This window comes from Choloepus didactylus, chromosome 4 (assembly GCF_015220235.1).
Source record: "Choloepus didactylus isolate mChoDid1 chromosome 4, mChoDid1.pri, whole genome shotgun sequence".
Taxonomy (NCBI): Eukaryota; Metazoa; Chordata; class Mammalia; order Pilosa; family Megalonychidae; genus Choloepus; species Choloepus didactylus.
In genome coordinates this window covers 141,369,276-141,513,454 of record NC_051310.1, presented here as the reverse complement: position 1 = coordinate 141,513,454, position 144,179 = coordinate 141,369,276, and the positions used below count along the sequence as shown (strand labels likewise).

Below are 144,179 nucleotides of genomic sequence, written 5' to 3'. Positions count from 1 at the left end.
TTTAGGGATAAGGCAATGGAGGCCCAGAACATCGAAGTAACTTGTCTAATGTCCCATAGCTGGTAAGCGGCAGAACCAGCATCTTAACCCTAAGGGATTTATTGTCCTTCAGTACCCTCAACAACCTTGTGAAGCAGGTATCATTGACCATTTTACAAATATGGAAATGGGTCAAAATAATTATTTGTCCCAGGTCACTGGTGGCAGAATCAGGATTTGAACCCAGGTCTGACTCCAAAGCCTGTCCTCTTCTCATTGGGCCACAGTATACCCCCAGCATCAGCACCAGGTGACTCCTCAGGCTGCCCTGCACGGGGTAAGGGTGTGAAAACAGGAGAAGAAATAGCTTCTCCAGGCAGGGCCAGGGCTTGCAAGGAAGTGTGCAGGGTTGAGGAGGCAGCTGGCCTGGTAAAAGTATTTTGCTGAGATACCTTCAAGCAACAATGCCTTCCCCTCTTGAAACTCATCCAGAGGCGGTCGATGCATAAGGAGAGTAAGACTTGGCCAACGTCTCCATCTTCTTTGAGAATAATACCAGGTAAGTGGCTGTTTATATTCCAGCTTCTTTTGAGAATCTCTGAAGATTTTAATCCATTGCTAGCTAGCAAGGATTAGTCTCACCATTTCTCGGGTTGAGTAATTGAGACATGGAAGAGTAGAGTCCTTAAACTAATGCTTTTCTTTTCTATGTATATATACCACTTTTTTTTTAACAATTGTCCCTCAAGTTTTTTTTCTAATTAGATCAATTGTAGGTTTTACAGAAAGTCATGCAGAAAGTACAGAGTTCCGATAAACCTTTCCCACTGCCATACACATTTTCCTTATTATTAACATTTGCATTAGTGCAGTGCCTTTGTTACAATTGAGGAAAATTATTATTATAATTATGCTTTTAACTGAAGCCCATAGTTTACATTAGGGTTCACTCTTCTTGTTGTACAGTTTTATGTTGTTGTTTTTTATCTAGTAACTTCCATACAACGTAAAATTTCCCATTTTATCCACTTTTAAATAAACAATTCAGTGGTGTTGATTACATTCACAAAGTTATGCCTCCATGGCCATCATCCATGGCCAACACTTTTCCATTACCCCAAACAGAAATTCCATACCAACTAAGCATTAACTCCCCATCCCCAACCCCACCCCACCTCTGGTAACCAACATTCCAGTTTTTTACTTTATGAATTTGCATATTCTGTTTATTTCTTATAAATGGAATCATATAATATTTGTCTTTTTGTGTCTGCTTATTTCACTCAACACAATGTCTTCAAGGTTCAGCCATTGTTCTAGTTTGCTAATGCTGCGGAATGCAAAACACCAGAGATGGATTGGCTTTTATAAAAAGGGGGTTTATTTGGCTACACAGTTACAGTCTTAAGGCCATAAAGTGTCCAAGGTAACACATCAGTAATCGGGTACCTTCACGGGAGGATGGCCAATGGCATCCGGAAAACCTCTGTTAGCTGGGAAGGCACGTGGCTGGTGTCTGCTCCAAAGTTCTAGTTTCAAAATGGCTTTCTCCCAGGACGTTCCTCTCAAGCAAGCTCACTCCTCTTCAAAACGTCACTCACAGCTGCACTCCATTCAGTCTCTTTGAGTCAGCACATTTATATGGCTCCACTGATCAAGGCCCACCCCGAATGGGTGGGGCCACGCCTCCACGGGAGCATCCCACCAGAGTCACCACCCACAGCTGGGTGGGGCACATCTCCATGCAAACAACCTAATCCAAACGTTCCAACTTAATCCCCACTAATATGTCTGCCCCACAAGATTGCATCAAAGAATATGGCTTTTTCTGGGGGACATAATACATTCAAACCGGCACAGCCATGTTGTCACATGCATCAGAATTTCATTCCTTTTCATGGGTGAATAACATTACACTGTATGTATATTCCACATTTTGTTTAGCCATCTATCTGCTGATGAACACTTGGGTTTGGCAACTGGGAATAATGCTGCTATGAACATCATTGTGCAAATATCTGTTTGGATCCCCACTTTCAATTCTTTTGGGCATACACTTGGAAGTGGGATTGCCAGGTCATATGGTAATTTGATACTTCTGAGGAATTGCCAAATTGTTTTCCACAACAGCTGTGCCATTTTACATTCCCACCAACAATGTATGAGAGTTCCTGTTTCTTTGCATCTTCTCCAACACTTGTTCTTTTCTGTTTTTTAATCATAGCCATTCTAGTGGGTATAAGATGCTATCTCATTGTGGTTTTGATTTGCATTTCCCTGATGGTTAAAGTTGTTGAGCATTTTTTCATGCATTTATGGCCATTTGTGTATTTCTTTGGAAAAATTTCTATTCAAATCCTTGTCCCATTTTTAAATTGTCTGCCTTTTCATTGTGGAGTTATAGGGGTTCTTTATATATTCAATTAATACTTTTTTTGGTGTCATTTATGGGTGAGGTGAGGCAGGAAGTGGGACAAATATGTGTAAGGTAGTTACTAATCTCCAGAAGTTGCAGCCTGGGAGCAGAGAGTGTGCCGTGTCCAGGACTTTCCATTGCCTGATGAATGGGCGCGTGTGACGGTGAGGATACCATGACCGGGAAGGACCTAATGTGGTTAGAACTCAGAAGTTAGAACCACTCATACTGAAAGTCTCGGCCACAGTTTCTTCTTTTAGCCTCACCACTACACTCTGCAGCCCATGCCCACCAATAACAAAATGAAACGTGCTTAGTAAGTGCTAATTAGCCTCATAAAGGTGCTATGGAAAGGCTTTGAGGAGGAAAGATGTAGTCTTTTAGCTGAGCCTTGAAGGGAAGTTGGGAGATGCAGACATGGGGAAAGGACATAGGCTGAGAAAACATGGTGAGCAAGACCACATGGTGCTCTGGTACGAGACTGTAGTGGGAGATGATATTAGACCATTAACTCGGAGCCCCAAACCTTTTACTTGCAGGGACCTGGTATTTATGTTTCCTGTTCTCTAGACTGCGACTTCTCTTAGGCCCAGAGCTGCACTCTGCTCACTAAGCTTTGCCCCTGGCACACAACTACACCCACCCAGAGAGAAAACCTGTTTCAGATTGGCACATTGGCACTGCACAGGCTGACAAGGGCCCTACAGATGATCTGGCTCATCCCATCCATAGTGGTGACCACATCCAGTGCTATAGAACTGTCTGCAGTGATGGAAACGGTCTCTCTCTGCATTGTCCAATACGGTAGCACTAGCCACATGTGGCTATTGAGCACTCAAAATGCGGCTAGTGAGACTGGGGATCTGAATTTTTTTATTTTATTGAATTTTAATGAATTTACATTTAAACAGCCATGTGTGGCTAGTGGTTACTGCATTGGGCAGTGCAGGTATTCATCCCATATCTAGCCATGGACTATAAGCTCCATAAGGGGTTTACGGTGCCTGATTTTGCTTTTTGGCTTATCCCCAGCACCTACATTGGGCCTGATAGGCACTCCATAAAAAAAAGTTACTAGATAAATGAGTGAGTGTATTTTCTGCTTCCTCCACTACCTTATAACCTCCTTGAGAGCAGAGACTGTATCTTTTTTGTATTCTCAGAACCCAGCACAGTGCTTTGCCCATAATCTTAGTAAACATTGGCTGAAGACCTAGAGAACACTATGCCTCTGAGAAAGCCAGAACAAAGGTTCTGGGCCAATCTCTTGCCCTCACCACACATTCCCTGGGTCTCTCAGGACAATCTTTAGTGAAAGCTCTAGAATCTAGAGCAATGGGTTGAAAAGAAAGTCCACAAGACCATCTCCTGGGGGGTAGGGAATAAAATAAACTTAAATTTATGTTTTTTAATCTAAAATAAAAACAAATTAAGTTTAATACACAAGGTATGGATTGACAGTTGTACATGTATATAATTTATAAATATACAAATATTTGAGGGTTCTCCTCTTCAATTTTTTGCCCATTGGTTTATACTGATGCTTCTAACTCTGATGGGCAGGGTCTCCCCCAGCCTCCACCCACTTTCTTCTCTAGTTCAGGGGACCCTCAATACACAGAAATAATAAGCAACAGGTTGCAGGTATGAGCTTGAGAAATTCTAGCCTGAATGAAGGAAGACTAGCTCTGCTAAGGACAGTCTGAGGGTTGTGAAGAATTGGAACATTGATACAGACAACCCTCTATTTGAATCATATCCGTTTTTGAGCTAACCCCTAGAACAGGGATTGCACTTTATGTTTTGGCCCCCAAGTAAATTTCCAGTCTCTTAGTCATCAAATTGGGATATCGTACCCCAGGGGTCTGTGAATCAAAATAGCTTGAAGAGAATTCATTTTTTGGATCCTCAATTTCCTGTGCTTTCCTAAAAGGGATCTGTGTTAAAACATGTTATAATGATTTTAGTTGTTGTTACAACAATTAATAGTCAATTGATCAGAACAACATAAATAATAGTAAAATTTGACATAGAACTATTAAACATAAAAGTAAATTCATATTGAAAATGCATCTCTTTAAACGATTGGGGCAGGTTCATGTATATGTGGATGGCTATTACTTATTGCTAGGCTCAAACAGGGTTTAGCATCAATTCCATTCCTGTATCTTATTTTTATAGATTTAAATATGGAGAAATCTTGGTTCAAACAAATAAATAAGTAGATGGAACTGATGAGTTTTGTTATAGGAATGTCATTCAATTCTTTGAACTTCTTCCAAGTTGTAGGACTAACTTCATTATTGTCAAAATGTTTTTAACCATCTGCTGACAATGTGATTAGTTACTCCTTCAATTTTGTTGAAAGTAAAGAATTGGAAACCATCTGACTTGTCAAAAGACCTCATTACAGTCACTCACTTTCTTGTACCTACTCCACTGCCTCCAGCTGACACTTTGTTGGGTGCCCTAGAGGTTTCTACACCTAGAGGAGGGCACCACGGTGGGAGACAGCGTAAGTGAGAGGTTCAGCTTTCTCTTGTCAAGTCCCCACACCCCCATCCCCACTGTGAAAGGGGATGCCTTGTCCTAGGTGCCTTCTTAGGAAGATCAGTCACTGTGGAAAACAGTTTGGCAGTTCCTCAAAAAGCTAAACATAGAACTGTCATGTGGCCTGGCAATCCCACTCCTAGGGATACACCCCAAAGAATTGAAAGCAGGGACTCAGACAGATATTTGTACATCAGTGTTCATTGCAGCATTATTCACAATAGCCAAAAGATGGAAGCAGCCCACGTATCCAGAAAACAGCTGAATGGATAAAGAAAATGTGGTATATACATACAGTGGAATATATTCAGCCATAAAAGGGAATGAAGTTCTGATGCATGTGATATCATGGATGAACTCTGAAGATATCATGTTGAGTTGAAATAAACCAGGCACAAAAGGACAAATATTGTATGATTTCTTTTATATAAAATACTTAAGATGAGTAAATTCAAAGAAGCCAAAAGCAGAATAGTGGTTACCAGGGCTGGGAGGAGGAGGGAATGGGGAATTATTGATAAATGAGTATGAGTTTTGGTTTGGGATGATGAAAATAGTCTGGAAATAGATAGTGGTGAAAGTTACACAGTATTGTCAATATACTTAATGTCAAAGAATTGTCCACCTAAAATGGTAAAAATGATTTTTATGTTATGTATATTTTACCACAATTAAAAATAATCATTTAAAAATATTTATTACATGAGGATAAAATCTATAGCAAGAGTGAGATGGAAATACTAGTTCATGGAGGAAAAGGAACAATGTAAATTTCCAAATTGTTAAAGAAGAGTTTGTTCCCTTATTTTTTAAATTGATAATGGAAGAGATCAAATTGCTATGATCTTTATTCCAATGAACATTTAAAAGAGTGATATAACTTTAAAATGTCACTGTTCATAAAATACCAGAATAGCCTTTGGAACTATTTAAACTTGTGATGAAAAATTTTAAACTCCAGCTTTAAAAATACAAGAGGGTTTGTAATGTAAAACATTCTTTTAGATGATTTGAAGGTCACGCACGGTCTGGGGGTTGAGGACCCCTCATCTACGGAGCCTGCTCCCACCGATAAGGTACAGCATAGGACTCTGGAGGTGCATCTGCTCAGCTTATCTATACAGAGGGGATCTTTGATGTGGTTCCAAAAAAAAATCCAACCAGCACACCCCAGCCCTCGGGCTCTGTACACGGCTGCTGGAGCCCGGGCCCGTCCCAATCAGGGCCCAGCCTCATCGCAGCCCTGTCCCCACCCAGCAGCGAACCTTCCCCCACTGCCCTGCCTGCCCTGTCAGCCCGCAGTCCAGCCCAGCCGCCCCTCCTGGCCCGCCCGCCACCTCCCAGCCCCAGACCGTCCAGCACTGGGAGTAAATAAACCTCTGGGCAGGGACCCAGACAGTGAGCTTTAGCGAGGAGTTAATGGGCTGGGCTCTCGCGCTAGCTAGCCGAGTATGACCGGAGCTGGCAGGGGGCCTGGCCTGGTGCCAGTATCGATTACGACTAGACGGAGCCAGGGCAGACTTGGCACGGGCTAGCTCCACAGCTGGCAGATTCAGTAACCCTGACCACGAGGGCACGAGGCCTGCCCCGGGCGCCCACTGCTACATACCGGCCAGGCTCCTGCCAGCTGCCATCCCTGCAAGTGGGGAAGGGCTGCCCGTTGGGCCTCCTGACCCTTGACCCTGAACTTTGGTCCTCCTCAGGGAACTGTCCCTGATCAGGCCTCTTCTTGAGGGAGGCTGCCTTGGACTCTGACTGTGGCCCCTCAGATTCCGGGTGAGGGCCGGGGAGGATGGTACAAGGTATGAGAGCAGAGAGAGGTTGCTAAACTTGGCTGGTGTAGCTGTCAGTAGCAAGAGCAGGTGAAGCAGGCCTGACTCCTTGTCTCCAGATTGAGGACAGGACCTTTCTTCTCCTGTCCCTCAAAAACCCTGCTGGGCCATTTGGCTCTGCTCCCATCTCAGCCACAGGGCAGGCCCCAGGAGGGAATTAGGGGAGGAGAGCGGGTGGCAAGGGAGGGAAAGTGAGGGCCCTACTCCGCTAAGAAGTTGTTGGTCTTGCAGTTTCTAAGTGGGGCTTGGCAGGGGGGAAAGGGAATTGTCGTTTTAAGTTTACTTCTAGCTCCCAGCCCCTCCTTGGATGCTCTCCCCTTGGACACTATGCCATGAGGTATAGTATAACTCTTCACCACCCTGCAGATCTCCATATGAAGTTGGCTCCTCATCCTATTCCGAGGAGATCCATGGTAGCCGAGTCTTGCTGAGCAAAGATTTTGCTTCTCTGGCCTGACAGCAAGGAGGCAGATCATTCCAATGGACCGAGTCCCTTTAAGTTTCAGGAGATGGTCAGTATATCTTTCCCTTGAAAGGTCCAGAAAACCCCCACTGAGGAGAGAAAACACCCTGCCATGAACCCAGAGTGACAGTCCCTGTTCTCTGGGGCCTGAAATGGAGAGTAGGGAGGTCAGGGTTCTGAGGGCGAGTGGCTGCTAGAGCCAAATTGGCCGGGCCTGATTATCCTGCATCTTTAGAGCTGCTGATGGACACAGGCATCCCGGTGGGCAGTTACAGTCCCCTCTCCCCACCGCACCCCATACCCTTTACCCAGAGAAGGCAGCTGAAATGGAATGGGAGAGCATTTGAAACAAACCACCTGAGGGCAGAGGAAATGCAGCTGGGTCTCCTGCCTGCTCCCAGCCTGAGGGTTGGACTCAGTTTCCCCTGCTTCCCCCCTCAAGATCTAGGATCCTTTGCTTTTTTGTGAGCTCTCATCTCAGAGGGTTTGAAACATGTATTGACTGACTAGCTGAGGATGGGTTGGGGCTTGGGGAGTGGGGGGATGTGTTAGCAGCCAAACGACACCAACTCTTAAAATACTGGGGAATTGTTGGTCTCCACTGTGCAAGAAAACACAGTGATAAGTAAGAAATAAAACTGGGCTGGACTAGGGATGTGAAATAGCCAGACATTTTGGACAAAAGGGAGAGATGGCTGGAGGGCTAGGTTTCCTGTAAAAGAAATACAGAAATTTGGTGAAGAAATACAAACATATACAATTCTTTTTTTCTCCCACAGCATGTACTTTTTTAGTGTCCTCTAAGGACCTACAAAAATCACGCAGGTCGTTGAGGAACATAAAATGTGCTATGCATAACTTGGCTCATAAAATTGTCACCTATGTTAAATGGTTTTAGAGACATGATGGCCTGTTAAAAAGTTAGAAATGTGTTGTTGGTGGAGAGTCTTTATTTTCCCCTAATATTTTTAAAAACCAGAAGAATCCTCAGGGAGGATATTTTGGTTATTTTTCTTTTTTTCTTTTTTGGCCCTTGAGCTCCCCATTTACAGTGTGGACTCATCCTTTTCGCCTCTATTTACACAGGAGCTTCCAGACCCTTCACACTGGATAACCTCAGACCCAGGGCCAACTTCGTGGGCAGTTACACAGGATGCCACACTTGGTTCAATGCTCTGCTGTCACTGTCTTAAACTTCATAATTTTTAAACAAGGAACCCTGCATTTTCGTTTTGCACTGAGCCCCGAAAATGACATGGCCAATTCTGCACATACCCTGTCGGTCAGAGTCACCGTCCGCCTGCCTGAAGCCAACCAGCCTTCCCCTGTCCCTGGGGCCCTCACTGGCACAGTCTCTTCAAGATCCAGGATGGCTTTGCCCTTTCTTGACTCCTCTTAAGCCCCTGCACTCCTCGCCTTGAGCCTCCCCTGTCTAGCCAGCCAATGGCAACTACTTTTTACATCCTCCTTTACTCCAGCTCTGATGACCACTAGAAACAAACAACACGACAGGACTTCAAACCAAGCTTGTTTCCACTGTGGTTGTCAGTCTGAGCAGCCAGGCTTGCTCTTCACTCCAGCTGGTGTTCCGCCTCCAGAAGCCAAACTTCGTGTGTGTGTGTGTGTGTGCATGTGCGAGTGTGCATATGTGTGCGCCCATTGCAAAAGAGCCATACCTTCCTGGTTGCCCCATTGGCATCCTGATCCAGTCTGCTGGTGTTTTTGCAGTTTTCCTGTCAGCTCGGTGGGAGAAGTTCAAAGAGACTCTGGCTTCCTTTCTGGCTTCCTTTCCAGGGGCAGCAGCTTTCGCTCTGCTGCTCCCCTGCCCTACCTCTCTCGAGGAAATTGGTCTCTCCCCCCCCCAAAAAAAAAGTCCATTTCTGAAGGTTATCCTGAGAGCAGGAGAGAAGGGCATGCACATCTGAAGCACAGAGCAGGTCAGGAGTAAGGACAACCGCCTGGATCTGGGGCCTCAGGGAAACAGGGAACCCCTGGACTAGAAGAGCACTAGCACCTCTCATTAGAGCACCTGCCATCCCCAATTCTGAGAGAAGGGGACGGATTGTTCATAACTTGCCTCTCTTGCTCATGTTCCCCAGTGGCCCGGTGGCAAATGGGAATTTGCCCCACTCACTGCTCCCTGGAGATAGCTTAGCTGGTGAGGCTATTCCCTGGGAAGGGCCTTTGATCCCAGGCATCTTGGAAGGGGCCTGGAGCCCAGACTGTGTGGCAGTCACTTCTGGCCAAGGCTGTCCCTCTCCCAAATTGGGAGTTTGCCAGGTTCTCCCAAGGTATCAATGTTGCTTTGCATTGTACTTGATCAATTCTAACTGCCCCCAGGAAACCTAGTCTAGTGCTCAGGGAAGTGTGCAATTCTCAATTAATGTTGCTCCTTCATCCCTGCTCTCCCACCTTCCTCCTCTATTTAAAAAGAGTCTGCAGGGCTGGGAGTAGAAGTGCCTTAACCACTGTCCCCGTGCCCAGACATAAACCACTCACTGGAGGAGAAACTTCCACGTCCTTTCAAGATCAGCACTGAAGCCAACCAGAAACCAACTGGTACCCTTCCACCCATCAAATTATCAAAATAAAAAGATTTTAAATGATAATGCTGTAATCAGTTAGGGCTGATGTCATATTAGGAGGAAGTCTCATACACTGTAACAAGAGTGAAAAGTGGTATGAGCTTTCTGGAAGGAATACATGGTCAGGTATCAAGGGCTTTTGAAAAATCTGTATCCTTTGTGGCCAGAGATGGTTAGCTGTCCACCAGTTTGTGCTTCCTTTCCATAGTGTACAGGTGATGCTGGGAGTGGCTGCCCAGCCAGGGACTACATTCTCCAGTCCCCTTGCAGTCAGTGTGGCACCATGTGACTAGTTTGCATGAATGGAAAATGAATGGAGGTGGTATGTGTCACTTCCAAGCAGATGTGGCTTAGAAGTAGATGTGCCTTCAACACCATCTCCACTACAGAAAGGGAAAACCTTCTGCAGTGGCTTTTGAAGGTACATGTGGAAGATGATGGAGTGACAAGCTAGAAGGAACCTAGGTCCCTGAATCACCAGATGGAAGGTCACCCACCAAACACCCATATTAGACAGCTGGGTGAGTGAGAAATAAACTTTTATTAAGTCCCTGAGATTTGGGGGCTTATCTATTACAGCAGCTAGCATTCCTTATACCTCTGAGCCAGAAATTGCACTTCTAGGAATGTTTCCTAAAGAAACAATCAGAGATGCAAAGATTTGTTCCTCATGGTTCCTAAGAACAATGAGCAAAACCCTAATTGGTTAAAATCACAATAATTGCTGCATGGGGCCCTGAGACATGGAAATGGGAAGTGGCCATCAGGGGACAGAAAATAGACTGAGCAATTGCACAGCAGTATAAATACTAGTAGTTGTGATGGGAATAGGAAGAACAGCAGTCGAGAAGAAAATAATTTAACTGATCATCAAGCCTTGTATATAAACAGTATATAAACTGAACCATGTGTACAAACATTTCTGGAGAGGTCAGTGAATGGATCCTGACAAGGAAATACTTTGTCAATTATGATCAGAGAGGAATCAGCCCTTTTTCCTAAGAAATCCTGTGACATATGATTAAATTGCCAAGGTCTCTTTTATCTTTTATATTTAGATTTTTCCAGCCCAAGTTCCCTAATATGGTGTTTTCATAACTCTGAAGCCTTTTCTTTTCTTGACAACTGATCCTTCTCGCCATCCTCTCTGGCCCCAGGCAATGATAGTAGTATTGGTTGGATAAGTACTACTACTAGAATTTCTGTTAAAATTATATTTGTATATTGCTTATACTTTCAAATTACTTTCACATGCACTGCCACTATTTTGCAAAAATCGTAATTCCTACCTCAAACAGCATCTTCTGAACTGGGGACTGTCACATACATCAAAGGTGACTTGCAAGGTTCTGTGATTTCATTTTTTAAAACAGCAATCTCAAATATGAGCAAAAAGCAAAAAAACAAACAACAACAAAAAAACTGCTCCTACTTGATTACTACATTAGTCAAAATAGGATAGGTTATGCTGTACAAATAAAGTAATGCCCAAATCCCAGTGGATACAAATATATACATCTGCGACATATGCACCACATGTCAGCCAGAGGCTCTGCTCCACACAGACACTCAGGAACCCAGGGTGACAGAAGTGCCACCATTTTGTAGCTGCACTATCTGGAACAAGAGACTGTCTCAGTCACCAGGACAAGAGAAGAGAGAGTAAAGAATGGCACATTCTGCCTCAGTCATTTTCTGCCTCAATCTTTTTCTGCCTAAGTCCAGAAATGACACATAATTTTTGCATGTGGCCCATCTAGTATGCAGGGGTAAATACCATGTTTGGCAAGCACCTATCTCCAGCATAATTACTACTTCTCTTATTCCATCTACTATTGCCTCTCTGGTACTGCCTGTTTTCCACTTATCCTCGCATACGTACAATCATCTAACCTTCTGAGATTGCTCTGGGACCCTGTAAATGTGTGCTGCCACCTCCTCCTCTTATGCCCAGGAGACATTGTTTATTGATCCTGACTCTCTCTTCTGCTAAGCCCAGATGTAGCATCAGAATCCTCCTCAACACAGGTGGCTGACAATTTCTCGGCATCATTGAAGATGAAATTCATTTGCCATTCCTTGCATAAGGAATTTCACAGAACTCTGGGACATGGAGCCAGCTTGCTTGGCTCCATCTCCACTACTTCACTTCAAGAATGGATATGAAGCCAGTAAGCACTTGATAACTTCTGTTATCTGTACTGTGTTTACAAATACCTAATCTCAGGCCTCCAAAGCTACCAACATTTTCAGGCTCTGATATTTTCCCTTCAATTTCTGCCACTTTGGTCAGGGTAAGAACAATCAAAGGAAGCTTGACTTCCTTCACTGTTAACATGGGCTGCCACACATAGTCTGAAAGAAAAGGAATCTTTAGGGTAAAAACAGAAGCACAAGTCCTTCTGACCAGGGACTTTGAAACGGATCAGTTCTAGACGTCCCCTCCTGGACCCTCCTTAGTCTCACAGCTCACTCCCCAAAACTAAAGAAAGGGATCTTTCTTTCCTACCCTCAAAGACATGGAACAAAGAGAGTATGCCTCATTTTTAACAAGATTAAAGAAAAGATCCCTTTTCTTATGGGTTAAACAAAGTAGAATATCAATCGGAAAATCCAGAATGTTCTCCCTCTCAACCATTAAAACTCTGTTCACTGTTCTCTGTTTCTCGTAGGCTTTATCCAAAGCCTCTGGGGTCTCTGGTAAGAGACATTTTTGAAAATAGAGAAGTTGGGGCAGGCTGCTGGCTTCCTTGTGTTTTTTTCCTCTAAGCTGTTTCCCAAAACTTTCAAGTTCTTAACGCTATACAAAGTGAAGATTTGTTCTCCATACACCAATAGTCAAGAAGTCTCTCCCGACAGAAGTTTTCACTACTGTTGCTGTTTGGAATTGGCTCAGCAGACGTAAACAGGGTCATCTGAGGCCAAAGAGGGTGGGTGTTTAGTTTGAAAGCTCTGGGGTTAAGAGTGAAAGCATGTGACTCCAGCCCCGCCAGAAACAGAGAAGCCTTTGTGTGCAGCAAGTGGTAGTCCTGAGGCTAAACACAGGGGGAGCGGGAAAGAGAACGCTGACACAGGTTTCAGGGGTCTGATAGGATACCACTGGAGGGAGATTAACTCTTTGTTTCAGGCTCAGAGGCTTCCATAGGGAGAGTTTCTGTTTGTGGTTCATGATAGAGCAGAGAACTTAAAAAAGCAAGTGTCCAGAGGAGAAGCAGCCTGAAGCAACTGAAAGCAAGAGCAATGTCCAAGCAGTAGTTTTTCAGAGATTATCAGAGAGAACTTCCTTGGAGTCCTGACATCGAAACACTACAGCCTAATGCTCCTCCACCTCAGCCTCCTTCTCCCCTTGATGGCTGGGATGAACTGGAGAAGGGGACCACCCCTCCCCGCCATCTGCCCTCCTTGGGGGGCGGGAGGGATGGTGGTTGGCAGAGCACTGCCAGAGGGCAGCTGGCAGGCTGCTGACTCAGCCCACCCTCAGCCACTAACAGCCCATTTGTGGCATCACTCACCTAGGTGCTCGGTACCCACAGACCAGCACCCCCATCACCCATACTTGGTGAGCTCGAGCCCTGCCCACCATCCTACACTGCTTGGAGCCCACCCGCCCCAATGCCAGGGTGCCCTTCCCCCAGAAATTACTGCATTGAACCGTACTAGGGTGAGCAAATCTGCTGAATCTAACTGCCAGACTTTGGCAGAGGGCAAAAAGGAAACAAGGCTCATTTTGCCACTCACAGCCTAGCCCCAAGGACTCCTCAAGAAGGGGTTCAGAAGTAAACATAGCAGTGGATGGTATGCCTTGCAAGCAGCACAACAACGGTGCTCATCATTTCTCCCATCTTTATTCTCCTTCTTTCCACAAAGATCTTCACATGGCTTTCAAGTGGCAAGTTCTCTGCTGGATAGTGAGGAGACAGTGGTGAATGAGACAGACCGGTTCCTGCCCACCAAGAGCCTTTAGTCTTTCCAGATATGTAAGAAGACATTGATATAATAATGCCCATTGATGGTCAAGAAAATGGTGATAGTCGGACTGGGTAAATGGCGACTGCTGGTGGTAAGAGGCAAAGGGAATATTTGCTGGTCCTGATGATATAAAACACACTCTTACAGGTGGATTTCAATTTCCCCAGTTGATGAAATGTCACCAGCTCTTATCTCCATTTCAGGGAGAGATCACCACAATTATGTATCTGGAATGGCAATAAGCTCAGGCAAGATGCTAACTGACTCCTGCCTTGATCTACTAGACTCAGGAGAGGGAGGGGGAATGGATTTTTCTGTAGCTGCTGTTCATAACAGTACCCAGCCCACTTGGCGGGAGGGTGGGGTGGAGGTGGTTGCGTTCAGAACCTATGAAACTGGTGTCCATGTTCAAGGGCACTTGGCAAATGTAATGGTGTGTTAGAAATGAGGTTGCCACCAAGCACTGAACCCTCTCCACTTCAAAGATAGAGTCGCTGCGCAGAACCCTGGGCCCACTCAGGTGAAAAACAAGAACCTTTTATGAGGGCTGCCCAGAATTCCCAGGGCTTTGCTTGTGTCAGCTCCTGGGTCTCCCATGGCCACAGGCCACGTTCTCCTACACCTTCAACAACTGATTGCTTCACTCCAGCTCATTCGGCATGAACCTCTGAGACACCTTGATCAGGAAACCATTTCTTATATGAGTTTATAAGAAGGCACCCCAGGCTCATTGCCTCTCTTCAAGCTGGATCATATAGAAGAGCTGCAAAGACAATGGTGGCCACAGATTGCCTATCTGGACTGGGGTTGTGGTCTCCAGAAAGACCAGACTGTTATCACAGCTTCAGTCTCCAAGTGCGCTGATGGAGAAGTGTCTAAAATCAACAATAGAGTACAATAAACACAAGTGCTTCTTCAGATTGCGCCATCCTCCTTCACAGTGTATACAAGGGTGAAATGTATAGGAGATCAAGGAACTGTCTTTTGATCTGAGGAAAGTCAACAGCAGAATGAGGAAAGAACTTGCTTTGGTTTCTAAGCTTTTGCAGTACGTGTTCTTTTGTGTTTTTCTTTGCAATAAAACCATGGCCCTTAAACCTGGGGACTTTATGACAGATAGAGAGATTCAGTAAATTGCCTGAAATCTTATTTTAAAAAGTTCTCAAGTCATTGCATATTGCGTTCCTTTTCCTGAGAGAAGGATCTGTAGTTTGCTTCAGCAGAATCTCAAAAGAGGTCAAGATCCAACAAAGAAACTGCTGAATAAAATCTGGACAGGTCACAGGTAGGTAGTCTGGACCTATCCCATGTTACAGATGAGGACATCAAGGACCAGAAAGGTGAAGTCACTTCCTTGCTCAGAGTCATCCAGCCAGTTAGTGACAGTCAGCTTAGAAACCCAATCTCCTTAACCCTGGTCAGGTAGGTTTTCCCCTGCTCCATACCACCGGGGTTTCTTTTAATCGAAATTTTGTAATTTTGAGGACAGAGATCATGTGGCTTGTTTCTTTCAAATCTGTGTAGTTGGCCTAGGTGGATGCCTTGTTCATGGTGAGGGGCTCCGCCAGTGCCCAATGACTCTTTCAGTGGACCTCGTCTTTTCTGGGGACAGGGCTTGGTGCTAATTCCAATGTTAGTGACAGACCCTGCCCCCTGCAGGGTAGCTGGGGGCCAGGAGACTGCAGAATGGCAGCAAAAGCAGCAGCCATTCAGAAAATAACACTTACTCCCACCGTCCCTGCAGGGCAGTTCCAATTCCAATTCTCATTTCACACTGAGCATTCCCATTTAGGAAAGCAAAAACTTCTCCCGGGGAAACAATGCTTTAAGGCAGAGTGGCTGGGTTTAGTGGTGCAATGGGGTCTCACTTGCGATTGGTTCCAAGACCTCCCGTAAGGCAAAAATCACCTGAAGTAAGAACTACCCTTGAAAATCCCTTAAAACGCCCATGAAGAACAACGAGCAGACATATCACTTCTCAGTAAATCACAGACAGCTAGATTTTCATTCATGTTGGAAAGAGAGTTCTGTTGCCTCATTTGAGCAGCAGATGAAACCACTGGCGGGCATTTAGGGCCATACTGGACCAGAGAAACTTGTTGTTGAGTGTGATGAGATGCTGGTATGATGTGAGGCCAAACCAGGGAAATGCAGTCCCATTCCCTTATCACGCTCACTCCAGGCACATGTTCATTGAGTGGAGGAGCAGGAAACAAAACACAGTTCTCATGCTCGCTCTCTTTTTCTTGGCTGAGCTTGTACAGTCGACTTCATGTAAATTAAATGGGTGCTTCAGGCATCACCATAATACTAAACCTCTCATCATGCCGCCACCTTGGGCTGCTGCTCCTGAAGTCCTGACCCACAGAAACTGTGAGATAATAAATGTTTGTTGTCTTAAGCTGCTAAATTTGGGGATAATTTGTTATGTGGAATAGACAACGAACACAGTGGGTAGCTAGAGGGACAGGCTAAGGAATGTAGACTTGATCCAGTAGGGGTAGTTTTCCAGAGGGAGTGATGGAATTGGATCTCTTAGAAAGGTTCCCTGACAGCAGAGAAGAAAGCACTGTGGAAGGGGCAAGGTTGACAAGACCAGTTAGGAGGCTCTGCAGATATCCAGGCAAAAGGAAATACATTAGGATGATGCTGCAGAGATAGAAAGAAGATAGATACAAGAGACATTTCAGAGTCAGAATGGTCGGAACTTACTGGTTAATGCCTACAAATAATAATAATAATATCATTACTATTAATATTTATAGGTGCCATTTATTAAAAACTTAATAAGCACCTTATACATATTCACCCATTTAATCCTCACAGTGACCTTATGAGGTGGGTACCATTATCTCATTTTACAGATGATGAACCTGAGGCATAGAAAAGTTACTTGACCTGCCCAATGGCGAGCAGCAGAGCCTACTGCCTCTGGATGGATCAGAGAGAGAAAGGGAGGGATGACGGTCAAGAGCGAGCTGCTGGGTTTCAAAGCCTGGGCAAGTGGGTGCAGCCTTACCCAAGGTTGGGGTAGATGACTTGAAAGAAAGGTATTACTATTACCAATCACCTCCTAATTCCTCAGTGCCTCCTAGGAACTGTTTAATGGGCTCAACTAAAATCCAGCCTGTGAAATGTAGACTAACAACAGACATGGCACCAGGCCCCACTTTTACCACACTCCAGTAAAAATAAACCACTCTGTCCAAATAGAGAGTGGTTAGAAGTGCCATGTTTTACAGGGGAAAAGGCAGTTATTTGGCATTAAAAATAGACTAGTTTTGGCTGCCCTGCAGATCTGGGCAAGAGCATAGCAATTTCCAAATGGAAACACAGATGGATGGGTGAACCCCTTTCAGACTGACTCAGCTATTTAAATCACCCAAATAGAAAATTACACCCCCTTTATGGGCCTCAGTTTACTCATTTGTAAAATGAAGAGGTTAGACTAGATGATCCAATGTAGCTTCAAGCTGCAACACTGAGTGTAGGAAAGAGTCCCAGCTGTCCTAAATCACAGACAGCCTGGCACAGGCAAGAATACTTGGCCTTTCCACTCATGCCTTTTGCTGATAGGACTAGGAGTGGTTTTTCCCAAGGATTTTCTGAACTTTGTCGAGAGCTTGACACTACCCTCTTGAGTCAGACAAATTGTCAATCCACAAAGAAAGGCAAACCAGGAAGTTCCCCTACAACTAGCAATGCCTCCGGAAATGCTACCTTGATAAAAAGAAACCAAAGCCCAGCCTGACTGCAGGGTGGAGGAGTGTGTGCAAGGGCCACTCCAGCCTCTTCCATCACTGGGGGTCGTTACCGCGCCAGCAGTTGGTGGGCAGGTCCTTTTACATATTTCCTTTAATCCTGAGAGGCAGGCATAGCTGTATTTTACACATGAAAGAACTGAAGGCTCAGAGAGGTTACATAACTTGCCTAAGATCTTTGGCTGGTGAAAGCTGCAACAGGGATTCAAATCCTGATCTGACCAACCCCCAAGCCTGTGACTTTCTACTCCAAGGGTCCTCCCTGCTGTGCCACTTACAGTGTAGTCAGAATCGCACTTGTCAACTCCAAGAGGGGCAAGGAAGTCCTGACAAAGCCTGGAGGTCTCCAGGATAGCTCAGGATGGCAGCCGAGAAACAAGTTAGGCGTGTTTTATTCCCTAACTGATCCCCTTGCATTTTTATCACACCTTGAGAAAGAAAGAGCAGCTTTCTTTAAACAGTTTTATTAAAAATTGTACCAATTGACTGGGGAAAAAGATACACACATACACATACATGCATGTGAAGAATATAAATCCAAATACTCTGTACAGATTACAAAAAAAAAAAAAAAAAAAAAAGGTGAGGGGGAAGTCCTCTCTTTCCCTGTCCCTCTCCCAGAGGCAAAGTCCGGAGACTCCAGGGCAAGTAACCCAGGGGATGAACAAAATGCTACATTCTCACTGGGTCTCCCCCTGGACAGCTCCTGGGGACCCAGGGATCGGGCAGACTGCTGGGCACTAGCTCACAGAGCAGGGACAGCTCTGGCCACCTACAGACAGGGGCAGTGTAGGCCCAGGAGCTTGCAGCACCTGCGGCTCTGGACCACAGCGCATCCACGCAAGAGCTCAACTTTTTTTTTTCGCTGTTCTCTGAAGGCTACAAGTCCCCAGCAGCTCTAAGGCCACCCACTGCCTGCAGTGCTCCCGAGGCTTCCCAGGCTGATAGGTTAACCCCTCCCACAAAGGGACTCCACCTACACATGGAGGGACCCTGCAGCTTCCTCCAGCGCAGCACTGATTTGCAGGTCTCTGCTGCTCTCTACTCTCCCTGCCCCTCCCCCCCAAGTCTCCCGAAAAGAGACAAACGCCCCCTTCCTGGAGGAGCGTGCTCCCGGCTGAGCAGGACAGTCACGGTGGCTCCCCCACTCCTTTCCCAAAGGCCACGGCCCTGGCGGGATCACCCCAAACGCCCCCCACCGCCGGGCCCAGGCCGGAGCCATGCAGAGGGGAGGGCGAGACAGATCAGCCAAGCCCCTCTGAGCTCTCGGAACAGGCCACAGAAGCTCTAGACACTGACCCATTCCCCCAGGGGCTGAGGAAGGTCACCGAGAGGTGATCTTTTTCCACCTCGGATTGAGCAAGACAAGGTTGCCGCCGCGGCCCAGACTCGGGAACAGGCGGGGGCGACAGAGGCGCGGCAGAGCCGCTCCTCCAACCTCGACTGGGGAGCGAGAGGTGGGGCCCGGGGTGGGCCCAATCCCCCACCTCCCATCTGCCTCCCGGCTTCTAGAAACCCCTACTCTGGGGTTCTGAATTAGAAGGGCTGTTACGTGCATGTCAGGTCTCCCTTCCTCCAGGGCCTCTACAAAGAGGAGGGAGATTTTCAGTCCCCCTCCACCCCCGCCTCCCCACCCCCAGCAAGCCGCCCCACACGTCTTCAGCTGGCTACAGGTCAGGGCCCCAGTCAGCCGCTCCCTCCCTCCAAACCTGATCCCCCAACCCCTCTCTGGAGACAGCCAGGCTCCTGGGGGTGGAGAGGTGGGGAGTGGGGACCCCGGGGGAGGGGTGTCTCTCCTGAGGCTGGGCTTGAGGAATACTGAAGACAACTCGCCAGGCGAAGGGAAAAGGGGCCAGTCTAGATCATTAGGCCTATCAAAAACAAGCAGTCAGGAGGAACTTCTCTCCCTCCTGGAGCTACTCTGCTAGTTACCTCCTGGGTATTTTGGTTTTTGTCTTGTTTTGGGGATGGGGTGTGGGGGTGGGGTGAGTGTAGGTTATAAGGGGGTGGGTGTTGGATTTTGCCCTGGCTTGCCTAAGGATAGTGAGTTAGTTCCTGGCCTCTCATTAGATGGGAACAGTGCAGTCAGACAAACAGCTCTCCACCCAGCCCCAGGCTCGGTGCTCAGGTGGGCTTGCCAAACAGGACTCGGGTCTCAGGACAGGCCACGGGGAATACCCCCTGGGTCTAGCCAGGTCTCTGAAGCTAATGGCTTTGTCTCAGCACCAAGGCCTAGACCATTTGTTCTCTCACTCAGCTCAGGTGGAAAGTCTGCAAAAAGGGGTTGAAAGTGGCCAGTATACGTAATCCTGGTTTTCTTCCGTGTATCTGCCAACAGCCTGCTTCGGTCCAGGAAAAGGGAAAAGATACATTCCCTACACACGTCATAAAATGGTATGGAGACCCGCAGGGAAGGCTGGATTTCACAATGGTCAGTGTGTCCCAGAGCCAGTCTTCTTGCCTGTTCCCTGGGCTCCTGCTTCTTGTATGCCAGAACCCACCTTCTTAGTAGACAAACCATGGTACACACCCTGAGAATATAATTCTGGCCAACAAGAGGTAATACCTTCAGAATATCCAAGGGAAGCAAAATAAAGGGTTAGGCAAAGTTTGAGGTCCTTCTCCTCAGGGCCACTGTGAGCCCATGTGGCGGCACCTTTGTGCAAATTAGGAAAAGGCATCCCTTCCTCTGAGCAGGCGCAGCCCACACAAGGACACACAGCTCAGTGGGCAACGTACAGGCTGGATTTTAGCCTCCACCAGCTCCCTCTGCAGGTGTCCTTGTGCAGTGAACAACCTGTACAACTGTACATCCAGAAGATCAATTCCTCCTTCAACAGCACTTAAGACCTCTTCTCTGCAGAATCAGAGGAGCTTAGGCTCATTCAGACTTGAGAATCCATTCTGGTCTCCTCTTCCAGTTTCCTTGGATAGCCATCCCCCTCCACACACACCCTTCTCTGCCCAGGAAAGCCACTTTTTTTTGGATCTTGCTTTATCTTTAGCACCAATGCTGTCTTTTCTTAGATATACAAAAATTATTATTAAATTCCAGATGTCTGGTTAACCAGTTCCCTGTGTCTTTTCAGACAGGTCTGCTATCGGAGATGCCAGACCGGCTGCTTTAAATTCTCTCCATTAGTGCCACAGCAGGGAGAGAAGGGAAGAAGTTCAGAGGCAGTTGTGATCCTGCTGAGTTCCAGAGCATGTCTTTCTAGCCTAGCTGGAAAAAGACAGGAAACGTGTCCCCAGCTTTGATGGCTCCGTACTCTAATCACTGTCTGTTAGTCTAAAAGACACATTTTAGCTGACAAAACCACTGCCCTGGCTTCTTCCTGTATCCCACTAAGTGTGAAAAAGGAATGGGGCTAAGGAGGAGGAGGTACATTGTTTCCAAGGAAACCAAGGGGTCTGGGTTCCTCTAGGGCTGACTTTTATTTATAGGTGGGATGGCCGCCACATTTCCCAGCCCCACTGCAGACCTGTCCCTTTATGTCCTACAGTTCTGATGCTGGGGATGAAGTGCATTTTGGTGGCTGGGTCTTTTGAAAGGAGCTGACAAAGGCACAAAGCTGCTAGCTGCAGCACTTTGGTTATTCAGCTCATCCATGGTTGGCACCCAGCTGGTCCTAGGCAGTCAGAGGTGACAGTGGCTCTGTACCTCAGTACCAATTCTAGGGCCTCCAAATGGGACCAGGTCAGATTCGAGGCCTGCCCAGAAGTTTGGGTCACTTTGCGGCATGTTTGAGGGGTCCTTGGAGAAACCCAACCCTCCCTGAGGTCTGCTGGAGATGACAGGGTCTGGCAAGAATCCCTGAGCCCTTGGGGTGGGCACCGACTGGGCCAAATCAGAACCCAGACATGGAGCTGGCTGGCCAGCCTAGTGACGTTGCTGGAAGGTCCCTGACCGAGGCCCTGGGGGTAAAGCAGTGTTACCTTACCATCGAGATCATGGATGTGGAAGGCTGATAGGTGTGATGGAACGGGGAGTCTAACCCAGTCTCCATTCTCTTAACCAAGTTCCTGGGGGAAAAGCTACAGTCCACTCCCGGGAGAACATCACTAACTGGTCATCTTCGGCAACTGGTCAGACCCCTTGGGAGGTTCCACCATCACAGATACATCAGCTTTCCCCTCAGCAGTGTTTGACAAAGCCACCCCCCATCCCCCATTCCTGGGCAAGGCCCTGAATGGGGAAAGAAGGTCCCGTATGGGTATGTCTTATGTATGTACACAGGGAAAAATTTTAAAAATCAAAACACAAAACAATAACAAAAAACAACTTCACAAGACGCAGTGCCAGTCACCCCCGATGTCCTTGCTGATTCAGATCCTGCTCCTGGTGCCCCACATGGAGAGGGCAGCCCAGCCTCACCTAGGCCCTGCCCCGTTCCTGTTCTCTTCTCCGTTCTGAGCGACGTTGTGTAGGAAGAGGAGAACCTGCCACCACACACGATTTCGGTTCTGCTGGTGCTGAAAGGGAAAAACAGCAACATAACTCCCAAACACAGCTCCTTATCATTTCCAATAAAAGTTCAGATCTACAGCACTTTAATCCTATCAGTACAGCAAACTGGAGGTGGGGGGGGGATGGGGGGAAGGGGGAGAGAAGCAGCCAGGAGGAGGAGAAAGTTGGAGTTCTCCAAAAACAATTGCAGTTTTAACATTAAAAAGAAAAGACCAGGCTCTTTATGCACTGTACACAAGAGGATTAAACTTTTTCCCCTGCTTGCAGGATTTTCCAGAGTTTAGCCAAGTGCTGCTTTTAATCAGATTGGCTCCTGAGCCCCTCAGACCTCAGCTGCATGAACAACAAACTTTCTTCAGAAAGAGAAGAAGTGCTCCCCTCTCTCCCCCCACTCCAAAGTAACACAGAGAACAAGGGGGAAAAGGAGGGGGGCGCCTCCATCTGCAAGTGATTTGACACTGTGAAGGTCAAAGGGTTAATCTTCAATTTAAACCACACTGCTGAGGCAGCAAAAATCTGATTTCATCCAGTGCAAACACGCACACACACAGACGCGCGCACACACACACACACACACACACACTTGTGCGCCTGCCCCTCTCCTTTCCCAGCATCTCCAGCTCCGTGCTGCCCTTTTTATAGCTGCTCTTGACAGTAAGCCATAAATAATCCCTCTTGGAGCGCTTTCCTACCGACTGGAGCCAATTAAACGTTAAGCAAGAACATACTTGAAAACAAAACAAAAACAAAGAATGCACACTACACTCCGGAGGTTATCCCAGGTCCTACTGTCAAGCAGGGAGACTGGGGGCAAAGGTCAGGGGTCAGTGACTGACAGGACAGTGGCTGCTGCCTCGCCCACACAGGTACCATTTCTTAGGGGCTAGCGGAGGCCCAGAGGGGATTGAGGAGGATTGGGGAGGGAGCAGGCACTTCCCCAGCTCCAATCACCCCAGGCTGGAAGAGGCAGCTCTTTGTCTCTGTCTGCCAGGGCAGGAGGACTGGGCTGGGGCCCCCTCCACCAGTGGGCAGGGGAATAAAAGCGTAGTGAGCAGAAGGCAGCCTTCAGTGGCTTGGCCGGCAAGAAAGCTCATGAGAAGTGTCCCAGGGGAGCCAGAGCCTGCCCTCAACAGGCAACTCCTAGCCGGATGGGAAGAGGATCAAGTCAGTGGCTGGAAGGGAAAGGGAGCCCAGGTTTCCTGGACTCCCAGAGCTTGAGGGCTTCGTGGGGCTGCCAGCCTCCCTGGCCCGTCCCCAAGCCATCACGCAGGTTTCGTGGGGTCCCCTGCACCCTGCCTCAGGCCCGAAGAGCAAAGAGGTGTCTATTGAGGCTGACCTTAGGGCCCTGACAACCCAAATGAACACAGAACGCACTGTGTCCGTGGCTGTAGCTTCCCTCTTTCCCCTGAGGAAGGGAGACTGGAAAACAACCCAGAAAGTCGGAGGCACCACGACTGCCAGGTGGGGCAGGCAAAGCGGGGTGTGCCACAGAAAGAGGCCTGGCAGCCTGTGGCTGGGGAGACGGATGGCTTCCTTGTGTTTTGTAAACAAAGATGAGTAAAAAAGAGGAAACACACCCGGCTTAACAAAATCTGGGGAGAGTAAAGCAGCATGAAAATGGACTCAGCTGCAGACCTGAAGACGCAGGCTGCAGTAGCTGGGCAAACCCCCCCTTCTGCTCCCACCCCAGCCCACAGCTGCTGCTCAGGGCAGGTGCAGAGGTCATGTGGTGGAACGGAAGGAGAATCCAGGAAAAGCCTGATCCCTGGAGAGGCCAGTCTGCTAGAATTCAGAGTCCTCAGGTGCCTGTTTGAAAAGGTCAAGTAACAATAACAATCAGGATTATAGTAATAACAGCACCACTGAGTGTGCCAGGCTCTGTTCTGAGTGTTCTACATCCTTCTCAAAGTGTGGTCCACGAACCAGCAGCCTCAGCATCATTTGGAATCTTGCTGAAGTGCAGACCTACTGAATTGGAACTGCATTTTAACAAGATTCCCAGGTGGCCCTGAGGATCTCTCAGCAACCCTATGAGGTAGGTATTTATTTCCATCATCCCCATTTTACAGAAGAGAAAACAGAGAGGTTAGGTAACCTGGTCACAGAGCCACTAAGCGACAGGAACTGGATTTGCACTCAGACCCTTGGCTCTAGAGCAGCAGCTACCCGTACCATTGCACCACCATCCATCTTTATACCAAAGCAGGCCCTCCATCCTTCCCTTTCTCCAAAGCAGGAGCAAAGCACCTGAAAACAGCCCAAAGTCCAAGGAGGAGAGGTCACAAAATCTGTGGTTTGGGGCATGGGCCAATCTCATCTCTGTATGCCTGAGTTTCCCCCAGTTCCTATCATGGAGGCCGCCTGCTGCCTGGGTAACTTCCTGGACCCTGAGGTCTCTGGGATGAGGCAAGGTAGCACCTCACCCCCATCATCTGGGGATGCTGGAGGACCCAGAAGCAGCTGTGGCCAGAGAGTGTTGTCAGACAGGAAGGCCAATGTCTTGCTGGATGACAGGCCAGCAGGTCAAGGCTTAATGTCTGTTTTCTGGATACTGACTTCAAGGTGTATCACAGTCATTCTCAAACACACACCTCCCAGAACAGCTCCCCAGGGTGTCTGCGGGTGAGCTGCTGGGCTCAGGCCACGATGCCCTGGACGGAGCTCTGAGGCCCAGGTTCTAACTTGGTCTGCTCTTAACTCGCACATGACCTTCGAAAAACCATCTCAGAGCTCAGTTTCCTCAACTGAAAATTAGAAGGCTGGAATAGAAAACGCCTCAAGAACCTTCCAGCTCTAAGCTAAAGCTGAGCTACAATCTCTGCTGGCAGAAGGCAGCTGTGCCTGCAACAGTGTGTACTATGTTGTGGAAACAACCAAACGGCTGAGTTTGATTCAGGGAAAGAATCAGGAATCTCTAATCACTAAGAAGGAGGACAAGAAGAGCCAGACTCCTAAAAAGAGGTAGACCACAGCTTCCCTTTCCTAGCTGACCTGAGGCCAGGGGCTCTTCTATGTACAGGCAAGTCTTGGTGCAAGAGGCAGGGCACAGACGCAGGCCCTGGGGAGGACCCGGTTCCGGGCACCTGCCTGTGGCTCCACAGGGCTCACGAATCAGCTAGGAAGGTACTTTGGGTGGTGGACGGATCACTGGACCAGGAGTCAGAGGACCCTGCTGTTGGCTGGGATCTCCCATAACCTGCGGAAGTCCTCACTTTCATCACCAGTAAAATGAGGGTGTTGGACTCGATCAGTGGGTTCCAAACCTGACTTTGTCATTGAATCAAGTGAGGTGCTGTTGTAAATAGAGAGTCCTCAGGCCCCACCCACACCCATTTGACCAGAACCTCCAGGGGAAGCAGCCCAGGGATTTGCATTTTGAACAAGTTCCCTGTGCAACATTTTAAAATCAGAAATAGCATTTATTGTACTATTTTAATCATGAAAGTGATACATTTGAAGAAAATGGAAAATGAATATTACAGAGGAGAAAAATAAAATCACTCATAATCCTAAATATAGGCTAGGAGAAAACACTGGAATATTTAGTGTTTTCTTCCATCTCTTTCCATTTCTTCCCACCAAAGTAATGATTGATCCTAGTGGCCAAGCCAAAGGTAAATCCTGCCCTGGTGCTTCTGTGGCCACAGCCAGGCATTCGGAACCCACTGAGGTGCCCTCCAACCCTAAGGTTTGATGATTCAGAGTTCGTCACCTGCAGTTACCTTCAGGAGTACCGCTCAGGGCTCAGTGACTGAATCCTGTCCGCCTGGTGTAGGGCCTGGGTGGGCCTGGATTTCAGGCTGGCTGGCTGCAGTTACACTGGTTGCTGCGGCTGCGATAAATGCAGCACGAGCAGGGCCTGGGCATCCATCTACAGCCCCTCAGCCCCGGGTCTGGCACACACGGTGCCACCCATATGCCACAGTAGCCTTCTCCTGCCCCTGGGTGGCCCCCAAAGGCCCTTTCCCCAAAGGAAGCCAAGCTGCCTCAGACCAAGGGAATCAAAGAACGCCCTGGTTACGAGGAACAACAATAAATACCTTATTTAAAAAAAAAAAATTAAACAAAAGGGCCTGACAATAAAGAAAAGAAAAAGGACTTGAAGGGAGGCCAGTGAGAGAAACAGTAGGGAGGAAGGAAATCAACATTCACTTAAGGGGATGAAGTACACAAAGACGCCCAAACACCAGAAACCATGGATCCTTCCAGGAGAAGCTGTCGGGGAGAGAGGGAGAAGGAGGGACACCCGGGAAAGAGTGGGCCTGGCCCCAGACACGGCACCCAGCACATCACCAGAGAGCAGCAGGGGAAAGCCCAGGAGCAAGGCCCCGATCCCCCAGCCTCACAAAGCCTGGGTGTTCCCAAAATGCACGGTCAGGGTGCCTTCAGGGGTGGGGGACTGGGGTACAGGGGATGGAAGGCTGGTGGGAATTTACCTGCCCAGAGCCCTCAAATTCAGAGTCTAGAGGGTAGAGCCGAGGCATGGGGGGAAGGAAGGCAGGTGAGTACCCGAAGGGAGGAGGCCCTAACATGTGGGAACAAGTAGTCTCCTCAGTTAAGGGAGCACTGCCGGGCCTTAGAGACCCATGGCTCTTCTTGTCGCAAGTCTCACCTTCTTGCCTTGGTCAAAGGCATTCAGTTGACTGGGGCTGAAATCACTCCTACTGTGTGCAAGGCATCGTGACTGAACACACATCCATTCATCCTGTATAACAGGACACTTAGGGACACCCAGTAGGTGTTCAACAAGCACACCCTGGACTGACTACAGAAAAGCCAGCCTTGCAAGATAACCCACTTGTCTGAGGCCAGGAACAACTGATGTCTGGCCAGGTCTACAGATTTACTTTATGTGATTATATCAGCCTCTTGCTTGGGGAGAGGCCCAACTAGTAAAAGGCTTTTTTTTTTCTTTAAAGAGCTGGCTGCGGTGTCTGACAAGGTTGGATTACACAAATCAAACTCTGTTTCATCCCTCATGGTCTCTGCCCTAAGCACAAAGAGTGTTCCCTGCCCTCCCTAGATAAGAATCCCCCTCTGCCTCTCCCCACTTCGGATCCAGTTCACACCCTCTGGGGGCTCTGTATGTCACCAGTGTTCCAGATGCTCCAGCAAGAACTAATTTACCCCAAAGAATTAGAGAAAGAAGCAAAGCTATGCTGTGCCCTGCTTTGAAAGAGCCTGCCACATGAAATGCAAACTAAACAGATAATTTATAATATACTCAGAACACACAGCTCTTCATGCTTTACAAAGTGCTTTGCTATCTTCTCACTTGATCCCATCAAAGACCTGGGGAGGGCAGGTATTCTCGATCCCATTTTACAATGGGGAAGGAAAGGCTTAGGAAACGGATCCCAAGCAAGTTGGGTGGTGGTAGCGGTGATGGGGTGTCAGTATTCGAACTATTGAGTGTGTTTGTTCACTAAATATTATGGTGTGTTATTCACCTTATGAAAACAGTATTAACTTTTCAAAGAGACTCATCACGGAACTACTCCCTTAGTATGTTAAAGACATCGTTTCCAGATCATTTACTATTTAGTAAGGATGCTGTGGACCAGAAAAAAAAAAAAAAAACCTTTCAGAAGTGAACCTTTTGGAGCAAACTGAAGGTCAGACAGAAACAAACCTAAAACTAGTCTGAAATTATACAACTTTAGACTGTGTCCTGAAGCCGTGCTCAATTTCTTTAATATGCAGAATTGCATATGCCTTACTTTACAGGGAGACACAGACTCTAAAAAGTGAAGCTTTCCTACCTCTTTCCTTTCTCCCTTCATACTCTAAACTTAGCCAAGCCAAGACTGAAGAAAGCACCTTGCTGTTGAGGACAGGAACACTGATATAAGAGAGACTTAAGGAAAATTCCACTTGAAAGAAGTTGGGAAGACATTTTTGTTCAATTCAGCAAGTTTTTATCAGGCACCCAACTGAGTTACAAGGAATACAAAGATGATTAAGATGTAAGTCTTGTTTTCAATTACTTTACAATCTAATGGAGAGCCAAGCAAGACGACGCAACCAAGCATAATATGAGACAGAACCGGGTCGGGGCAATACGTTGAACTCCACTGTATTCTCGCTTTCTGGGATGTGCTTGCTGAGGAGCAGGTGTGGGGTAGTGGGGAGGCCATGGCTTTAGAATCGACTGAATCTGTATGACTCCCAGCCCAGACACTTATAGTACGACTTGTCCATCTTATGTCATTTGTCTGAGCCTTAGTTTCCTATCAAATAGGGATAATGGGGCCTAGAAGTACACAGTTGCTATAATTAAATGAGAAAAACATATATAAAGCGGGGGTGGGGGTGGGGGTAGGAGCAGCAGTTGAGTGCGCTCACTCTCTCTTCCCCTGGGAGAAAAATCAACGCCCACCCCTCTTTGCTGAGCACTTCCCTCTACACTCTGTTCACAGGGCCCACCCCAGAAGCACCATTTTCCCAGTAGGCTCATGAAGTCCTGGGGAAACCCCTGACTTCCCACTCTGAGACAGGCCATGGCAGCCAGAGATAGCTGGGCTCAGCATTCCAGGGATTCTGAAACCCACGGGGCAGCCCCTCAGTCAGTGGGTCCCCTGCCCCAGACTGCTTCTGACCCAGACACTCAAGCAACGAGTGACGCAGAAAAGCGGATAAGAAAAAAGAAAACTCTTTGCCAAGAGCTTCCTCAGCCCAGCCAGCAGCGCTAAGAGGACATTGAAGCCACTGGCCAGCACCAAGGTGACGGCACTCACTTCTCCAAGGAAGAAAGGGCAGCTTGCAGCGTAAGACAGCCGGCTCTCAGTGTAAGACAGCAGGCCTTCCTCCCGCACAACTGGAGGCCACTGGCTCCAGCCATCGGGGGTTGTTTAGGGGGAGAGAGGGACAGGGCTGTCCTAGTCCATCAGTGTCCCCAGAGTCTCACTCATCACCAGCTCTCTGCACCCCCATAGCCTGGAGGTAGGAAATTGAGGCCCTTGCCCAGTTTCCCCCAAGGATCAGTAGGTATTCCCATTTCCCTCAGTCTGAGAACAGCTCCATCAAACTCACGGGCAACTTCTTAAGAGCTCAAGAGGGAGCAGCGGTGTGTGCCCTGGTCAAAGGTGAGGGAGGGAGGGGAAGACAGGGCAGGTCTACTGTGGTTCTAAAAGCTGCAGTGAAGGAACTGCAAGGCTCTGACTCCAAACTGGAGGCCTTTGCAGCTGGCTGCTCTTGACCTTCCTGGGGCCAGTTGCCTGGATAGGACAAGGCAAAGTGGGCAAGAAAGAAGGTTCAAAACCTCCCCCTCAATGCACAGACTGACTGTTCTCGTTCTGGTCACGGAATGTGCCCTCTGGGCTGCCTGACATGGATCAAAAGGCAAACCAGACACTTTTCTTTATCCTTCTCTCTTCGTGCCACCCCAGCTCCTCTCTCCCCATCCACCTTCCTTAAAAATAAAACTCAAATGCTAACTCCCATCCCCACGGCATGCCTAGGTGGGGAGGGAATGAACTGTCCGGAATCAGAAGGCCCTTCTCCTGGAAGACAGAGTAGTCAGGTGCAGAGTGTGTGGGGAACTCGGCCTCCAGTCAGCCACGCTGATGACTCAGAAGCTAAATATAGCAAGTGATATAAACAGAGCCAGCCACAGAGCAAACACAGGGCCCCCAGCCCAGGCACTGGGCTCTCACACACACCCTCTCCCGACAGCCCCTCCCCTACTCCCACTTTCCCCCTGGCACTGTCCTAGGTGGACCTCCCACTCCTGGGACAGAGACTGGCTCCCGAGGGACCCTTCTAGCTCTAGGGCAAATCTCTAGGGCCCCGACCCAGGGCTGCCCCAACTAGAGCCTGAACAACCTCATTAGCCACCGCTGGAGTTTCAGAAAGCCACTCATCAACAAAGAGAGCACCCCAAGGTCAGGAAGCAGTCAGGGATTCCCTGAATAAAGGATCCAGGCTGCTGGGCAGAGAAGCTGCTAGTTAATAAGCCGAACAAATACCAACTAGTGGGTAGCTTCCAAAAGAGCTCCCCAAGAACAATAAAGCCAGGTCCAAGCAAAATCCTAAAGTCATCTTTTAACACATTTCCAAAAGTGTTAAAATGTCCATACCTTAATAGTTCCTTGTATTACAATTTACAAAGGGCTTTCACATCAGCTCTGCTTATGTGTAAGTATTGGAAACCGGGGCTCAGAAAGATTAAATGATTTGCCCGTGAACAAGTATAAGTGGCAGAGCTGGGATTTTAACCCAGATCTGCCTCTAAATCCAGGATCCTTTCTATTTTATTGCAACTGAAGATGATTTAAACTGAGCAGCTGAAATTTTTCTCAGATTTCATTCTCCAAAAAGTCTAATTACTATCGAGGGAATTTCCAAATCTGACTCTTCCAAATGGAGCCATTCCAATGGTCCGAGCAGAAGAGCCATTTCCAACATGGAGGATTCTAACCGTCTTGTAGCTTACTCACTCAGTGGTCTATCGTAGCTACTTTTATTTGAGGATTCTTGGCTTCTTATAGTTGCCCAGAAATACCGCCACAAATTTCAAGATGGTGCCACTGGGATAGGAGACTTTCTCAAGGGAGGGGACACCAGCTACTGCCCCTCTTTATGCCCATGCTGGCGGATACCACAGAAGGGAGGATGCAAAGAAGCTAGGACTCACACCTTCTGGCCAGGGCAGTCTGCAAGCATGGTTAGGAGGCCAGTCCCTTTCTCCTACTTCCATGAAGATGCTGGATGGACAGGGAAACACCAGGCCCCACTCTGACAGAGCCTGAGTTAAAGGTAAGGTACAGTCAGCACACCATGTCACCAGGGGCCACCTGCCATAGCCTGCCAGCTCAGGGAGCGGCAAAGAGGGAAGTCGTCCACTCGTGAGCCAGCCAAAGGAAGGGTGGGAAGTGCAATGAGATTTGGAAATGCTTTTACCTCCAGTCCCTCTGCCTCCAACTCGCCAGCTGCTCTGGAGATCCAAAGAGCTGACACTGAGCACCTCACTGACTCTAACCTGCTGTCTCCAGTGCCTTGCCTGTCGGCCCAGAGGAACCACTCTGAACTGATTACTTGGGCAACCAGGTAAGACCCCCACCCAGCAATGCTCTTACAGATATAAGGCAAAAGGGCTTCTGGCTTCATGAATTGACACCCTGGGCAATTTGGAACCTGTTGCATCTAGGGTCATGCTGATACACTCAGTTTGCCATATGCCATCCTTTAACATACTACCTCATGCCCCCTCCCTATGTTCCACATCTCCTTGGAAGAAAGTTTCCTCTGGTGCAGAAAAAGAATACTTGAGTTCTGTAACCAGAGACAAAAGGTGGGAGGGTTTACACTCCCTACAGAATTCACAGACCAGTGGCCACTGTCTGGCCTAGAGATGTGTCCCAGATCTCTAAGGAGAAAGGAGATGGCTGGGCCCCCTCAACTTTCTTACTGCTTCTTGGGTTGCCTCTATCAGCTCTTTAAAGTCAGCCCACAGTAATGGGGAATGATCATCATTGTCTGAGAAGAAATGGATACAGAAGGAACCCTCAGGGAGCCAAGACCCACAACTGAACAGCTTGCACACAGATTTCTCTGCACAGAGCAGGTGGAGTGGAGCCCAGGGCAAGCAGCCTTGCTCAGGGATCAGCTTGGCAGGTGGGGTGGGAAATGAATCGTGAACCAACAGGAATATATGTGGGAGGTGATCAGAATTACAGATGAAAAGAAGCAAGCATTAAGGAACACCTCCTGTACATCTGGAACTTTCATAGGTATTTTCTCACTTAATCTTCACAATAAAATTCTGTGGTATTGGCTCCAAGTTGCAGAAGAGGAAATAGGCTCAGTGATGTAAAGTGACTTCCCCATGCCTAGTAAGTGGCAGAGCTGGCATTCACACCTGGGCCTTCTGATTGTGTATCTGGAGCCCAGAAACTTAATCCCAAATCACTTCCTTTCCAGTGCCTCAGTTTCCTTGCCTGCAAAGATGAGGGAAGTGACTAGGGGAAGTAGAGCATGTAGGAATGGCAAAGTACTTTCTAGAAACAAAATATTATACTGTAGTTTATATGAGTCAAATTAAAAAAGCGACCCACCTCTTAAAACCCATTGCTAAAAGGTCCCAGGAGTGCCAGTGCTCTATCTGCTTATAGACATCACCCTTCCGGTAAAGGTCTGTAAAACCAGGGAAAGTGGGGAGGAGGGGGTCACAAGCAAGAGGACTCCAGACAAAAGCCAGGCCTGGCTCCTTATAGAGGAAAATTTGGGAAAAACAGCCCTTTGCGCGAGAAGGGCTCACTGGCTAGGTAGGAGGGTAGGAGAAGGAAGAGGATGCAAGATGCAGGGTAGGAGAAGGTGGAAAATAGCAGAAGAAGGGGGCACAGGGTGAGGAGAAAAAAGGGAAGATGCTCAGGCAGACCTCCTCACGCGCTGCCAGCTCTGTTCTTTCCTCTCCCCAGCTGGGGTGGCTCTGACTGAGAGGACAGCACCCCCTCTGGAAAACAACTGAGAGAGAGAGGGAGAGAGCTCAGATCCATTGTGAATGAAGAAGGGTGCCTTCCAGATAGCTGAGATGAATCTAGAGGACCCATCGCCAGTGTCCTCCCATCAGCTCCAGGACCAGGGCTGGACGCTCTGAGCTGGGCTCAGCTGCAGGTCTGAACAACCCGAGTGGAGTCAATGGGCAGGAAGGAGGCCAAGAGAATGAAACCAAGAATCAGAGTGAGTCCACACTTGGACTGAAGGGGAAACTCTAAGCCAAGTTTCCATATAATAATCAAAGGAGGGAAGGGGAACTAGAACTCTGGGCCAGAGGAGGCGGCCAGGCTGCCTTATTATCCCTTCCTGATCACCGAGGGAGCGGGAAATGCTCACCAGGTCGAAGTCTAGCCCCACTTCTTTGCCTCTGATTTCCCTCGGAACTCCTTGGCAGAGGGCACTAACCATATCTAACTTCTGATGTCCTGTTCTCAGGAAACCAAAATCAATTCCTCTTCCCCTTATTGCTGGCAATGGTTTGGCCCTTCAGTCAAGCCTACAAGAGACCAACAACTCTCCTCCAGTCACCTGAAGTTACCTATCTAACCTCAGGGTCTGCCTGTTAGGTTATTTATTCTCTTGATTTCCAGACAGACAGACAGACACACGCCCGTCCCATAGGTATGGTGCCAGGCCTTGGCTTCAGAGGTCCTAGCAAGGATCCAGTCTCGGGCTTTTCTCTCTGCCTTGGCAGCCATCCAGAAAGCCAGCCTGGAGGGGAAGGGTTAAGTGCCCAAAGGCCCAGCTCCCCAGTGGCTCCTGAGAGGGCAGCCTCCAGCCCGTGGCACGGAAGGCTCCTCCAGCACGAGCCTGCCAGCCGCCGCCTTTGTTGATGGACTCTGCCACATGCTCGACTGACACGCGAGGCTCCGCCCTGGCGGGGCTGGTGCCAGGCTGCCGGCCAAGCGGCCGGCCGCAGTCTGGAGAGACTCTCCGAGGTACACTCTCCAGAGTCCCAGGCCCCAGTTCCCAGACGAGGCAGCCAGAAGGGCCTCCCCAGCTGGAAAGTGTCAGATTACAACCGGTTCCACCACTTTCCCCCACTCAGGCCCCATCCCTGTGCCTGGTTGCCCTCAGCCAGGCACCCCCCCACCCACCTACCCACCCACCCGCTGGCCGGCCGGCCTCACTGCGGCACCCTGAATGTCTTTCCTTTGGGTCTTGTGAGTGACAATCCCCCAACGGTGGCCTGTCTGTCAAGCAAGTCTGCAGGAAGTCTGCAGGAAGCCATCCCATTCTCAGGAAGGGATCAAATGGAGTCTGAGCTGAGAGCAGACAGATAACCACCTTGGAACTCAGAGATGAGGGCAAGAGTGTTCATCTAGTTTGACCCACCCAGTCTGCAGGACTCACAGTAGCCAAGGCCAAGGGACCCTAGCCTTGTGGCCTGGTGGAGACATATTAGTTAACGACAAGAAGACAGGCATGGCCCACCCCCAACCCCCCCAGCCCCAATCGTCTCACCCCCCAGCCCCCAGGCCTACCCTCTGCATATGAAGCCGGTGGAACTGGTCTGCAATGCACTGAAGTTTTCGGGCAATCTGTACCTCTGCTCGATGTTGCCACTGCCCTTCAGGGGGCTGCTCCCCAAGAGGCAAGCCTGCAGGAAAACTGGCAGGGAGAGGGAGCCGGTAGCCAGCATTGCCTGCAAAGACAGAGCACCCACATCTCAGCATTCTGCAATACTGCCCCATGCTACCCTTGGCCTGCCTCTCCTGGTGGAGACTCAGGGCCCAGGGCAAACCCTAGTATGGGAAGTGACAGGAAGCCAGCCTGCCAAGTTTGGGCACTCTGCCAAGTTTAGACTGCCCGACTTGCCTACTGCCCTAAGTGTAGGAAAGTTGATGCTGGGAGAGAAGAGAATGATCCCACTCTTCCTTTCAGTTCTCCATTCACCACCAGTGCCACAACAGAGGGCAGGGTGGCAATATGCTTGGGTGAACTTGCCAATCTTCTGTCCATATTTGCCAGGCTACATTTGGCCACACTTTATTACTCATGTTGAAGGTTGAAGCTCTTTTCGGAAAAAGCACTGGGACGGCTCTCCAGAGTTCCTGGCTTGAACAATGCAAAGGACAGAGAAAGAGAAGACAAAAAAAGTCTCTTCACTTTTTCAGCGCAGCCAAGGAAGGCTGGTCTCAGCTCCTGAAGCTCTGGGCAGTGGCACAAAAACTAGGGAGAGAAAACCCTTCAGACCCACAGAACAGCCGAGTTCCTCTGGAGGCAGCCCCAGGCGAGACCTCCAGAACGAGCGTCTCCACACTCACCGAGCTGGCATCAGAGCCGCCGCTAGGGGCGCCTGCCGCCCGCCTGTCTTAGCCAACTTCTCAGACTCCCGCCAGTCACTTTGTCAGAACTGTCCTACAGGGCAGCTCCTCTGGGAAGAACTGCAGCGTCTCCTCAGTCTGCTCCGTCAGACACAAGCAAGATAGCCTCCGAACCTTTCCCCTCCCTCCCGGAGCTGCTGTACTAAAAGAAGAAAACAGCCTGAGCATCTAACCCTGCTCTTTTGTCAGAGGAGGGCATATTTCTCATAAAACAAGCCATTTAGGCCCACAAATGAAGGAGTCTTGTCTGATTTAGCCTTGGAAACAACCCTTCTGCTGGCACTGAGCCCAGGCAGGCCCAACCTCTTTCTCTAGTTCCCTTTCCAAGCCCAGAAAGTCCCAAGTGACAACTGAGGGCCACCTTCTGCCTTCAGGAACCTCCCCTCCCAGAAAGGTCTGGGTTTTCCCCTTCAGTGTCAACAGTGACTCACAGATCCCCCAGCCTTCTCCAGGGCAACATTAGCCACTTCATTGGAGGCTCATCACCACCAAAGTATGACAGGCTGGACCGCTCAAGGAGGCCCAGGTAGCCTCTCTTCAGACTAAGGAGACACACGGGCCCAAGGATCCCTCCAGCAAGGGAAAAAGAACAGAAAGAAGCAGGCCAATTTGCCCTTCCCGGGGCCTGTGGGGCAATAAAAAAGCAGAGAGGCAGAAGGGTGAAAAATTAACACTCCCTGTTGCTCAACTTGGGGAAAGAAATAGCAAAGGGCGGGTCTGAGGAGGAAAAGCCCTCTCTTTTTCCCCAGTCTTATGGGAGAAGTCCTGAGACTGAGAGCACTCACCATAAAAGAGTCGCTGAGGTTCCTCGGTCACCCCACAAGGCAGCATGACACCCTGGCTTGGGGAGGCTGGGCTCAGGGTCTGGGTGGCCTTGTCTTCCTGGCTGGTGGGTCGGAGCCCAGGGCCACAGCAGTGGGTGAGAGGGAAGAGCTGAAGGCGGCTGAGGGGGCAGTCCAGCTGTCTCTGGGCAAACAGGTCGGCAGAGAGCAAGTCCCCAGGCTGGGTCCCCGGCTCCCCATCCTCTGGTTGGAAAACATCATCCTCCAGCTCCTCCACACACTGAGGCGGCTCCATCATCTCCCCTGTCAGCGAGCAACGCAGGCATCTGGGGTGCTGCCCCCACCCAGGCCATACCTGGAAGGATCCCCTCCCCTTCCTTCTTCCCTGTTCCCCCTCTTATTTGGGGGAGCCCAGCCAGGTACAGATGACATGCTATACCAGTGATAAAGCACTGCCAAAGGTGTCACCCACCCTCAAGACCGCCTCCGTGATCAGAGACTCTCCACACTTTTTCCCTGGGCCGCCCCAAGCCCCCCTCTCCTCAGCCTTTTCTCATGACCAAGTTTGACTCTCAGTATTGTGAGTGATAGCAAGGTTAGGATCAGCTGATACAAGCATACGGGGTACCTGGGGACCAGGAAACAAGGTCAGGCTCTGCGAGCAGCTGTGGAAGGGCAGAAAGGGGCTGGGACTTTCTGACAGGCTGTACACACAATGCTTACAATACACACACACACACACACACACTATCACACACACTATCATCGCCACGAGGAGTAACCACCAAGCTCTCAATTCGGTCTGAGCTGAGCTCCAGGCTCAGCAGCAAAAACAAAAGCCAGCAATCCTTCTGCAGCCAGGTTCCCTCCAAACCTGCTAAGCCCTGCCCTGTGGCCCATCTACTCTAGGCTCCACCCCCTGCTTGCGCAACACAACAAACAGGCCCTGCTGTGTGGTTAGAGCGTGTCCTGGGAGAGAGAGAGGAGAGAAAGACCCACCAAATTAGTCACCTCAGCCACCCTCCCAGCTCTCTTTCCTGGAGCACAATAGAGCTGTCTGCCCACTACAGGTTGGCTTAGAAGGTAGGTCCAGCATCCGGAAAAGCACCCAGCCTCCCCCATCCCAGTTTACTCACTAGACTTCAGGACTTTAGATCCCTGTGCCCACAGCCTACCATTCCTGCCAGCGCTGAACCTGAGATTGGTGCAACCTGCCTCGAGAAGGAAGTGAAATTCAGCCCTCTCTGTGACCTCACTCACTGCCTGTACTATTCAGGTTGTTGATATGAGTTTCTTGGTGATAAAGAAGTTCCTCTTGTTCCAACTGATGGCTCATGGAAGTCTGAGCTTGGAGCCACCAAGAGCACCATCTTGAGCTCCCAATACACACACACACACACACACACGTACCAGGAACGCCTTAGGGCCCCAGGGCCAGAAGCAGCAACCACACTGATGGTTAAGGATATAGAGAGACAAAGTTTGTCATTGTCAGACTCAATTAAAGCTCCCTGGGAATTCTGTCCCCCAGTTTCCTGCCTTTGAAGAACAAGACAAATGGTCTGAGGGTTGGTGAAATACCTAGAGGAATCTCAGTTAAATTCAGAAACCCTAGCTATCCCTAATGCAGAATCTCTCTGAGGTGCTTGCCTCAACCCTTCCTCCACCCCATCCAGTCCCTGAACTCTCTATGGTCCTGTCTCTGCCTTCTTCCTTGGAGACAGAAGGCGGCCAGAATGGCAAAGCTGGCACATGGTGTTCTTAGGATGGTGTTTCCCAAAGGTGGGGATGGGGAGTAGGGTGGAAACCTAGCTTATTGGCACCAGGAAACTAAATTTCCCACTGAATGGACCAAGTGCCATCCTGCCAGTCATCTGGCAGCAGCTTTCCTCCTGCCCTTCAACCTCCTCCCTAAAGGCTGGCAATTCAAGTGATGGCCACAACCTAAGAAGGGACCCTCCAAAGACTAGCCACAAGCAGGAGTCATTGTCTGGTTTTCTCTTTGAAGTCTGTCACCTCCCCCTTCCCCTCCCCCTTCCAGCAAAGCCTCAAAGTTCAACCCTTGCCTAGGCTGGACAGTGGTGTGTGTGTGTGTGTGTGTGTGTGTGTGCATGCGCAGACAGAGGGTGTGGCTCAGCAAGTCCCAGGGACCCCTTCCCCTCTCCACAGGAATTGCAGGTGGCTCTCCAGTCAGTGGGAGCCTCTGGAGGAGTGCTGGGCAAGTTCAAGTTTAAGCTGGGATAGAATGTGGAAGACATCTCTCTTCCCTCTTCCCCTGAGCTGAAGAGGTGACGTCCAGACTGATAGGAGGAGGGCACTTCCTGAGAGCACTGCCAGGGAAGGCTTTATTCCTGGCAAGTGGAATTAAAGCCCGCTGGAGCCATCCCAGCACCTGAGGGCTCTGAAAGGGATTCTGAACTCAGACTCCTCCTCCTAGAAGAACGCAGTGGCCAGACACCCTGAGCCTCGACTATGACTAAAAGCTAGAAAACGCGCGCACACACACACACTGCAGACCTGGGTGACTCCAGGAGAGAGTTTCGGCCTCCGAGTCGTGATGCCAGGGCTCCGCGCCAGGGTCCAGCGTGACGAGCACTCGGGGGCTTGGCGCCCAGACTCGATTGGAAAGGAGGGGAAAAGCCCAGCTGTTAAGGAGAGGAGCCTTCAGACTCCGCAGGGAGGCAGACGCCCCACAACTCCCGTCGCTACCCCAAAGTAGACTGGGCCGTTCTCGGGGTTGCCCAGGTCCGTTCAGCAGTGCGCCCCAGAATTCCCTGCCCACCTGGATCCAACTCCTCTGAGTACCAAACTGCTACCCTCACCTTCCCTCTTGGAGCAGCGCACCCTGATGTGGGAATTGCACCCCGTTCCTGCACCCCAGCGTCCTAGTCCTGCATGGTCACCCTAGACACCAGCAGCCCAACCCCTCCCGGACCCCCACGCGCAGCGCGACTCCACTCCCCACTTCCCCGAGGAGGCGCGATCCAACTCCGCCCGGCCCCCTGCAGCCGGAGCGCTCACCGGGCTGCGGAGGGTGGCGGGAGCCGCGGGAAAGGGCTGCGGCGGCAGCGGGCGCGGGCTGGCGCGGGAGGAGGCCACTCGGCACCTCGCGGTATTGTTTCCAAAATACGCCCGCTCGGGGCATCCCGCAAACAGCTGATGAGGCCCCGCCTCTTAGCGCGTCACACCGAGGGCTGGCCAATGGTGAGTGGAGCCCCAAGTCCCGGGCTGGGCGGCTGCCAGGGACGGTCACGAATGTGCGAACCTTCCCATTGCAAGGGGCCGGGCAAAACTCCCACCCCAGCCAAGAAGCGCAGTTGGAGCGCCGTCGCCCGCGGGGATCGCGTTTCTAACTCAGGCTTCGGAAACACCAGAGAGTCCCTGAGTCCTTTCCATTAGGAGGGGGTGAGGCAGCGCCAAAGTGACTTTTGTCTTCTCTTTCTCGGGAAAGGGAAAATAGGCGGAATAATTAAGTCACGTCCAGAAAAGGAGGGGAGGAGGGGGTGGGGAGCTTTTAGAGGTGAGGGTCCTCCTGGATGCCGACCTGGTGCCCAGCGCTTTCTCGGCTGCGGGACCGGTCAGAAGAAAACGCCAGCCCCAATGCCGTAAGAAGCATGAGAACGTGTGTCTGGCGCTATTACTGAGTGACATTCGGATGAAATACCTCCGAAGAGGCTCTCATGTTCTCCTCTTGACTGGGTTTGGACAGTTGCATAAAAAACCCATCTGGCTGAGGAGAGGAAGGATCAAGAATGCAGGGGCTGTTTGCGCAGTTGACACATATCCTGTTTATGGCAGCATCCAGAGACGATGCTGGTGCTAGTGCTCGTGCTGCCGGGAAGGCAACACATCCTGCGGATCGTGCGTTATGGGCAAGGGAGTCTATAGGCTACATCACATACATTTATGGAGGACCTACTTTGTGCCAGGTACGGGGCTAGGTGCCAAAAAACCTGGTGCCCGCCCCGAAGGAGCTTACAATCTACTTGGAGGAGTAGACTTGAAAATAATGGAAAGCAGCATTAAATGTGGGGATTGGTGGCTATGCAGTTTCTCTGTCTGTGTTGTAAACTCAGACATGTTTGCACTGTGGGCCTGGAACATGCAGCCCAGTGGAGCCTGAAGTTTCCTGGCACCTTTTTTAAACCTCAGAGGGCATGGAAAAGAGACTGAGCCAGGTAGATTGGGGGCTGTGGTTGCTAGAATAGGAAATGCTGTCCCCAAAGGACAGAGAAGAGGGAAAAGGGAAAGAGAAGGTCAAGGTTGGCCAGCAGCCTGGTCCCCCAGGAGTTGATAGATGTCCAGCAAACGGTGCTGGAGCCAAAAGGAGGTATATTATTTTACCGGGAGGCTTGGCCAAGTGGGAAAGTCAGAGCTGGTCAGGGTGACCTCACACTCATGCTACCTGTGGCGAGGGGATGAGGAGATGGAGCCCAGCCTCCTTGCAGGGGTTGGGGGGGCCCTCTACCATTTGCCACACACATGACTCCTCCCCCTCCCTCCTTCCATCCTTCTCTGCTTATTGGATTTTCTCGTGAGCCCCTGTCTCAGGCTAGGCCTGTGGTGTCCTTGGGTATTACTTGGGGTCAAGAGTGGGACTGAAGGACAAAACAGCTCCAAATCTGCCCTCTAGGGCAGCACAGCCCTGCTGGGGAGATCATCCTTACTCTCCAGACCCACCCAAGCAGCTACAGCTCTATTTGCTTCAGCTCAGCACAGCCCAGCAAGGTGGAACTGGGTGCACAAGGCAGGGAAGCTGGGAGAGCAGAGTTTTTACCTGAGATCCATATAGTTACCAGGGTCCTCAACTTCAGGGTCTGCAAACCCTTGAAAATTGTGTTTGTGGGTACACACAAACATTTTACTGGAGGACAGGCTCCATAGCTTGTAACAGATTCCCCAAAGGATCTGTGACCCTGTAAAAGGTTAAGAATCACCATTGTTGGAGAACGAAGTCCCAGTGAGGCTGGGGAACACGAGGGGGTCATCTTCATGGGTCTGAGCAGTTTGCAAGATGCAGGGGAGGGTCACACCCTCTAATGACATTTCTTCTGAGCCCTCTCTCCCAGGCCTTCCCAGTCTGCTCCCTCAGGTTGGTTCTGAAAGACACCCTATAGCTTGGCCTCCAGTCTCTCAGCTTCTAAGGTCAAGCAGCAGGGGGCCCGGCCACAGGAGCTGGAAGGACCAGTGAAGACTGTCAGGGATAAAGGGGTCAGGGAGGTCAGGAGCCTCACCTCCCCCCATCCGCCATTGCCAGCAAAGCAGATCCCTTCCTCAGGGCCCCTTTCTCCCCTTCCAGCACACGGCTGACTCAGCAGTGCCAGGGCCTGCTGGGCTGGAGATCTGGGCTCTGAGCCCCTGACTAACAGCAGGGCCCTAAGGCAGCTGAACCCTGAGTTTCTGACTGGGCTCAGAGCAAACACGCATTGCAGCCGCAGCATTTCAAAGAATCTCCTCTATCTCTATCTCTATCTCTATCTCTATCTCTATCTCTGTCTCTGTCTCTATCTCCCCACAGTCTTCACCCCAATTTGTTTTCTCTTCTGCTGACTGATGCTGGCTCTGGAAGGAGAATCCCCAGGGAAAAGCAAAGTTGCTCTGAAAGGCATCAGCTTGGAGGCCTGAAAGGGAGACAGACCTTCCCTGGCAACCTGGGAGGGATGCAAAGAGTTAAGGGAAGACTGCTCTCAGTGGAGGGAAAAACCCAGCTCCCTGTAGAGAGCAGGCAGGAGCCCTCTCCATTGTTTCACCTGGCTATAGGATTTCTCTCTGAGACAAGGAATGGGCTCTAAAACTCTAGTAACTGGATCGCAGGGAAGGGAGGCTTTTAAAAAACCAGCTGACAGCTGAATAATAGGAATTACCAGGCAGGCTGCCCTGGGGTTACTGAGGTTTGTAACTCAACCCCCAGGGAGGGGGTAGATTGGAAACTGATTTATGGGTAAGGTGGGGGTCTTGGTGAGGAAGCCCACAGTGCTTGACCCCCTCCAGAAGGGATCTTGTACATAAGAAAGACCAGGGACCTGGGAAACTTGGGTGTCCTTCCCTCGCTGGATTTGCTCTAAGGGAACAAAATTCATGTCTCCATGCATCATTCCATCTGTGTGCAAAGGGTGGAGGGGGTAGTGGGAGGGATTGCTCCTCTCTTCTGAGTTGCACAGCATGTGTGTATGTGTGTGTCTGTTTCTCTATGTGTGTGTGTACCTGTGTTTCTGTATATGTGTGAGTACATGCCAGAACAGACAGATTGGCTCCTGCTCACCCACTTCTGTTAATTCGCGAATTTCCCAGTGAGGTGACTACTTGCCAATCACTGGTTCAGAAGGATTCAAGAAGAAGAAGCATGTACTAAAGAGAAAGCCTTCAGGAATTCAGAGATCTGAGCGTAAAGGGAAACCTAGAGACTAAAGCCACCACCCTAAAGGCCAGGAGAACCTAAAAGGTAAGATGAACTCAGAAAATCCTATGAATTATGATCTTTAGCATATGTTCAGTTTTGCTTGGAGAACACTCAATGAAATGTTTTTCATTAAAAATACGAAGGGCAAATATTGTATGGTCTCACCAATATGATTTAGAATAAGCAAAGTCATAGAGTAAGAAACTGGAATACAGGTTACCAGGGGCCTGGGCACAGGTAGGAATGGGGAGTTCATGCTTACTTGGTCCGGTGTTTCTATTTGGGGTGATGGAAAAGTTTTGGTAATGGATGGAGGTGGTGGCAGCACAACATTGTGAATGTAATCAACAGCACTGAACTATATATTTGAATGTGGTTAAAAGGGGAAATTTTAGGTTGTATATGTGTTACTGGAATACAATTTTTTTAAAAAACATAGGACTGTAAAACACAAAAAACCCAATGTAAACTATAGACTTTAGTTAATATTACAATTATATTAATACTGTTTCATCAGTTGTAACAAAGCTACCACACTAATGCAAGGTGTTAATAATAGGAAAAACTCTGTGGGGGAGGGGGGTATGAAAACTCTGTACTTTCTGCATGATTCTTCTGTAAACATGCAACTTCTCCATTTTAAAAAAAGTGAATTGATTAATTAATTAAAATAAAATTTTGAAACATATGAACAGCTCTGTATTGGGGAGGCAGAAGAAAGCTGCAGTGGGGAACTTTCAATGAACATCTTGTTGACGTTGTGCTTGCCACTTGGGACACCTGTCCTCATCTTAGTGTCTTCTCACCAGCAGAGACCCCTCCTAGAAGGCAAGGACGATGCTGTCTACTCCTTAGTACCTTCAGGGCACTCTCCTTCGGGCTTGGTGCTCACTAAGTCCATGGAGACAAATTTACAGGAAAACCACAGGCCAGGCCCTCAGGGTGGTATCTTCAGCTCCCCTCTCCCTCGGTCCCTGTGGAGCCCAGGGCTCAGCACGCCCAGCCCACAGAAGTTGGCTTTATCCTGCTGAAGAGGGAAGAAATCCAACCAAAATATAGTTCCTTTCTCTCTACTTCCCCTAGGATGGCAGCCTCTTTCCTGGGCACAGGTACATCAGTACATCAGTGCCTACTTCTCTTTGAGATTGGCAGGGAAATCTCAGAGATATCCTGCTGAGGCCAGAGATCAATCATGGTCAAGGAAACCACCTGGAAGAATTGAGGCCTGGGCTAGGTTTTGAACCTAGTGCTCAGGAGGCATCTGGGCCAAGAAGGCGAGTTGGATCAGCTGTTTCCATGCAGTCCCTCATGCCCCGTTGTTCCAGAGCAGGAGAGGGTCACTTTCTGGTAAGAAGGAGCTCAAGCACCAGATACAAGTTCATCAAACATTCACTGAGCACCTGCCATGTGCAGGCTCCACAACAGGGGCTGGAGATGCAGGTAAAATCCTGGGGAGGATCCTTCAACATATCAACACCCTTTCCTCCCAAACATGAATGCTCACATATATACTAACACACAAGCTCAAAGAGAACCCAAGGATGGGAGGAGGGTATACAGCAGGAAGAGGTTGGAACTGGACGAGCTAAGGGAAAACCACCTTCCCACAGAGGCTGAGCCATATGGGCTTGTCTTTCCTCTCACAGAGGGCTCCCAGAGATGTCTGATGCCCCACTTCTTCCCTGCACCCAAAGCCCATCTGTCATCAAGTTGAGTAGGAAAAAGCACTAGACCAGATCAGGAGACCTACTAGGTTTTGTTCCAGCTCTGCTACTGACAGGTGACCTTCCAATATTTACATTTTCCATTCCTCATCCTATAGATTCAGAGGTGGCATAAGCTTGAGAAAATAGACTGGCTCTGCAGGGAATAGGACTTTGGGGCAGCTCCAGCCTCTTATCCCAATCCCTGCTGGAGGTCCCTGGGCTATCATCAAAACAGCTCCATCTGTTGAGCACCTACTAAGTGTCAGACATGTTACAAAAGGCATTTAATCTTTAAGAACCCCCAAGAGAGAGCTATCACCATCATTCTCATTTTACAGTTGAAGAAACTAAGGTCACTTCTCAAGGGACAAACAACCACAGAACTATGATTTGAAGCCACATCTGTCTGGCATTAAAGCCCTACACATCCGCCACATCTACTGCCATAAAGGCACACCCAGTGAATCACTCCCTCCCACTTAAGTAACGCACTGTCCTCTCTGCCCCCAGAACAGGAAGACTGAGCCTGAGGCAGCCTAGAGAGGTAAATTCCAGTCTCTCTCAGTTGCAAACACTCCCACCACCACCACCACCTGTGGCGGAATCTATTGCATCACCCGCAGGAAGCGGTCCAGTGGCCCAGCATCAGCTCTGGGGTACATTTTCAGTTCCTACTTCTATCCTTGCCTGCGTTCAGCACGCTGCCCCATCTTCTAGCCTCTGCCCTGGTCCTGTGGGTTTAGGCTAACGTGCACGGCTGGACAAGGGACTATGATCTTGCTTTTCTGAACACTGCCAGATGGGGTTGGGGTAGGGGTGAGGATCAGGCTGAATGGTCCCTTTTCCAGCCAAGGGTCATTCAGAGATCCTATGGGCTCAGAGGAAAAGTCCTCAGCTGCAGGAGACAAGCAGAGGGAGGAGTTCCAGGCAGCCACTATTACCTCACATCTGCCTTTCAAGGATGAGTGCCCACGTGTCTGGGTGACAGGTGGGCCAGTGAGAAGTTGCCGAAAAGCCTTGCCACCACAGCCAGGATGTCTCTGGTCTGGTGTCTAGAGCTCATTGGATCGGCAGACATGCTGCACTGGGCTCTGTTTCCCACCCCACATCACCATGGAATCTTCTGGAACTGAGGATAGAGCTTTGCCCTTCTAATCCTTCTGCCCATCTGTAGACTTCCTTTCCCTCTCTGCCAACCTCTTTCTCCCCTCCCTAGTGCAGCACTCTTTCTTTTTCTCCTTACCTTCTCTCCCTACCCTGGTTTCCTTCTGCATTTGCCACCTCTTTCTCATCAGTTCATAAAACACTGACATTTCAGTGAAAGTCATCCCATGTTAGAGAGGCTGCTTTTTTTGACATTATAATCCCCATCTGAGAACGATTTGTTTGAAACCAAATGACCTTTGAAATGGCTCTGAGAGAGCTTATCACTGTCTCTTCCCACAGGGTCAGATCTGCCCTAAACCAGGGGCTGCTATATGGGTGTCTTCTAGCTCTCAGATTGCTCTTTGCACAGCTAACTTGCCTTACTCTCGGCAAGGGTTAGAGCACCTGAATCAGTGATTTGAATATATATCAAATTTTTATTTTAGAACCAGCCTTAAATTACCAATACTGTTTTTCTTGATAGGGCCATTTCAGGCTGTCTCCTAAGGCTTCAGGATCATTACGCCTGTTTTAGATGCAATAAACCCCTAAAGAATGAAGGGGCACCAGAAGGACTCTGAACTCCCCCCAGATCAGACAGAGTTATGGAGCTTATATCAGGTTTCTTGGCTTCCTCAGCTTCGTCTGAACCTATGTGAATTTGTGATGAAAAAATTAAATATCAGGACCAATTCTGAATTTCATAACTGGAGAAAAATATCAAGAATTCCTAGATGCTTCGGAATAGAATTTTCTGTTCAATCCTGACCCCTCTCACAATGAAGGTATTATAATCCCCTGGCACAACATTTTATTGACCTTAGAGTGAAACTACTTCCCGAACTTACATCAGCTCCAAGACAGAGTCGTCGACTATGCTTGTTACTGTGCCTTGAGCTAGGTAAGCTGTCAGAGCGAGGAGGGAAAAAGACTCTTGGAGCTGTGTGGAGTTCAAAATGTAGTTACTTAGAAAGCATTCCTGTAATTAACCAGTTTCCTTGTCCACAGGAAGGAAGTTTCTGCTTAAATGTTTATTGCTCAAATATTCCCTGTAGGCAGAAACCTTCTGCGCTCCATTTCTTTGGTACTGAAAACAAGTTTGGGTCACTATCTTTGAAAGGTGATTATTATCTAAATAATTGATTCTTCTGTTTGGGGGACCTTGTGTCATTTGATGTCTTTTGGTTCTTTGGCAATGGGCTTTCTTCCTATTTTTTGTACATGCCCAATAGGTTTAACTGAACCTATTACATCCTTTCTGAGAAAAAACTATTTCCTTTACATTAAAGGTGTATTTAACACCTACTATGGGCTTAAACCATATTAGGGACTTTAGGGAGCCCAGGAGATATAAGACACATCAGTCTGCCTTCCTGCTTGCTTGCCCGTATAGTCTTTACCTTTATTGGGATATAACTGAAATATAATTCACAAGCCATAAAAGTCACTCATTTAAGTATACAATTATTTGGATTTTAGTATAATCACAGATTATAGTATAATCACATCACTGCTATTTAATTCCAGAAGATTTTCATTCCCCCAACATACCCATTAGCAATCACTCCCCGTTTCCCCTCAATTCCTACCCGCCCTCCATCAACCATATGCAACCACTAATCTTTTGTCTCTATGGATTTACCTATTCTGGACATTTCATATAAATGGAATCATACAGTTGTGTCTTTTGTAACTGGCTTGTTTCACATAGCATGACATGCTAAAGGTTCATGCATGTTGTACCATGCATCAGTACTTCATTCCAATTCATGGCTGAATAACACTCCATTGTATGGCTATACCATGTTTTGTTTATCCAGTCATCAGTTGATGGACATGTGGATCATTTCCACTTTTTTGCTATTATAAATAATGCTTCTCTGAACATTCATGTACAAGTTTTTTTGTGGACATGTGTTTTTAATTCTCTTGGGTATATACCTAGGAGTGGAATTGTTGGATCGTATGGTAACTCTATGCTTACACTGTTGAGGAGTCACTGAAGTTTCAATTTGCATTTTCCTAATGACTAATGATATTAAGCATCTTTTCACATGCTTATTGGCCATTTGTATATCTCCTTTGGAGAAATATCTATTCTGCAAAAAAAAAAAAAAAAAAAAAAAAACTAACGGTGGCTGGACTTTGATAGGGATTGCATTGAGTCTGTAGGTCAAATTTTGGTAGTTAGCCATCTAAAAAGTATTAAGTCCTCCAATCCATAAATATGGGATGTCAATCCATTTATTTAGAGCTTTAATTTCTTTCAAAATTCTTCATAGTTTTCAGTGTGCAAGTCTTGCACATTTAAAAAAATTTTCCTAAGAATTTTATTCTTTTTGGCATGATTGTAAATGGAATATTTTTCTTAATTGCATTTTCCGATTGTTCATTGCTGGTATATAAAAATACAATTTTTTTTAGTACATTTATCTTGTATTCTGCAACTTCATGGAACTCATATATTAGTCCTAGTAGTGTGTGTGTGTGTGTGTGTGTGTGTGTGTGTGTGTGTGTGTATTCCTTAGGATATTCTATATACAAGATTATATCATCTGTAAACAGATATAGTTTTACTTCTTCCTTTCCAATCTGGATGCCTTTTATTTCTTTGTCTTTCCAGTTGCCTTGGTGGGAACCTCCAGTACAATGTTGAATAGACAAAGTGAGAGCAGACATCCTTGTCCATGATCTGAAGTATGATGTTAGCTGTGGATTTTTCCTAGATATCCTTTATCAGGTTGAGGATGTTTCCTCTATTCCTAGTTTATCAAGTGTTTTTATCATGAAAGGGTGTTGGATTTTATCAAATGTCTTTTCCACATTTATTGAAATGATCATGTGGCTTTGTCCTTTATTTTATTGATATTATTTATCACATTGATTGATTTTCATATGTTAATCCAAACTTGCAATTCTGGGATAAATTCTGGGATATATACTTGGTATATAATCCTTTTTATGCGTTGCTGGGTTCAGTTTGCTCAACAAATGTTAGAGATTACTGTATGTTCTACACCATGTGTATGAGATGAAAGGTAAAGAAAGTCCAGAAAAAAGCCATTGGCCCCGTTTTCAGAAGGTACATGTTTTAGTTGGGCAGTCAAACCTAGCACATATAAAATAACTGTACATCTTTAAAACAGCATATAACGTACCTATTAAATCATATTATATGGAATATAATTACTGTCAGAATAAACAAGACTAAATATGTAAAATACTTGAAAAGAAAGTGACTGGCAACTAGTTAGTACTAGATAAATGATAGTGGTTATTAGTAGTAACAGTTGCCTTCACCCTGAGAGTCTTTGGTTCAGCAGCATCAGCATCAACTGGGAACTTCTTAGAAATGCAAGTTCTTGAGCCCCTCCCACAGGTACTGAATCAGAAACTCTGAGGGTGAGGTCCAGCAATATGTTTTCATAAGCCCTACAAGGGAGCTTATAAACAACCTGATGTCCAGGCTGCACCCAGATGAATTAGATCCAGGCATTAGAATTTTTAAAATCTCCTCCTGTTATTTGAATGTGCGTCTGGGGTTTAGGAGTGTAATTCTAGGTAGAACTTTGTGTTAACAAGAAGAGAAGGAGAATCAAACTTTAAAATTAGTAAATTGGCTAATACAAGTTACAGAAGAGGACCTAACATAGCTCTTTCCCGTCTTGTCCCTCTCCCCTTCCATTTGCCCCACAAGAAGAAAGACACAGAAAGAAGAGCCTCCTTCCTAACCTGAGGCTGGCTTGGGGGTGATGGGAATATGCATCCTGCCCCCTCTTAGATGGATTACCATCTGTGCCAGTTTGAATGTATTATGTCCCCCAGAAAAAGCCATATTTGATACAATCTTGTGGGGCAGACATATTAGTGGGGATTAAGTTGGAACATTTGGATTAGGTTGTTTGCATGGAAATGCGCCCCATCCAACTGTAGGTGATAACTCTGATGAGACAATTTCCATGGAGGCATGGCCCCACCCATTCAGGCCTTGATCAGTGGAGCCATATAAATGAGCTGACAAACAGAAGGAACTCAGTGCAGCTGAGAGTGACATTTTGAAGAGGAGCTACAGCTGAGAGGGACACTTTGAAGAAAGCACAGGAATTGCAGATGAGAGACAGTTTGAAGACGGCCGTTGAAAGCCAACTCTTGCTCCAGAGAAGCTAAGAGAGGACAAATGCCCCAAGAGCAACTGAGAGACATTGTTGAGGAACTACAGCCTAGAGAGGAGCATCCTGGGAGAAAGCCATTTTGAAGCCAGAACTTTGGAGCAGACACTAGCCACATGCCTTCCCAACTAACAGAGGTTTTCCGGACACCATTGGCCACCCTCCAGTGAAGGTACCTGACTGTTGATGCATTACCTTGGACACCTTATGGCCTTAAGACTGCAACTGTGAAACCAAATAAACCCCCTTTTATAAAAGCCAATCCGTTTCTGGTGTTTTGCATTCTGGCAGCATTAGCAAACTAGAACACCATCCCCGGAAAAAGACACCAAAGCTTGAGCCTGATGTTCATTTATTTTTGTTTTGTTTTAAACAATGAACTTATTTTAATTTAATCATTTTAAATAAATAATTTATTTTTAATGTGTAAAATACACATAACATGAAAATAATTTAAACCATTTTAAAGGGACAATTATTTGACACTACGTATATTGACAATACTGTGTAACCTTCACCGTCACTTATTACCAGACTGTTTTCATCATTCAAAACGAAAACTCATACTCATTTGGCAATAACTCTCCATTCCCCTACACTCCCCACCCCTGGTAACCACTATTTTGTTTTCTGACTCTATGGTTTGCCTATTCTAAGTATTTCATACAAGAGCAATCATACAATATTTGTCCTTTTGTGCCTGGCTTATTTCACTCAACATGATGTCTTCAAGGTTTGACATTTGTTTTTAATAACTCAGTGTCATATTCCCTCAGGAGGACAAGGACATATCTGCTTTGGGGACAAGAGTGTCTCGTGTCACCCAGATCCTTTACTTATTCATGAAACAAGGAAGATTCTTTATCAGCCCCAATCTCGCACCCCAGGAGCCTGATCCAGGTCGTCCCAAGATACAGCCTATCCACAGCAGGCTGGCCACACCCTGCCCAACCCTGCAAATCCTTTGTGCACCCAGACTCCAGAACGACTTTCAGGCAGAAACAGAACTTGGCTTGGAGTTTAGCAGAGTAGGGGAGTGAGTGGAAGCCAGTGTAACCTAGGGTCCACGTGCCATCCTGGTATAAATGGTTGTGCAAGTTGAGGGTTTCTCCCCCAGCCTGGCCTTCAACTAGGAAGCTCAGCCACTGGCCCCTTGGTGGTGTTTGCTGGGAAAGCAGAAGCGTCCCCCTGCTACAGGCTGTTTTAGGGAGGCAGCTAGTAGGGAGATGTTGAGCCCTCAGACACCTGTAGAAATCCTGCCATATCATTGATAAGTTACATAACTTCTATGAGTCTCAGTTTCTTCACCTGTTTGTATAAAATGGGATTAAATACAATGACAAATGTACTAGTCCTTAGCATGGTGCCAGCCATGCTCAGGAAATGTTAGTTTCCCTTCCCTTCCAGAAAGGGGAAGGAGCAGTGGGGGTGTGATCGGTCAGCGGCCTGACCCCCGGGAACCACCAGTGTCCCTGCCATTTGGTGTCAGTGTCCTTCAGAGCTAGTGCTAATTTAAAACTGGATAAAATTTGCATGTTAAATTCCTCTTTGATAGCTCCACCGTCAGGGCTCCAGCAAGCCTGTGGTCAATCCACTTTCAGTTATAATCTTCAGTCCCAGTCCATAACCTTAGAAGCTCAAATAACGGAACATAAAGTTTATTTCAATTCTAAAATTATTATTGTATAAAATATATGAAAATTCCCTGACTCCTGTTTCTTCATAGGGTCAATAGTGTCCCACAGGCTGCACCCATTCCCACGAGGGCCTGGGGCTTTTTCCCAGGCTTTCATTTTGTTTCTTCATTCTCCCTCAGGGTTCAGAGCTGACTTTCTAAAAGAAAGAAGAAAGGGAAGTAGAGGGGAAATGACTGTTTTCTTAAAAAGGAAATGGTCCCATCCTTTAAATGCCACCAGCCATCTGGAATGCCCACTTGAACCCCACATTCCCAACCTGGGAGGCTGAACAAAAAGAATACCGGGCCTCTTGGGATAGGCACAGATTTGGGGATTTTGGGGTTTTTTTTTTTTGCATACATTTGTGTAGCATTAGAAGCAACCACATACAACAAATTACTTAGGGCACCCAGGGGTGATTGCATTCACCCCACAATATCTCCAGAATGGCCTGAGGGGAGCAGATGGCATGACAGAGGCCCAGTGCAGAGAGAGCTAGTATCCTCCCTTGCTCTCTCTACCCTCTCAATTCCTGCTTCCTCCCCCTCCAGATCCAGGGAAGTCTATGGCTTGGAGACTCCCTGTCGGAAAGCAGTGCTGAGTTAAGTTAGGCCTGAGCCCCTCAGGCTAGAGAGAGCCCTTCAGCCCAGGAGAGGGGACTTGCCTGGCACACAACGCCCTTGGCAGTGCACACCCACCTCACCCCATGAGAATTTGCACTGCAACTGCAGAGGGGCAAACATGCAAGAGTGTGTAGGCAGCATGGAGTGCTCCCTGGCCTTGCAAGAAAATCTCCAAGAGGGCAAGCAGAGGGGCAGACCTGAGAATGTGGGGGAACTTGGCCCTGATCCATTACACCTGCCTTTAAAGTACGCCATTAAAGTTTCCTTCCCCTGTCTCCAGACCCTTTGTTCCTGGCCATTGCTGACCTGCCTGACTCCCAGACAAAGCCAGACAGATTGTTCTAAAGTTTGGATTTCAGCCGGCTCTCTGCAGCTAATGAGCTCTGCCCCAGAGGCCAGTCAATGCCTGGAGGAAGTAGGGGGAGCCTCATAGGGCTCGAGGGAAGTCTGGGCTGCCCTGACTTCTGGCTCCAAATTCCACTCTCAGGGAGCTATTTGCCTCTTAACCTTTGAGTCACCTGCTCCCCCAAAGGCAGAGTTCAACTGTGGACAAAATCTCTGAATTCTGCACTGACCCTCAGACAAGAGCCACCCAGATGACACTGCTATAGTAAGCTTCTCTCTTAGCAGAATTGTCCACACTTAGGTCAAGATGGCAGTTGCCAATATGGAATGGCTTAAGAAGGGTCCTCAACTTCTGGGCTCCCACAGCCTGCCCTGGGCCTGTGGATCCAACACCAGGTAGGCCCTGTTAAGACGCAGTAGTTGCTAGAAGGGAGCCTTGGAGAAAGAGGCATCCCCAATAGGATGTGCTCCAGCATTTTCTGGGTTAATATTCAGTCATAAGTACACCCACAGACCAAGAGATTTTTCCTGCTGTGATCAAAGCCATGGACCAACGCCTCCCCCTTTTATTTCCCTCCATTCCCCTGTCCCACCATGGGGCATCAGCACAACACATGTTGAATAGGCCAATCATGGGACAAACTACTTTAATGCAGTGTGTATAACACATTTGGCATCAAAGCCTAATTCAAAATGATGTGAAATTATTTATGGTCTCTGTAACACTTAGGGTGAATATTACCACATTCTTTTTCTTTTCTTTTTTTTTTTTTTTTGCAGAATCATTTAAGTGTTTCTTTACAGGTACAAGCCCATACCCTCCTGGAGGTGGTATATGCACCATATTACCTAGCTCCAGGGATCAAATAAGGGATTGTAAATATGCATAGTATGCAATTACAGATGGAGAATAAGCTATATTAAATGACAAATGTCATCATTCAGGAGGCGATATAGAATAGTGGTTAAGAAAGTAGGCCGTGAATCAGGCCTACTAAACTCAAATCCTAGTTCTACTTTTTACTAGCCATACAGTCTTGTGAATATTGTCTAGTCTCACCATACTTCTCTTTGGTAGATGATACTAGAACCTACCTCTTAGATTGTTGTGAGAACTGAATGAATTAATTCATGTGAGGAACATAGAACAATGCCTGGCAAGGAGTAAGCACTCATAAATGTTAGCTATTATGATATAAAACCAGACTAGGCTTTTCTCCACTGAGCCAAAAAAGAAACAGACAGTCCCCTTCAGACCCAGTCCAAGGCAACCCTCCGGCTCTCCCAGTACGTGGCAAAGAGAACCAAGAGCAGGGAGCTTGGCAATGCGATGCGAAAGAGACTTTTTAATCCTCCAGAGGAATCTGAAAAGTAAATTACGTTTTCCTTGGAAGCCTTGACTGAGAGAAGACCTAAAGATTCTTGGTTGATAGCCAAAAGAATCCTGTTAGGTCTCCATGGCCCTATGACTAGAAAATCTGACCCATTTTCAAACCACGGAATAGTAAGGGGATCCTGGACTCTGAATACTTGTTGGGAGGAGCCTTTGGTTGTAATAGTATTTCTCCTGCTAACAGACCCAACTCCTAACACGTTCCTTCCCTTTGCTTTCAGCCAGTTCACCTCTAAATAACTTATCTCCCTTAATAAAATAATATTTTTTAATCATAAAAAAAAAACAGACTAAAGGAATAAATCAGATTCATTCAATCAGTCATACAAAAACAACACCAAAAATGTATAAGCCCTGCCAATTTCTCTTCCTAGACTGACATATGCAACTGAATACCTACTCAACACCTCTACTTGGAATGCCTAGAGTGTTTCCCACAAACCTACCCCTCCTCAATCCATACACACACACACACACACACACACACACACACACACACACACACACACACACATCGCAACCAGGCAACTCCTTCCTTCTGGTTGCTCAGGCACAAACTTTGGAGTCATCCTCAACTCTTCTCTTTGTCTCACACCCGGCATCCAGTCTGTCAGTAAACTCTGTTGGCTCTGCCTTCAACATGTATCCAGACTTTGACAGTTCTCCCCACCCCACCACTGCCACACAAGTCCAAGCCCCCATCATCCCTTGTCTGGATTGTGGCAATGACCGTCCCCCCATCCCTTCACCTCACCTTACAGTCTGTTCTCTTGACAGAAGCCAGAGTGATCCTGTTAGAACCCAAACCAGATTGTGTCATTCATTCCTCTGCTCGAAATGATCTAATGGCCTCCTGTCACACTCAAAGCAAAAGCCAAAGACTTCCCAATGGCCTGTGAGGCTGCACGGGAACTGTCTCTGGTTGTCTGTCGGACAGCCCCACCCACCCCCTGCCCCATGCGTTCCACTCCAGTCACATTCGTCTCCTCACTGCTCCTCTAACATCTGGACAGTCTGCTTCTGGTTGGGATGCAGAAAGACATGGAAATCCTTTGCTTCCATCATAGCAACAAGAAAAACCCAGGCAAAATAAATAATCATACTTTTCTATTGGGCTATTGGGCTAGTAAAGATCAGTGAATATATGGAAGCTTTGATGAACTGAATCCCAGGATTCAATTGCACACCTTAACAGGTGTGCGGGTCACAGCAGCTTCCATGCTTGGGGATGTGCTGGTCGGGGGATAGGCAGATGGCGGAGCAAGCCTTAGACAGAGAGTTTGTGAAGAGGAAGAGAACTCCTCTGTGTTGTGATGTGGGCTGGCAGGAAAGATTGAAATCTGGAAAAGCCCCAGCATAAAAATGACCATTTGGCCTAATAATTCTCACACATACACCCCCAGTCACCCCTTCTGAATCTTGCCACAGAAGTAGCAGTGGAGGAGAGACCTGAAAGAAGAGAGAAATGACATAGTTCTGCACATTTTTACAGCACTTAGATTCTGGAGCCCAGCTGGAGTTGAGTCCAAAGATGAAGCAAAAGTATCTGAATCCACAGCCCACCTCTTCCCAGCTCAAATATTGACAATACAAAGAAGAGGCAGAAGTTGTGGGGTTGGGCTAATCACAGGCAAACTCAATCTAATTAAAGTTGCAGCCCAGCCCCAGCTCCTACTCTAAGAGGAATCTGAATCATCAGCTTCTCAATCCAGCCACCAGACAGAGAAAAAGGATTGTACTTTCTTGGAGATATATAAAAATTTGTATTTTATTCTCTGTTGCTCTTTTATACACAATTTCTGGAATACAGTAAAAAAGCATAAGGTGATAAAAAAAGCAGAAAAATATGACCCACAATCAAGAGAAGTAGAGCCACAGTTGATCCAGTTATTCCAACTAACAGACAAGAGCTTTAAAACAATTATTATAAATATGTTAAAGTGTTCCCAGGAAAATATGACTAAATAGATGGGTTATTTCAGGAAAGAAATGTAAATTCTAAAAAAGAATCAAATGGAAATTCTAGACTTAATAAATACAATATATGATATAAAATGCATTGAATTAGATTAATAGCAGATTGGACATCAAAAAATAATTATCAGTGACCTTGGAGACAGTTCAATCAAAATTATCCAACTGAGACAAAGAGAGAGAAAAAATTAAAGGACAGAGCATCAGTAATCTGTGGGATACTATCAAGAAGTCTAACGTACATATAATTGGAGCCCCAGAAAGAGAGGAGAATAAATGGGACGTTTTTTAAAGAAATCATAGCCCCCCCCCCCCAAATTACAAATTTGATGAAAAGCATCAACCTACAGATTAAGAAGCTCAGAAACCCCAGCTAGGATAAATATAAAGGAAAACATACCTAGGCACATCATAGTCAAAATTGTCACACACACACACACACACACACACACACACACACACACAAGATAAAAAGAAAATCTTAAATGCAGCCATAGAAAAATGATGACTAACTTCTCTTTAGAAACAATGCAAGCAAGAAGACAATGGAATGCCATAGGTAAATGTGGAAAATCTAGAATTCTATATCCAGGAAAATAGCTTTTAAAAATGAAAGAGAAATAAAGACATTTTCAGATAAACAAAAGCTGAGAGAAATCGACAGCAGAACTGTACTTCCAGAAATACTAAAGGAAATTCTTCAGACTGAAGGGAAATGATACCACTTGGAAAATCAGATCTACAGGAAGAAATAAAGAACACTGGAAATAGTAAGTAAATACATAGGTAAATATAAAAGACTATTTTTTCTTAATTTATTTAAAAGTGCAATTGACTATTTAAAACCTAACAATAATAATAAACCATAGGGTTTATTTTATGTGCAGAAGTAAAATATATGATGGCAATAGCCAAAGGATAGGAAGGCATAAAAGTAAGTATGATATTGTAAGTTTTTTACATAATGTAGGAAGTGCTTTAACGGTAATTTAAGATAGACTGTGACAAGTTAAAGATGCTGTTTTAGTCAGGGTTGTCCGGGAAAGATTTATTATAGGAATTGACTCATGTGACTGGGGGGATGGGCAAGATTGAATTCTGTAGGCTGGGCCTCAAGCTGGGAACTCTGATGAAGATTTTCAGGGGATTCCCCAGGAGAAGCTGGCTGGCTGATGTAGATATGAAAATTCTTCCTTCTGACTGCTGAAATCATCAGCTCTCCTTTTAAGGCCTTCAACTGATTGGTTGAGACTTCTCTCATTGTTGTAGGAAATCTCCTTAGTTGATTATGGATATAATCAGCAATAGATGCAATCAATTTAGAATCAATTGATTACAATGCAATCAACTGTGGATGATGTAAATCCACAAAATATCCTCACAATAACGATCAGGCCAGTACTTGCTTGGCCAAACAAATGGACATCATAACCTAGCCAAGTTGACACGTGAACTTAACCATGGCAGATGCATATTGTAATCCCTAGAGCAATCACTAAAAGTAAAAAAAATATATAGCCAAAAAGGTGATAGAGGCAACAAAATGGGATATTAAGCAATCAATCCAGAAGAAGGCATAAAATAAGTAACAAAGAAACAAAGAACTTATGGGACCAATAGAAATCAATAGCAAAATGGGTGACTTGAACCCAATCACGTCAATAATTACATCAAAGTAAATGGAGTAAATATGCAAAATAAAAGTCAGAACTTGTCAGACTGGTTAGAAAAGTTAGACCTAGCTATGTTTGTTTATAAGAGATGTTCTTTAAATATTAAGACAAAGTAAAGGATGTAAAAGAAAAAGGATAGTAAAAGCTACACAGTGCAAACAAGGTCAGTGAGTATTATCAAAGGTAAAGAGGGACACACTTTATAAAGATAAAAGGGTCAATTCACCAAGATAAATAATCATCCTAAATGTGTATGCATCTAATAATTAGCTTCAAAATACATTAAGCAAAAGTTTACAGAAGTAAAGGGAGAAATAAACAAATCCGTAATTATTGGAGATTTTAACATTCCTATTTAGTAATTGATAGAACCAGTAGATAAAAAATCAGTCCAGATAGAGAAGATTTGAACAACACTATTGTGCCAGTTTGAATGTATTGTGTCCCCCCAAATGCCATTATCTTTGATGCAATCTTGTGTGGGCAGACCTATTAGTGCTGATTAGATTGTAATGCTTTGAATGTTTCCATGGAGATGTGACCTGGCCAACTGTAGGTGATAACTCTGATTGGATGATTTCCATGGAGGTGTGGCCCCGCGCATTCAGCCTGGGCCTTGTTTAGTTTACTGGAGCACTATATAAGCTCAGACAGAAGGATGGAGCTTACTACAGCCAAGAGGGACACTTTGAGGAATGCACAGAAGCTGAGCAAGTAGCTGAAGCTGAGAGACAGACATTTTGAAGACAGCCATTGGAAGCTGATGCAGACATTCTGGAGAATGCCATTTTGAAACGCAACCTGGAAGCAGGCAAACGCCAGCCATGTGCCTTCCCAGCTAACAGAGGTTTTCCAGATGCCATTGGCCATCCCCCAGTGAAAGTACCTGATAGTTGATGCATTACCTTGGACACTCTATGGCCTTAAGACTGTAACTGTATAACCAAATAAACCCCCTTTTATAAAAGCCAGTCCATTTCTGGTGTTTTTGCATTCCAGCAGCATTAGCAAACTAAAACAAACTATCAACCAACCTAACCTAATTGACTTTTATAGAACTCTATGCCCCACAACTGCAGAAATTACATTCTTTCAAATGTGCATGGAACATGCTGGGCCTCTAATATCTATCTAGTCATGCTCCTACCTCAGGACCTTTGTACTTGCTGTTTCCTATTCCCAGAATAAATGTCCCTCAGCTATCCACATGGCTTATTTCCTCACCACTTTCATGTCTTTACTCAAATGTTACCTTTTCAGGGGACCTCCCTGGCTATCTTATTTTATTTTGTACCCCCTCACTCTCTCCCTATTTTTCTTTCTGTGGTCTCAGGGGATTGACTATCCTTGGAGAGCCAGATCTGGAATGCACTCACTCTTCCCTGGCTTAAGCCTAAGGCCTGAGACCTCTGAAAGGAATTGCTCAAACACTCTGCAATTTGTCAGCAATAACAAAACCAGGCACCAGGTTCCTTATCATGGCCCTTTCTGGTTGCTACAAAGCCACTGGGCAGTGGAGAATGTGTAATGATGGGCTCAGGTGTCCCTGAGGGCTTGACCATGTAACCAGGAGGGCTAGACGGTGAAAGGGGGGGAAGGAAAGCTGATGGGTAAGGGCTAGGAAAGAGAGAAGAAGGAACCACCAGCACTGAAAATTATTTTGCTTCTGGCCCAGGTTATCGAAAGCTCTTTCTGACCAAAGTCCCCTACCATTGGGGGCTGCTGGCCCTCCATGTCACCCACTCCTCTGCCTTCCTCTGCTGGCATATGCTCATCAGAGGCAGAAGATAAGATGCCTGGAACTAGAACTTCCCAATGCATCATACCAGCCCCTGCCTTCCCAGGCAATGGTAACTGAATATGAGCCAGGGAGAAATGTGTTAAGTCCACATAGTCCCTGATCTGAAGAGTTTATGGTTTACTAGAGATGGGAAAACCAATCCATATTACACGTCATTTCAAAGCTGTGTTGCCTGTACCTATATGTACAGTATACCCCACTTCCCCAGCTCAATCTAATATTTAAAGAGCACTGGGCTACGTGACTCAGACAGTGCCACTCAAAACTTATTGGGTACCCTACGTGGGACCTGACTCCCAGGGGCGTAAATCAACCTGGCAACGCAGGATATGGCTCCCGGGGATGAATCTGGACCCAGCATCATGGGATTGAGAACATCTTCTTGACCAAAAGGGGGATATGAATTGAAACAAAATAAAGCTTCAGTGGCTGAGAGGTTTCAAATGGAGTTGAGAGGTCACTCTGGTGGACAATCTTATGCACTATATAGATAACACTTTTTAGGTTTTAATGTACTGGAATAGATAGAAGTAAATACCTGAAACTACCAAACTCCAACCCAGTAGCCTTGACTCTTGAAGACAATTGTATAACAACGTAGATTACAAGGGATGACAGTATGATTGTGAAAACCTTGTGGATCACACTCCCTTTATCCAGCATATGGATGGATGAGTAGATAAATGGGGACAGAAACTATAATGAAAAATAGGGTGGAATGGGGGGGATGATATGGGTGTTCTTTTTTATTTTTGTTTTTTATTTTTATTCTGATTCTTTCTGGTATAAGGAGAATGTTCAAAGATAGATTGGGGTGATGAATGCACAGCTATACGATGGTACTGTGAACAGTTGATTGTACACCGTGGTATGTGAATATATCTCAATAAAACTGAATTAAAAAAAAAAAACAAAAAAAATTATTGGGTAAATGAATCTCCTAAGGATCTTTTACAGCGCAGACTACACTTTGGTTAGGCAATCTGTAGAGAATTCAAAGATGAAAATGGCAATCCCTGCCCTCACTTTGCTTAAAATCCAGACAATATAGCATGCGGGAAAGGGTGAGAAGTACCATAAGAGAGGCCCAAAGGTTTTTGGAAGGACAGTCGACAGAGGACTTCATCAGTTTCAATTAAAAACTGCTTGCCTTTGGTATTGTTAGATTTCAAACCTCAAGCCACTCAACAGATTTAGCGTCTAAGGGCATTTGACAAGAGAGAGAGCAGGGGTGGGGTGGGAATGCGTAAGCTCAGAAAAGTATCAGTGAAGCCAAACTCAAACCCAGGCCCACAGGGAAACACTCCAGTATGGCACTTGCCTCTTAAGGAGCCACATTTTCCCCCTTCCCTTGCAGATGACTGGGGCCTGGAGCCAACCCTCCTCTCCCCAACATCACACACAACTCCCGAAGGTGGGAGGCAAACTTCATTTCAAGCCCAGAATGTTCCTGGGATCCAGGTGCCCAGGGTGTACCAGTGCCAGATCCAAGGGGCTTAGTCTTGGGGCAAGGCCTGGGGCTGGTGCCTCTGCTCAGCTGAGGAGCCCTGCACTTGGGGAGGGTCTTGGCAGACAATGAAGGAGAGGGCTGAGGAGCAGCTGGAGGCCGAGCACCCGCAAGGCCTGTGCTCCTGAGGACCTCGTGAAGCAGAGCCACCATACTGGCTTACCCTGCCTACCTCCAGACATTCACTTAGGAGAGAAATAGCCTCTATCTCTTTTAGGCCATGCTTGAGTATCTGTCACCCACAGTCAAACAGAATCCCAACTGATGTAAGTATGTTAGGAGTTATTGTTCATACTCCACTTATTTCCAAAAATAATTTGAGACATCTTACAATAAATGACAATTGATAGAATCATTCAAACAAGGATAAACAAATAAATAAGAGGCATATAGTAACAATGGGGTGACAATTATGACATAAAATGTGGGTTAACTGAGTTTTGGTCCCAGGGCTACCACTGGCAAACTCACTGTTTTCAATAACATTATCCCAGAGCAAGGAAGTAAATTAGAAATGTGCATGAGATGGTGTGCTGGATATTCCCCATTTGCCCCTCCAGATTCCCTCTTCACTCTTTTCCAAACAGTGTCCTGGAAGGACTATCTCAACCAGGTTCTCATGCTCTTTGGCTTCCAGTTTGTTTGGCCAGTGGGAGACCCTGGCAGGAGATTCGAAGGTGGGAAGAGAGAGAGGTTGAAATATATATTCCTCTGTGATGCCTCGCTTGTCAGTGGCTGTGTTCATCTACCTTCAGTCACAGCTGAAGTGACTGCCAGGCAGTCCTTCTCCCATTGCTACATTCTCATTGCGATCCAGGAACCGCTCCCAACCCTTGCCCCATCAGAACTAGGGATTACAGCTTCCCACTATTGCTAGCCCCTAGGTATTTCACCACCTTTTATTGGTTCCCTTCAACCTTTCCCTTACCATTGTAAGTCACCCTTTCATTAAATTGCACTTTGATTGTGTCATTGGTTTCCTGCTTGGACCCTGACTGATATAGATGATGTCACCTTTAGGAATGATTTTGGCTTCAAGTAAGAGAAAACCTTATAATAAACAATGGCTTAAACAAATAGGATATTATTTTTTTTCACTTAACAAGAAGTCTGGGGGTAGTAGTTCCAGGCTAGTACAACAACTCCATGATGCTGTAATAAAGCCAAACTCTTTCTACCTTTCCATTCTGCTTTCCTTAACATATTGGCTTTTATCGTCCTGCTTTCACCTCATGGTCACAAAATATTGCCCAGCTCCAGACATCATTATCTATATCGAAGGTAAGAAGAGCAAGAGGGCTGTGACAACTGTGTCTCTCCCACCCTCACCCTCTCCAGACTTCTGTAAGGGTCAGAATTGGAACATATGGCCACTCCTAGCTGCATGGGAGGCTGAGAAATCAAGGAACAGAACTGTCATGACAGGGTTGATCCATTGCTTGAGACAGCACATTGCCATCCCAACAAATCATCCTGTTAGCAAAGGAGAGTAGGGGAATTGGTGTTGGGTAGGCCATGAATAGTGACGGCTGCAGCCAAGTTTCCTAAAGCCCGGAATGCAGCCTGGGCCCAAGGTGATTGTTAATGGTAACTGAGACAAGCTGGTGGAGAGTAGCGTCTGTGACCAGTGATGGGCGTGTGGTTAAAGACCCACTGTCCCTAAAACTGCCTGGCGTCCAGATACCCACTTCGGTGAATGTTATCAAGACTTTGACTTATAGAGAGAAACCCTAGACACAGTCAGGGGACTCTACTGCAGAGTCTTCTGCAGCAGCCTCAGGATTTCTCTCTCCTTCCTCCTTCATATGATCATTCTGGTAAATCCCTGGCCTCGCTTTACTGCAATTATTTTTCCACACTAGTCTGTCTTCATCCACCAGACTGGGGGCTACTTGGGTACAAAAGTCTTATCTCGTTTGTGTTTGTTTCCCCACTGCTTAGTTCATAAGCAGGTAATAACAAATGCTCAGTAAGGCTTTGTTGACTGAGTGACTGACTGACTGAAGGAAGGAATGGAAGTTGGGTTGTGCTTGCAACTCTGTCCCCAATATGCTATGTGACCTGGGGCAAATACCTTAACTTCTCTGAACCTCAGTTCCTTGTCTGTCAATCGAGAGACCCCAAGATCTCTAAGACTCCTTCTTGCTCTGACATTTGGTGACTTTATCTCCCACCAAAGACCATATAACTCTCACCATTGGAACTATTTCTTTGGATTGAGGCATTAGCTATTCAGAGATCCCCTGTTAAAATGCACATATACTATATGGGGAGGTTATCATAATTAAAAAATCAGCCTCACTAAAGATAATTCTCCAGATGTTTATAGAATACCTGGTCTCAGAGAGAAATGTCTTGAGGTAGTGGGACATAGGGAAGGTAAGTTTTATGTGGGTGGGAAGTAAAGAAAGTCTGAAGCAGAGTGTACCCTCCAGATACTCTGGGACTAATTGAGATTCTGCAAGAGATAGAGGGGAGGGAAGAGCCTGGGTAACTGGAGCCTACAGGGCATAAGGATGGTGGGGGGTTGTGGGGCAACAAGGAAGATGCCAAAGAAAGTGCTGTCAGTTTTCCGTGTCTGTCCGGCAGAACAGCCGAACATGAATGGAACGAAGCTGTGCATTGAAGTGGGGCAGTGGGACCAGGTTGCAGCAAGGGCTGATTCTTTGGTCCTGGCAGGGTAGCCAAAGACCTGATGACAACCCCCTCTAGGGAGCAGGTTGCCAGGTGTGGAACAGGAAAGCCAGGCCTGCAGCCATCGGTCCTCCACTGTGATAACCCCATGGGACAGTCTTTGGGGTCCCTGCAGGACTGAAACTGAAGGGAAGAAGGAAGAACTTGTCTGTCCTATGCCTTCCTGATTCCCCATGGCACACTGTATTAGTCAGGGTTCTCTAGGCTCTAGGGAAACAGAACCGACAGGAAATTGTGTGTGTGTGTGTGTGTGTGTGTGTGTGTGAGTGTGTGTAAATACTATGAGATTTATTATAGGAATTGGCTCACACAACTACTGTGCGGATGGGCAAGTCTGAATTTTGTAGGGCAGGCCACAAGCTAGGAACTCCAATGAAGATTTTCAATGAATTCCCCAGGAATAGCTGGCTGGCTGACATAGACATGGAAATTCTCCCCTCTGACTGCTGAAATCATGAGTTCTCCTTTTGAGGCCTTCAACTGATTGGATGAGCGTTCTCGCATTGTGAAAGGCAGTCTTCTCAGTTGATTGTAGATATAATCAGCCATAGATGCAATCAGCTGACTGATGATTTAAATCCATGAAATATCCTCACAGTAACAGGCCAGTGCTTGCTTGACCAATAACTAGACTGTAACCTAGACAAGTTGACACATGAACTTAACCATCACACATATGCAGGGAAAGTCATACCCTAGGTACATGGCATTCTTCCCAAGTTGCCTACCTTTGTCTTTTGCATAGCCTGTCACCTTCTCTCCCCTTCACAGACATTTTTGTAATGAGTACAATGGTATGAATTTATTATTAGTCACATACTGTAGGTGATAATTTTTTTTTAAACCCCAGGTGCACACAATTGGATTAGTCACCAACTTTGGTTTATAATGCTGTCTCTTCACTGATCTGAGCATGGCCCCCTTTGGTGTTTATTTATGTTTAATTATTTATTTATTTCAAAATAATATAAATAACACCCATGAACTACCACCCAGTGCTAGAAATGAAACATGGGAAATACCCACATCTACCTATGCGTTCCTCCTTCATCCTGTCCCTCTATCCCCTGCCCCACTACATGCCCCCCCATCCCATCCCATCCCAATCAATTTCTTAAAAAATGTAATCCCTAAGCATCATGAAGTATCACACCTATTACCACAGTTCATTCACTCAGACCATGGTCATGTTTGCAGTTCTAAATGGTTGAATTTGCTCAAGCTTAGTGGGGCCTGACCCTTGGTCCACGACTTGTGTTCACAGCACTGTGGGGCAGTCATCGTCACTGCTCACAAATCTATTTCACGTCAGTTTTTAATTTCATCTAAACCTGGGATTTCTTAACCTTAGCACTACCGACACTTTGGACCAGATAATCCTTTGTGGTGAGAGGCTGTCCTGTCCATTTAGGATGTTTCTAGCAGCATGCCTGGCCTCTCCCCACTAGATGCCAGTCGCACTCCCACGTTCCCACCCTCCCCCAAGTTGTGGCAATCCAAATATCTTTTCCAGTTGAAAACCACTGAACAACTATTTATCAATATTCAGTTTAACAAATTCTGCTGGTGAAATGTCCTGAAAATATAATGCCCCTCCCTCAATGAAAACAGCTAAAAACATGCATATTTCTGCTTTAGAGCCTTACTGTACAATGTGGTCCTCGAACCAGCAGCTGGAACAACTTCGGGAAACTCCTCAAAAATGCAGAATCTCAGGTCCCACCCTAAACTCAAACAGGAGCTGCATTTTAACAAGATCCCCAGGTGCCCCATCTGCACAATAAAGTTTGTAGAGATTACACAAACCGCACTTCTGTAAATAAAGTGGGTCCAACGTAGCGTTCCTGCCATTTTGGACAGAACAATCTGTTGTGTGGTGTTGTCCCTCCTCTTGCAGGACATCCCTGCTCCAACCCTACTGAATGCCCCCAGTGGTCTCCAGTCCGTAGAACATCCAGAAACACCCTTACATGTGTGTCCAGACCCATTTGTCTGCTCTGGGGAGCAAAACAGTGGGAATTGTGAATCCCTGGGAGGACTGTTTCTTGCAGTGCCGGGAGTCCCCTCCACTCCTAAGACATTGGGTGGATGCAGAGTTTGTCTGACAGCAGAGTTACCTCAGTCTGTAGATAGGTCCCCAGAGGCAAAGAAAGATGAGGAAATTAAAACATCCCAGTGATTCTCATCACACCCTCAGGGCTGGGGGTTGGGCTTGGGGAGGCATCAAGTGACCAGCACTGGCTACGGAGACAGGGCCAGGAGCTTGGCATATCCCAGCCAATGGGGACATGTCAGAGCTGGGGCAGCGAGGAATGGAACAGGAGCCCATAACCCCTCTGGGAGAGAAAGGAGCCCTAAAGCGCAGCCCAACCAGTCAGACTAGCCAGGGCAGTCTCCCTGCTCCTGGCAGCCTCTCTGGCTTAATCAGATGAGGCAAATACGTGAAAACAGCTTGGCATCCGAGGGCTGTGTCTGGGCTGAGGAAGGGAACGCAGCCAGGTGCCAGCCCCGCTCTGTGCCCCGCCCCGCCCCTTCTCACCTGGGCAGGGAGAGAGGGACCTGCAGGCCTTTTCTGGAGGCCAGAGGACTAGGTGACTCAATTAGGTAGGAAACTTGAGCGCTCTGTAGGAAGAGCGCCAGCTTCCTGGCCGACCAGCCATGGCTGGACACCTGCCCTGGACTGGGAAAGAGAAGAGGCTGGTTCGCCCCCTGACCTTGCTGCTTGCCAGACCCAGAGAGCCAGCAGCCTCTCCTGCCTGGTCCCCACACCTCCCCTAGGCTCCTACCATTATGACTACCTGAAGATCCCCAGACCCCTGTGCACTGTCTTTCTTCTGTGCATTTAAATGTTCTGTTCCTGCTGCCTGGAAAGCCCTTTCTCTCCTTCTAGCTAATTCCTACTCATTTGTCAAGGCCTCCTTGGCAGCACTTTCTGACTTCCCCTTCTCTCAGTCCCCAGGCTCAGTTGGAGGAGGGGGAGGGGTTGCATCCTCTTTTAAGTTCTTCTCACTCCAGACACACAACCAGGTTATAGCTCATAAGCTGCTATGTTGTACATGGATTTTTGTTTTGTTTTGAGCATTAGGCTCATGCCTTTTTCATATTTATATCCCTGGTGCCTGGTGCAGCACCTGACACAAAATAGATATTCAATAAATGTTCTTGAATGAATGAATGAATGAATGGCATCCTCAAGTGCATGGTCCAACAAGGTCATGTGCTGGCTATTCTCTTTCATTCATTCCCATCTGTCAGTCAGTTAACGAATACTGATCAAGCAACTTCCTTGGGCCAGGTCCTGGGAATTTAAAGAAGACCAGGAACTCATATGCCTAGCCTCTTCATTCTTGTACTCTAATGTGGAAAACATCATGGACCACAGAGACTTTGACCACCAGGAGGGAGTCAGCTGGTTCAGTTTCTTTGTTTGCAGGTGAGGAAACTGCAGCCCATGGGTGGAAGGGATAAACCTCTCTCCTGCCTGTCTGTGTGGCGGGGTCTTCCCCATGACAGCTGCCATAGATAATCTGTGTCCAGGGTCTGAGTCTGTTTCAGGCATATGTCTCACAATTGGCAGAAGCCAGCTTCTCAAATACGCTGGTGAAAACGCAGGGAACCAGATCCGGTGAACATCCTGCCTCTTTCTCTCGGAATGCCCACCCCCTTCTATAACTCCTTATAAGAGGAGTGGATAGGAAATTGGAAACAGGCCAAGATCGATCCAGCCAGGTTTGCACCCCTCCATGCTGCCTTCTGCTCTTAGGAGATGATGTTTCTCTGACTCTGAATGTGTCTGCATTATCTTCTCCCTGCTGTAGCCTGGAGATCCTGTATTGGAGGAAAGGCACTGACACTCCCCAAAGACACAGAGAAGAAGGGTGGTTTTGTCCTGGCTCAAGAGACAGTGTCTTAATTTTCATGTGTTCAAGCCCAGGGGTGAACCTGATATTCTGAGACGTGAAGAGTTCCTCCAAAGTTGCTCTAGAAGGGTCCCAGCCTTGGTTTCTCACTGGCCCTCAATCTCCCAAGGTTGTTTTAAGAAGGGAAGAATTTTGGTCAATCCTAGCTGGACCCATACCTCAAAGCAAGACCAAAATAGCCTCCACTAAAGAGCACAGAAGTGAGAACAGAGGCCAGATGGCTTGTCACCTTATTTCTTCTCTGAATCATCTCACACCTAGCTTAGTGGTCAGCCTCTCACTGGGCAACCCAAACATCTCCATGCTTGGTACCCACATTTGGCCAAACTAAATTGTTTCCAAATAGTCCTGGCCCTCCCAGCTGGGGGCCTCTGACCTCCAGCCCTTCCTGGGAAATGTGGTGCAGAGGCCAGATCTGCAGGAATGCCTCCCAAGGCTGGGCCCCTCAGAAGGTCAGAATCAAACTCCACAGTTTGCAGGGAGCCCCAGGAGGAGAGGAAGCACACCTGGCGAAGTGGCAGGAGTCCTGACATATCCACTCCCAGGACACTGCATCCTCTGCCAGCTTTCACACCTTGTGTGGCTCTGCCAGGAGCCATCCCACTACTATTTACCTATTGAGGGGCCATCACCTGCTTGAATCAGGACAGACCAGAATGTGACCCGTTTCCTCAGGCCTCAGCCCTGTGAAGTCGCACGTACACTAGCGATTGAAAATTCCACTGGCTCTTCTGTAGGACCTCCAGTCCCAAAGCCATGGCTAGCATACCAGTGCTTTGCGTGAATTAGAAAAGGGTGGCCCCTTTGGGAACATGAATTTTTTAAAGGTGCCCTTCTGAGTGGATAAAGCAGGGAAAGACATGCCTATTTGTGCCTGAGGCCAGGCTAATTTGCACAACCCTACATGCAACCCTGGATGAGCCTCCCTGCTAAAGCCTCCCCTAGGGTCGGGGTACTCACCAGGCAGTCCATCCTCTGTAGTTACCACCTGCATCTGCCATGCTCTTTCTCTCCTGCTCCTTCCCCTTGGTTGGTGGCTGCTGTCTCTGAGGCCACTAGAGGACAAGGACATCTGATCTTTCCTAGTGCCTGCAGCAAGAATGCTGAGGTCCAGGCCCAGGGTGGGGGGGGCAGTCACCTGATGCTCTCAGCATGGCCAGTCCTTGAGATGTTGGAGGTTGGGTTGTGCCCTCACACCTGGGCATGAAGGCAGTGCTGCTGGATGCCAGCACCTCACAGAGCTAGCCCCTGCAGCCTCTGCCAGCAGGCTATCTCCACAAGGCCTCGAGTTCTTGGGGCCAGGCCAAGGGTCACTGTCCAAGGTGGATATCTTGTTGGCCTCCCCGTTCCAGTTCCTACCAAGCCCATGTGCAAAATCCTCCCATCCTCACCATTCCTCTTCTGCAAAGGCAAACAAAACCACCACACCCATCAGTTCACAGGATATGCCTAACATGTTGGAGAATGGAAGCTCCCACTACAAACGATGCTGGGAGACCCTGAATTCACACATCCCCCAGAAAGAGGCTGAAGTTTATTAAACCTTAGAACTAGTCAAATCCCTTAATTTAGAATTGAGGTTTGTGCTATCCAGAGTACTGGGCTTAAATTAAGAAGGTGTCAGCATTCAGATCCTGCTCTGTTCTTCCTCAGTGGGTGACTCTCATCACCACTTGACTTCTTTGGGTGTGGTTTGCCATATGTATAAAATAAGCACAATGATGACTACCTGGGAATTCTCTATATTCTCTAAGACCTTCCTGGAGCACAAAACTCTGATCAGGATAATGCCAGGACAAACCAATCTACCTTTGCACTTCCTATTAGTTACATAGTGTATTTAGCTCTACATTTTGCCTTATTACTTAACAACCCTGCCTTATGACTGCTTCTTTCTCAGCTTTTGGTCCATTCTGAACTTTTGGTTCTTTTCTGCCAGAAGCAAGATGGTAACTAGTATCTCCTCATTCAGCACATGTATTTCTTGAATAAATCAATGTGAAAATTCTGGGTCAGGCTATTTCCAAAGTATTGAGAAGACCCATGGAAAACAGGGTAATTCTGCAAGAAATCAGAGGCATAGTTCAGAGAGAAGTTTCCATGGAATTGAAGAGAGGGGAAACCTAGCTCCTTGAAGAGTTCCCTGCTGCCTTGTCAGCAACAGCTACTGTCAGATGCAACTGGGCAGCAGCCAGCAGCCCCTAGCTCTAGGCTTAACGCATCTTTTCACCTTTCACCTCCCTTCCTCCTGGCAACACAAGTTGATATGGCTTATTATGCCTCTTCTCATTGGTTCTTTCACTTCAAGACACCTAATCACTGGTAAGTTTAAGATGCAGCTGCTGCTCTAATTGGCTGATTTGTTGCTGTGGTAAAGGCTAGCATGGCGATGCTACTTTCCCAGATGTGGTCTCCATCTGGCCCAGAAAATCCCCCACCCCCTGCCATTCTCTCCCCCCTTGACCTTCTTCCCACCCTCAGATAGTCCCTCCCTCGTCCTGTGGTGGTATAGTAAACAACTAGTCGGTTTAAGGGTTCCCTGGAGACCCAGAAGTTTTTATCTTGGGAGTGTCTGGTCTGCTAAAGCTTCATTTTATACAGTACATGAACTCAAAGTAGGGGAAAATAAGCTTCTGCACAATCAGGAACACACACATCTCTGCAAGGTCAAGTAAGAGATCCTAGACTCTGACACCTATATCTATCTAACAAGTCACCAAAGCAGGTAGAGATGACTTTTCATGTGAAGCAAAAAGATGAAATTTAAGGGCTTGCTAGAGCAGTCCCCTAAGCTACCAGTTGCCACTGTGCCTGAAATTCCACCATTAAGATTTATTCCTCAGTGAATTTTCTTCACCTGAAGCCTCCTGTTAAAATACAAAGAAAAAAAACAAAAACAAAACAAAACAAATACAAAGAGCCCTGGAGGCAGCAATACATTGAGTAGCACCTCCCAAATCTGTTCTAAAAGAAAATGCATGCATTGGGTATCTTTATAGTCCAATGAGTTTGGAAAGGCTAACATATTTTAGCACCCCCTATGTAAGCAGAATAATGACCCCCCAAACTGTCCTTGTCCTAATTCCTGGGACTCATGAATATGACTCTTACGGTAAAAGGCACTTTGCAAATGTGATTAAGGTTCAGGACCATGAGATGGAGAGGTTATCCCAGATTATCATAGTGGGCCCAATGGAATCACATGGGTCCTTAAAAGTCGAGAACTTTTCCTGACTTTGGTATGAGAAAGAGATGTGGTGACGGATGCGGGGTCAGAGAGGAGCTACACTGCTGGCTTTGAAGATGGAAAAGGCAAGGAAATGGATTCTCCCTTTGAGCCTTAAGACAGGAACACTGCCCAGCACTTTGATTTTAGTCCAGTAAGACCATGTCAAACTTCTGACCTACAAAACTGGAAGATAATAAAATTGTATTGTTTTAAGCCACTAAATTTGTGGTAGTTTATTATAGTAGCTATAGAAAACTAATAAGCCCTTCCCTTGGAGAGTCATGGTGCACTTTGGCACATTAAGAGCTCTAGGGAGACTTTCAGTAAAGATACCCACTTAATTCCACACCAGTGCAAGGTGTTAATAATAGGGTGGTGTACGAGAATCCTGTATTTTATGCATGATTGTTCTGTAAAGCCACAATTCTATAATAAAGAAAAAAAAAAGATGCCCACTTAACCCGGCATTTCTGAAACTTATTTCAACACCATGTTACCACATAACATCTATTAGTATCTCAGAACATGATAGGGAAAATACTGCATCAGAACATTAACTTATTAACATCATATTATGATTTCACTCATATGTTTTCAACATGACAGGTGAGTGACAACGGACACAGGACAAGTAAGTTTTGATGGTCAAGCATGGAGGTCTAAAGGGGTAAGACCTGGGGTGGGGGGAATTAACTGGAGAGACAAGGTGGACACATACTGTAGAGAACTTCAGCTCCTACACAACTTGTATCATTGTGCTCAATAGTTGGTGCCAAGACCTCTTTGCTCTTCAGGTTCATCATCTTCTCTAGGACAATTTCACTGACCCCCTTCTCTCCCCCAAGCCTGGTTTGAAACCTAGTCCTATGTGTTTCCATGGTCCCCTGCACTTACTTAACCTCTGGCTGTGGCAGCAATGTACCAAAATTGTCTGGGTTTTGTCTGCTTCTTCCACTAGCCTGAAGTTCCTTGAGGGCAAGAACTGTTTTCTAGTTCATTGTCCACATGATTTATGTCCTGCCCATACATGGCACACCATAGGCATTCAAGTTGAGCCTTTGTTTTGTCCTCTTGTAACATAAGTGTGTATGAGCTTTCTTCATCACTGGTGGGTGCTGTTGAAGCCACAATCCAGCCTAACAAGAGCTCATGTTCCAAATAAGACTACTGAGCACCTTCAGTCATATATTTTGTTTTTTAACTACCTCCCATTTTTGTTTTTGCTTTTTTTTTTTCCTGGTGAATCAAGCAAAAGTTTTAGCCCTCAACTTGTTCTGTTATATCACAGTTCATGGGGCATCTGATTAAGCTATAAGAGAGACTGAAATCAAAAGATCAAATGCCACAATTACAAGATGGTTTATAGGGAGAAGTAACAATTAAGAAGTTGTAGACATGAACAGGACACCCAAAGGGAAAGGAAATAAGGTACTAGGTAAGCACTGGTGAAAGGTAAGAGATAAAATGAGCCAAAGAGAGAATCCCACACACTACACCTCCCATAATCCAGGAAGGCTTCCTGGACATAGAGGACTTGGAAAGACAGAGTAACCAGAACTTCCTATGGGAACCACCCCTCTCTCAGTCTTGGGGTGAAACACATGATTTGGGCCAGGACAATCAGAGCCCTGAACCCACTAACTCCAGAGATTGTTTTGGAGGGGGTGGGGAAGGGAGAGGCCTAATCAGGGTGATTCCTGAATCTGACTCGAATCTAGGAGAATAAAGGCCTGAAGCTATTGCCTCATGGAGAATGACAACAAACCACCATGAAGGAGAGCAGAGGTAAGAAATGGAGGGAGGCCCAGTCCTGATGAGTACAAGGTGAGTGTCATTTGAAGTCTTTTATTTATAAGAACCAGTAAATTCCCTTTTCTGAGTAAGCCAGTTTGAGTTGGATTTCCAATCTTTGGCAATCCAGAGTCCTGATAATGTAGAGGAAGGAGGAGTTTACATAGCATGAACAAAGATGGAGAAAGTTGAGAACCAAGAGCCAGGGAGTAGTGGATACCTACTCTCAGCTCCATTCTGTGGGAATTGCAACCTTTCCCAGCACTCCCATAGTCATCGAGGAGGACTCTCATGTACATGGATGTTACAAAAGGCCTTCCCCTGGCCATAGCTGAATCCACCACAGTTCCTTCCCTGGGAAATGAGAATTGGGACCAAGAGTCCAGTTTTTCCTGAAGGGGAAAAGAGTAAATCCTTGGGACCCATGGCATGGCTATGTTTTCTGCCTGTGGACAACAGAGAAGAGAAAGCAAGGAAATATCATCCCCATTTTATAGATGAAGAAAATCGAGGGTCAGAGAGGTTATGTGCTTTCCCTAAGGTTGCACGTTTGGCAGGACTGTACAGAACTAGAATCCAGCTTTTCTGAATTAAAAAGTCAGGCAGGAAAAGGAGAAGCTAGGCCTCCCCGTATTTGTGCCTAAGAGTCTCCTCCCGAATGCCTCTTTGTTGCTCAGATGTGGCCCTCTCTCTCTGGCTAAGCCAACTTGAAAGGTGAAATCACTGCCCTCCCCCCTACGTGGGATCAGACACCCAGGGAAGTGAATCTCCCTGGCAACGTGGAATATGACTCCCGGGGAGGAATGTAGACCCGGCATCGTGGGATGGAGAACATCTTCTTGACCAAAAGGGGGATGTGAAAGGAAATGAAATAAGCTTCAGTGGCAGAGAGATTCCAAAACGAGCCGAGAGATCACTCTGGTGGGCACTCTTACGCACACTTTAGACAACCTTTTTTAGGTTCTAAAGAATTGGGGTAGCTGGTGGTGGATACCTGAAACTATTAAACTACAACCCACAACCCATGAATCTCGAAGACAGTTGTATAAAAATGTAGCTTATGAGGGGTGACAGTGGGATTGGGAATGCCATAAGGACCAAACTCCACTTTGTCTAGTTTATGGATGGATGTGTAGAAAAGTAGGGGAAGGAAACAAACAGACAAAGGTACCCAGTGTTCTTTTTTACTTCAATTGCTCTTTTTCACTCTAATTATTATTCTTGTTATTTGTGTGTGTGTGCTAATGAAGGTGTCAGGGATTGATTTAGGTGATGAATGTACAACTATGTAATGGTACTGTAAACAATCGAAAGTACAATTTGTTTTGTATGACTGCGTGGTATGTGAATATATCTCAATAAAATGATGATTAAAAAAAAAAAAAAAAAAAAAAAAAAGGCAGGAAACAACGGGTCCTAGAGGCCTGAGAACGTGGACGCGTGGAAGACTTGGGACAGACAGCCTGGGATGACAGAAGCCTGGCTAGCCATCCCAGAAAAAGATCAGGCCAAAAGCAAGGGCTCCTTACACTCCTTACACTCAAAACACCAAAGAAATTCCGGTGCTTAAAGCGTCCCTAGCTCTGCTCTGAGACTCGCTTCAGAGCCAGGACTCAAAGAGCACCTTACATTGGTGCCTTACACCAATGCCTACTGCACCTGGGCAACCATATACCCCCGAAACTACAACTCCCCTAAGCACCGCGACCGCGTGGGCTAAGCACGGGAAAAACTACAAGCCCCAGAATGCCTTGGGCGAGAGACGCAAGCACGGAGGAGCGGAGGGGCGTAGCTACGCCGTCCGCGCGGGACCGTTAAATTTGAAACTTGGCAGCTAGGGATGTGGGTTTGAGGTGACTGGATTGTGAGGGAGTGGGATGCGTGCTTTTGTTGGGGAATATCCTCTGGTCAATTCGGTACCTCTAAGGGCAGGTTGCAGAAGTCAGCCCAGACAGCCTGCGGTCCTGAGAAAAGGCCCGCAGCCCTGAGAAAAGGCCCGCTCTAAGACGAGGGCCTCGAGCCGGGTAAGCAGGATGGCGGCGAAGAAGAAGGAAGGGGGTGCTCTGAGGTAGGCATGGGAAGGGGACTGCTGGGAACTGGGCCTGTGAGACCCGAGGGTGCTTGGAGGTGAAAGAGGCTCCGCTCATAGCAGTTAGGGAAAGGACTGGCAAGGTCAGAAGAGCCAGTGGCGCCGGAATCTCCTTCCTGTTGGAGTCGGACGGAGAGGGCGGAGGTGAAGACGCTAGATGAGCTCTGACCTTAATGGGGTGAGGACACATGAGAATCCAGCTGCATCCAGCTTCAAGGCAAAGGGGGCTGTGGAACCCCCGTGGTATAAAGAGCATGGGATTTGGAGAGTGAGCTGTGTTTGTATCGCGTGAGTCTCAGCTGTTTGCTAGCCATTTGACCTTGGACTTTTTAATATAGAAAATGCTGGTATTAATGCTACCTTGCAGGCTCTTGGGAGAATTCAAAGCATTTGTATGTAAATGTCTCCAAATAAGTGTTCAAAAAATGGTAGGTGCTATCATGCCAATAGCGTAGAGGTCTGAAAAAGCCCTTCCCTGCATGTTTGCTGCTTTTCCTTACAAATACAAGTTCTTCTGGGTTGGAATTCTGTATTGCATTTTCATTGTGGAGTACACAATACCTACATAAGTGGCATATTTTGGGCGTTTTCTTTCATGCAATGAATGTTTATTGAGTGCCTACTAAGTGCTAGGTGCAGAAAATAAAAAGCCCAAAAATCTGTCCTCCTAAAGCTTAAGTTCTGGGATGGCATGATAGTGGGAGATACAGACAATAAACAAGATAAATAAAATAAAAGGTGATGGTACAGTAAGTACTAAAAAAATATAAAGCAAGGAAGGGGGATAGGGAGTGCGTGTGGGGGTGGTGCAATTTTAGGTAGGTTTTAACAGGGAAAGTGTCATTTAGATCAAGACTTGAAGGAAATGCAAGAGCTAGTCATGCATAAAGTCATGCATTTATCTTGGGGGAAGAACAGCAAATACAAACACCTGGTGTGGGATGGATCTGTATTTGGCCTGTCCAAGGTCGGTGTTGCTGGAGCAGAATAAACCAGCAGAGTGGAAAGAAATGAAGTGAAAAGGATGCAGATGCAGGGCAGGCTTTGTAACGACTTGGTTTTTACTCTGAGTGAGAACGAAAGTCATTGAAAGGTTTTGATCAAAGACATGATCTGACTTGAGTTTTAACATGATCATTTTGGCTGCAGTGTTGAGTAGACTGAAAGACAGGAAAGGATGGCAGTAGGGAAACCAGTTAACAGATTATTGAAATAACCTGGGCAAGAGATGATGGTGACTTGAGCAAGGCTGTAAGCAGTGGGGATAACGAGAAGAGATTAGTTTCTGGATATACTTTGAAGGTAGAACCCACAGGATTCACTGGCTAACGGGGGTGTGAGAGAGGCGCCAAAGTTGGCGCTAAGATTTTTTGTCTTGAGCAATTGCAGAAATGGAATTGCCATTATTTGAAAGGGGGGAAAGACAGGATCTGGGAGGAGGCAGTAAAGAACTGCTCAATGTGGGTCATTTAATTGAAATAGCTTAATTGGTACTTTAAAAGCCAGAGAAGAAATTCACATGCATTCAACAAACATTTATTCAGTGCTTACTGTGTGCCAGATCCTGCAGGTTCACACAATATGGTTAAAACCTAATTATTAATCACTTATGGTTACTTTCTTGAAGACCGTTTTCATCTCCTGTTTAGATTGAGGTCATATGTAATGTTCATTCTATTTTTTGAAGATTATGCCTTTCTGTCTCTCATCTTTTTTTTGTTTTAGTTACAGAGAAAATGTCTCTTGGTCAGAAATAGCTTCCATCTGATCATTGCAGAGCTCTGAAGTACAGAGCACGCAACCCATGATGGTGATTGCTCCACCAAAATTTGTGGGGATTCTCCGAGTGGTAGAATTTGGGGGGTCAGTTGTGACCAGTGAACTGTACATTTGTCTGCTTCTACTCTGGACTGCCTATATATTCAAACTTCAGTTTTAAGTCATCAGTTGAAACGTGGGCTGTTAGTCTGACAACACTGTGTGCTACTTTTAAAGTAAGCCACATGATGCTTTTAGTGGTAGGCATAGAACTGCTGCCTTTTCCCCTACTTTGCCAAATTTGTAATACTTTTTCCTTTTTTTCTTCCTAACTTAAACTTTAGTCTGATAGTATGGTCCATAATACCCCTGCTGAGTTCTGTCTTCCATCAAGCAATTCTCTCTCCACTAACTTGGAAAGCAGATGACAAAAAGGCTCGGAAGTTTAGGAGTGTAATAACCCACTAATTTGCCAGCCCATCCATATTCAACCCAAAGGTCATGAATAATCACCTATCTGAAACCATTTATAATAAGCTAGTGCCATAATAAATCATTGTTGGTATGAGATTTACTTTTGCTTCCCTCTTCACAGTGAAGCTATGTCCCTGGAGGGAGATGAATGGGAGCTGAGTAAAGAAAATGTACAACCCTTAAGGCAGGGGCGGATCATGTCCACACTTCAGGGAGCATTGGCACAACAAGAATCTGCTTGTAACACTACTCTTCAACAGCAGAAAAGGTGTGTAGAATGGCTGGGGTTCAAACTTTCAATGTTTGTCCCCAACTGTGGGAGAAGATGTGAATGTGTATACGTGCAGGATGGCACAAGGAACGTCCTCGAAAATGTGAATCTGTTGCCCACCTACTTTCTCGGCATACTAATAACTCTAAAGATCTTCTCAAGTGCGATTTAAGAACAAGGGCTATAGGATTTTATTTCATTGTGGAGCAACCAAACTCCTGGATCAGTTGAAATGCATCTTATGCAGGGGGTGATGAAAGCATAGTAAGACAGGTATCATACTATTTTTCCCAAAGTAGTATGTCATTCTGGACTCCTAAACAGACTTAATTCAGATGGTAATAAGTTGGACAGATTGTTTCCTTGGATTCTGAGTACTCAGAAAAAGTGAATCTGCTGTCTTTCATGTATAATCAATTATTAATTTTGTTGGAAAGTAGTTTTGAAATATGACTTCTAAAGATACAGTAAATCTCAGAGGAATTGGTTTTATACTAGGAATTTTCTCAATAATGATTTAACAGAATTTCTAGATAAAAAAGAAGGCTGAAATATACTCATTATTCAAATGGACCTATAGAACTTATTCTCCTTTGCCTAATACATGTTTTGATAAATATGCTTAAAAAATAAAAAATAAAAGTAGAACAAAATACTAGTTTCTACGCACAATCTGATGAAAACTCGGCCATCATAGGCAAATTATCGTAATTTTTTTAACATAATTTATCTCATTGGGTCTTTAGAAGCACTGGGTTTATTTTTTTATTTCAGAGACAGTAGCATTCTTTTTTTTTCTCTCTCTTTTTAACTTTCTTTGTCTTTTGGTTTTTTCCCCTACATTCTAGTCTTAACTCTTCTTGGCTTCTGTGACATTGTACTAGTTTTCACACATCTAACTACTCCTGTTTTTCTTGTTAGCTTCCTACTTTGTTTTACCTAAGTCTCTATTCTTTCCCCTCTGCTTTCCTTCCATAATCAAATTTTCCAGGATTGTTCAGCTACTATTTACATCTTCTTCTGGCTTTCTAAATGTCTTTTTATCTGCCCATGATATATAATTACTTAAATGTTTCACTTAATATACTAAGTACTGGATCTCTTTCATATATGACCTCCTTTTTGTACTTCTCATTTTTTTGGTTAATGGTAACAAAACTCACCTGAAATGATCTTACTCCCTGCTCTCTCACCCTAATTTTATTTAATCTATCACTAAGACTAATATGTGTGTGTGTTGTTTTGTTTTTTTTTAAAGTATAATTTACATGCAGTGAAAGCTTAAAAATTTTTAAAATTTTTATTGTAACATATATACAACATAAAATTTCTGATTTTAACCATTTTTTAGTATATATTTCAGTGGTGTTACATTCACAATATTGTACTACCTTCACCACCATCCATTACCAAAACTTTTCTATCATCCCAAACAGAAACTCTGTACCCATTGTACATTAACTCCACAGTCCCCACTATCCCCATCCTGTAATCTGCTTTTTGTCTATCAACTTGCATATTTTAGTTATTTCATATAAATGAGATCATCTAATATTTGTTCCTTTGTGTCTGGCCTGTTTTGCTCAACATGATGTCTTCAAGATTCATTATGTTACAGCAAGTATTAGAACTTCAATTCTTTTTACAATTGAATAATTTTCCATTATGTAGATAAGTCTAAGTTTTGTTTATCCTTTTATCCCTTGATGGACACTTGGGTTGCTTCTGCCTTTTGGCTATTGTGAATAATGTTGTTATGAACATTGATGTACGAATACTTGTTCGAATCCCTGCTTTCAGTTATTTTGGGTATATACCGAGGATTGATATTGCTGAGTTGTATGGTTATTCCATACTTAAATTTCTGAGAAACTGCTAATAATGTTAGCCACCTTTTAAGGCTGCTTCTATGATACGTCTTTTTGTTTTAACTTCTTAAAGCCTTCACTATCCATTCTTGGCATTTGTAATATTCTATGCTGTCTTGCATTGTTTGCTCAATTTTTCATTTGTGCATCTTGTTTTTCTTATCAAAGTATAAATTCCCTTGTGTCAGGGACTATTTTATTTTTCTTTATATCACATATGACCTCTTAATATAGCTTTTGTTGTTTGATATTTTATCCAAATTGTGATTTATTATCTAGTACATTCCCTCTAGTCTAACTGGTAAATCTTAACTTGGTTGTAGCCCTTTGCCTTTCAACATCATACTTTGGTCTGTAAGGCACTAATAACCAAAATACATGATCTTATTCTTCTCTGACTAATCTTACCTGTTACCCATGATATTTTTCCCTAACTTTAAGATTCTAATTATTTTTATATATTTGGGGTGTGTGTGTGCTATCATGTACATGTCTGATAATAGCTATTATTTACTGAGTACTTACTGTGTAACAGGCACTGTTGTAAACACTTTGCATTTAACACTAATCAACCTAATAAGATAGACACTATTTTCCCCATTTTCCAGATGAAGAAACTAAAAACTGAGAGTATAAATAAATTGTCAGTGTCATTCATTGGACTTTTAGAGCTGAGATTTGAACTTAGGGAGTCTTGTTCCAGATGTTTTAACTACTGTGTAAATCTGCTTTTCTGTATGTTGTCTTGGAATTGATTTCTCTAATTTTTATATGTTTTGTCGCTCGTTACGTTACCTAGTTTCTCAAGGAAAGAATGCAAATTATTGCTATTCTTTATCTTTCTGTTTAATAAACTCCACTGCATCTATCTAGATTGATATTAAATAAATGAATAAAAATGGAGGTAATCTTTGTACATTTGGCTATTGTTACTATTCCATATGCTAACATTTTCTGTTTAAATTTCAGGGCATTTGAATCTGAAATTAGATTTTACGCTGGAGATGACCCTCTGGATGTGTGGAATAAGTAGGTCTTTTTATTTAACAAGGGCAACAGAAACTTAACAAATGAATCCTTATAGCCAACAGAAACTTAACAAATGAATCCTTATAGCCATGCTTCTCAAACATGTACGAAGCGGCGTGTCAGAGTAGCAATTGGTGTCTCAGGTGCACCCAGAACTAGAAGAATCATAGTGTATCTTCCTAGGGTGTTCAAGATTGAGGAAATTCTAATTGGTGGCACACTCTCCCACCCCCATCCCCAGGCTTCCCCAGAGGCACATACTAGAGATACTTAAGAAAAGCTTGAGGGATACTGGTTTGGCATGTATCATTGAGGACCTAAATAAACATATTTTAAATATATTAGATATTTCTGCCTAGAGGAATCTAGAATGAGTCTTGGAGCAAAAACAAAATACATGTTCAACTTAAAAATATTCTTTCTCTTCCCTTTCAGATATATTAACTGGACAGAGCAGAACTATCCCCAGGGGGGGAAGGAGAGTAACATGTCAACATTATTAGAAAGAGCCGTAGAAGCACTACAAGGAGAAAAACGATACTACAGTGATCCTCGATTTCTCAGTCTCTGGCTTAAATTGGTGAGTCTTTCTCAAGTGCCCTATGAGTTTAAAATATTTTTCTCTAGAGGTTTGGTATACCAAAAAAGTAGCAAAATCTGAGCCCTTTAATAGATACTAAGCATTTAGTACATACTCATTATTTGTTACATTGGTTCAATTTAAGTATGAAATAAAATATTTTTTTTCACCCCTTTAAGACTGATCACAGACCTATATATCTTTCCATGGATTATGGGTTATTTATTTTAAGCATAATTGAGCCATACAACTGACTGGAAGAGGACATGCAGACACCAACAGATGGTAACAGTAGATTTTTGGGAAAAAGCCTCTGTAGGAGATTTTAGTATCCCTTTCTCCCCTTTTTTTTGAGAAATATCACCATTAAAAACTGACGTTTAGGTTCTTTATCAGTCTTTGGGTTTCTTTCACCTGAAATATTGCTAGACTGAAAAATATGTGTCTGACCACTTTGTATTGTCTTACTTGACATGAATTTCTTTTATTTCTAGAACATTCTTGTATTTTTCATGTAAACATATTTTTCATAAAATTAATGACCAGGGTTTCTTAGACATTAATTTTATTCTTTTATCCTAAAGGAGATTAGAAAAAAGTAAGCAATAAATATTTAGAATTGTTCACAACTGTGGTAATTTGACAAAATATTGGTATTTGAAATCCGTTGATAAATGTATTGGCTGAAATATATCTCTTGAGGAAGGCTTTTAAACTTCAGATAGTTTCTAGTCCAGGAAATCAGGTGAATTCTGAAGGCAAAACACATCTTGAGTTCAGGAAGGCATTTGATATATCAGTTTGGCATCCTTATTTATAGGTTGGAGAAATTACCTTAGAGATACTAGTTACAGAAATTTATAACAAAGGATGGAACCCAAAGACTGCTAAACAGATTTGTTAGCCAAGAAACTGAAATCCCTGGTGTCCTTCATTCTATCTTAGTCAACATTTTATAAGTGATTTATTAAAAGGTTCGACTAGATGAACCTCTGAAGTGACTTTTAATCCCATGATTATATTTAATTGGAGCTATTAAAAGTAACAATTAATTGAAATGATTTATCAGTTTACTTATGCTAACCTGGTTCTGGTACTGAAGAGCAACGAAATTATCATAAATTGAAAAGCATGGATTCTAAACCAGTGCCACTAAAAGGATGGTGTGCAGATTGCACAAGATAGGTACAAAAATTAAGAGTAAGCACTTAGAAACTTGGATAACAATTTGACATTACGCAACATCCAAACACATCATTTTTCTAGTAATTTGTATTTTTATTGTATTTTACAAAATATCAGTTTTTTAAAAAAGACCCTTTCACTGTAGATAATCTGAGATACACTGGTCAAGACAACCCTTAAATTGAAATGATCAGCAGTAATCTGTACATTTTAGATGGATAACCAGTATATTAAACTCTTTTGCTTTTAAGAAATAATTTTTGTATCAAATACAAATTGTTCTTGTCAAAGATGTAAATGGAGCATGCATTTATTCAATATTTATTGTACCAGACTCTGGCTAGGGACTGGAATATAGTAGACAGTAATGTTTCCTACCTTGTGGAGCTTAGTTTTATTGGGAAAGACAGAGATTAAGCAATTGATTGTTAATTGTTACAAAAGCGGAAGTACTGAGTTCCATGGGAACACATACAAAGACGTGTTAACCTAGGCTCAATCAGGAATAGATAGATCAGAAACAGATAGACATGAAAGAAAAATACATAAAGAAAAGGGAAGAAAATGTTCACCTCCTTAGTAGTAAAAGAACTAATTAGAACATTGAAATGCCGTTTTTCTATGAAATTAGAAATACTTGTCTTTTTAATAGTTTCTAATTCTGGTAAGGTTCTGGTGAAAATAGCATATTTGTTTGTTACTACTAGCATTTTAAATTTGTACAACCCTCTTTAGAGCGTTAGAAGCAATTCGTTACTTTTTAACATAGTTCTGCTTCTAGGAATTTATCTTAAGGGAATAATATAAAATGTAAAATGTATTCATGAAGAAATTTATTATGGTATTATAACTGGGCAAAATTGTAAGTTGTTTAAATATCCAGAAATAGGGGAATAATTAAATTATGTAACATCTACCAGATGGAATGTTATGCAGCCATTTAAAAATAATAAAGAAGAGTATGCAACAGCATAGAAAAATGTATGATGCAATGTTAAGTGGAATAAAATCAAATTTTGGTCATTATGATTAAAACTGTTTAAAGTGAGATATATATATATATATATATATATATTTTATAATCTCCTGTATAAAAGGATAAATAGCCTTCTTTTCCTTAAGAAAATATATCAAAATATTTATTATGTGGGATTTTTTTATTTTTTCCCCTTTTTGCTGTCAGAATTCTCTACATGGTATCTGGTCTTATAAGGTCTCATATAAATTCCAGATTTAATCAAGTCATTTCTTTACTTATAGCTCTCCTACTCCAACACACATACATTGACTATCAGGTAAATTAAAAATTAATTAACTCAACATTCAAGACCTGTCGCAACTTTTTTTCTCCAGACTCGTATCTTACCTATACCCTCCATGTACTTTCAGTTGTCTTTGTCTTTGCTTATGCTATTTACTCTACCTAGAATGCCTTCCCTCCCCATTCTCCTAATTAAAACCTATTTTTCTTTCTTTCACAGCCAGTTCATGTATCACCCCTTCTTGAAGCTTTTCTTCTTCATCCCCTTTACTTCCAAATTAATTTCTCACTTTTGCTCTTTTTTAGGTCCTCCCACTATAGTTCTTATCACATATAATATAATATAATATATATATATATATATATATGTATTTTTTTTTTAATTTTTTTTTTATTTTTTTTGGTGCAGAAACTACATAGATACTATCTCCTGTGATTGTTTGGCACATAATTAGGCACTCAATAGTGAATTGAAATTGGTTAACTGTTAATGCTTTTAATTTGTTACAGGGGCATTTATGCAATGAGCCTTTGGATATGTACAGTTATTTACACAACCAAGAGATTGGAGTTTCACTTGCTCAGTTTTATATCTCATGGGCTGAAGAATATGAAGCTAGAGAAAACTTTAAGAAAGCAGATATGATATTTCAGGAAGGGATTCAACGGAAGGCCGAACCACTGGAAAGACTGCAGTCTCAGCACCGGTAAACCGCTTCTCTGGAGCACGTCTTAACTCTTACAATTAATAGAATAAAGTGATTTCCAATGGAATGGCAAGTTTACTTAGTTACTATTCAAATTAAGACATATATTTAAAAATTTGTATTTGGTACATAGTAAGGTTCCCTCTAGGGGGTAGGAGTTCTGACAAATGAATTGTCATGTAGCTATCTCCACCACAATCAACAATTCCATCATCCCCTAAAAGAATTCTGTTGTGCTGCCCATTTGTAGTCAACACCTACTTTCAGCACCAGCCCCTGACAAACACTGATCTATTCTCCAGCCCTAGAGTCTTGTCTTTTCCAGAATGTCATATAAATGGAATCAGACAGTATATATAGCCTTTCGAATCTGGCTTCTTTCTTTTAGCATGATGTATTTGAGATTCATTCATGTCTTTACATGTATCAATAGTTCAGTTTTATTGCTGAGAAATATTTCATTGTATAGATATACCAGATTTAGTTATTTGCATCCTTTTTTTTGTTTGTTTGTCGGTCTAGCTAAAGGTTTGTCAATTTTATTGATGTCTTCAAAGAACCAACTTTTGATTTTTGTCAATTTTATTATTTTATATTCTCTATTTCATTTATCTCCACTCTAATTTTTGTTATTTCCTTCCTTTTTCTTGTTTTGGGTTTAGTTTGTCATCTTTTTCTAGATCCTCCAATTGTGAGATTAGGTCTCTGATTTGAGATCTCTGTTGTTGTTGTTGTTTCAAAACAGTTTTATTCATCACCATACAATCCATCCAAAGTGTACAATCATTGGCTCTCAGTATAATCACAGAGCTGTGTTTTCATCACCACAGTCAATTTTAGAACTTTTTCATGGCTCCAAAAAGAAAAACCTCATGCCCCTTATACCCTTTTATTATTAACACTTAGTATCAGTGTGGTACATTTGTTATAAATGATGGAAGAACATTAAGATATTTCTGTTAACTATAGTTCATAGTTGGATTAGGTATATCTTTTCTTATATATCACCCTATTATTAACATCCTGTAATTGTGACATACGTTTGTTCTAATTCATACAGGAACATTCTTGTATTTGTACTGTTAACCACCATCATACACAACAGTTTGCTGCCATACAGTCCCTTGTTTCATCCTCTAGCTTTCCTTCTAGTGATAGCCATGATTCTAAACTTTCTCTTTCAACCACACTGACACACATGATTCAGTGCTTGTTTACACACACTATATTGTAGTTTACACACACAATAATGTGCTACCATCACCTCTATTCATTTCTAAACATTTACAATCAACCTTATTAAAAAATTTGCACAAGTTAAGCCTCAGTTCCCCTTTCTTTATCTTCATCCTATCTTATGGTAACCTATATTCTAGATAGTAACTCCATGAGTTGACTTATTATATTTAGTACATATTAGTGAGATCATACCATATTTGTCTTTTTGTGTCTGGCTTATTTCACTTAACATAATGTCCTCGGGGTTCATTCAAGTTGTCACATGCATCAGGACTTCATTCCTTCTTACAGCTGAATAATATTCCATCATATGTATATACCACAATTTGTTTGTCCATTCATGGATAATAATGGACACTTGGGTTGATGGACACTTGGGTTGCTTCCACAATTTGGCAATTGTGAATAATGCCACTATGAACATTGGTGTGCAAATGTCTGTTTGCGTCCCTGCTTTCAGTTCTTCTGAGTATATAACTAGTAGTGGGATTGTTGGATCATATTGCAGTTCTCTACTTAGCTTCCTGAGGAATCACCAAACTCTTTCACAGTGGCTGTGCCATCTTACGTTCCCACTAGCAGTGAATAAGTGTTCCTATTTTTTCAATCTTCTCTAACACTTGTAGTTTTCTGTTTTAATGGCCGTTCTAGTAGGTGTAAAATGATATCTCATTGTGGTTTTGATTTGCATTTCCCTAATAGTTAGTGTAGTTGAGCATCTTTTCATGTGCTTTTTATCCATTTGTATTTCCTCTTTGGAAAAATGTGTATTCATGTCTTTTGTCCATTTTATAATTGGGTTGTCTTTTTATCATTGAGTTGTAGGATCACTTTATATATCCTGAATATTAAACTCTTATCAGATATGTGGTTTCCAAATATTTTCTCCCATTGAGTAGGCTGCCTTTTTACCCTCTTGACAAAGTCCTTTGACATAAAAGTATCCAGTTTTGAGGCAGTCCCATTTATCTTTTCTTTCATTGCTTATGCTTTGGGTGTAAAGTCTAAGAAACCACCTCCTACCATAAGATCTTCAATATGCTTTCTACCTTTTCTTCTAGGAGTTTTATGGTCCTGGCTCTTATATTTAGATCTTTGATCTATTTTGAGGTAATAGTTTTTATGTAAGGTGTAAGATAGGGGTCCTCTTTCATTCTTTTGGATATGGATATTCAGTCTAAGTGCTCTGGCTAGAACTTACAGTACAGTGTTGAATAACATTGGTGACACTGGGCATCCTTATCTTGTCCCCTATCTTAAAGAGAAAGTTTTCAGTCTCTCACCATTGAGTACAATGTTAGTTGTGGGTTTTTCATATATGCCCTTTAACATTTTGAGGAAGTTACCTTCTGTTCCTGTCTTCGGATGTGTTTTTATCAAGAAAGGATGCTGGACTTGGTCAAATGCCTTTTCTTCATCAATTGGGGCGATTCCTTCGATTTTGTGGTTTTTTCCCCTTCGATCTGTTAATGTGGTATATTACATTAATTGATTTTCTGATGTAGAATCACCCTTGCATACCTGGAATAAAACCTACTTTATCATGGTGTATAATTATTTTAATGTGCTGTTGAATTCGATTTGCAAGTATTTTGTTCAGGATTTTTGCATCTATATTCATTAGAGAGATTGGTCTGTAATTTTCTTTTCTTGTGGTATCTTTACCTGGCTTTGGTATTAGGGTGATGTTGTCTTCATAGAATGAGTTAGGTAGCGTTCCCTCCTCTTCAGTATTCTGGAAGAGTTTGAGCAGGATTGTTAGTAATTCTTGAAATGATTGGTAGAATTCACCTACAGAGCCATCTGGTCCTGAGATTTTCTTTGTTGATGGATTTTGAAGACTGATTCAATCTCTTTACTTGAGATTGGTTTGTTGAGGTCTTCTGTTTTTTCTAGAGTCAGTGTAGGTTGTTCATGTGTTTCCAGGAAATTGTCCATTTCATCTAAGTTGGCTAATTTGTTGGCTAATTTGTTGGCATACAGTTGTTCATAATATCCTCTTACGATCTTTTTTGTTTCTATGGGGTCAGTAATAATGACCCCATTCTCATTTCTGATTTTATTTATTTGCTGCCTCTCTTTTTCTTTGCCAGTCTAGCTAAGGGTTTGTCAATTTTATTGATGTTCTTAAAAAACTAACTTTTGATTTTATTGATTCTCTCTACTGTTTACATGTTCTCAATTTCATTTGTTTCTGCTCTAATCGTTATTATTTCTTTCCTTCTGTTTGCTTTGGGATTAGTTTGCTGTACTTTCTCTAGTTCCTCCAGATATTCAGTTAGGTCTTTGATTTGAGATCTTTCTTCCTTTTTAATGTAGGCATTTAGGGCTATAAATTTCCCTCTTGGCACTGCCTCCACTCCTTGATATGTTGTGTTCTCCTTTCCTTTTGTCTCGAAATAGTTACTAATTTCTCTCGCAATTTCTTCCTTTACCCACTGATTGTTTAAGAGTGTGTTGTTTAATCTCCATATATTTATGAATTTTCCAGTTCTCTGCCTGTTGTTAATTCCCAGCTTCATTCCATTATGATCAGAGAAAGTGCATTTTGTATAATTTCAATCTTATTGAAATCTGTTTTGTGACTCAACATGTGCTCTATCCTGGAGAAGGATCCATGAACACTTGAGAAGAATGTATATCCTGCTGTTTTGGGGTACATTGTTCTATTTATGTCTATTAGGTTTAATTCATTTATTATATTATTCAGGTCATCTGTTTCCTTATTGATCTTCTGTTTAGATGTTCTATCTATTGATGACAGTGGTGTATTGAAGTCTCCCAACTATTATTGTAGAGATGTCTATTACTCCCTTTTTTTGGCCAGTGTTTGCCTCATATACTTTGGGGCACCTTGGTTAAATGCATGGATGTTTATTATTGCTATTTCTTCTTGGTAAATTGTCCCTTTTATTAGTATATAAAGTCTTTCTTTGTTTCATAAGTTTTGCACTTAAAGTCTATTTTGTTCAATATTAGTATAGCTACCCCAGCTCTTTTTTGGTTACTGTTTGCGTGGGATATCTTTTTCCAGCCTTTTACTTTCAATCTATTTTTATCTTTGGGTCTAGAATAAGTGTCTTGTAGACAACATATAGATGGATCATATTTTTTATCCATTCTGCCAATCTATGTCTTTTGATTGGGGAGTTTAATCCATTAACATTCAATGTTATTACTTGAATGTGTTAATATTCGGTACTTACTTCTACCATTTATCCTTTGACTTTTATTTATCCTATCTTATCTTTTTCTCTCTTTTTTATCCTTTTAGTTACCCTTACGTCTTCATTTCTGCACTCTCCTCCAAGCCTCTCTCGCCTGTCTTTTCTTTTCAACCTGTAGAACTTCCTTTAGTCTTTGTTCTTTTTTAATGTAAACATTTAGAGGTATAAATTTCCCTCTCATTACTGCCTTTGTTGCCTCCCATAAGTTTTGGTATGTTATGTTTTAGTTTTCATTTGCTTCTCAAGATATTTCCTAATTTCCCTTGTGATTTCTTCTTTGACCCATTTGCTGTTTAAGAGTGTGTTGTTCAGTTTCCACATTTTTGTGAATTTTCCATTTCTCCCTCTGTTATTGATTTCTCATATCATTGTGGTCAGAGAAAATACATTATATGATTTCACTGTTTTTCAATTTGAGACTTGTTTTGTGACCTAACATATGGTTTATCCTGGAGAATGTCCCATGAGCACTAAAGAAGAGTGTGTATTCTGCTGTTGTTGAGTGGTGATCTGTATATGTTTGTTAGGTTTAGTTGGTTTATAATATCATTCAAGTCTTCTATTTTCATATTGATTTTCTGTCTAGGGGTTTTATCCATTTTTGAAAGTGGTGTATTGAAGTGTCCTACTACTAAGGTAGAACTATCTATTTCTCTCTTCAAATCTGTCAGTATTTACTTCATATATTTTGGGCCTCTGCCATTAGAAGCATTTACAATTATTCTGTTGTCTTGTGAATTGACCCCTTTATCAGTATACAGTGACTTTTGTCCCTCATAATGGTTTTTGACTTAAAATCTATTTTATCTGATATTAGTATAGCTACCCCAGTTGTCTCTTGGTTACTCTTTGCATGACATGATTTTTTTTTCCCATTTTTTCATTTTCATCAACTTTGTGTGTTTGAATTTAAGGGGTGAGTCTCTTGTAAACAGGATATAGTTGGACATGGTTTTTTTTATCCATTCTGCCAGTCTCTGCCTTTTGACCAGAGTGTTTAATACATTTACAGTTTAAGTACCGATAAAGCAGGACTTTCCTCTGCCGTTTTGCTATTTTGTCTTTGTAAGTCTAACTCTTACATCCTTTTTGTCTCTCAGTTCTTCCCTTAATGCCAACTTTGATATTTGTTTGATTTTTGTAGTGTATCATTTTTGAGTCCCTTCTCATTTCCTTCTGTATATATTTTTCATATATTTTCTTTGTGGTTTCCATGGGGCTTAAATTTAACATCCTAAGTCTATAAAATCACATTTGATTTGATACTAACTTAACTTCAATAGCATACACTTTCACTATTCCTTTACCCCTTTGTCCTCCCCCCTATTTTTGTACTTGTTACCAATTACATTCTTTGTACCTAGGTTTGTCATTACTTTTTTTTTTCCTCTTTATAAACTATTTGTTTTACATTTTTCAATGTTCACATTAGTGATAGCATATAATATTTCTCTTTTTATGCCTGGCTTATTTCACTCAGCATTATGTCTTCAAGGTTCATCCATGTTGTCATATGTATCACGACATCGTTCCTTCTTACTGCCGCGTAGTATTCCATCATGTGTATATACCACATTTTATTTATCCACTCATCTGTTGAAGGACACTTGGGTTGTTTCCATCTCTTGGCAATTGTGAATAATGCTGCTATGAACACTGGCGTGCAGATATCTGTTCATGTCACTGCTTTTAGATCTTCCGGGTATATACCGTGAAGTGCAGTTGCTGAATTGAAGGGTAACTCTGTATCTAGTTTTCTAAGGAACTGCCAGGCTGACTTCCAGAGTGACTGAACCATTATATAGTCCCACCAACAATGAATAAGAGTTCCAATTTCCCCACATCCTCTCCAGCATTTGTAGTTTCCTGTTTGTTTAATGGCAGCCATTCTAATTGGTGTGAGATGGTATCTCATTGTGGTCTCACTTTGCATCTCTCTGATAGCTAGTGACGCTGAACATTTTTTCATATGTTCCTTGGCCATTTGTATATCCTCTTCAGAGAACTGTCTTTTCATATCTTTTGCCCATTTTATAATTGGGCTGTCTGTACTATCGTCATTGAGTTGTAGGATTTCTTTATATGTGCAAGATATCAGTCTTTTGTCAGATAGATGGTTTCCATGTCATTACTTTTTATGCATTTGTATTTTTGAATCCATAAGAAGTAAAAAGTGGAGTTACATACCAAAAAAGTATCATAAAATAGCACTGGCATTTATAATCTCCCATATGGTTACCTTTACTGGAGGTCTTTCTTTTTGTCAGTTCAGTCTACTGTCTAGTGTCCCTTCGTTTCAGTCTGAAGAATTTAGCATTATTTATCTGGGAATGTCTTCATCTCTCCCTCATTTTTGAAAGACAGCCTTGCCAGATATAAAATCTTGATTGGCAATTTTTTTTCTTTCAGCACTTTAAGTATTTCATTACACTGCCTTCTTGTCTCCATGGCTTCTGATGAGAAATCATCACTTAATCTTAGTGGGGCTCCCTTGTATATAACATGTTGCTTTTTTCTTGCAGCTTTCAGAACTCTTTCCTTTGTCCTTGGCATTTGATAGTTTGACTACCCTCTGTCTGGGTATGGTTCTCTTCGAGTTTATCTTCTTTGGGGTTCACTGGGCTTCTTGAATGTGCATATTCATGTCTTTCATTAAATTTGGGAAGTGTTCTGCCATTCTTTCTTTGAATATTTCTTCTACCCTTTTCTCTCTTCCTTCTCTTTCTAGAACTCCCATGGTGCATATATTGTTACACTTGATATTGTCCCCAGGTCTTTTAGGCTTTGTCACTTTTTTTTCATTCTTTTTCCTTTCTCCTCAGCTTGAATTATTTCAGTTGTCTTTCAGTTCGTGGATTATTTCTTCTGCCAGTTCCAATCTGCTGTTGAAATCTTCTTGGGAGTTTTTCATTTCTATTATTGTTGGCTTCAACTCCAGTACTTCTGTTTGGTTCCTTTTTAATGTCTTTCTATTTATTGAGATTCTCAGATTGTTTATCTTTTTCCTGATATTCTTTAGTTCTTTCTTCATGTTTACCTTTATCTTCTTGATCATAATGAGATTTTAAAAGTTTTTTTAAATGTTTTAAGTCTTTGTCTTGTATGTCCAAAGTCTGTTTTATTCATTGATGGTTTCTGGATTTTTATCTTGTTCCTTTGAATGGGTCATCATTTCCTGTTTCTTTGTATGTCTTGTAATCTTTTGTTACCCACAGTACATTTTAATATTTTAAAGTAGTAACCCTAGGATTTAGTTCCTAAACTGTCTGTTCCTTAAATCTGTAAACAGCAAATGATGTGACAGAGAGTTCCTTGAGTGCCAGGAGCTAATAAAAACAAACCATCTTTGCACAGTTTTCACAATCTTTGCAAATTGTGTGTTTGTTAGCTGGTGTGTTCCTTCAGAGTTCAGCCCTTCTGTCAAGAATATTAGCTCAAGGCAAACCCAAAGTGCAGGGGTCTTCTCTGTCTTTTCTGAGCCTTTGTCTTGTCCTGATTTTGTGCTTACTGGTGGCCTTGAGAATCCCCAGCCCCCAACCCGCTTACAGAATTTGGAAAGCCCATTCCACTCCCTTTGAAATAGATTTCCTCCCCCTTTTGGGTGTTCTAGTCTATGACTTAAGACAGTTAATCTTTGCTTTTTAAACTGGGACTTTATTTGAACAAAGATACTTCTATAATATTTTTTTTTCCATTTTTAATTTTTAAAATTTATCTTATGTTTTTTATGGTAGAATATAACATATATGCATAGAAGCGATAGCTTTCCAAGTACAATCTAACAAATAGCAAATTTCAAAGAATACTATAAGTTACAATTCCACAGTTTCAGTTATTTCCTTATTATGAAATATAGCATATATACAAAAAGGTAATATCTTTCAAGGTATGATTTAACAAGTAGATATACAGGAAACTTCCAAAGTTATTATGAGTTATAGTACCATAGTTTCATTATTTCCTTATTGTGAAATATAACATATATACAAAAAGTTATAGGTTTCAAATTACAATTTAATAAGTAGCTATAGAACAAATTTCAAAGGATGTTATGGGTTCCAGTTCCACCATTTCAATTCTTTCCTTCTAACTATTCTAATACCCTAGCAACTAAGAAAAAGAAAATTATATAAAGATTCAATATTCATAATCCATCTTGTCTATTGCTACCCCTTCCTCTAGTTTAATCACTCTCCCACTTTTCATGGATATCTAGGCAGTGTCTACCCTAACCTCTTCATGTTGAAAAGGAGTGTCAACTTTATGAGCAAGGGGGACACATATAGTTGATGTTCTTGAAGAAGCTATTGCCTCTGGGTTTTGGGACTTAGCTGGCATAGGAGCGCTCTGACGGATTTAAGTTTCTGAAGAATAAACTTAGTAAGTGAAACTCTTATGGAGTCTCAGATAGGGATCCGGGTATTCTTTAAGGTTTTTGGGACTACTATTGACTTGGGCCTATCATATTGTGTTCGTTTGGCATATCTAGGTGAAGCTTGCATAGGAGTAACCTCCAGTACAACCTTTTTTTTTTTTTTTTTTTTTAATTTTATTTTATTTTCTTTTATTGGGATTGTTCACATACCATAAAATTATCCAAAGATCCAAAGTGTACAATCAGAACAACCTTTTTTTTTATTTAATTTAATTTAATTATTGTTTGTTTTATTGAGATTGTTCACATACCATACAGTTATCCAAAGATCCAAAGTGTACAATCAATTGCCCAGGGTACCATCATACAGCTGTGCATCCATCACCACAATTAATTTTTTTTTCAATTTTTAGAACATTTTCATTACTCCGGAAAAGAAATAAAGACAAAAAAAGGAAACTCAAATCCTCTCATACTCCTAACCACCCCCACCTCCATTATTGACTCATAGTATTGGTATAGTACATTTGGTACTCTTGATGAAAGAATGTTAAAATACTACTAACTGTAGTATATAGTTTGCAATAGGTATATATATTTTTCCTTTGTGCCCCTCTATTATTAACTTCTAGTTATTGTGTCATACATTTGTTCTAGCTCATGAGAGAGACTTCTAATATTTATACAGTTAATCACGGCCATTGTCCACCACAAGATTCATTGTTTTATAAATTCCCATCTTTTAACCTCCACCTTTCCTTCTGGTGACATACGTGACTCTGAGCTTACCCTTTCCACCACATTCACAGACCATTTAGCACTGTTAGTTATTCTCACAACATGCTACCATTACCTCTGTCCATTTCCAAACATTTAAGTTCACCCTAGTTGAATATTCTATTCATAGTAAGCAACCACTCCCCATTCTTTAGCCTTGTTCTATATCCTGGTGACTTGTATTTCATGTCTGTGAGTTTACATACTATAATTAGTTCCTATCAGTGAGACCCTGCAATATCTGTCCTTTTGTCTCTGTCTTATGGCATTCAATATAGTGCCCTCAAGGTTCCTCCATCAACTCATTTTTTTAAAGATGGTTTTGTTCACACACCATACATTCCATCCTAAGTAAACAGTCAATGGTTCCCTGTATCGTCACTTATTGATGTATTCACCACCATCACCTCTATCTATATAAGGACATCTCCACATTTCTTCACAAAGGAGGAGGAAGAGTCAAAGAAGGTAGAGAGACAAAAGAAAAAGAAAAAAGAAAAGAACAAAACAAAACAACAACAACAAAAATAAAACATGACAGCTAGGAAGCAACAAAAGGAAAGATAGCATTAAACTAAAGTAGAATAAAGAGTCAAACAATATCACCCATGCCAAGAGTCCCAATACCCCTCCCTTATGTTCCCCTCTTGTATGCATTTAGCTTTGGTATATTGCCTTTGTTAGATTAAGGGAAGCATAATACAATGTTTCTGTTAATTACTGTCTCTGGGTTTGTATTGACTGTATTTTTCCCCAAAACCCACCCTATTTTTTTTTAATTCAGTTTTATTGAAATATATTCACATACCGTACAATCATCCATGGTATACAATCAGCTGTTCACAGTACAATCATATACTTATGCATTCATCACCACAATCTATTTCTGAACATTTTTCTTAGATCAGAAAGAATCAGAATAAGAGTAAAAAAAAATAAAAGTAAAAAAAGAACACCCAAACCATCCCCCCCATCCCATCCTATTTGTCATTTAGTTTTTATCCCCATTTTTCTACTCATCCATCCATACACTAGATAAAGGGAGTGTGATCTACAAGGTTTTCACAATCACACTGTCACCACTTGTAATCTACATTATTATATAATTGTCTTCAGGAGTCCAGACTACTGGGTTGGAGTTTGGTAGTTTCAGGTATTTACTTCTAGCTATTACAATACATTAAAACCTAAGAGGTGTTATCTATATAGTGCATACGAATGTCCACCAGAGTGACCTCTCGATTCCATTTGAAATCTCTCAGCCACTGAAACTATTTCATCTCATTTTGCATCCCCCTTTTGGTCAAGAAGATATTCTCAATCCCATGATGCCGGGTCCAGATTCATCCCCAGGAGTCATATCCTGCGTTGCCAGGGACATTTACACCCCTGGGAGTCGGGTCCCACATAGTGGGGAGGGCAGTGAGTTCACCTGCCGAGGTGGCTTAGTTAGAGAGAGAGAGGCCACATCTGAGCAACAAAGAGGCACTCAGGGGGAGACTCTTAGGCACAATTATATGCAAGTTTAGCCTCTCCTTTGCAGTAACAAGCTTCGTAAGGGCACATCCCATGATCGAGGGCTCAGCACATCAAACCGCCAGTCCCAATGTTTGTGACATTGACACCAGTCCAGGTGAGGAAGTCCAACACTTCTGCACCTTCCCCCACCCAGCTCCTCAGGGCGGGGGGTGGGGGGAGGCTGTAAATATGTTTTTTATTCTCTGCCCAAATTACTTTGGGATGTGTCACTATTTCACTCTAACCTATACTAACCTATCGTATCTCACTTCCTATTCAAAGTTCCATGTAATTAAACCCACCCTATTTTTAACACCTTGCAATGTTGACATTCGTTTGTTTTCTCTCATATAAAAACATATTTGTACCCTTTATCACAATTGCTGAGCACTCTAGGTTTCACTGAGTTATATAGTCCCAGCCTTTATCTTTCCTCTTTCCTTCTGGTGTCCCACATGCTCCTAGCCTTCCTCTTTCAACCATCCTCACAGTCATCTTTGTTCAGTGTTCGTACATTGCTGTGCTACCGTCACCCAAAATTGTGTTCCCCATCTCTCGCTCCTGTCTTTTCCTATCTATCTGTAGTGCTCCCTTTAGTATTTCGTGTAGAGCAGGTATCTTGTTCACAAACTCTGTCATTGTCTATTTGTCAGAGAATATTTTAAGCTCTCCCTCATATTTGAAGGACTATTTTGCCAGATATAGGATTCTTGGTTGGTGGTTTTTCTCTTTCAGTATCTTAAATATATCACCTCACTTCCATCTTGCCTCCATGGTTTCTACTGAGAAATCCAGAAATTGTCTTATCAGGCTTCCTTTGTATGTAATGGATCACTTTTCTCTTGCTGCTTTCAGGATTCTCGTTTTTATCTTTGAGTTTGATAATCTGATTATTAAGTGTCTTGGCATAGGCCTATTCAGATCTATTCTGTTTGGGGTACGCTGCGCTTCTTGGATCTGTAATTTTATGTCTTTCATAATAGATGGGAAATTTTTATTGATTATTTCCTCTATTATTGTTTCTGCCCCTTTTCCCTTCTCTTCTTCTCTGGGACACCCATGACACATACACTCATGCGTTTCATGTTGTCATTCAATTCCCTGAGATGTTGCTCATATTTGTCCATTCTTTTCTCTGTCCTTTTGTGTGTAGGATTTCAGGTGCCTTGTTCTCCAGTTCCTGAGTGTTTTCTTCTTCCTTTTGAGATCTGTTGTTTTATGTCTCCATTGTGTCTTTCATTTCTTGTGTTGTGCCTTTAATTTCCATAGATTCTGCCAGTTGGTTTTTTGAACTTTCAATTTCTACCTTATGTACGCCCAGTATTTTCATTATATGCTTCATTTCTTTTTCCATATCTTCCCTAAACTTTTTGAATTGATTTAGCATTAGTTGTTTAAATTCTTGTATCTCAGTTGAAGTGTAAGTTTGTTCCTTTGACTGGGCCATAACTTCATTTTTCTTAGTGTAGGTTGTAGTTTACTGTTTTCTAGGCATCTTGTTTCCTTGGTTACCCCAATCAGGTTTTCCCAGACCAGAATGGGTTCTGGTCTCAGAAGGAGGCAATAGTATCAGGTTTCCCTGAGGGTGTGCCTTAGAAGATTGACACACCCTGTGAAGCTCAAGCCACTGTGTTTTTCTGCCCAGCAGATGGCTCCTGTCAGCCTGTCACTCCCGACTGGTGTAAAGAGGTATGTCCCGTGGCTGTTTTCCCCACAGGCTCTGGGGTCTGGTTCTGAATGGAAGGCAGGTAGTAGAGCTTGGCACCACCTCCTTCCTCTTAGGGAAGATATACCCTCTAGGGAGATATCATCTGCTTTTGAATAGTCTCTCTGACTCTGCTATCTCCACCCTTGCCTGGGTCAGAGCACTGGGAACTGAAAATGGCTGAGGCTTTCTCCACTGAGCCAAAAAAGGGACAGAAAGCCTCCCCACTTCAGGGTCAGTCCACAGCTGCCCTCAGTTTCACCCATTAGCCAGAGATAGCACCTGGTCCTCTGGGCTCCCCCTCCTTCCCAGAGAGGTCCTCTGGCTCGCCAAGATCAGTCGTCACCAAAAGCTTCTGTCTGCTTGTTGTGGGTTCATACCTTATATTGAACAGTCCACGCTTGTTAATTAAAACCCAAGTTGGGGCTGGACTGAGCTATATTTGCTCGCTCCAGGAATGCTGCTTTCTTCCACAGGAAGGTTTTGCAGTTCGGGCTGCCATAGAGGGAGGGGGCTCCTGGCTCAAGTCTGCAGTTTTTACTTACAGATTTTATGCTGTGATCTTGGGTATTCCTCCCAATCTAAATTGGTGTACAACATGTGGACAGTCACGGTTATCCCCCACCATTAATTCCAGATTATTTACTAGTTGTTCCTGGTTGTTTATTAGTTGTTCTGGGGGACTAACTAACTCCCACTCCTCTCTATGCCACCATCTTCTTCCCCTCCCTAAGACATTCAGGACAACCTTTTGACTCTATTTGAATTCTCTTAGCCACTAAAACCTTATTTTGTTGCCTTTCTTTTCCCCCTTTTGGTCAAAAAGGCATTCTCAATCCCTCAATGCCAGGATCAGGCTTATTCCAGGAATCCATGTCCCATGTTGCCAGGAAGGCTCATTCATATTGGGGGTCCTGTCCCACTTCGGGGGGGAGGGTGATTAATTTATTTGCAGAGTTAGGCTTAGAGTCCACATTTGACCAACAAAAGAGGTTCTCTGGAGGTGGTCCTAGGCATAATTACAGGTGGGCTTAGCCTCCTCTTTACAGCTATAAGTTTCACCAGAGCAAGCCTCAATATCAAGGACTTATAAAATAGGGGGTTCCTAAGTTCACATAGCATATGTTATATCCACTATAATCCATCCATATCTCACATTATCATCACTTAGTTGTGTAATACCCATCACTCCATTTTAAACAATTCTTATGACCCAAAACATCTCGTAGCTCTTGTCAGCCCTTAATTATTTGTCCCTAGTATTTATGTAATACCAGTATGGTTTTCCTATTAATTGTAGTCCCTAGTAAGCAATGTGTAGATTTTTCCCATACACCCTTCTGTTGTCACCTCTCTGTGCTAGTGTCATAACTTACAGGTATATCATGCAAGCTCATATCTTTATTTGTGGTGCTGATCTGTGGGAAACATGCCTTTAAACAACCCCTTTCATTCCTATTCACCTTCAGTACAGCTCTGATACTTATAATTCCATTAACAAAAAGTTGTCACCCCTATCCATTGTCACATCTGTGAATTCACCATCATTAACATATCTGAGCATATTAGATTATCATTCTCCCTCATTAACTACAATCTATTACTAGGTCCCCAATATTCTTACATTATACGACATTGATTTTTACATTGTTTGGAGAGTTCATAGAAGTGGTAACATACAATATCTCTCCTTTTGTGTCTGCATTATTTCACTCAGAATTATATCTTCAGGGTTCATCCATGTTGCCATATGTTTCAGGACCTTGTTGCTTCTTAGTGCTGCATAGTATTCCATCATATGTATATACCACATTTTGTTTATCCACTATTCTGTTGAGGAATACTTGGATTGTTTCCATCTCTTGGCAATTATGAACAATGCTGCTATGAACATTGGTGTTAATTGTTTCTTTATACTGTTTTAGCTATCTCCAAGCTGCTGCTACCTGCAGGGCAAGTTCTGGGAGGGCAAGTCTAAGACAAGTTTCCTGGTTCAGTCTTTCATTTGATTGACGCTGACATACAGGCATGCCAGTATGTGCATAGAGGTTCCTGTGCACCCTCTGGAACAGGACCCATTGTGAAAAGACTACAGACCCACATTGGGAACACAGACTGGCTCCACATGTGCTGGAGATTGGGAGAGAGGGGCTTGCAAAGACAGCACAAACTTCTATTGTTTCTCAAGCTACATTTTCCTGATTCAGCATTCCCTCTGGTACTGCAACCATTTAACTGTTTTCTGGAGTTTTGTGGACGATGACTCTGCTAGTTTCTGCTAGTTGTTCAAAGATTCTATGGAGGAATGGCACCCTAGAGCATCTTAGGCCACCATCTTGTTCCACTGGATGTCCTCATTGTGGTTTTAATTTGCATTTCCCTGGTGGCTAATGATGTTGAGCATCTTCTCATGTGCTTTTTGACCATTTGTATATCTTCTTTGGAGAAATGTCTATTGAAGTCCTTAGTCCTTTTTTAATTGGGTTGTTTGTCTTTTTTACTTGAGTTTTAGAAATAGTTTATGTAGTCTGGATATTAAAGCCTTATCAGAAATATGGTTTCCAAATATTTTCTTCCATTCTCTAGGAAGAAAATGTCTTTTTACTTTCTTAATAATGCCCTTTGCACAAAAGTTTTTAATTTTGATGAGTCACATTTATCTGTTTTTTCTGTTGTTGCTCATGTTTTTGGTATACAGTCTGAGACTCCATTCCCTAACACAAGGTCTTGGAGATTTTCTAAGTTTGTTTTTTTTTTGTTTTTTTTTTTAATTAAATTCCATTTTATTGAGAGATTCACATACCATACAGTCATCCATGGTGTACAATCAGTTGTTCATAGCACCATCATATAGTTATGCATCCATCACCACAATCTATTTTCGAACATTTCCCTTACACCAGAAAGAATCAGAATAAGAATAAAATGTAAAAGTATAAAAACACCCAAATCATCCCCCCCCATCCCACCCTATTTTTCATTCAGTTTTTGGCCCCATTTTTCTACTCCTCCATCCATACACTGGATAAAGGGAGTGCTATCCACAAGGTCTTCACAATCTCACTGTCACCCCTTGTAAGCTACATTGTTCCACAATCGTCTTCAAGAGTCAAGGCTACTGGGCTGGAGTCTAATAGTTTCAGGTATTTACTTTTAGCTATTCCAGTACATTAAAACCTATAAAGTGTTATCCATGTAGTGCACAAGAATGTCCACCAGAGTGACCTCTTGACTCCATTTGAAATCTCTCAACCACTGAAACTTTATTACGTTTCATTTCGTATCTCGCTTTTGGTCAAGAAGAGGTTCTCAATCCCACAATGCCGGGTCCAGATTGATCCTCAGGAGTCATATCCTGTGTTGGCAGGGAGATTTACACCCCTGGGAGTCAGGTTCTATAGTGGGGAGGGCAGTGAGTTCACCTGCTGAGTTGGCTCAGCTAGAGAGAGAGGGCCACAACTGAGCAACAAAGAGACACTTAGGGGGAGACTCTTATGCACAATTATAAGCAGGTTTAGCCTCTCCTTTGTGGTTAAGGAGCTTCACAAGGGCAAGCCCCAAGATACAGGGCTCAGCATACCAAACCGTCAGTCCTCAGTGTTTATGAGAACATCAGCAACAATCCAGGTGAGGAAGTCCAACATTTCTGCTTTTTCCCCCAGCTCTTCAGGGAACCCTGCATGTATACTTTTATTCTCTGCCCAAATTACTTTGGGATGTGTCGCTATTTCACTCTAACCTATACAAACCTACCATATCTCACTTCCTATTCAATGTTCCATGTAATTGTAGTGTTTGAACAAACTGACTGTAGAAGTTATATTGTTTAGAAAATATAGATCTTGTACCAAATAAACATCTCTTCCCTTGGTCTCACATGGAAGTTGAAGTTTTAAAACACAGTGTCAACCTTGACCCTTTGGCCTGATTTGCCCTAGTCTTAACCAGATCTGCTTCATTTATATTGCCAATTGAAGTCTGGGCTTTTTTTCACCTTTTTTTTTTTTTAACAGTTGCTGTATGTGCTAATACTGATAGTCATATCAGCCAAACTCTAACTCTGAGTTTCAGGTGTCACACAGATACCCAATGTTCCAGAGACCGATCAGGTTAGACACAAAGGGATCAGCATCTCAGACTTTGGAGATACGAAAAGTTTTATGGTTTTATCTCTTATAAGTAGTTCTTTGATCCATTTTGAGTTAATTTTTGAGTAATGGTGTGAGATAGGGGTCCTCCTTAACTCTTTTGCATATGGATTCCAGTTTTCCCAGCACTATTTGTTGAAGAGATTATTCTTTTCCCATTGAGTGGATTTGGCAGTCTTGTCAAAATTCAGTTGGCCATAGAGGTGTGGATTTATTTTTGAACTGCAATTCTATCTTGGTGGCCTACTTGTCTTTCCTTATGCCAGTATAAACCTCTTTTGATTACTGTAGCTTTAAGTTTTCAAATTGGGAAGTATGAGTCCTCCAACATTATTCTCCTTTTCCAAAATTGTTGGGCCCTTTATAGATTTGCCAGTTTTTATTGACCTGTCTTCAAGTTCACTCACTCTTGCCTCTGTCATCTCTGTTCTGTAATTGAGTCCATCCAGTGAGCTTTTTATTTCATATATATATTTTCTAAACTAAATTTTCCACTTGATTGTTTTTTATAGTTTCTATTTCTCTGTTGAGAACCTCTGTCTTTCCCTTTGCCTGGAACTTGGGCAGTGGTTTATATCAAGCGTATTGTATGCTGCTTTGTGTGATCTGGGTACATGCACAGCTCATGAGTGAGCCTAGCACTTGTGCCAATTCACACACACAATTAGGAGAGCCCCTTCTTCAGTTCATTCCTATGTAGTGTTCCTCCTATACTTTTTGGCCCTCAGAATCCCTTTTTCCAGTCCTTTGGCCAGAAAGAATCGGCTTTTTCTAAGAGTTTTAGCTTCCCACACCACCACTGCAGCAGTTCAAAGCTGTGAGAGAAAAAACAAAAAAACAAGAAACAGGAAATTCAACCCTGTGCAGGTTGCTTCTTCAAATTTGGACTCTTCTCCACAGTCCACCTGCTTTTGTTTACTTGTCAGTGTCCTTAGTTAGTTGCTTCTATTTTCATTTTGCCACAGAATTTAAATTCTAATCAGTTAAGGAAAGGCTGTAGTGAGGTTACTCCAGCAACTGCAATTTATTCCATCTTTTTATCCTTCTGATAATACTTACAAGTATGGCAGTAGCAGAGAATGCAGTATTTCAGTCTTCCTACTTCTGCCAGCTTTGCCAAAGTAAAATGTCATGTATGCAACCTCATTTCACATGGTTAAGCAAAAAACAGTGTGTCGTGTGTATATGGAGAGAGAGTCATGCAGACGGTAATAAAATAGACATGGCAGGATGTTAATAATTGGTGCATGTAAGTGAGGGATAAATGGATATTAGGTGAACTCTTTCAACTATTCTGCAAGTTTTAAAAGTTTTATAATAAAACGTTGATGGGGGAGATATCTGTCCTCAATAAATTTTATAAACTTTATAACCTCAGTCCTTAGTCACCCTAATGATGATCTTCTGAGTATTTTTAATTGGTTATTAAGTCAAACTGGGACATATAAAGGGAGAACTGAATCATTCTAGCTAAAACCTTCTCTGATCTCAAAGTGCTTCTCTTTATTCCTGAGAGAATCTTTAAGGGCAATTCTGTACTTCTTCCCTTTCTTACTCTTCTCCTATTTGTTTATATTAACAAATTAGAAATTTAAAATCTGGTCCATTCAAAAGTCACCAAAAGTTAGTTATCCATTCTCTTACTTCAGACAATTCCAAGCTCGAGTATCTCGACAAACTCTGTTGGCACTTGAGAAAGAAGAAGAGGAGGAAGTTTTTGGATCTTCTGTACCACAGCGAAGCACACTGGCTGATCTAAAAAGCAAAGGGAAAAAGACAGCAAGAGCTCCAATCAGCCGCATAGGAGGTGCTCTCAAGGGTAATTTTGTTAAATGTTTTTGTGGAAAATTCTATGGCTTGGGTGGTAGACAAATTATGCAAGGAGATAATACATGAATATATATGTGGACAATGTAGTTTTCTGCATGCTGGGTAACAAACAAAAGGAAGTCTAATGAGAGCTGGGATCACAGTGTGCAATAAAACCAAAAGGTATCAGCAATTTTGTCTTAATTAAAGAAAAAGCCTGATGTTCAGGAAGCCATCAGGATTTTTCTGAGTTTAAGGGTTGTTAGTTGAAAGAAGATTTGCAATAATATGGCTGGTATTGTCAGAGGAAAGTTTAGGCCTACCAAAGCCTCAGAGAAAGGTATTAACATGATGAAGAATCTCGTTTTCAGCCTTTTCACGCCAGAGATTAGACTCTTGGTATATCCGGAGATAATCAACAATAAGCTTTTATTAACTAAATTTATAGCAATTAGACATACAAACCAGAATGTTTTTTGTCTCCTATTCTTTTCCTGATATCAGTTTATCTGAAAACTAAATTTATTAGTCAGAATGTTGCTTGGAGATTCTAGAACCAAGGCAGAGAGGGCATATAATTCTAAAGGATATTTTATACAGATCATGATGATATTTGATATAAGCAATAACCTGCCCCACAACAAAAAAACACCCCTAATAAATGGATTGATTTGTGTTCTTTAGATTGGGTATATCTCAGCTGCCTTCCATCTTCACTGAAAGAAAATTTGAAATGAAAGGGTGAAGATTTAGGTTAGGTTAGTTTGTGTTAAGACTACAGTGTTAGAATTGTAACTGGAAGGATGTAGAATTTCTTTTTGGAAGTCTATGAATAAGAGATTGGAGAGACAGAGGGATGGGGGAGGGGAGGAAGGAGAGGGAGAGTATAAGTAACAAATACAGAATGGATAAAAGTTACTCTGTGAAGTTTTTTTAATTATTGTTTTTTTAAATCTCTTTGATTCTATAGTAGTAGAAGTGATCTCCTTGATTTGGGGAAGAATAGGGTACATTATCTGGCATCTAAGTTGATAAAGGTTTTATATGAAGTTTTAATATTTTTTTCTAGCTCCAAGCCAGAACAGAGGACTCCAAAATCCAGTTCCTCTACAGATGATTAGTAATTCTAGAATTACCGTTTTTGATGAAAATGCTGATGAGTCTTCTAGAACAGAATTGTTTAAGCCTGCAGTCCAGCCCTGGATAGCACCCCCTGTGCCTAGGGCTAAAGAGAATGAGCTGAAAGCAGGTCCTTGGAACACAGGCAGGCCTCTGGAATACAGGGTAAGAACTCTTAGATCTTGTCAGCATGCCTAAGACTTCAGATTTGGGAGAGTATTCTTAGCATCTCTTTTAATTCCTCTTGAATATTTAGGCATAGTCTGCATATGTTGTATTAGAATGTAAAACCATGGTGATTTTAGTTTTCTTTTTCATTGCCAGCCTCGTGGTAATACAGCTTCTGTGACAGCTGCACTCCCTATGCTTCCTAGTTTTACTCCATATGTGGAAGAGACTGTGCAGCAGCCAGTTATGTGAGTTTGAATTCAAGATAATTTTGAAAAGGGAATTATTATGAGTGGGCATAAACACCTATCTTAGTCTCCAAAGGTATTTTCTTTTTTATGGGGATGAAAGTAACCAAAGTTTCATGTTTCTTTTATGTCTGTATTCCTTTGAGTATGTTAGGGATAAAAGACCATTTGGTAATTTATTAAGGAATAAACTTATTAGTTAGGTTTATATCTACAATGCTTTAGTTAAAGACTAATTTTAGTGAGATGCTCTGCTTTTGTTCTTTTTTAATGAAATTTTATTGAGATATCACATAACATACAGTCATTCAAAGTGTACAGTTCACAGTATCGTCATATATTGTGGCTTCGTTACCACAATCAAACTTTGAAAATTTTCATTACTCCAAAAAAGAAAATTAAAATTAAAATTGAAAAGAACATCCAAAACATCCCATTCCTCTCCTCCCCCTATTGTTCATTTACTGTTTTTTAATATAGTTTTATTGGGATATATTCACATACCCTGCAGTCATCCATGGTATAAAATTATTCACAGCACCGTCATACATTTGTGCATTCATCACCAGAATCAAGTTTTGAACCTTTTCCTTACTCCAAAATAAAAATAAAAGCAAAAAAGAACACCCAAAACTTTCCATCCCCTCCATCCCACACTATTCTTCATCTAATTTTTGTCTCCATTTTTCCACTCTTCTGTCCATACATGGGATAAAGGCAGCGCAAGCCACAAGGTTTTCACAGTCACACAGTCACACTGCAAGCTACATAATTATATGTCTTTAAGAATCAGGGTCACTGGGTTGCAGTTTGATAGCCTCAGGTATTTCCCTCTAGCCATTCCAATACACTAAAACCTAAAAAGTGATATCTATATAGCACATAAGAATACCCTCCAGAGTGACCTCTCCACTCCATTTGAAATCTCAGCCACTGGAACATTATTTTGTTTCATCTCTCTTCCCCATTTTGGTCAAGAAGATCCTCTCAATCCCACAGTGCTGGATCCAGGCTCATCTCCAGGAGTCACATCGCATGCCGGTGGGGGGGAGGGCAGTGAGTTCACCTGCCAAGTGGGCTTAGAGAAAGAAGGGGCCACATATGAGCAACAAAGAGGGTCCCTGGGGGGGGACTCCTAGGCACAATTATAAGTGGGCTTAGCCTCTCCCTTGCAGCAACTAGCCTCACAAGTGAAAGCCCCCAGATCGAGGGCTTTGCCCACTAAATTGGCAGTCCTCAATGTTTGTGGGAAAATCAGCAATAACCCAGGTGGGGAAGTCCAACATTTCCACATTTCTCCCCAGTTCCTCGTAGGACCCCGCAAATACTCTTTCACTCTCTGCCCATATCACTCTGGGATGTATCAGGATTTCACTCCAGCCTGGACAAACTCACCAAATCCCACTTCCCATTCAGCACTCCATGCAACTATGATTTTCAAACTGATCGTACAAGTTAAATTGTCTAGTGTGCTACAGAAAATATAGATCCAGCACCAAATAAACATCTCCCTTGGTCTCGCACAAAAATCATAGTTTTAAAACCCAGTCAGTATCATCCTTTACCCTTGGGCCTGATTTGCCTTAGTCCCAACCAGATCCTCTTCATTCATATCCCTAATTGAAGTTTGAATTCTTTTTCAGCTCTTTCACCTGTTGCTGTATGGGTTAATATTGACATTCATAGCTGCCAAGTTCTAGCTCTGAGTTACAGGTTTCACACAGATGCCCAAAGTCCCAAAGACTGACCAGGTTATACACAAGGAGCTCAGCATCTCAGGATTTAGAGATAACCATTACAACTCAGGGATAGATGTGACTGCTATAAGAGCTTGCAATCTAGGGACCATTACAATAAGCATTCCCCTGATAAGCTGTGCTCTAAGATTCAGTTCTCAGAGTTTACACATTATAGTTAGTCCATATTAGTGAGGCATTATAATGTTTGTCCTCTCATTTCTGGCATACGTCACTCAAAATGCTGTATTGAAGATCCATTCACCTAGTTCATTCCTTCTTGTAGCCGCTCAATATTCTATTATATGCATACGCCACTGTTTACCATTCTGTTCATCAGTCAGTGTACTCTTAGGCCACCTCCATCCATTGCAAATAGTGAATACTGCCACCATCTATTCTGGTGTGTAAATGTCCATTCATGTCCCTGGTCTCAGTTCTTCCAAGTATACACCCCATACTGAGGTTTCTGCCTTTGTTCTTGACAGTAATTAGAAATTTTGGTAGTTTTCCTTCTCATCCTGCTCATTCCTTTTGGATGTCTTTTTCCCCTTCTTCCTAATCATTAGCATTTCTATGTGTAAGAAAAAGTAGGGTGGTAGGTGATGGTTAGATAATCAGGCCCCCCTGTAGATTTAGTCTGATACATATACCATTGCTGAGTTCTAGTACTAGACTGAATTCTGTGTCACAGTGCAGAGTTTCCTTGTAACTAATCTACAACTCCGCTTAATGGTAGGTACTATGGAAGTGCGAAAATATATAATATTTTGAGCAAAAATTATTTCTGATAAGAGCTATTTTTAAGCAAATCATGTAGCCTTTCACCAAGAATTATTAGAAGTAACTGATGGGCACACATTTATGGATGTTTAATTTTTCTAATGTTTCAAATTACTTTGTAGATTCAAATCATTATGGATTATATAAATATGGTATAGAAAATGTTGAACTTTATTTTTATTTTATTTAAACTCTTTTTCAAGGGTGTCTTGTTTGACCTCTCTGTAGCATTTTTCTTTAGATTATGTTTTCTTAGTGATATGTGGGTTGTCTTCATAGATTAAGAAAATTAGTTCTATAAGTTGCAAATATTTTCCCCTACTAGTTTGTCATTTGTTTTTTGACCTTGCATAGCAGTAACTATTATAAATGTATTTTTAATTAATGTAAAAATTTAACAATCTTCTTTATGGCTTCTGTGTCTCTGTCATTCTTTGCTAGAATTACTGCAACCTAACTAATCTTTCTGCTTACAGTCTTAACCCTCCCCATCCATATCCCAAACTGTTACAGTTCTAAAATGCAAATCTGCTCGTGTCATTTCCCTGCTCAGAATTCCTTGCTAGATCCCCCTAGCCTTTGGGATAAAAGCCAACTCCTTAGCACTAACTATAAAATCCTTCAGGATTTAGCCTCTGCCAATATGTAGGGACAGTTTTCTCCGTACTGTGTGGTCACACTAGACTGTTTGCAAGTTCCTGAACTTGTCTGAAATAGCCCTGTGGCTACCTTATCCCTCTTCCTCCACCTAACTAATTCTTATTCCTCCTTTAGGACTCTGCTCAGATGTTATCCTTTCTGGGAAGTCTTTTTCTTATTTCTTATTTGTCCTATATCCCTATTCTTCTATACCAGTGGTTTATAGCCCTAGCTGTGCATTTAGAATAACCTGGGAAGTTTTTTATTGAGATATAATTTATTTACCATACAATCCACCCATTTAAAGTGTACAATTCCTTGATTTTGAGTATATTCTTGGAATCATATAATCATCACCACAGTCCATTTTAGAGTATTTTTATTACCCCAAAGAGAACCCTGTACTAATTAATGGTCATACCCCATTCTCTACCACTATCACCCTAGCACTAGGCAACTGTTAATCTATTTTCTGTCTATGGATTTACCTATTCTGGACATTTAATATAAATATAAATAGAAACCTACAATATATGGTCTTTTGTAACTGGCTGTTTTCACTTAGCATGTTTCTAAGGTTTATCCATATTGTAGATGTATCAGTACTTCATTCCCCCTTAATTTATGAAATCCCTGTATCTACTTGAGCATCCTCTTAACCACCCCAGTTCCTTCTATCTTATCCTTTGAAGGTATAAAATGCCCCCCTCCCCTCATCCAGGGCATTCCGGAGTGCTCAGATCTGCCTCCCATGGTCTGCGCAAGCCCTGTTTGTCCTGGAGGGAAATTTGGACATTGTTACATAGATCAGGAGACCAAAGTACTGAAAGGTTAAATGGCTTGCCCAGAGTTGTTTGCCTAATTGGTACAGAACTGTGATTATAACCCAGTTTACTGGGCCTAGTCCGATGAGGATGATAATTACCATAACAACAGTAATACAGTATTTACTATTCATTGAGCCCTTGGGACTTAAAATGTGCCAGGCAATATAAGTTCTATTCATACATTACCTTACTTTTTGTTTTGTTTTCTTTTAAACTTATTTTTGCAAGCACTCCCTCTTCATTTCTTTCTATTGCCAAGTAATACTCCATTGTATGAATATACCACATTTTATTTATTATCCATTCATCAGTTATTGGACTTTTTGGGTTGTTTGCACTTTTTGGTATTATGAATAATGCAGCTATCAATGTTTGCATACATGTTTTTCGTAGCCTTATATTTTCATTTCTCTTGGGCATATATCTAGATGGAGAATTGCTGGGTCATATGATGATCTTACATTTAACATTTTGAGGAACTGCAAAACTTTTCCAAAGAGGCTGTACCATTTTACACCAGTAATCTACGGGATTTCCAATTTCTCCACATCCTTCTTAACACTTGATTTTATCTTTTTTGTTATAGCCACTGAGGAGGTTTGAAGTGGTATCTCATTGTGGTTTTGATTTGCATTTCCCTAATAACTAATGTATCTTTTCATGAATTTATTGGTCATTTGTATATCTTCAGAGATATGTCTGTTCTAATCCTTTGCCTCCTTTTCAGTTGGGTTATTTTTTATATTCTAGATGCAAGTCCCTTAACAGATACATGATTTGCAAATATTTCCTCCCATTCAGTGAGTTGTCCTTTCACTTTCTTGATGGTGTCCTTTAAAGCACAGAATTTCTTAATTTTGTTGAAGTCCAACTTATCTGTTTTTTTCCTTTGTCCTTTGTGCCTAACCCAAGTTCATGAAGATTTATTCCTATGTTTTCTTTGAAGAGTTTTTTAATTTTAGCTCTTACGTTTAGATCTTTGATCCACTTCAAGTTGCCTTTTTATATATGATGTGAGATTAGGGTCCAACTACATTCTTTTGCATGTAGATATTCAGGTTTCCCAGAACCATTTGTTGAAAAGACTATTTCCCCATTGAATTATCTTGGCACATTTGTTGGAAATCAATTGACTACAAATGTATGGGCTTGTTAATGAATTTTTAATTCTGTTCCATTGATCTATATGTCTATTCTTATGTAATATCACACAGTCTTGATTACGGTACCTTTGCAGTAACTTGGAATAATTAGGATGTGTGAGTCCTCTAACTTTGTTTTTCTTTTTCAAGATTGCTTGGACTAGTCTAGGTTCCTTGCATTTCCTTATGAATTTTAGGATCAGCTAGTCAATTTCTGTAAAATAAAAAGAAAAAAAAGAGAAGAAAGAAAGAAAAGAAAAAGGCAGCTGGGATTTTAACAGGAATTGTGTTGAACCTGTAGACCAATTTAAGGACTATTGCTATCTTAATAGTATTAAATCTTCTGAACCATGAATATGGGATGCCTTTCCATTTATTTAGATCTTCTTCAGTTTTTCTCAACAGTGTTTTGTGGTTTTTAGGGTATAAGTTTGGCACTTCTGTTAAATTTATTCATAAGTATTTTATTCTTTTTGGTGCTATTTTAAATGGAATTGTTTTCTAATTTCATTAGCAGATTGTTCGTTGTACGTGTATAGAAATACAATTGATTTTTTTTTTTAAATCATCATTTTATTGAGATATATTCACATACCACGCAGTCATACAAAACAAATTGTACTTTCGATTGTTTACAGTACCATTACATAGTTGTACATTCATCACCTAAATCAATCCCTGACACCTTCATTAGCACACACACAAAAATAACAAGAATAATAATTAGAGTGAAAAAGAGCAATTGAAGTAAAAAAGAACACTAGGTACCTTTGTCTGTTTGTTTGCTTCCCCTACTTTTCTACACATCGATCCATAAACTAGACAAAGTGGAGTTTGGTCCTTATGGCATTCCCAATCCCACTGTCACCCCTCATAAGCTACATTTTTATACAACTGTCTTCGAGATTCATGGGTTCTGGGTTGTAGTTTAATAGTTTCAGGTATCCACCACCAGCTACCCCAATTCTTTAGAACCTAAAAAAGGTTGTCTAAAGTGTGCGTAAGAGTGCCCACCAGAGTGATCTCTCGGCTCGTTTTGGAATCTCTCTGCCACTGAAGCTTATTTCATTTCCTTTCACATCCCCCTTTTGGTCAAGAAGATGTTCTCCATCCCACGATGCCGGGTCTACATTCCTCCCCGGGAGTCATATTCCACGTTGCCAGGGAGATTCACTTCCCTGGGTGTCTGATCCCACGTAGGGGGGAGGGCAGTGATTTCACCTTTCAAGTTGGCTTAGCCAGAGAGAGAGGGCCACATCTGAGCAACAAAGAGGCATTCAGGAGGAGACTCTTAGGCACAAATACAGGGAGGCCTAGCCTCTCCTTTGCAGCAACCGTCTTCCCAAGGGTAAAACTTATGGTAGAGGGCTCAACCCATCAAACCACCAGTCCCCTATGTCTGTGGTCATGTTAGCAACCATGGAGGTGGGGTAGGCGAATACCCCTGCATTCTCCACAGGCTCCTCAAGGGGGCACTACATCATTTTTTTTTGTTTGTTTTTTGTTTTTTTCCTTGTTTGTCTTTTTTCTTTTTTTTTTTTTTTTTAACTTTCCCTTCTTTTTTCAAATCAACTGTATGAAAAAAAAAGTTAAAAAGAAAACAAACATACAATAAAAGAACATTTCAAAGAGACCATAGCAAGGGAGTAAGAAAAAGACAACTAACCTAAGATAACTGCTTAACTTCCAACATGTTCCTACTTTACCCCAAGAAAGTTACATACTATAGCAACATTTCAGTGAACTTGTTCCTACTACATCCATCAGAAATTAACAGACCATAGTCATTTCTGGGCATCCCCAGAACGTTAAATAGCTTATCTGTTCTTCTTGGATTATTGTTCCCCCTTCCTTAATTGCTCTCTACTGCTAGTTCCCCTACATTCTACATTATAAACCATTTGTTTTACATTTTTCAAAGTTCACATTAGTGGTAGCATATAATATTTCTCTTTTTGTGCCTGGCTTATTTCACTCAGCATTATGTCTTCAAGGTTCATCCATGTTGTCATATGTTTCACCAGATCGTTCCTTCTTACTGCCGCGTAGTATTCCATCGTGTGTATATACCACATTTTATTTATCCACTCATCTGTTGATGGACATTTGGGTTGTTTCCATCTCTTGGCAATTGTGAATAATGCTGCTATGAACATTGGCGTGCAGATATCTGTTCGTGTCACTGCTTTCCGATCTTCCGGGTATATCCCGAGAAGTGCAATCGCTGGATCGAATGGTAGCTCTATCTCTAGTTTTCTAAGGAACTGCCAGACTGACTTCCAGAGTGGCTGAACCATTATACAGTCCCACCAACAATGAATAAGAGTTCCAATTTCTCCACATCCCCTCCAGCATTTGTAGTTTCCTGTTTGTTTAATGGCAGCCATTCTAACCGGTGTTAGATGGTATCTCATTGTGGTCTTAATTTGCATCTCTCTAATAGCTAGTGAAGCTGAACATTTTTTCATGTGTTTCTTGGCCATTTGTATTTCCTCTTCAGAGAACTGTCTTTTCATATCTTTTGCCCATTTTATAATTGGGCTGTCTGTACTATTGTCATTGAGTTGTAGGATTTCTTTGTATATGCAAGATATCAGTCTTTTGTCAGATACATGGTTTCCAAAAATTTTTTCCCATTGAGTTGGCTGCCTCTTTACCTTTTTGAGAAATTCCTTTGAGGTGCAGAAACTTCTAAGCTTGAGGAGTTCCCATTTATCTATTTTCTCTTTTGTTGCTTGTGCTTTGGGTGTAAAGTCTAGGAAGTGGCCTCCTAATACAAGGTCTTGAAGATGTTTTCCTACATTATCTTCTAGGAGTTTAATGGTACTTTCTTTTATATTGAGATCTTTGGTCCATTTTGAGTTAATTTTTGTGTAGGGGGTGAGGTAGGGGTCCTCTTTCATTCTTTTGGATATGGATATCCAACTCTCCCAGCCCCATTTGTTGAAAAGACCATTATGGCTCAGTTCGGTGACTTTGGGGGCCTTATCAAAGATCAGTCGGCCATAGATCTGAGGGTCTATCTCTGAATTCTCAATTCGATTCCATTGATCTATATGTCTATCTTTGTGCCAGTACCATGCTGTTTTGGCAACTGTGGCTTTATAATAAGCTTCAAAGTCAGGGAGTGTAAGTCCTCCCACTTCGTTTTTCTTTTTTAAAGTGTCTTTAGCAATTCGAGGCATCTTCCCTTTCCAAATAAATTTGATAACTAGCTTTTCCAAGTCTGCAAAGTAGGTTGTTGGAATTTTGATTGGGATTGCATTGAATCTGTAGATGAGTTTGGGTAGAATTGACATCTTAATGACATTTAGCCTTCCTATCCATGAACATGGAATATTTTTCCATCTTTTAAGGTCCCCTTCTATTTCTTTTAGTAGAGTTATGTAGTTTTCTTTGTATAGGTCTTTTACATCTTTGGTTAAGTTTATTCCTAGGTACTTGATTTTTTTAGTTGCTATTGAAAATGGTATCTTTTTCTTGAGTGTCTCTTCAGTTTGTTCATTTCTAGCATATAGAAACATTACTGACTTATGTGCATTAATCTTGTATCCCGCTACTTTGCTAAATTTGTTTATTAGCTCTAGTAGGTGTATCGTTGATTTCTCAGGGTTTTCTAGATATAAGATCATATCATCTGCAAACAATGACAGTTTTACTTCTTCTTTTCCAATTTGGATGCCTTTTATTTCTTTGTCTTGCCGGATTGCCCTGGCTAGCACTTCCAGCACAATGTTGAATAACAGTGGTGACAGCGGGCATCCTTGTCTTGTTCCTGATCTTAGAGGGAAGGCTTTCAGTCTCTCACCATTGAGTACTATGCTGGCTGTGGGTTTTTCATATATGCTCTTTATCATGTTGAGGAAGTTTCCTTCAATTCCTACCTTTTGAAGTGTTTTTATCAAAAACGGATGTTGGATTTTGTCAAATGCTTTTTCAGCATCTATTGAGATGATCAATTGATTTTTCCCTTTCGAGTTTTTAATGTGTTGTAATACATTGATTGTTTTTCTTATGTTGAACCATCCTTGCATGCCTGGAATGAACCCCACTTGGTCATGGTGTATGATTTTTTTAATGTGTCTTTGGATTCGATTTGCAAGTATTTTGTTGAGGATTTTTGCATCTATATTCATTAGGGAGATTGGCCGGTAGTTTTCCTTTTTTGTAGCATCTTTGCCTGGTTTTGGTATTAGATTGATGTTAGCTTCATAAAATGAGTTAGGTAGTGTTCCATTTTTTTCAATGTTTTGAAAGAGTTTGAGTAAGATTGGTGTCAGTTCTTTCTGGAAAGTTTGGTAGAATTCCCCTGTGAAGCCATCTGGCCCTGGGCATTTATTTGTGGGCAGATTTTTGATGACTGATTGGATCTCTTTGCTTGTGATGGGTTGGTTGAGGTCTTCTATTTCTTCTCTGGTCAGTCTAGGTTGTTCATATGTTTCCAGGAAATTGTCCATTTCTTCTACATTATCCAGTTTGTTGCCATACAGTTGTTCATAATATCCTCTTATAATTTTTTTAATTTCTTCAGGATCTGCAGTTATGTCACCTTTTTCATTCATTATTTTGTTTATATGGGTCTTCTCTCTTTTTGATTTTGTCAGTCTAGCTAGGGGCTTGTCAATCTTGTTGATCTTCTCAAAGAACCAACTTTTGGTGATATTTATCCTTTCTATTGTTTTTTTGTTCTCTATGTCATTTATTTCTGCTTTAATCCTTGTTATTTCTTTTCTTGTACTTGGTTTAGGATTGGTTTGCTGTTCATTTTCTAGCTTCTTCAGTTGATCCATTAGTTCTTTGATTTTGGCTCTTTCTTCCTTTTTAATATATGCATTTAGTGCTATAAATTTCCCCCTTAGCACTGCTTTTGCTGCATCCCATAGGTTTTGGTATGTTGTGTTCTCATTTTCATTCGTCTCTATATATTTAGCAATTTCTCTTGCTATTTCTTCTTTAACCCACTGATTGTTTAGGAGTGTGTTGTTTAACCTCCAGGTATTTGTGAATTTTCTAAGTCTCTGATGGTTATTGACTTCTAATTGTATTCCATTGTGGTCAGAGAATGTGCTTTGAATAATTTCAATCTTTTTAAATTTATTGAGGCTTGTTTTATGTCCCTGCATATGATCTATTCTGGAGAAAGTTCCGTGAGCACTAGAAAAGTATGTGTATCCTGGTGATTTGGGATGTAATGTCCTGTAGATGTCTGTTAAATCTAATTCATTTATCAGATTGTTTAGGTTTTCAATTTCCTTATTGGTCTTCTGTCTGGTTGATCTATCTATAGGAGAGAGTGATGTGTTGAAGTCTCCCACAATTATTGTGGAAACATCAATTGCTTCCTTTAGTTTTGCCAATGTTTCTCTCATGTATTTTGTGGCACCTTGATTGGGTGCATAGACATTTACGATTGTTATTTCTTCTTGCTGAATTGCCCCTTTTATTAGTATGTAGTGGCCTTCTTTGTCTCTCAAAACATCCCTGCATTTGAAGTCTATTTTATCTGAGATTAATATTGCTACACCTGCTTTCTTTTGGCTGTAGCTTGCATGAAATATTTTTTTCCATCCTTTCACTTTCAATTTCTTTGTGTCCCTGTGTCTAAGATGAGTCTCTTGTATGCAACATATTGATGGTTCATTTTTTTTGATCCATTCTGCGAATCTATATCTTTTAATTGGGGAGTTTAATCCATTTACATTCAACGTTAAAACCGTGAAGGCATTTCTTGAATCGGCCATCTTATCCTTTGGATTATGTTTGCCATATTTTTCCCTCTCTCTATTAATATCCTTTATTGTACCCATACCGAATCTCTTTAGTACTGAACCTTTCTCCAAGTCTCTCTGTCCTGTCTTTGTTTCTCTGTCTGTAGGGCTCCCTTTAGTATCTCCAGTAGGGCAGGTCTCTTGTTAGCAAATTCTCTCAGCATTTCTTTGTCTGTGAAAAATTTAAGCTCTCCCTCAAATTTGAAGGAGAGCTTTGCTGGATAAAGTATTCTTGGCTGGAAATTCCTCTCACTCAGAATTTTAAATATATCGTGCCACTGCCTTCTCGCCTCCATGGTGGCTGCTGAGTAGTCACTACTTAGTCTTATGCTGTTTCCTTTGTATGTGGTGAATTGCTTTTCTCTTGCTGCTTTCAGAACTTGCTCCTTCTCTTCTATGTTTGACAGTGTGATCAGTATATGTCTCGGAGTGGGTTTTTTTGGATTTATTCTATTTGGAGTTCGCTGAGCATTTATGATTTGTGTATTTATGTTGTTTAGAAGATTTGGGAAGTTTTCCCCAACAATTTCTTTGAATACTCTTCCTAGAGCTTTACCCTTTTCTTCCCCTTCTGGGACACCAATGAGTCTTATATTCGGACGTTTCATATTATCTATCATATCCCTGAGGTCCATTTCGAGTTTTTCAATTTTTTTCCCCATTCTTTCTTTTATGCTTTCATTTTCCATTCTGTCATCTTCCAGGTCACTGATTCGTTGTTCAACTTCCTCTAGTCTTGTACTATGAGTGTCCAGAATCTTTTTAATTTGGTCAACAGTTTCTTTAATTTCCATAAGATCATCCATTTTTTTATTTAGTCTTGCAATGTCTTCTTTATGCTCTTCTAGGGTCTTCTTGATTTCCTTCATATCCCGTACTAGGGTCTCATTGTTCATCTTTAGTTCTTTGAGTAGCTGCTCTAGGTGTGTCTCTTCTGGTCTTTTGATTTGGGTGCTTGGGCTTGGGTTATCCATATCGTCTGGTTTTTTCATATGCTTTATAATTTTCTGTTGTTTTTGGCCTCGTGGCATTTGCTGACCTTGATAGGGTTCTTTTAGGGTTTGTAGACCAGTTGAAGTCCTTATCTCTAATTTATCAGATCTACAGCTTCGTGGAGTACACTTTCTCTAACTAACCAGCAGGTGGCGTCCACGAGCCACCTGTTCTCCACAAGCCAGATCTCCCCTGCTTAGCCTTTTTGGTGAGTGGGGGAGTGAGTCTTGTGGGGCCCAATTGGTGTCCCAAGCTTGCGTGTGTAGTTGGTGTTGCCTGCCCTGTATGTGGGGCGTGTTTCTGGGCAGTCGGGGAGGGGGGGTGGCCCTAACAATCAAATCTCCCTGATGATCCTAGAGTTTTAAAGCTACTGCAATAGTCTAATCCTTCAGTTCAGTCCTGCCACAGTTTGTCTCTGCCACTGACCCACAAGTCTTTGGTATTGGCGTATGGCTCCTGAGACTTGCAAGTGGGCCCCTCTTCCAGGCTGTGCACCCCGGGTCCTCTGTTGAGGGATGACTGTGCTATGTCGCAGGTGAGTGCCGTCCCCCCAGGGCAGTTCTGGGCTGCTGGGCTGTGTTGGGAGGCTCCCAGTCTGCTCAAATGATGGCTGAATAGGGCTCTGTTAATTCACACTGCTCCCCCTTCCCAGCTCTGGGACATTCAGCTGAGGTTGCAGGGAAGGCTAATGTCCACGCCCAGTTTTGTGGTGTGTGCCTGTTATTTGAAGCACTTCCGTCACACTGGGTTGTCTGGGGCAGCTCTGGGCTATGGGGCTGGCGATGGGCAGGAGTGTTTCCTGTCCACCAGGATGGTGGTTGTGAGCGGACACCCCCCTTTTCTTGGGAAGTTGTGTTGTTTAGTGAATTTTCTCAGCCACTGGATTATTGCCTTTTGTCTCAGAGCTCTCTTAGTTCTGCTCTTGACTTGACGTGCCCAAATTTCAATTCTTTGAAGCTTTCTGTATTGAGCTTCTTAGAGTAATTGTTTTAGAAAAAGCAAAAAGGATTTAAAAAAAAAAAAAAAAACGGCCCTCCTCAGAGATCTAATGGGTTATTGAAATGCTAATAGACAAAGCAACCAGGGCCATTAAGGAAAGGTGCCCAGGGCAGAGAGATCAGCCTTGCTTCGGGATTTGCATATGCGCCTCAAGGCCTGATCTCCGCCCTTTCCTTTCTGTGTTCACCAGAACTCCAAAAATCCTCTGCTTTTATTTTGGAGTTTTTCGTGTTGTTTTTTTTCTATGCCTGTCTCCTCTCTGCTGGGCTGGCTGCTCTCAGAGTCTCTGGTGTCTGGCCTCAGTCTATCTATGGTTGGAGTTTGAATCAGTAGAATGAGTTTCCGGTAAGAGCAGCCACTGCAATTCTCCCTTCTCCTTCCTGGAGCTGACAGCCCCTCCTCCCCCGGGACTGAGCCTGGCAGGGAGGGGCGCGGGTCCCCTGGCCGCAAAAACTTACAGATTTCGCTGATCTCAGCAGTTCCACGTTTTCATGAGTGTTGTATGAAGTATGCCCAAAGACAGATTGCTCTGTGGTGTCCAGTCCACGCAGTTCCTGGCTTTTTACCTACTTTCCTGGAGGAGTAACTAAAACATACAGCTCACCAGTCTGCCATCTTGCCCCGCCTACACAATTGATTTTTATATATTGATCTTTTATCCTGTCACTTTGGTCAACTCGTTTATTTAGTTCTAATAGATTTTTAGCAGATCCTTAGGATTTTCTAAATATAAGATCATGTCGTTTGCAATAAACATTGTTTTACTTGTTCCTTTCCAATATGGATGGCTTTTATTTCTTTTTCTTGCCTAATTGCTCTGGCTAGAACTTCCAGTACAATGTTGAATAGAAGTGGCAAGAACAGACATCCTTGTCTTGTTCCTGATCTTAGAGGGAAAGCTTTTAGTCTTTCACCATTGAGTATGATGTTAGCTGTAGGGTTTTTGTAGATGCCCTTTATCAGGCTGAGGAAGCTTGGGAATCTTTTTAAATATATGATGCTTGGACCCTGTCAGTAAAGGTTCTGATTCAGTAAATCTGGGGTGAGGATCTGGTATCTGTAGTTGTAAAAAGGCACATAAGATTCTGATCTATAGCCATTGTTGAGAACATCTGCCTTTTCCTGATTGAGGTATCTTATGCTTCATGCTCTGCAGACCTATACTACTGTTCTCATTTTCCGCCTCACCTGAGAGCCTTGAGGTTAACATCATCAGTTCCTTTAATTTAATATTCCTAGCTAGTTCTTTTGGGTGTTAACAGAATTTCATACACTATTTTGTGAAGTATTAAGTTTAAGATGCGATATTAAGATTTATTTTCATCTATAAGGAGTATAAGCTACTTGAGATCCTAACCTTGCTAATTTCCTTCCTCATCATAGCAAAGTAGTGCTCAACATAACTGTAGATGTCCCTTATAAGTTATTTTTAGCCTCTTTTCCCAATGTCATTTTTTTAAAATCAATCACTTTATAGTCTTGCTATTGGTATTGTTCCTGTATTTTGTCAAAACATGTAATAAATAACTCATTTTGACCCATATAGTGAACAATATTTATTTTGCTTCTTTTAGGACACCATGTAAAATTGAACCTAGTATAAACCACATTCTAAGCACCAGAAAGCCTGGAAAGGAAGAAGGAGATCCCCTGCAAAGAGTTCAAAACCATCAGCAAGAGTCTCAGGAGAATAAAGAGAAGATGATGTATTGTAAGGAGAAGATTTATGCAGGAGTAGGAGAGTTCTCTTTTGAAGAAATCCGGGCTGAAGTTTTCCGGAAGAAATTAAAAGAGCAAAGGGAAGGTATGTATACTGACCTATTTCAAGTTTGTGACAGTAACTTAATTGTAGGAAGATTAAGTCCCAGGAAAATTGCTCCATTGTTTGTACCTTTGTGATGCTTCTATATTTGTACTATTTCTATCTGTATTTTAACTGTAACTCCCTTTTCTGCTTTCCTTGAAAACCCCTGGGGGAAAAAACTGAGTCTGTGTTCAGGTATAAAGGAGGACCTACAACTTCTCTATTTAAAAAAAAAAAAAGGAAATAAAGGAGAAGAAGCTATGAACAGTAGGAACACTTCATATCCCCCAGTGCAATAGGCAGACAGTGATGATCCCTGACATGCACGTATGTGCATGCCGTGCCTCCCCCATTAGATGCTTTCCCTAATGTTGCTTGACATATTTCACTTGGCCTTTGATACACTGCCTTAAGTTTCTCCAGGAGCTCATTTAGGTTAACATACTCAGTCACATCTCGATTTCAGTCACTTAGGTGATAGTTATTTGTATTGTTTGTTAAAAACATCATCTTCTTTCTAAATGAAGGTAAGCTTTACTATAAATTGAGAAACTTGGAATTTTGGGAGGATGCTTCTGGAGCCTGGAGTACTTGGGGGCAAATAATAAGAAAGTGAGGCATATGGAGAGGATTGAAAAAGAAGGTGCAGAAATAAATTCTATCTATTTAGACATTTTAGCTAGGACCTATATCAAGAAAGAAGGAAGAAATGTCTCTTGATTATTCAGAATAACCTACTATTGTAGCTCAGCTCTCTTAAAGGATGAAACATTTGTTGGGCTAGCTGAGAAATGTAATCATTATTTCTGAGGAAAATTATTTCGGAGGTATAATTATTTCTGAGAAATTATTTCTGAGGAAAAAATCATTTCTGAGCTCCAAGTGACCAGTTAGTTGGAAGCAAACTTTTGTAAAACACACTTTTAGTAAGTTTGGGATTGCCTCCATTTGTTACATCAACTAGTAATGGTAAACAAGTACCTACCAAGATTGACAAAAGTACTCTAGGCTCAAATAATATATTGGAATAAGAAACCTGTGTGTCTAGGTAGGAGAGAGGAATGGATGGAAAGGAAGGAAGGAGTTGAATGACGCTTTTAAAAATTGGAAACCACCCCAGCAAAGACATAGACTGGAAGTATAGTTAAATATGGGCTGGAAAAGGAACTCAGTACCTAGATAAACAGCTGGCCTATACCCAATGGAAATAAAAGTAAGATGAAGATGCATTTTGTTCTCAGCTAGCCGAAGAAGAGCATCTATTTCTATTGGAGTTATATTGGATTTGAATACGTAAAACAGGTATTGACTTCTGAGGATTTTTTTTTAATACGCGTATCCTAAGCTGGCCTCTGAATCTAGTTCACGAGCCTGTAGCTTCCCACCTGTGTATAGTTTGTATCCTTGAAAATCCTCCTGCCTGTAACAAAGTGGGTTCTTGCTGCTGTTGAAAACTGGCTTCAAAGACTATTGTTGATTACTACCCTCATTCAGGGTCTTAGAAGATTGACAGACTTTCCTGTGAGGCCTTTAGCCGCTGTGCTTTTCCTAACCTGCCCAGCATGTGGTGCCTGTCAGCCTGTCACTCCCAGCTGGTGTAAAGAGGTGTGGTCCCTTTAGGTTGTTTCTGTTTTGACTGTTTCTCCCCAGGCCCTGGGGTCTGAGTTCTGAAGTCCTCTTAGGGAAGAAACACCCCCTAGGGAGTTATCTTCTGCATTTGAATTACTCCTTTGTCTAACACTGTTAACTCCACCCCTGTCTGGGTCAAAGTGCTGCAAACTGAAAATGGTTAAGGCTTTCTCTACTGAGCCATTCAGGTTGAGAGAGAAAAAAAGGGAAAGAAAGCCCATTCTCAGAGCCAGTCCACAGCTCCCCACTCTTGCTTGTCGGTCAGAAAGCACACCCACCCTTCTGGGCTCCCTTTTCTGGGGTACAGGCTCCCTTTCCTGGGGTAAGGTCAGTCATCTCTAAAAGCCTTCGTATTTTTTTTAATTATTATTATTAATTTTTTTTTCCCTGTCATCCCTACCTCCTCTCCACTAGGAACAACCTCAGGGTACTTTGCTGCTTGTTAGGGATTTGTCTATGTTTGTAGCTTGTATTCAGCAGTCCACATTTGTTAATTAAAACCCCAGTTGGAGCTAGGTTGAGCTATATCTGCTTGCTCCAGGAATGCTGTTTTCTACCACAGCAAGGTCTTGCAGCTCAGCCTGCCATGGGGGGAGGAGGTTCCCAGTGCAGTTCTACAGTTTTTACTTACAGTTTTTATGCTGCTATCTCGGCCATTTCACCCAATCCAGGTTGGTATATGATGTGTGGACAGTCACAGTTGTCCCCCAGCTGTTGTTCTGGATTATTTGCTAGTTCCTGGTTGTTGCTCCAGGGGACTAACTAAATTCCACACCTCTCTATGCCACCATCTTGCCCCTCCCCATGTCCTCCAATTTTTTTTTCCTACCTCCCGACCCTCCTTAGTTTTCTCACTTGAGACTTTCCTGTCACTCTGCATTATTCATTAATTAAGCTCCTGGGTCAGTGTCTTTCCTTCCACGCCTACTCTATCCATTACAATGACTTCTCAATTCTTTGACCACATTACCTCCAGTGATTTCTTCCTCAGCCCTATTCATAACCTCCTCCCATGGTCTTATTATTGATCTTATCATCCAATAACTGTACCATTGCAGAAATTTCAAAGATCTATTTGTTGACTACTACCTTCTCTTCTATCTAGCTCATTTGCTTTAGGACTCTACTCCTGGAATTCTTTGACCTCTTTGAAATCTCGAATTCATCCCTATAGCTTTGTGTTTGCTTGTTTGTTTGTTTGTTTACTGTTCCTTACCATGCTTATGACCTGCCATCCTTCTCAGCTTAGAATCCATGATCTCTTATTACAATCACTGCAAATGTCCTTAACCCCTTTATCCCTGTTTTATACACCTAAATACAACCTCAACCCTGGTTAAATCCAACTACTTGTTTATTCTGTACCTGTATCCAAGCGTTTTAAATGTGCTTGGAGAAAAATGCAACTGTGGTTTGGTCTCACTTTGAATTCATGACCACAAATCTCAAATGCCTGGCAGTCTTATTACAGTTCCCCAGTGGTTAATTTCTGTCTACCAAACAACTAATTTCATTTTCTCTCATCTTTTCAAATATTCTATACTCTTTACCCCTCCTCAGCTGATTGTTTCATACTTCATTGAGAAAAGAGAAGCAATCTAGTGGTAATTCCATTTACTGTCACCAAATCTATCATCTTATCTGCAGCCTTTATCCCATTTTTTTTACTCCCTTTCACAGCAAAATTTCTTGAGATTTGTAATCAGTTATATTTTCTTCACTGTCCATTATTTTTTCAACCTTCCTTTCCATCTGTTCCAGTGAAAGAGCCCTGGTCATGGTCACCGGAAACTTTCCATTTTGCCAAACCTAGTGGCCATTTCTCAGTCCTGATCTTACTTGACCTCTTGACAACATTTGGCATGTTGATGCCTCTCTTTATGAAATGCTTCTCCTGGCTTCCTCCTTGGTGTGTATTCCGTCTCAACTTCTTTTACTGCTGTTCTTCTCATCCAGGACAGAGTCCTAGACTATTCAAATTCTATTCACTTTCTACACCTATCTCTAGGTAATCCCATTGGATTAACTATTCTTTACAAGTCACGGACCTTCAGGACATTTCACCTGAACTCCAGGCTCCTATTTAGTTGCCTGCATTTGTTTGTTCTAATAGACATTTCAAACACAACATAACCTAAACAGAATTATTTCTGACACATACCATATTCCAACACACCCATGTACTTTTTCCCCCCAGGCTCACCCATCTCCATAAAAGGCATCACCATGCACCCAGTTGTTCAAGCCAAAAAAATCTAAAATTCACACTTGATCCCTCTTTCCTTTCTGTTCCCCCACATCTAATGAATAATAAACCTATGTAGCACCACCACCAAAATATATCCCAAATCTTTCATTTATCACCATTTCCACTATTACCTTATTCTAAACAACAATCTCTTAGGTGGACTCCTCCAACTAGACTTTCTGCCCTCATTCTTGTTCTACCACAAATCTATTTTCCTCATAGCAACCAAAATGATCTTTTAAAAAAGTAAGCTGGTCATGTCACTCCTTTATATAAAATTATCCAATGATATTTCATTGTCTTAGAACACAGTACAAATTCTTTATTCATATTTTCAAAGCTCTACATGAGCTGGCCTCTGCTTACCTCTCCAACTTCATCTTTTTACTGTTTTCCTTCTTTCTATGCTGCAACTTTGCTGGATCCTTGAACACACCTAGGGCCTTTGTGCTAGCTACTCCCTTAGCTTAAAATCTTTCCCCATATTTTTATATGATTGCCCCCTTGTCATTGAGGTGAGAGCTTTAACATCACTTCATCAGAATGTGCTTCACTGATCACTCAGTTTTAATATCCCCTGACCTCATCCCCTTACTCAGTCATACATTCTCACATCACTTATGTTATTCTGTTGACACTGATTATCCTAATTTGTGTGCACGTTCTTTTGGGTGGTGTACGTATGTGTTTGTCTTCCCCCAAGTAAAATGTTAGTGTCTCATGGACCTTCCTTCTAGTATGCACCATTGAAACCTAAGAATTCAGAGCTGTGCCTCGTGTATTTTATTTTTTGTTGACTGAATATATAAAAGAATAGAGACCTAGACTGCATGTTAAGGTCTTTGCTCCACTTGTTCCACTGAATAAATTGCTATGAGGAATAACCCCTCAACCAACTTACTTTCTAGCGGAGCTTCTGACCAGTGCAAAGAAGAGAGAAGAAATGCAGAAACAGATTGAAGAGATGGAAAAAAAGCTAAAAGAAATCCAAACTATTCAGCAGGAAAGAATGGGTGATCAGGTAATTCTTCTTTTTTTATTCCACAAAACCAAAAAATTTTGAAACAAATGAAAACAAAATAAACATATAGAAGGTAAAAGTCCTACCAACCCCTATTCAGAGTTTCTGGTAGCTTCTTACCCATTGGTAGCAGCAAAGTTGAACAGGAAAGTAATTTGACAGGTGACTTCAAATGCAATTTATGGCATGTGACAGAAGTGATACAATTTATTGTCTTAACTATATTCAAAATATATTATTTTGTTACTTATGACTTTAGCTTTTTATTCTAGTTACTTTCCATTAAAATGGGGTTAATCCCTTGTTTTGGTTTGTTTGAAATGTTTTTTTATTGTATGTTTTAAAAAATTTTTTTTATATAGTTAATAGTTAATTAAAAGAAAACAATGAAAAAAATGGGGTTAACTGAAGAAATTCAGCGTGTCTTTGGTACTGCTCACTTGAGTACAACAGTACCAGTTTATACTAGAAACATTTTCAGAAAGCACTTTATATGGTTAGTGGGTATCTATGGAAAGAGTCTGGTAAAGCTAATATTGAAGCTAGAGCTTGAGAGTAGGTAGCATTTTCTAGATGGGAGGGACATGCTGATTTTGTTTATTTAATGCAAACAGCAAGAAGAGAGGGCACCCACAAAGGAAATGGCTGAACTGAGAAATGCTTCTGAATCTCGGGAAACGAGAGGAATGGCTCTGTCTAATTCTGTTTGTCCAGTGAACTCTTGTGCCAGGTAGGACCACATTGGTTGAAGGGATAATACTTACAGAAGGCATTTACAACCAGCCTTTGACTGTCTTGGTGACTTGAAATTTCCTTGATTTTTTTGTCTTTGAGACATGATTTTTGTAAGTCTCTGTCACAACACAAGCTTTGATACTGATAAGGAATACAGGGTACTGACTTTTTTCCACTAAAAAAAAAAATGTTTCTTGTAGAACAATCAAATATAAGTAATTTTTAAAAGGTAAAATTCATCCCATTTCTAACACCAAGAGATGACTTCTGTTAACATTTTGGTATAGCTCTTCTTTTGTGTTCAGTTTTTGTTTTTTAAAAATGACAGTCTAACATTTTGCAGCCTACTTATACTGTTAATGTAACTTAACATCTATTTTCAAATATACTTCTACAACATTTTTAATGACTGAAGTTTCCACTTCTTAAAGAATTTGGGTTGACACTACTAGAATTTAATGAAAAAGCCTCTTGAGGTCTTTTGAGGATTAAACCATTCTTTGTGTGGGTACTGGGTACTTGTTTTAAAACAAGTTTCTTCACAGGGAAACTTCACTTGCAGAAGACATTTGGCAAGAACAACCTCACTCTAAAGGTGAGTTGGATGAAGAACTTTGCTGATCAAGTGGAAAATGCATGCTGTTGTAATAAACACATTGTGTGACAAATGATAAATACTTTTCTTACTTATGGTACAGGGAGCTGTAAGAAGGCAGAAAGAGGGAGAGTATTTCCATAAGATTTCTTCAGTGCTTTGAAATATTCAGTATAAATGTAATTGTAAATTTATACTAACTACCAAATAATTTTCCACAATAGCTACTGTCCACTAAGTTATTGTTAGTATCCTGCAGCCGAAGGAAAGTGTTTTTTGTTTTGTTGTTTTGTTTTACTTTGTTTTTTAGAAAAAGTTTAGAACAGGAACTATATCATATTCAACTTGGTTCTCTTTCCATTCAGAAACATGCTAAAAGTGATATAAACATAAATAGCCACTTATAAGTAGTCTTGCAAAAAAAAAAAAAAAAATTGAAACCAAATCTAGTTAACCTCTAATTCTAACCACCAGTTCATAGAAAATACAAAGCCTAGAGGAACATATTAAGTAACAGAGGAGCTTTTAGAGGCATTTCCACTAATCACAGTATATAATCTTAACTCTACATCCCCAATTCAAACAAACTTAAGGGAAAAAAAATTGTTTAAGAATTGGTAAAAAGTGAAAGCTCTGACTGGATATTTGATACTAAGACATTATGTTAAAGGTATGATCATGGTATTGAGATTATGCTTCTTCTAAAGAGCCTCTCAGAAATATGTATTGAAATATTTACAGTTGAAATTATATGATGTCTTGGATTCACTTCAAAGTAATCTGGGTTGGGGCAGGATTGGGGAGGAATGGCAGTGGTGGGTTGGTTGGGGGTATAGATGAGACAAGATTATCCATTGTTAAATTATTAAAAGCTCTCTACTTCTCTCTGTTTGAACATTTCATTATTTTCTAAAAGCAGATTGCCTTCCTGCTTTTAAACAGAAAGACCAACAACATAAAATATTAATTTATCTAGTAGTGTTGAAGAGTAGAACGTTTACTTAGAGTATGATTCTAGTCTCTTTTTTTATAGGTCCCAGTATACCTTTCTCTATTTTTGATGAGTTTCTTCATTCAGAAAAAAAGAATATCAGGTTTGATTTTATTTATTTATTTTTAATGCATTTTTTAAATTGTGAACTTCAACATATATACATAACAGTGATAACTTTCAAAGTACAATTTAACAAGTAGTTAGAGAACAAATTTCAAAGAATGTCATGAGTTACAATAGCTTTCTGTAACTTCAGCTATTTCCATTATTGTAAAATATAACATACATACAGAAAGGTTAACTTTCAACGTATAGCTCAGCAAGCAGTTATATAGGTAGTTTGAAAAACTGTTGTGGGTTATAGTTCCACAGTTTCAGTTCTTTCCTTGTTATGCAATATAGAGTATATAAAGAAAGATGAAGACTTTCAAAGCACAATTCAGTGAGTAGCTATAGAACAAATTTCAAAAGATGTTATAGGTTACAGTATTACCATGTCATTTACCTACTTCCAGTTATTCCAACACCTCAACATCTAAATATGTATATATTTATATAAAGTTTCCATATTCATAGACCTTGTTAAATCTTATCTTGTTTGTTGCTACCCCTTCCTCTCACTTAGTCTTTCTCCATCTTCAGGGATGTCTAGGCAGTGAGCACCCTAACTTGTTCATATTGAAAGGGGGTGTCAACAATATGGGGAAGGGCGCTGCATCTGATTGTTCTTAAAGAGGCTGTTGCCTCTGGGTTTTAGGACTTGTCTGGCTTAGGAACACTCTGGTGGATTTAAGTTTCTGAGAGAGAAAACTTAGTGATTGAATCTTTTATAGAATCTCGGACAGGGACGTAGGTATTTTAGGGACTACTTTTGGTAAGGGCATGGCTTACTGTGGCCATTTGGGATGTCTAGCTGGAGCTTGCATAACAGAAATCTGCAGGATAGCCTTTCAACTCTATTTGGATGATTTTATTTATTTTTGCTTAAAAGATTTTCTATTATAAATGAAGATAAATTAGATTTTTTTTTTAAGTAATTAAAAAGTGCTGATTAGAGCATATTTTTTTCCAGTCCTCCTGCAGATCCCCCACAGTTGTTAGCCCAACGAAGACCCCTTGCAATTCTCAAAACCTCAGAAAGCATCGCCTCAAATGAAGATGTGTCTCCAGATGTTTGTGTAAGGACCAGTATCCCTAAGTTAATATACCTGGGCTAGTGGATTGTTTCATTCAATTCTCACATAAGTTTAGGATTAGAATTAAAATCACTGACTTGAAAGAAGCACCTAAAGTGATGCGCAGCATCATTAGTCATTACAGAAATGCTCATACAGAACCACAATACAATGCCATTTCACACCTACTAGGATGGCTATAGTCAAAAAGATGGACATTAACAAGTGTTGACGAGGATGTGGAGAAATTGGGACCCTCATAATTGCTGGTGGGAACTGAAAATGGTACAGTTGCTTTGGAAAATAGTTTAGCAGTTCCTCAAAATATTCAACATAGAATTACCATATGATCCAGCAATTCCCCTCTTAGGTATATATTCAAGGGAATTCAAGACATGTTCATTAAAAAAAAAAAAAAAAAAACTTATACGCAAATATTCATAGCTTTACTCAAAATAGCTAAAAAGTAGAAACAACCCAAATCTACATCAACTGATGAATGGATAAACCATGTGGTATATCCCTACAATGAAATATTATTTGGCAATAGAAGGGAATTAGAGTACTGATACATATTAAAACACGGATGGACCTTGAAAACATCATGCAAAGCAAAAGAAGCCAGACACAAAAGACCACATACAGTGTATGATTCCATTTATATGAAATGTTCAGAATGGGCAAACCCGTAGAGAGGGGAAATCAATTAGAGATTGCCAGAGAGTAAGAGAAAGAAAGTTAGATTAAAGCTGACTCCTGTAATAATTTAGCCTGTCCCTGATCAACTGAACCGAGAATCACTGCTTCCAAATCCAGACTGTCTGTATTCCCTGGTGTGGTATTCTCCACAACAGTATGTAATTAATTACTCTTCTACATCATTGTCTTTTCATAGCAGTCAGTATCAGTAGACTAACTATCAGAATTTCCTAGGGAAGTATTTAAAACAATGTGCTTGGGCTTCATCCCTGGAAATTCCACTTCAGTATAGCTGGAATGGGGCTTGAGCACCTTTAGTCATAAACTTTTCTGGGTTGCTGAAATTTATGCCTAATAGCATATGTGCTATAATTTCACTTGTTTAAAAAACTCCATTGTTAAATGCTTGTGCATATATCCTTCCAGATATATATGACAACGGTGGTTGCCTCTAGGCAGTAGGATTGGCGAGGGCCAGAATTGAGGGCAAAAGGGAGACCTTTTCACTATATATCCCTTTTTTTTAAATTCTATTTTATTGAAATATATTCACATACCATAGTCATCCATGGTATACAATCAACTGTTCGCAGTACCATCATATAGTTGTACTTTCGTCACCCCAATCAATTTTTGAAATTTTCCTTACACCAGAAAGAATAAAAATAAGAATAAAAAATAAAAGTAAAAAAGAACACCCAAATCATCTCCCCCCATCCCACCCTATTTTTCATTTAGTTTTGGTCCCCATTTTTCTACTCATCCATACACTGGATAAAGGGAGTGTGAGCCACAAGGTCTTCACAATCACACCATCACTCCATTTAAGCTACATAGTTAAACAATCATCTTCAAGGGTCATGGCTACTGGGTTGCAGTTTGATAGTTTCAGGTATTTCTTCTAGATATTCCAATGTACTAAAACCTAAAAAGGGAATATAGTGCATAAGAATGCCCACCAGAGTGACCTCTCAACTCCATTTGGAATCTCTCAGCCACTGAAACTTTATTTTGTTTCATTTTGCTTCCCCCTTTTGGTCAAGAAGATGTTCTCAATCCCACGATGCCATGTCCAAACTAGTTGACTTTTAAAACCATGTACATATATTACTTTTGAAGACAAAGTGATATTTTAAATGCATAGTAAAAGTATTAGATTAGGTAATAGTATTTCAGGTGATTTTTTTTCTTATTAATACTTTGTATTTTCCGTATGTTTTAGGATGATCATGAATTACCTTTAAAAATATTTTTAAAAATTATGTGGCATAGAGGAGGAAGGCTTGAAAACTAGGAAGACAGCAGATTATCAGAACATTTTCTAGGCCAAAGGCAAAAGAAAACTAGTATTGGTACTCTAGTTCTTAGGTGAAATTGGTTGGGGAAAAACATCCAATGTTTTTTCTCATGTGGAAAAATCCCACACAAGACTTTCCTCACAGTGTACTTTTTGATAAAATATAGTTTGCTGTTTTCAAGAGACTGAAAGTGAAAGGATGGAAAAAAATATTCTACACAAGCTGCAACCAAAAGACAGCAGGGGTAGCTACACTAATATCAGACAAAATAGACTTTAAATGCAAAGATGTCATAAGAGACGAAGGACGCTATATATTAATAAAAGGGACAATTCACCGAGAAGAAATAACAATCATAAATGCACCCAATCAAGAATCTCCAAAATACATGAGACAAACATTGGCTAAACTGAAGGGAGCAATAGACATGTCTACAATAATAGTGGGAGACTTTAATACACCGCTCTCTTCTATAGATAGAACAAATAGACAAAGGGACAATAAGGAAATTGAGAGCATGAACAATATGATAAATGAATCAGACTTTCTGTTTTTTGTATATAGGGCATATTCGGAATTAAAAGGGTGTATAATGCCCCCCCTCCCAAAAAAATAGTTTACATTTTGTCTCAAGTGTTTATAATTTGCCCTTTTAAATTATCTTCCCCTAGAGATACTGATATACTCTTCCTGTGCTCTATGTTGGAAGTCACTGATCTGATGTGTGTCTCTAAGTAAAAAATAAGGTCTGTTTATATGATTATTGAAATAGTTCAGCAATACTTTATATGGTCTTTATTTCAGGATGAATTCACAGGAATTGAGCCTTTGAGTGAGGATGCCATTATCACAGGTTTCAGAAATGTAACTATTTGTCCCAACCCAGAAGATACTTGTGACTTCGCTAGAGCGGCTCATTTTGCATCCACTCCTTTTCATGAGATAATATCTTCAAAGGATCTCCCTTCTGATCCTGAGAGACTCTTACAAGAAGAGGATCTAGATGTAAAGACCTCTGAGGAGCAGCAGACTGCTTGTGGCATTGTCTACAGTCAAACTCTAAGCATTAAGAAGCTGAGGTGATTGGGTATTACAGATCTCACAAACCATATTGTTTCATTGCTTCCTTATTCTGTGTGTGCTTGTCAGTTATAGCAATCACTTACCAAGCTCTTAATATCTGCCATACACTGTGCTAAGTGCTTTGCATAACAGTAGGGCCTAATAGGCAGGGGCAGACATTCTGAGCAAAGACTTGTGATAGAATGAGCAGGTAGTGAATAAAGGGTTTCTGACTAATTCATATTTTATTTTATAGTCTATAAAATCATTTTTCTTTCCTAGACACATTTTTTATATTGGCTTTGTTCAAAATTTACTACTATAAAGAAGACCCATAATTTTGATAACCTATGAGGTTGCAATGATTAGGGCCTAAATAACTAGAGAAGTGGTAGATAGGCAAAAGGCTTTTTTCCCCAGATAAAGAGTCATTGGGATTTAGTGATTGATTTGGATGTGAGGGTTAGAAAAAAGTAAATTTGATGGTTATGAGACTAAGAGGTCTGGGAGGATTATGGTACTTTCAAGGAAACTGAGCAAAGTGTAGATGATTGAGAAAGAGAATGCATTCATTTTTTTTTCTTTACTATTGAGTTTAAAATAATGACAAAATTTTTCCTTGACCAACTTTTTATCCTATTTACTGTCATGTATCCACCTTTGGTTCCCATTTTCCTCTCTCAGCCTTTTCTTAAGTAAAATGTCCAGAAAAGGGATGAAGAGGAAGAAAGTTAGTGTCTTAGTCAATGTTCCTCAATAGTCTAGAATAGATATAGAATAAACATTTACTATAGATTAGGTAATTAAATGTAAATCCAGAAATCTGATGCTGGGCATTTTTTATTAACCAGGATAAATGAAGTTACCTAGATTCTGATTATGAACCTATTTTGTTTTCAGGTTTCTGTTCAGGAAAATAATGGACTTTAAAAATGATACTACTGAATACCAATTAAAATTATAACAAAAATAAGTTGGTATATGTTATCCCTGTTAGGGCTGACTCATTTGTGGTTTTTTCAGCCCAATTATTGAAGATAGTCATGAAGCAACTCACTCTTCTGGGTTCTCTGGATCTTCTGCCTCAGTTACAAGCACCTCTTCCATCAAATGTCTTCAAATTCCTGAGAAACTGGAGCTTACTAATGAGAATACAGGTAGGATTAGTTGTATGTATGACTTGCGAGCAAACATCTGCATCCATGCTTATTGAACATTTGTTTATATCAGCAAATTGAACTATATGTTTTCTTCCCTAGAGAAGTTGCCATAAATTGTGAAATTTCTAGAATAAATTAGTACCACTGAACTCAGTATCATAAAGACCTATAACAGAATACTATAGTTAGACTAGCGGTATTGATCATGTAATTTTATTTTTTTCATCTCCTCTATTATAGTATCCATTTTAAATGTTACATTTCTGGGTGATGTTTTTTCAACTTTTTCCCTTCCCCCAGAAAACCCTACTCAGTCACCCTGGTGTTCACAGCATCGCACACAGCTACTTAAATCCCTACCAGAGTTAAGTGCCTCTGCAGAAATTTTTGTAGAAGATAGACCAATGCCTAAGTTGGAAATAGGGAAGGAAGTTGAATTAGGTAAGTACTATTGAATGCTTGTCCTTTTGTATACGACAGTATACAAATAAGTGTTTAGATGCTTGAGCACTGTAAATATTCCATGAGCATAAGAAACAGCATAATTGAACTTTACACTGATAAATTCATGTTCCAGTAACAATAGGAATTATGTATTCCCTTCTTTAAATTTTTAACAGATGATTTTGAAAAGCATTCTTCTAGAATCCACTGATTGGTGAATCTAACAGTGGTCTAGCCCTTAAAACAGGAGGTAAAGTCTAGGGGGGTATAAATGTTCACAGTGATTTTTAAATGGAATTAAACCTTTCAACAGATAATGAGGATTATTACATTAAACAAGAATGCCTAATATGTGAAGATTACAAGTTATTCTGGGTGGCACCAAGAAACTCTGCAGAGTTAACCATAATAAAGGTGGGACCAGTTCTTTGTAATTTCAACTACCTTGTAAATAATGTGGGTTTAGGCAGTTACTTTGGCAACAGGGTACCATCAGATCCTTCTAATAGTCTGTAAGCTTCATTGTAGGAAAGTCAATGAGCCATCAAAACAGCAGTCATCATTATAGGCTGGGTTCATAGATAAAAAATGGGACTATTCTGTAAATCTCTCCATATGTTTAAATACATAAAGTATTTTATCAATTTTATCTATTTGAGGAAATCTCTACTGAAATTTTCTGGCCTGCTCTAATCTGGACAAGTGACATTCCAGGCTTTGACATACAACAGTGTTACCTTGAAATTTCTACTCACCATCATCCAAGGGATTCATTTTACTTTTTTCTTATATTGGATGCCCAGCTTCCTAGATCCCAAATTTTCTTTTCTCTTGGTTTAATTCCTCATATTTTGGGGAGCACATCCTTTAGTAGCTTCCTGAGAAAAGATACATGGAATGTAAAATGTTTGAGATCTTGTATGTCAGAAAATTCTTTATTCCACATATTTATTTGATTGATAGTTTGGCTGGATATAGAATTCTAGGTTTGAATTTTTTTCTTAGAATTTTGGAAATGAACTCTATTTTAGCATTTTTAACTTCTAATGTTGCTTTTGAAATCTTTTATCACTCTAAGTTTTGAACCTTAACGTGAAACTTTTCTTCCCTATCTCTGGATCCTTGTAAGATATATTCTTTGCCCCCAGTATTCTGAAATTTCATAATCCCATGCATAGGTGTAAGTCTGTTACTACCCATGTGGGAGGTGCTCAATGGCCATTTCAATCTAAAAGCTCCTTCAGTTCTGGGAAATTTTCTTCAAGGAAAAAAATTACTTTCTTCCCTAGTTTTCTCTATTCTCTCATTTTAGAATTCTTTTTATTAGGATTTGGGGTCTCCTGGACAGGTCTTCTAAATTCTTCTCTCTCCTCTCCTATTTTCCATCTCTTTGTCCCTTTGCTTTATCTCTCTGAGGATATTAATGATGCTTTAAAAATTTTTTTCTGTCAACATCATCTCTTTCCTCCTAGTTTCTTTGTCTGTTTTGATCTCTTTCGTTTTTGAGTCTTTCTTTAATTTTTGTCTATAATGTTTAAGTTTGAGACACTAAAAGCTAGTTGAGAGCTCTGTGCATGTGGCTGGGCCTTGACAGCTGTCAACCTCACTGTAGGATGATCTAACTTGGCTGTTCGGTTGGAGAACCCCCCAATCCTTTGATCTTCTCTCTTGGGCTGCTCAGATCCCTCAGAGAAGACTTCTGATTTCTTGCCTAGAGTGTATAAGTCTGACTGCTAACTTTTTGAAAGCTGAGTAGGGAAATTGTTTGGAGAGGTGGGGGTAGAATACATCTTAGGATTTGATATGTACACTTTCTCCTCTTTTCCATATGATATTTCTATCCTCAAACATGCCTGATGTCCTTTAGTCCAGAGTCCCTCTATTATATACTCTCTAGGAAATAAGCTTATGGTCTTCTAGAATAGGAGAGAGGCAGTTGCTATTCTGGGCCACACAGAGCAGGAGAGAGAACCTGGGGTCTAACTTCTTCTTAAACAGTGTTCATTATTCCTTTTTTAACTCTACTACCCTCATTCTAACTTCCAGAAATAATTGAATATATACTATAGGGAGATGATCTTGCAGGGTAAATTTGGTTCTCCTCAGCTTTCTTCACTGCTAGAATTTGCTTTCCTTGGGTCTACTAAGTGAACTATTTCCTCTTGTTATTCTATTTCCATCTTCCAGAATTTGTTCCTATGGTATCCTCTTTAATATAGATTTATGCCTTTTAAAACATCTCTTTATTATTTCTGTTGAGATATCAGAAGGGCTGGAGAAGTGTGTTTTTTAATCTGCCAACCATACCCATAGATCCTAATTACTCTTATTTTAAAAATATGTCTTACAGGTATCTTCTCTACCTGTCCCATGGGACTTTTATATCAACCTCAAGTTAAAGGAACGTTTAAATGAGGACTGTGATCATTTGTGCAGCTGTTATCAATATCAAGATGGCTATATTGTTTGGCACCAATATATAAATTGCTTTACTCTTCAGGTTTGCAATAATACTTGAAACATATAATTTAAAGTTGTTCAGTAGAGTTGTGCTCCATTTAGCAAAGAAATTTAGTACAAAATTCCTGTCCATCTTCTAGAAATAGACCAATTAAATTGGAAATTAAAAGCCTAGATCAGTTTCTTTCCCCAACTAATTTTGACCAAGAATTGACCTCTTTGGTACGTTTTTAACTTTTTATTATGTCAATCTTCAAACATATACAAAAGTAAACATAATTGTGCAACAAATTCCTGTGAACCATTCATCTAACTATGATGATCATCAGCTCATGGACACTCTTGTTTTATCTATACTATCTCCACTGGATTATTTTTAAAAACCCAGACACAGTATTTCATCTTATTCTTTGGTATGTTGATGCTGATATGAATTCTCTAAAGTTGTTGAAGTGAGGGTATTTTTAAACTACCATCTGTAGAGTACCTATTGTGGGCCAGACTCATCCTTGGTGCTCTTCTTCTATTATCTCATTAAATCCTTACAGACAAGCTTATGGAACCATCACAGTGTTGTTAAAACTGGGACATGGACCCAACCTACAAGACCTTACATTTTCATACAGAATAAGGAAGAGTGCAAAGTAGTAGTTATCAAAATATTAAATAGAAATACAATAGACAAGAGGTACAAACATTTTTGTCTTTTTTTTTTTTTTTACATTTTCATGTGAAACATACATACTAAAAAGTATAGTTTGTATGAAATTTTAAAAATAACAATAAAACATATACGTGTATCCTTTCCACCCAACTTAAGAAATAGTCATTGAGTTTCTATCCTTTTATTTCCAGGATCTTCTCCAACACAGTGAATTTATTACCCAAGAAGTAATAATATTGATTATATATAATCTTTTGGCAATAGTGGAGAAACTACACAAAGCAGATATAGTTCATGGTGACTTGAGTCCAAGGAGCCTGATTCTCAGGAACAGGTTGGTCCTTCTCCTTCTTTTATAATCCTGTCTGCTTTGTCCAAAAGCATGGATACTTGCCGTTTTCTTATGCCTTTTGATAAATATTATAGTGATGAACACATTGCATTAAGAGAATATTTGGTACCTAAAAGTCAATAATCATTGGAAACACTTTGAAAAAATTCAGAGAAAAAATACACAATGAGAAAACACATTCAGATTAAAGAATTAACCAGTCAGAGTATTGTCAAGATACTTGTCAAGAAGAAAAATACAGTGTGAATATTTTGTAAAACGTGGATTTATCTAATCCTTTGGGGCCACTGCAGATCCAGCAATGATACCACCAAAACTGAGAGACTGCTCAGTTTCATAGACCAAAGCTTAAGTCAGGCCAAATTGAGGAATTGCCAAGGGAAAGGGTAAAACCAGAGTGAAAATTCAGACTATGCCTCGGACATAAAGAAAACAGTTTGGCCATCAGGTTCAAAGGGTGAGCACAGAGCAGGAAATAAGAAAGGAAGTCAAATAACTGAAAAAATTATAGAAACACATTAGCAAGGCAAAAGTTCATCAATATTTTTGTTTTGTGAAAAGGACTTAGAGGACCAGCACACCTTTTTTTTGATCACTAGTCTCATTGGGTATGTGAGTAAAGCTGTCTGGTTTAAAGATGCTTTGTCTGCCCTGAACCTGTAACTTGGGTAAGCAGTTAATTAGCTTTTTCCCTGTGTTGTTAGGGTACACTAATAGCTAGAATCATTTTTTATGTTTTCCCTGACTATTTAATATGTAGAAGACAATGAATTAGACTCTAAATCACAGCTGGCATGGAAAGTAAGAGAACTCTCAATGTATTTCTGGATTTATAAACAAAATAACTAGAAAATCTCACTGTTTCCTTTTCCTTTTCCTTTAGAGTCCTGAAGGCTTCCCCAGATATAATGTAGCAGCACTTCACATCCAGGGCATTATTTACATTTTGGATGAGACAGTTCTTTGTATAGATCTGCCCATACAAGGATTGTAGGATATTTTAGATCCCTCACTGCCCCCCTTCCCCCAATTAAATGCAAGTAGCATTCCCCCATCCACAGGGACCATAAAAAATCTCTGTGTTTCCAAGTGCAGGTGGTACCACCCCAAATGAGATCCCCTGGTATAGTTTGTTTTTGTTTTTGTTTTCACTCTGTTCCACAATGCTGAAAGTTCAGGAGGATAGTGTTACAGTTCTTAAGAATGTAAAAATTAGAAGCAAAAGTTTTTCTCAGCTTTTTTTAGAATTGAGCATTTGAGCTCTGTGTGTTCAGATATTCCTTCTCTCAGCCACCAGTGGATCCCAGGAAAGCACATAGTATTAAAGGGAAGTTATCCAATTTGATAGGAAATTTCGTATAGAGTCATAAGCCAGAAAGAGCCTTATGAAATCATTTAATTCTATCTCTACATATTATTTGTGAGGAAATTGAAGAGTCAAAGAAGTGGAATGTCTTACCCATGGTAACAGTGAGTTAGTGGCCACAGAAAGAGGTCGGATACTTGGCTTGTTTCTTTTTATTAATCTTTCCTACCTCTCCCAAGTTTGGAGGAATTATAGTTCTATGATGACCAAGAAAGAAGTTGGATCTTGTGTCAAGGGCAAAAAACGGAGCAATTGTAAATTTTGAACTAAAATAGGTTGTTCTGGGCTATGAGAATACATGTTTGAATTAAAGCCTTTATTTAAGCATGTATGGTTTGCCACCAATATAAATCATTGGTTTGAGGGAACTAATTGAGACAAGTAGAGACAAAAGGACATGAAAATTATCCATTCTTTTCTCTGAGATAAATTGTTCCTATGTTTGAAGAGTACCTTTACTGGATTTAATAGCTAAAACCAGGGAAATATTATTAATTGGTAGAGAATTCATGTTCTAAAACTTTCTCTTTTTTTGTAGGCAAGTACAGATAACTTGAGTAAAATAGAATGTTAGTTTAATGCAAACAGGAAATTTTGTAATGTAGGTGGCACTTTACACAAAAATAACCTTGTATTATTTTCATTTAAACTCTGGAAAGGAAAAATCTGAATGATATTTGGGAAAGCCTAATCTATAATAGTAAAAAAGAAAGTCTATGATATCTATAAAAGTTTAATTTCCTCCATCATAATTCCCATCAGTGTATAAATTATTGCTGTTGTGCATGTTAATGTGTTCACTACAGGGCAAAGGTCTACACTCTACTCACTTCGTATAATGTGGAAACTTAAATGTTCTGTGGTGGCCATGCGCTGTGGTTTAGGTATACTTCTTTGTGTCACTGAACTAATTTTTTTTTTTTTAATTAAATTCAGTTTTATTGGAATACATTCACACACCATACGATCATCCATGATATACAATCCACTGTCCACAGTATGATAACATAGTTATGCGTTCATCACCACAATCTATCTCTGAACATTTTCCTTACATCAGAAAGAACCAGAACAAGAATAAAAAATAAAAGTGAAAAAAACCTCCCAAATCATCCCCCCATCCCACCCCATTTGTCCTTTAGTTTTTATCCCCATTCCTCCACTCATCCATACACTAGATAAAGGGGGTGTGATCCACAAGGTCTCCACAATCACACTGCCACCCCTTGTAATCTACATTATTATATAATTGTCTTCAGGAGTCCAGACTGCTGGGTTGGAGTTTGGTAGCTTCAGGTATTTACTTCTAGCTATTCCAATACATTAAAGCCTAAGAGGTGTTATCTATATAGTGCATAAGAATGTCCACCAGAGTGACCTCTCGACTCCATTTGAAATCTCTCAGCCACTGAAACTATTTCGTCTCATTTTACATCCCCCTTTTGGTCAAGAAGATACTCTCAGTCCCACGATGTCAGGTCCACATTCATCCCCGGGAGTCATATTCTGCATTGCCAGGGAGATTTACACCCCTGGGAGTTGGGTCCCACGTAGAGGGGAGGGCAGCGAGTTCACCTGTCGAGATGGCTCAGTTAGAGAGAGAGAGGGCCACATCTGAGCAACAAAGAGGTACTCAGGGGGAGACTCTTAGGCACCATTACATACAACTTTAGACTCTCCTTTGTGGTAATGAGCTTCATAAGGGCAAGTCCCATGCTCGAGGGCTCAGCACATCAAACCGCCAGTCCCAATGTTTGTGACAACATATGCTAGGGGATCAGCATCTCAAAGTTTAGAGATAGGCCTTACAACTCAAGGATAGAGTTAACTGCTGTAAGAGCTTACAATCTAGGGACTATTACAATTATTGTGTCCACGTTAGGCTATGTTCTAAGATTCAATTCTGAGTTTACACATTGTAGTTAGTCCATCTTGGTGAGGCATCATCCCTCTCACCATGTTTTCTCCAACACTTTTACTCCTATATATATATTTTCCTACAATTTTATAGAGTTATATTCACATACCATACATTTATCCACAGTGTACAATCAGTTGTTCATGGTATCATCATGAAGTTGTACATTTATCACCACAATCAGCATTTGAACATACTGATTACTACAAGAAAAATTGTTTGTTTTTTTTTTTAGCAATAAGAAAAAATGATAAAAAGAAAAATAACATGTCATACAATACAATATACTACTAAGGACAGCAAATAACACCACTACCAAGAATCCCATATTACTCCCCTGTGTCCCCTTCTCATATACATTTAGCATTGGCGTATTGCCTTTGTTACATTTAATGGAGGTATATTACAATGTTACTGTTGACCATAGACTCCAGTTTGCTTTGATTATGTTTTTTCCTGAATACCATCCCTTTTTCAAATTTCTACATGTTTGACATTCATTTGCTTTCCCACATGCAAAAACATTTTTATATTTGTATATTTAGTAACATTCCCCATTTGGGTGGATACTGCCCCTGCTCTTACGGGTTCAGTTTTCATAACTATCCACTGGAGGGAGCCATTGGCATAGCTAAGACACACCTGCAGTACCTTTAAAAAAAAAAAAAAAGCACAGCTATGCAGCTTCTTTCATGTCCTGTTTTTATTATCTCTTTCTGTTAAATCTGGGCCCAGAATCCACGATCCTGATGATTGTAATAAGAACAGTGAGGCTTTGAAGATAGTGGACTTTTCCTACAGCGTCGATCTTAGGGTGCAGCTAGACATTTTTACCCTGGGCGGCTTTCGGACTGTACAGATCCTGGAAGGACAAAAGATCCTGGCTAACTGTTCTTCTCCCTACCAGGTAAGTGTAAAACAAGCTTGGGCAAATATGGAGAGGGTTTCTTAACATCTTTCTTTATGTAGATAAGCTATGAAAGCCAGTGTTTACTGGTATTGTCTCCTGGAATAGATGACCTACTTTTCAAATATCACCAAGTCAAGCAAAATGTACTATTTTTCTGTCACAACATTGAAGAATATACACATACACATGCAGACACATGACTAACTCAGTAACCTAAGTGCCTGGGGCATTTCTACCACTTGCCATCCATGTAGTCTTTTATAGTGATCTTTTTTGTAAAATAAGAATAACAACCTCTGTCTGTGTACATCAGGATTTTTGTGAGAATTAGATGAAATAATGTATATAAAAAGAAAAATAGGACAAACATAAAGTGTTTATACAGTGGCATTACATGAAAAAAAATCCCTTCTGCCTTAGCCCTTGACAAATGGCATGAACTTGAACTAGTTCTGTAGACCACATTTAGAACATGGCTAGAGTACATGCAGATTCAATAGGCTTACAAATTTGGATTTTCTACTCCGGATATTTCTGTCATCTTTTGTTCCAAGGATAATTCCTAGAGTTGGCTCTATTGATCACTTCTTTGGGGAACGTCTCCCTTTACTGTAAGGGTAAGGAATAGTCTTATTAAAATTTATGTCATGAAATCAACTTAGTTAAGCACTATAATACCTTTCAATTTCCCACATGAATAGACTACCATGATAACAGCAGAGAATTATTTTAGCTGATGGTGCTTTTTGTGATTTCAGGTAGACCTGTTTGGTATAGCAGATTTAGCACATTTACTATTGTTCAAGGAACACCTACAGGTCTTCTGGGATGGGTCCCTCTGGAAACTTAGCCAGAATATTTCTGAGTAAGTATTGGTGATATCAGGGTCTTTGCCTATCCAAATAATTCTCTTTCTCTTGGATGCCCTCTCTGCTTTGGCAGCCATAATTTTCTTAATCCAAATGCCATGAATCCAGTAATTTCACTTTTCATTAGAGTACATGGAGGACACCACCTTCAAGTTAAAGGGATTGATAAGTAAATATAAGACTCCAACTGTTCCAATTTCAGGATATTGTTCTGGACTTGGGTGTATCACATAGACTGTGACTTTAATATGGAAGCCTCTCAGTTTAGATGTGTTAATAGAAACATTTCATGAGAATAATTTTCTAACCAATTGGTTTTAATCTTAAACCCATTTTTAATAACTCTTGTGATCAAACATTAATAAACATCTCTTGGGAAAGTTAAATTTCTAAATTATATGCTAATTTTAGGCTATTATTTATTTAATGAGTGGGTAGAACTGAGTCAGGAAACCAAATCTCCTTAGTGAAGAAAATAAATGATCCCTTAATAAGAGCTGCTTGGTCTCAGAACCTCTTACTCCCTCAAGCCTGCTCATAAAACTTACTAAATATCCCATGTTCCATATCAGCTTATCATAGCTAATAACTTCCCAGCATACACTTGCCAATCTATCACTTATTGGTACATCCTTAGGTTAAAACAAAGTCACTATTAAAGATTTAACGCCCCTTCTCCATTCCCTTCTCTCGACAATTGAATCATGTGTTTCTTTGGCTAATCTTATTTGTCTCTTACATGTACTTTAAAAAGTAGGCGTGAACTATAATGTAAGACATGTAGGATAGAGCTAGGCATCTCCAGCTGGCTATGGTCTCAGGTAGGTCCAGTTACACAAGCAAAAACAGGTGGAGTCAGGCGGGGTTTCCTAACAGCCCTGCCTTAAACAATGATTGAAGTTTCTCTGATTAAAAAAATAAATAAAAAAATAAAAGTAAAAGTACAGCTATCATAGATTTAAGCCATAGTTATTTCTGTCAGGTTTAGAATTCTCACAGGATTGCAAAGATAATAAACCACTGATGGGGGGTTAGGGAAAAGACTCAGGTCTTTTTAATGACCTAGGCTCTAGGAAAGTTAAACAAAATTCATTTTTCTTCTAAATCATTTTGTATAAACATACCACTTAGTTAATACAAAAAGAATTCTAATTTTCATGTGCTTAATCTTGATGGAAATGGTTTTGTATAATTTTAGGCTAAAAGATGGTGAATTGTGGAATAAGTTCTTTGTGCGGATTCTGAACGCCAGTGATGAGTCCACAGTGTCTGTTCTGAGGGAACTTGCAGCAGAAATGAATGGGGTGTTTGGCACCGCATTCCAGAGTCAACTGAACAAAGCCTTATGGAAGGTGGGAATGTTAATCAGTCCTGGGGCTTTGCTTTTCCATCAGGATAGGCAGTCAAGTCTCTCAAAGATTCCTGCCTAAAATAAATGGTTGTATTGTGGAACACTGTATCTGTATATTGCTATACTTTAACTTAGGACACTTTTAGATACACTACCAACACTTTTCTACTTTTTGGTAAAGGTATGTTTCTAGGTTAACTGGCATTTTTTACACATCACTACTCTTGGCCTTGTTTGACTTTAATACAGATAACTGTTTTATTCTAAACAGACTCCATAAGGATGGCTGGCTACCTTCCCATTTAACACATTTGTCTCTATTTTTTCCCCTTTTATAATTTGTGATATGTATCCTTATCACCATGTATTTTGTAAATAATAAAATAGTATTTGTTAAATTTGTGTTTCTAACATTTCATCTACTTTTTGCAAACTAAGATAATAAATGGTTTAATTGTGCAGATGAGTATTTTGCCATGGGAATTTATATATCCTAAACTTAGAGGTGTTACGATAGGATTGTAACAAGACAAGAATTGTTGCCCATTCCTTTAGGTGTCCCTGAACTTCTGAAATGTGACTGGAAAGTAGGTAAAATTATTTACACAAGGGCTAATTTAAATTTCAAGTGGCAAAATTGTCTGTGTGGCTCATATTTTAATGTGTTCACCCTGTAACCCAGCAAGCCCCTTGATCTATCTTTATAATCTATTGGTTATACTGCTACTGGGTCTCTTGATTAGGAATGTAGCTGTTAGAAATGAAAATAGATTTCAAACAAGGTTCAGCAACCTTTCCAAAATGAAATAATTTCAATTTTATTACGTACAGAATGACTTGGAGTTGGCAAGAATCAATGAAGGTAATAGAGGGGATTTTGTTGTTGTGAAGATTTGGAGGAGGCAGGAGGTCAGAATAAAGAGATAACTTTGAAGCATGGAATAACTTGGGAGAAACTTCTAGGTCTAGAAGAAGTATTGAATACCCAAAGAGAAACATGAATTATACCTGGCCACTTGGGATAGAGAAGGAAACTGGTAGCAAAAGGAAAAGAAAAAGACCCTTAACACAATCAGCTAATGTGTCCCCATGCTAGTGCTGGATTATTTATTTATTTTGGCTCTAGTCACTGTTAGCTCTCTGGGGTTGTTAGAAAGCAGAAAATCTTCTAAGTGTATCTCAACTAAAAATATTTAAGCATATATAGTTGAAGCACTGAACCATACTTGTATCTGAAAGATAATCAATTTAGAAATCTTTGCTTTTAACCAAAATAGAGCTCTTCCAAGATTCTAACATTTGATTCTTGTGCTGATACTGTAGAGTGATATATGTCTATCTTTTATATCTACTTCTCTGTTCTCCTAATTTCTCAATCCACTGCATTGACAGATAAAAGTCATTACTCTGAGACTGGACAGTAAATTTAGATTCTTAACAAGTTTAGCTACCATCTAGTGAATTCTTCAGCATCTCGCTTTTGACAGCAAGGCTGACAAACCACTTCCTATGGATGAAGCTTTGTTTCTGAAAGTATGCTCTGAAGCAAGGGTGGAGAATCTGAGCAGTCTACTTTATTAGAGAACCTACAATGTTTTGCCGTTCCTCTCTCCATTTACCATCCCTAAACTCCAAGCGTTCTTTGCAAAGGGGAGAAAAGAGTATTTGACCACTTTAGAGCCTATGGGATATCTTAGGTTTTCCTTTCGCCTAAGCATAAAACTAAGCTGTATTCTTTAAGCAAAGACAGCAAGGAAGTACTTCTTTTCTGTTGCATCTAAAAATGAGGAATTCCTCCTCCAGTTGTACAATTAGTGCCAAAATTTGCTTCCAATCTGGCTCCTAAAATTAAGGCTTGTGTGAGGACGATGTATTTTTTTAATATGGCAAACTTCAACCTTAATGGGGTCCTTGATTCCATCAAAGACCCAAAAACTATGAATATTTAATACAATGAAGGTGATATTTCAAATTAGTATGGAAAAAGATAAATCATTTAATAACTGGTGTTGAAGCAACCAGTTAGAACTTGATCTCTATCTCTAGAGCCACCTTAAGTTAAATATAGCAACTTTTTGCAAATCAGAAAAAAGGCCACTTCCCCTAGTGGATTCACTGCCTTGCCAGTGCATCATAGTTTGATTGGATTTCAGCCCCAGTTGCTCCCTAAGCCTTGTGCAGTGAGTATATTGTACACTATATGTGATGGTCTTGCCTATTTGCTTACCCCTAAAACAATTTTGCATAGGTCAAAATTTTTAATTAAACTTTTTACATGTAAAAATATGAAACTATAAAGTGCTAGATGACTTTGTAATCTTTTGTCTAAATGTGACATGAAACCAAGATATAAACAAGAAGATTGCTATTGGTTACCATAGTAGATAAAAAACTAAATCCAACATGGCCACCTCCCTTTTCTTTTAAAAAATAAAAATGCCCATAAAGTCACACTAGGAAAAATTGCAACAGATTTTTGCATCATCTTTCACTTGTACTATCTCAAGGCCTCATAACTTGGTGCCTATGCTTCCTCCACCTGCCTTGAGCCGTTATGTCACTCCCCTGCTCAGAACCCTCCAGTGACTTCCCATCTCACACAGCACGTGGTCTACAAGACTCTGCAAGATCTGACTCCCACTATATCTTTGACCTCTTCCCTATTTTCCTTGCTCACTCACTCCACTGTGGTCCATCTGCCTCCTTGCTGCTCCTCAAACTTGTCAACTAATTTTCTTTATGGCCTTTTCACTGGCCATTTTTTTCTGCTTAGAATGCTCTTTTCCAGATCTTCACATGGCTTACTCCCTTACTTCCTTCAGGTATCTTCTCAAATCTCCGTTTTATTAGAGAGGCCTTCCCAGACCATTCTGTATAAACCAGTGTCCCACACACACACTACTGTTACTTCCTGTCCTTCTTTACCTTGCTTTATTTTTTTCATCACCTCACGTGTATGTGTGTTTGTGTTTTTCTTTCCTGAATCCACTCCTTAAGGGCAGGGATTTACCTTATTATTTTATCCCCATTGCCTAGAACAGTGCCTGAATGAGTAAAACATGATAGAGGACTATTTTACCTAACATGCAAAGAACTCTTTAAAAATAAAAGAAGTTTTAAATAGCATAGAAAACCAATAGAAATAGAGGACATGAGCAATCCACTAAAGAAAAAAGTTTAGTGACTAATATACATGAGATGTCCAAACTCGTTCCTCATTAAATAGAATGCAAAATAAACCAGAAGTTTCCATCATTCACATAGTAAATGGTTGAAAATTGTTTTTGTGGAGATGAGGGAAAACAGA

The 144,179-nt window shown here is 42.0% G+C and overlaps 2 protein-coding genes across 3 annotated transcripts; one reads left to right on the top strand and one right to left on the bottom strand.

The window, feature by feature from the left end:
* Window positions 1-18,003: 18,003 nt before the first annotated feature.
* On the bottom strand, window positions 18,004-38,774 carry BMF (Bcl2 modifying factor). The gene is given in 6 exon segments (XM_037834324.1): window positions 18,004-22,028; window positions 34,005-34,165; window positions 35,633-35,932; window positions 38,147-38,233; window positions 38,236-38,274; window positions 38,651-38,774. Coding segments are annotated over 6 exon segments (813 nt in total). The 3' UTR covers window positions 18,004-21,926.
* A 34,775-nt stretch (window positions 38,775-73,549) lies between these two features.
* Window positions 73,550-141,228, top strand: BUB1B (BUB1 mitotic checkpoint serine/threonine kinase B). 2 transcript variants are annotated; one of them, XR_005216481.1, is made up of 23 exons: window positions 73,550-73,744; window positions 76,119-76,265; window positions 79,106-79,165; window positions 79,601-79,745; window positions 82,702-82,898; window positions 101,537-101,706; window positions 102,766-102,980; window positions 103,140-103,231; window positions 117,693-117,922; window positions 122,708-122,820; window positions 123,435-123,550; window positions 124,101-124,150; window positions 125,184-125,244; window positions 126,217-126,322; window positions 129,121-129,395; window positions 130,402-130,535; window positions 130,839-130,979; window positions 131,296-131,396; window positions 133,333-133,482; window positions 134,298-134,440; window positions 138,478-138,649; window positions 139,415-139,517; window positions 140,720-140,858. XR_005216481.1 is itself a non-coding variant. In XM_037834320.1 (23 exons), the coding sequence occupies exons 1-23, from the start codon at window positions 73,710-73,712 to the stop codon at window positions 140,949-140,951; spliced, it is 3,192 nt and encodes a 1,063-aa protein (XP_037690248.1). In that variant the 5' UTR covers window positions 73,550-73,709; the 3' UTR covers window positions 140,952-141,228. The 2 variants fall into 2 exon arrangements, 1 of the variants encoding a protein (XP_037690248.1); XM_037834320.1 differs by having other exon boundaries at window positions 139,411-139,517; window positions 140,720-141,228.
* Window positions 141,229-144,179: the final 2,951 nt, after the last annotated feature.

Bases quoted from the DNA above. Each gene is read 5' to 3' on its own strand.
- BUB1B (XM_037834320.1), top strand. From the start codon at position 73,710: ATGGCGGCGAAGAAGAAGGAAGGGGGTGCTCTGAG. The intron at 123,551-124,100 runs GTAGGACCACAT...GTTTCTTCACAG, and splicing joins CCAGTGAACTCTTGTGCCAG to GGAAACTTCACTTGCAGAAG. The intron at 125,245-126,216 runs GTTTGATTTTAT...ATTTTTTTCCAG, and splicing joins TCAGAAAAAAAGAATATCAG to TCCTCCTGCAGATCCCCCAC.